Here is a 144,179-nt window from a genome sequence, read left to right as displayed (position 1 = left end):
ACAGATTGTATTTAGCTATTCCATGATTATATTGTCTCATGTTGAACAACCACTGTAGACTTAAGCTGTTCTGTAAGTAGCCAAAGCTAACATCAACCCATGTCTTTTTACCTTACCTGAGGGCTCTGGCTATGGAGCTGTATTTTAAAACCATGAAGGTTGTTTTAGTCCATTTGGGATGCTATAACAGGATACCTGAGAGTGGGTAGCTTGTAAACCACATAAATGTATTTTTTACTGTTCTGGAGACAGGAAGTCCAAGATCAGGGCTCTGGCAGATTCCGTGTTTGCTGAGAGCCCATTTTCTGGCTCATAGACTGCCATTTTCTGTGTCCTCACAGGGTAGAAGGGGAGAGAGAGCTCTGTGGGGTCTTTCTCATAATGATACGAATCCCATTCATCAGGGCCCCAACCTCATGACCCCAGCACTTCCCAAAGGCTCCATCTACAAATACCAACCCATCAGGGATTAGGTTTCATCATAAATTTTGTGGGGACACACCATTCAGTCTATAGAAAATGTATAGCAGCCTTGTCTGGCCTCCTCAGACATCTTTGTTCTCTCTTCTGTAAAAGGCCTTAACAGGAATTTGGGGTTTTAAAATTTTTACAAATTTTGATTAATGGCCATGTATCCAGAAACACTTCATTCTTAATTTAAAAATATTGTGTATATGCACACATGTGCATGCTCTCACACATTCACACACACCAGGATGAGGTTGCATTTTTCCTTAAAGACATTTGGCTAAAGTCCACGGGACCATCCTGGTATCTGAGGTAAAATCCAGTTTAGGTTTGCTTTCAATCAATCTACACATTTGTTTCAGTAATGCCACTCAGTTCTACTCACACACATCTTTGTCTTTTCACAGTAGATCTTTGGAGTGTTGCTACTTAGTTAAAAAGCAATGACTAATAAGCTTTACTGTTTTAATACAGTTACCAGACAGAAGCTCAGTATGTGTCTGTTGCTGAGAATTTATAGACCTGGTTTGACAACTCTGCCCCTCCACAATGTGTAGGTATTTTATAATGTGTTATTGGATTCTGGCTTCTTTTGCAGCATAAATGCATTGATTAGGTTACATTAAGGGTTCTGTTTACATGCAATCATAGTTTTATTTTCCTTTTAGTATAAACACCTCTGATGAACATAATGTATCATTCATTTAAGTGTGACATTTCCCTGCTTCCCTTCCACCTTGTCTGACCTTTTACATATCTGCTGAATACTGTTCCACTGCGGGATATGAACAGACTTTCCCATGGCATGATGAATCTAATCAAAGGTGTGTCTTCAGAGAACATGGAAATATTGATGCTGATGTTCAAGGAGAAACAGGGTGGTTCAGGAAGCTGGAGGGAAGAAGGAATTAGGGAGCATAGGCCATTATGAGGTGTGTGTGTTACTAGGAATATGACCTGAGTAACTTATCTTACAGTCCCAATCCAACAAACATAGCCTCCAGGGAACCATATTTTAAACCCTCTTTACCCTTCTGGGTGATGCTCAGAAGAGTCCAGAAACTGCCATATGAAGAACAACGAAACTGCTGAGGAGCTCCCTCTCTTCCCTCCCTCTAGCCACACAGACACACACACACACACACACACACACAAATGGCTAACAGAAAAGGAGGGAGAAAACTGGTCCTGGGTTGTTCCTGGGAACAAGTTAGTATCAAAGTGGGGAAGTGCAAAAGGACCACGTTTAGCATTATAATAATTGCATGTGATATGTACATGGACTTGCCCACTAATGGAATGAATGGGCTCGGGAACTCCAGGGCACCAATGCTTCCACAGGAACCACTAATGTGCTTCTCTATTGGAGGATAAAATCGGCCGAGATCAGTGGTTCTTGGAGCCGGCTTTACTTCAGAATCCTCTGGAGAATTTCTTTCAACTGAAGATTCCTGGGCCCTACTTCAGATTTACTAACCTGAATATCCAAGGGAAGGCCCTAAATATATGTCCTGTCATAAGCTCCACAGGTGGCTCGGATGTGCACCAGCAGTGGGTAGCACTTGGAACACAGAACTCTCAGATGCCATTTCACATTGAACTTCTACCCATGTATCCACAATAACTGCAACAGCAGTAACAGTCATAAAAATAATAACCTATGTGATCAGGTATCTGTTCCTCTTTCCACATCCAACCTTTGCTTTCCTCCGTCTTGGATTCACTTTCAGCCAGAATCTCTCCAAGGGATGATAAACTGGCAACTAACACATGGTTCCTCCAAGTAATACTCATTTGCCAAAATCTTATATTTCCCATAATATGAATAGACACATGAAACTAAGCAGGAAGGAATTATTAAAGAATTAGGTGTTAATAACCTGAGAACAGTACAAGACAAATTAAGTTTTGTTTAGACACAAAGACAAGCACCGTGTCACTAAAAGGCATCACACACCTGGAATATGCTACTGGGGGTACATGCAAACATTTCTTTCTAGGAATCTCTGGAAACCATGTGGGGTCCTACATACCCAAGAGGACTGAGTCTCATCTACAGGTCAGAGACTCCTACCACCCTAAATTTTGTATTAACTTTCTACCCCCAAATGCACCTGCAACTCCAACAGCTTTCTTAGGTCTAGCTTCAGTGTGTCTCTGGGATAGGGCACGTCTGTACCTGGTGGCAGGGGTTGTAATAGTGGTGTGGCCCAAGGCCTGGCTTCAATTTTCATGGTTTTCTTTGAAACCAGGGCACAGGAAGATGATTGGACTTTTGTAGTTGTTTTGTTCATTCTTTTATTACTCTTAACTGCCTTCTCTAGAATGAGAGAGTTAAATTTGTTTGATTGGTTCAAGGATGTATATCCAATACCTATAACTTTTGTTGAATGAATAAATCAGAAAAATAATTGGTTTGAAAACTGGAAATAGAAGGGAGATTTATGGCCAATTGTAGATGCTGCTTACTTTCTCTGCAGAGACTTTGCATGCACTTGGTCCACCTGACCAAACACAAGGTCTCTCTCTTCCCTTTTGGGGAGAGAGACTCTGGGAGGTGATTCCCAGAATGATGAATACCAAAGAGAGTTTGTGGTCTTCAAGCAGTGCTTGCCTTGGGAAGAGGTCATTTGGTTGAGGTCATTAACTTCAACAAACTAAGTCACAGACCACTGAATACCATCCTGCCAGGAAGCTGGGAAGGTGTGAGTGGCATGTAAAGTGTGAAGGGCTGTTCACTACACAGAATATCTAGATGTTCCTTGGGAGTGTCCAAGAAGCTCCATGTTGTGAAATCAGGAACTGAAGATAGATGTTTAGTGGTGTCAGTGGAACCAGGTCAACCAATCAGAAGCCTTTCAATCTCCTCCTCCTCCTCCTCCCCTCCTCCTCTTCCTCCTCCTCCTCCTTCTTCTTCAGAAAAAAAACAAAACAGGTTTATTTTTCTAGAAATATATATTTAAAAATTCCTCACAAAAGATGCTATTCTCTCATTTCCCCATCTTTTTCCTCTTCTTCAACATCTCTGATACAAAGGACATTATTATACCTTATTAAAACTTCACCCAAATGTCCAGACAATGCTTCATCTATGTATTCTTCTGTGTTTGCAAGCTGCATGTTCATATAGCCATCTATAGATACCAGGTAGGTAGCCTTTGTACTTCATTCCTCACTTGAGTTTCACCATACTGGCTTTCCTGTGAATCCCCTGAGGAAAGGTTTGGGATTGAGGAGCAAACTCATCTCAACTACAAGCAACTGTTGTGGGCCACTCACCACCAGCCCAGCTGTCATCTGTCCCTCGTGACTGGAGTAGCTACAGCTGGGCATAAATCCTCCTTTTACTTTCTCATTTATCTGTATTATTTTTATCTGTAAAATTTTCTTCTTTGGACATGTTAATGTTGCAAATGAAAAATATTTTACTGCTTTTTCCTATAAAAATTCCAATTTGTTGAACCTGCCTTGCCATTTCTAAGATTGTATTTGACAGAGAATGCCCTGTGTTCATGAGAATCAGTTGCAGGAGTGATCTAGGTGGTGGCCTGAGAGCCAGGAGGGGTAGTCTGGAGACACCATTCCACAGGTAACCTGTCCTCCCTGGGAGCTGCCAAGTGGTCTTCACTGCACCAGCACAAATTATTTTTGGATCCAACATTCTATAATTCTCACTTAAACAAGAGACAATGGAATGAACATCTTGAAAATTTTTAGAGAATTTCTTTTGCCATCTACCACCTAAACATGACAGACCAAATCTTCTGAAGAGTTTTCAACACCCACAGCCTGGCAACTAAGAGTAGGAAAAAAAAACTCATGCACAATATACACTTTCAAAAGTATTTTTAGTTTCTTCCATGAAGTGACATTTTATTTTACTCTTCTTAAAAACATTTAACTGTCAGCAATGGCTCATGTCTGCTAAGTTCTGTAATTCCTATGAATACCTTGACCATGGACAGCTTCATCCTAATTTGTTTGCCCAAGTTATAGCAGGCTCAGAGCAATTTGGTGTGGTTGTGAAACAATGGAAGTTTACCAACGGGAGTGGTGGAATCTGCTCTTCTAAAACAAACAGGGTCCAAGTCCTAATCTAGAATAGGATACACTTAGATCTATCCAAGTTCATATATATGAGATATATTAGTGTCCTTTGGGTGGGGGGATGGCAGATCCAAAGTGGGTAATTTGAGGGTAGTTTTAAAAGTGTATTACTTATAATGGTGTGGGTAGGGTTTGGGGAATTAGTAGGGAAATTCCCAGGGCTAGCAACAGCAGAGAGTCACTACTCCTAGGCCTTAGATAGATGGAACAGTTATAGAAACTCAGAAAGAGTAGTTATATAAAGAGAACTTCCTAGTCCAGACCTCACTTTCTTGCCCACCTTCCAGTCTCCTGCCACTGCCTCTCATTGGCCAAATCTTTCAGAAGTCAGATAACAAGAGGCATGTTGATATGGCCTCCTGGGGCAGGATGGAGAAGGGTGGACAATGGATTCCAGGGCGAATAGAAGATATGCAGTAGATGGAAATTGAAGAAGGCTAGGGTAATCAAATGAATGCTCTTATTCATCTCTTTGTTCATTCTTTCATTCATTAAACATACATTAGTTAAGCACCTTCTGTACTTTAAAGCACTTTGGAAAACACAGGTGAAGGATGATAAGTTGTCTCTTCTCTCAAGGAGCTTTTATTTTTTATTGAATGTGCAAACAAGGCATAGCCATGTGGAATGTCGTAAAACTAGAGTAAACTTGTTTTTAAACTCACTGAGAGTAATAGTATGGCAGAGAGTATCAGAGGTGGGGCAGGCAGTGTGGGTGCTAAGGGAAGGTGGGCTCAGGGGAAATATAAGAGGATTTTAACAGGGCTTTGTGGGACTCAAGGGAGAGTCTTGAAGCCTTTAGTCTCCACCTCAGTACCTCTATGGAGTAATGGACTGGCCTAGTGATATCTCAATGAATGCTAGGACTATATAAAAACTAAATATATGTACCATTTTTTTTAATTGAGTACTTATAATGCATCAGGTATTTCACATGTAATATCTCACGGAAGCCTTATAATGAGATTGCTGAAATGAGTGTTATTTTTCATATTTTACTTATGAGAATAAATGAAATTCCAAGAGGTGGAGTGACTTATCTAATGTCAGACACCTGGTGTTAGAGAGACTGGGATTCAAAGCCAGGCATTTCTGGCATAAAATTCTAAGCTACTAACCTCTTTAAATAATGACAATAAAGGACTCAGCAGTGGTGCCGGCCTTGGATATAAACATTGTCCTCGTAACACCCCCGTGTTTTCTCGGATAACTGGTAGTTAGAACTTTCTCCCTATTTTAAGAAGCTGCTTGACTTATAATAGGTTATGTTTTCACAAGTGCTACCTGCACTTAGGTATAGTATTGGCCTCTGAGGAAGTCTGAACAGAAGTGCTATTGTTGTATCTTTCCTATGGAAAACCGTCTAATGACTTCTCATTATGCTTGGAATTAATTCTTTGAACTATATGGGCAAATGATCTGGTTTCTCCTACCTCTGATTTGATCTCTTACTAACCACCACTTACTCTGCTCCAGCCACACTGGCTTTCTTTCTTATCTTTGGATAAGCTTTGCTCTTCTCACCATAAGTTATTTTCCCTAGGTGTTCTCTCTGTCTAGAATCCTCTCCCCACAAATCTTCACAAACTGGCTCCTTTAGTTATTCAGTCTCAACAGAAATGTCAGATTCCTTTTATGACCATTTCCCATAACGCCCTCCTACTCAATCTGTAGAACATCATCTTGTTTAATAATCACTGTAACACTCATCTTGTTGGTCTATTTATTCTCTGTCCACAGAAGGCTTGGAAACTTTCAGTGCCTTATGCAATGTTAGATAACCCCATGTCTTGGATAGTGTCTGGATCCTTAAGTCTTTGCAAATGAATGAATAAACTCATGGAGATGAACCCTCATTCAGAAAGAAAAGTAGTAACAGTATGGTATATTTATTCATTATTTAATATCACCTACCTCTCAGGTATTATTTCTACTTATATTTCAAGATGAGAAAAGTGACATTTAGAGATGCTCAAGGTCACGCAAGCAACGGAGCAGGACTACACACACCTTTTGACTCCAGCTCTACTGAGCTTTCAAAGCTACTACATATGAGTTATGCCCCCAAGTACAGTCTTAAGTGAGGTCAACACTGATTTTTCTCTCATATGTTAGTACTGAAGTGATTGTCTCCGCCAGACAGAAGGTGTCATCTCTGGGTCCAGGCTAGCAGTTCCGGTTATTGCCATTTCCTCACCAGAATAAAGGGGGAAAGAGGGACGGGAGGGCCATAGCTTCCTTGTGAAGATGTGATCAGAAGTTGTATGCATCCCCTTCACCAGAGCTACAAGAAAAGCTGGTAGATGTAACAGCTAGTTTGGAGATCATGTGCCCAATTAAAACCTGACAAATTCTATTACTAAAAGGAAGAAGGGGAGACTAGATGTGAAGGATAGTAGGCAAACTGTTAGATCTAATAACAACCACGTTAGGTAGAGATTACTATCATTTTCATTTTACATATGGAGAAATTGGGGCTCAAAGAGATTAAAGATCACACCATTAGTCAGGAAGAGGGCAGAACTCACGACAAGATTCCATTTTAGTCCCCCATTTCATCACTATCATCTCTCTTTCTCTCTCTGTCTCACACACACACAAACACACACACACACCACGGCTCAGTGTTCTGTGCTTTGATGGGATTTCCCCCATTTCCATCCTTGGAATGTCATTTCAGCCTTGATCTATTAAAGAGAATTCAACCAACAAGACAAGGAAGTAAGTAGAGGTGAGGGTTCCAAGGGCTAGACCCAGTCTGACCGTCTACTGCAGAGCTTGCCTTCTCCTGGGTACAGTGGGCGCCAGGGGAAGCTGCCTCCAGAGGCAGTGTGTTTTGATAAGTCACGACCTGGATCTTGGGTGGAGGGGCTTTGTAAATAATGAGCCAGGAGTCTCTGACACCTGAGCAACAAGATCAAACAGGCCATTAGTAGGTACTGTGGGCACGTGTCTCGTGTACTGGGATAATCCTTATTTACAGCTGTTGTCCCAGTACACTTATTAAAAGTGCCCCCCTCAAAATTGCCCTAGTTCAGATGATAAATTATATGGTCACCCTATCAATAGCCCTATGTTACATTGTTACTCAGCCTTAAAAATATTGGGGCAAAAACTTTTAAAGATGTTGGACAGCTAAATAAGCAGAAGAGATGCCTATATATGAGTCCCTGAATTTGACGGCCATGGTAAAGTCCTAGTAAGAAACTGATCAACTGTTTAAATTAACAGTAATTCCATTCTTCTGGATAAACCCAAATATAAAGATTAATTTCATAATTCATTCTTAGATTACCAAAGGGAGTAAAAATGTCTTGGAGGGTGTTTTATGCTGCAGCATCATTAATGATTAAAATGTCTGGGAACAGAAGCATGTATAGTTACAAATTATTCAAACTACATAAGACTTTATAAAATTCTATCTATGAGAGGCATTCAATAAATAACCCAGAATTCATCTATTTCATGTCTATGCCCTTTGGTTTCAATGACATTCTCATTTTTCAAAACAATATTGAGTTACACTGCACATGGAGTTTCAGAAAAGTTCTTCCCAGTTAATCAAAATTTACTCAATTTGTAGCACAACAATTTTATTGCCCAGAGGTCATTATTGACACTCTATATCTATGAACCTGGTTGAAAAAATCCAGAGGGAGACTTGCAAAATGACAGTCCTCAAGTAACTTTGTTTTTCGGGATCAGAAAAATGAAATTAAAGATCAACACATAAAAGAAGTTTCTGCTTCTTGAAGTTAGAATGAAGTAAAGGACACACTCATTATCTAAGAATAATGGGTAAAAAGAAAAAAAAACAGCAATCTAAAGTGAGCTCACTTAAAACAGGGAGCAAAATTGTACAGTAATTGAAAAGAAAGTTTCCATAGGATTTAAGAAATTAAAACCTGCAGATTTTGGTGTAACTTTCCATCAAAACTGTACTTCAGCATATACCATATTTCATTTGATGTTTAAATGACCATAAAGTGGATCACTTAATAAAAATGTGTGAGGGCTTCATTGGTTTCCCCAGGAGATTCTCTTAGACATGTTCATATCCAAATATTCTCTTCTGGAGTGCTTAGCTACACAGTCTCCATGTCCTTCTCTCCTCTCAGCCGTCAATAAGTGTAACTCCACCAGGGCCTCGTTTGTCAAAAGTCTTAGCTTGTGTGATTTTAAGCTTGTGTGATTCTAACATCACTTCCATCAACCTCATGAAATCCCACATCTTTGGTAAAATTTGCCTTTTCTCTTTGCAATCAATGTGCACTGTATTAACAATGAATTGTTGGATACTCTAAACAACAAATGATCCTGGAGTCCAGTCAACAAAGACATTGATATAATTGCTGGGAATCAACACTACATGGAGCAGAATATTTGAATAGGGAATAACCTCATGATTTTTTTGGTCCATAGACCATATCTTCCTTTTAAGGCCACCATGGCAACTGTACAGGAGCAGGGCCTTAGGTAATAATCTCAGGTAGCTAGGACTTCCCCTGACTTTAGGTTTGAGCCCCAACTCCATCAACTCGTTCTGTGGTCTTGAGCAGGTCCCTTCATCTCAATAATCTTACAAGCCCAAGACACCCAGATTCTTTTTCTGGGATCTAAGAAGTTCTGCATATATGTTTTAATGTGCATGCTCTCAGGGAGTGTGCTCATGTTTCTTTCAATTCTCATTAAGAATCTAAACCACTAATCATGAAGTATCTCACATGAGCCCTAAAGTTGCTTCCAGCTTTCACATTCTCTGATTTCTGATTTTCCCTGGGTAAAACTATCTATAGGGAATGAAAGTAGAAGTTTGGGTAAGGCCACAGGAAAAAAAATCTGTAAACTGTTACCAGTAATTAGTGCTGAAATGTAGGTAGGTAATCCATATTCTACCCAAATGATCCACCTCCCAGCAACCCCCGGAAGCTAGTTTTGAGAAACCAAATTAAAGATTTTCAAGTTTGTTGTTTCAGAGAAGACAGAATGCTATCTAGAAGATTTAATAATGTATGTGCAAATTGTTAAAGAAATATTGGGCACTCAGCTCAATCTAAGGATTTGAAACATCACTAAATAATTATCATCCTATATCAGTAATTAATTATGACTAAGATCATTGTAAATATCAGAACTGGAAAGACAGAAAATGACACATACTATCTGATGTGGGCAGAGCAAATAGGGTTTCTGAAAGCTGTAGTAACTGGGCCTTTAATACAGCTATTCTAAATCTTGACATCATCATAGCTATAACTTCATTAAATACTAAGTGCTAAATTTACCTTCTGAACTTTAAAGAGACCTCAATATGGCATTCTTGTAATAGCAAATAGAAAAGAAAAACAGGGAAATTGCTTTGACGACATCAGTTCCACTTTCAAGACTCTTTAGAATCTTCTTCATTGGATTAAAAAAATCTGAGTCTCATTTATTTATTCATCAGGAATTCAGGATGGGGAAATCTGGTATGACACTATTGCATTAGTGTGTAGGCCTACACTCGTAAAATCTTGAATGACAATATTTGATAGTGGAGAGGCTAAGGCCCAGGACTGCAGGAAAATAGTTTATATTTTTTATTTAGCATTCACAGGCAAATGAACCTACCCCTCTATCAATGTGAGTCTTAAGAAGTGTATGGAAAGACTTGAAGCAGTTATAGAGAGTAAATTAATTCAAATATAATCAGAAATTAGGACATGAAAACTGGTTAAAGTGATTAACTGATGTACTTTCTCAGCCAGAGAAATTTTTTGCTATTTAAAGGGCTTGGAGAGACCATTTGCTGGACTCCTGATCAGACCATGATTCCTTACAGGTATGAAAAAAAATGTATGAACAAAACAACTGAACCTGTCTGGAAAGATAAAGAGCATAGTTTACTAATTCTAGAATATGCAAGGATTTAGATTCAAATTGGACAGAAATAGTAAGTAACTGACAATAGGAAGAAATTATTTTCTTTTTGCCAAACTGCCACGAGCCTATGAAAATCACAGATTTTCCAAATGGCACAATGTGAAAGTAAATTAATAGTTTTGAAAGAGATTGATAGGTTTTTATGACCATGTAGTAGAACACATTTTGAACATTTGTGGACATTTGCTTTCCCAGCATTCATTTCCCCTTCTTTCTCCTACTTTCCCATTGGGATCCACCCTTCCCCACTGTTAGTCCATAGGTCTATGGAAGTCCATCCAAAGCTCCACAGGTGTCCTTGTGCTCAAATATGTGACTCGGGCCTGACAAATTACAGCAGTTCTTCCTTTTAGTCACAGTGATTGGAAGAGTAATGAGTATGACCAAAGTTATGACAATAATATTGAATGTCTGGGTTGCTGGGGATGCAACTGAAAACAGTCCTCTTTCTCTAGACTCAAACCTAGGAGGGTATGATAATGTAACTGCTGTAGCAACTTTGCCAGGCACCACCTTGAAAAGCCCAAGTATGATATATTGCCACCATCTAAGCCTCAGACCTCACTCCAGTTTAATTAAAAAGGTCCGTTCTGATTCATGCACTGCATTTGTCATGTCTGTGAAGTCCCCATTAGTGTAGAACAGTTCACAGTTTTTCTCTGACTTTTCTGACCTCAAATCTTTTGAAGATTATAGGCCAGTTACCTTTGGAATTTTCCTTGACTTGGGTTTTTCTGATATTTCCTCACAGTTGGATTTAGATTATGCATCTTTGCAGGAATATCACAGAAATTCTTCTAAAGGCCTTGTATCAGGTGGCACATTTCAATGTGTCTCATTGTTGATATTTGTTCTCTTTAACAACTTGAAAAGGTGATGTCTGCCAGATGTTTTCACTATAAAGTTACATTTTACCCCTTTGCAATTAATTAAGTGTTCTGTGGAGAAGGACTTTGAAATATTTTTTGTAAATCAAACTTCCATTTATTTATTTATATCTGAATGGATTCATAGCTTCCTATTTTGTTTCATGGGCTATAGTTTTTCATAATCATTATTTCTTCTATGCACAAATTGTCCCAATTTGGCCTGTCTCACTTGCTTCTGAGTCTTTGTGACCTATCTTCATCATTTGCTGATCACTTATTTTTCTGGCTCTGTTCAGTAGAAAGATCCCGAACTCAACCCCACTATGGACACACTGAATCTACAACTACATTTGGAACAATTTCCTCTGAAAAAGACCTGAAAACTAGCTGAACAGCTCCTATGCATGGGCAAACAAGAAGGCCGCATTAAAGTGGGCAGGAGAGGCTGAGACACAATCTCACCATAAGTCACACCCCCAGCACAGCGACCCACAATCAGGAGGGAACTTACAAACCCAGAGCTTCAACCTGAGGAGTGAACTGTTCACACCCCACATCAGACACTCCAGATTCTAAGAGCTGCACCTGACAGATAAGCCCCCAAAACATGAAAACCAATGGGGCTCACTTAACTGAGACCCAAGGGGCTGTGGTGAACTGAGTGATGCCTCTTGAAGGGCTCATGTGTGGACTCACTCACTCCAAGGCCCAGTGCAGAAGCAGCTATTTGAAAAGTGCCCAGACTTTATGCAAAAGGGATTTATTTGCTAATCTTAAAGCATCATCCAGAGAGGTAGGGTCTGTTGGGATACTCTCCAGGGAGGAAGGAGATGGCAGGCATCATTTTCAAGCTTCCGCTCCACCTTGCTAAAGCTGGCAGGATGCTTTTTTTTTTTTTTTTTAACACTTTAATTCCCTTTCCCCTCAGTGGGTGGCATCTTTACCCTCTAACCAGCAGGCTCCATCTTTGCACTCTCCCTCTGCATCTTCTGCAGGGGAGCTTTTATGGATGTCTGATGCCCTGGTTCTTATGTCTGGTGCCCTGGTTTTTGCAGCTGCAGCCCAGGGACACCCCTTGATTATACAGTTCTGGAGGTCAGGGGAGCTTGTATTCCTAGGTCCCCTGGGACTGTAACAATTGGAAAGATAGTTTTTGGCAGACTACCACCCCCAGGGCACTGCATAGATAGCAGACTGAAACACAACCCCAGGTGTTCAAAGAAAGAGGCCTATTTGCTTATTCTGGAGATGGGGGGACAGCCTTCAGGTTTGGAGCACATCTAGAGGCCTAAGGAGGGGTTCTCAGGGAACACAGGCCAGATGACACACCATCTCTGTGCTCTCCCTCTGCCACACTACACCTCGACAATGAATCTAAGAAAGGAGATAATATGCTTGTCTGGAGCTCTGATTTTTGTGACTGTTGCCCAGGGGATATCTCCAGATTACCTGGTCTGGTGGCCTCCAGGGCTTACACTTGCAGTCCCACAGGAATGTATATATTTGCGTACTCTAAAAGTACGCTGCTGCCTGAGGATCTGACTTCCAATCAGCCTGAATCTAGGTGCTCACTCAGATCTCCCTCTTTGGAACACTGACAGATCTTAGCATACCCTCAACTACTGGGTGCTACTGAAAACCAAATAGGCTGCTTGGACAATCACAAAAGCTTGAGAGACAACCAAGAGCTAGGAAAAGGTAGATAATAAGGTTTATCTCTTAAATGAAGCCACTCCTTGAAGACTAGGAGAGGTGGCTGTTCCATCTAATACATAAAAACAAACACAGAGAGTCAAGCAAAAAGAGGAAACAAAGAACAAGCTAAAACCTCAGGAAAAAATTTTTAATAAAATGGAGAGAATTATCTACCTGATAAAGAGTTTAAAGTAATGGTCTAAAGACACTGACTGAACCTGGGAGAAGCATGGATAAACACAGAATTTCTTTTTCTTTTTTAAGATTTTATTTAGTTATTTGAGAGAGAGAGAATGAGAGACAGAGAGCATGAGAGGGAGGAGGGTCAGAGGGAGAAGCAGGCTCCTTGCTGAGCAGGGAGCCCGATGCGGGACTCGATCCCGGGACTCCAGGATCATGACCTGAGCCGAAGGCAGTCGCTTAACCAACTGAGCCACCCAGGCGCCCCTTTCTTTTTCTTTCTTTCTCTCTTTCTTTCTTTCAAGACACTGAATACATTTTTATTGAGCCCTTTGGTTTACAACATGAGGTAAAAGGAAAGTCATTTCTCCTTAACCAATATTTTACCCAGCTGTAGTCAAATATTTCAAACTTTAGGGAATTATAATGGTTTACATATATTAAAAGTTGGGGATTGGGTAAACAATATCTGCATTCTTGAATTTTCCAGTTGACTCTTCCCTTACAATAGTAACCAGCTCTAATTAGTTACATAAGTTTCCTCAAGGCCATGTTTATTGTTGCTGATGTCTTTATTTGCTTTTTATTTATTTATCTGCTATTTCAGTCAGTATCTACTAATTCTACTTCAAAAATGAGTTTTGCATTTGCTGGAATTTTGGCATCAGGCTGTCCTTTCTTTCCATAAGCCCATTCTGGTTCAATTTCTAGTTAAGCCTTCTCTCCTTTATTCATAGTTAAGAGTGCTTCATCCCATCCTCTGATAACTTTGCCTATTCCAACCTTAAAACTTAAGGGCTTGGCATTTTCTTCTTCTTTGAACTTGTTTGAATATTAGTATCAAAAACAGTCCCATCCAACACAGTGAGAATTTCAGCAAAGAGACTGAAAATATATGAAAATAACAAATAGAAGTCATAAAGCTGAAGAAAAACTGAGCTGAAAATAGACTAAAAGTGTTCAATAAAAGACTAAATAAAGCAGAAGAAAGGATCACTCAATTCAAAGACAGGGAAATGGAATTCAGCCAATCAGAACAACAAGAAGAAAAAAGAATTTAAAAAAGTGAAGATGGCTCAAGGGACTTATGGGACAACATCACATTATAGGAGTCCCAAAAGGAAAAGAAAGACAGGAAGGGACAAAAAACTTATTTCAAGAAATAACGGCTGAAAACTTCCCTAACCTGGGGGGAGGAAACAGACATTCAGATCCATAAGGCCCACAGAGTTCCAAGTAAGATGAACCCAAAGAGACCCACACCAAGACACATTTAATTAAAATGTCAAGAGGTAAAGATGAGGGGCGCCTGGGTGGCTCAGTCGTTAAGCGTCTGCCTTTGGCTCAGGTCACGATCCGGGGGTCCTGGGATCGAGCCCCGCATCGGGCTCCCTGCTCAGCGGGAAGCCTGCTTCTCCCTCTCCCACTCCCCCTGCTTGTGTTCCTGCCGTCGCTATCTCTCTCTCTGTCAAATAAATAAATAAAATCTTAAAAAAAAAAAAAGAGTTAAAGATGAGAAGAGAATCTTAAAAGGAGCAAGAGAAAAGCAACTTATTACATACAAGGGAACCCCCCCATAAGACCATCAGCCAATTTTTTAGCAGAAACTTTACAGACAAGAAGAGAGTAGCACAATATACTCAGAGTGCTGAAAGTAAAACAACACTTGCAACCAAGAATACTCTACTTGGCAAGTTACCATTCAGAATTGAAGGAGAGATGGTTTTCCAGACAAACAAAAGCTTAAGTGTTCATCACTAAACTGGCCTTATAAGAAATATTAAAAGGACTTCTCTGAACTGAAAAAGAAAAGGTGCTTATTAGTAACAAGAAAACAATGAAAATATAAATCTCACTGATAAAGGTAAATATATAGTAAAGGTAGTGGATTAATAACTTATAAAGCTAGTATGAAGGTTTAAAAAGAAAAGTAGTAAAAACAATTATAACTATAATAATTAGCTAAGAGATACACAAGATAAAAATAAACTGTGACATCAAAAACATAAAATGTTGTGGGGAGAGTAAAAATGGAGAGCTTTAGAACACATTCAAACTTAAGATATTATCAACTGAAAATAGACTGTTATAAGTATAGGTTGTTATATGTAACCCTCATGGTAACCACAAAGCAAAAATCTATAGTAGATACACAAAAGATGAGAAAGAAATCTGAGCACACCACTAATGAAAGTCATCAAACCATAAAGGAAGAGAGCAAAAGAAGAAAGGAAAAAGTGGAACTACAAAAAGCCAGAGAGCAATTAATAAACTGGCAATAACTACGTACCTATCAATAATTACTTTAAATGTAAATGGATTAAATTCTTCAATCAAAAGTGGATAAAAACACAAGACCCACCTATGTGCTGCCTATTAGACACTCACTTCAGAAGCAAGGACACACACACAGACTAAAAGTGAAAGGACTGAGAAAGATATTCCATGCAAATGGAAAAGAAAAGAAAATTAGAGTGGCTATACTTACATCAGACAACACAGACTTTAAAATAAAGGCTGTAATCAGAGAAAAAGAAGGGCATTACATAATAATAAAGTAGTCAATAACAGAAGGATATAACATCTGTAACTACTTATACAGCCAACACAGGAGCACCTAAATACATAAAGTAAATGTTAACAGACCTAAAGGAAGAAATAGGCAGCAGTTCAATAAAAGTAGGAGACTTTAACACCCCATTTGTATCAATGGATAGATCATCCAGAAAAATAGTCAGTAAGGAAACATTGGCCTTAAACAACATATTATACTTAACAGATATATACAAAACATTCCATCCAAAAGAAGCAGAATATACATTCTTCTCAAATACACAAGGAACATTCTCCAGGATAAATTATATAGGGCATAAAATAAGTCCTGATAAATTTAAGAGGATTGAAATCATATCAAGCATCTTCTCCAACCCATAATGGTATGAAACTAGAAATCAATAACAAGAAGAAAACTGGAAATTTCACAAATATGTGGCAATTAAACAACATGCCACTGAACAACTAATGGGTCAATGAAGAAATCAAAATATACCTAAAGACAAATGAAAATGAAAATACAACATACCAAAATTTATGTGATGCAGCAAAAGCAGTACTAAGAGGGAAGTACATGGTGATAAATCCTACCTCAAGAAACAAGAAAAAGCTCAAACAATCTAAATTTACACATCAAGGAACTAGAAAAAGAACAAACAAAGTCCAATATAAGTAGAAAGAAAGAAAAGAACAGAGCAGAAATAATTGAAATGAAGACTAAAAAGACAATAGAAAAGATCAATGACACTAGGAGCTGGTTCTTTGAAAAGGTAAGTAAAACAACAAACCCTTTAGGTACACCCACCAAAAAAAAGAGAGAGGGCTCAAATAAATAAAATCAGATATGAAAGAGGAGCCGATACAACTGATACCACAGAAATCCACAGGACCGTAAGAGACGACTAGAACAATTATATACCAATAAATTCGACAGCCTAGAAGAAATGGATAAATTCTTAGAAACATACAACCTTCCAAGACTGAATCATAAAAAAAACCCAGAAAATTTGAATAAACTGATTACTAGTAAGGAGATTGAATCAGTGATCAAAAACCTCCCAAACAAATGAAAGCCCAGGACCCTATGTCTTCACTGGTGAATTTGATCAAAATTCTAATTGGAATTAAAACAAGTCTTTTTCAAACTCTTCCAAAAGTAGAAGAGGAGGGAACACTTCCAGACTCATGTTATGAGGCTAGCATTACCCTGATACCAAAACAAGAAAAAGACATCCCCCCAAAAAAAAGGGGGAGAGAGAAAGTTACAGGCCCATATCCCTGATGAAGACAGACACAAAAATCCTCAACAAAATATTAGGAAACCAAATTCAACAATACATTAAAAAGATCATACACCATGATCAGGTGGGATTTATTCCAGGGGTGTAAGAATGGTGCAACATCCCCAAATCAATCAATGTGATACGCCACATTAACAAAACAAAGAAGAATCATATGATCAACTCAACAGTTGCAGAAAAAGCATTTGACTAGATTCAGCATCCATTTATGATTGAAAGTCTCAACAGAGTAAATGCAGAGGGAATGTACCTCAGCATAATAAAGGACATATATGACAAGCCCATAGCTAACATCATATTCTTTCAGCTTTTCCTCTAAGATCAGAAATAAGACAGAAATAAGACAGTAAGACAGTTGCCACTTTTATTCAACATAATATTGAAAGTCCTAGCCAGGTAAATTAGTCAAGACAAAGAAATAAGCATCACAACTGGGAAGGAAGAAGTAAAACTAACTATTTGCAGATGACATAATATTATATATAGAAAAACCCTAAAGACCCCACCAAAAAACTGTTAGAGTTAATCAAAGGATTCAATAAAAGTTGTAGGATACAAAATCAATATACAAAAATCTGTTGCATTTTTAATAACAAACTATCAGAAAGAGAAATTTAAAAAACAATCTCATTTACAATTGCATCAAAAAGAATAAAATACCTAGGAATAAATTTAATCAAGAAGGTGAAAGACATGTGGGGAAGGTGAAAGACACGTATGCCAAAAACTATAAGACACTGATGAAAGTAATTGAAGAAGACACAAATAAATGGACAGATACTCTGTGTTCATGGATTGGAAGAATTAATATTGGTTAAAATACCCATATCACTGAAAGCAATCTATAGATTCAATGCAATCTCTATCAAAATTCCAATGGCATTTTTTGACAGAAATAGAACAAACAATTCTAAAATTTGTATAGAACCACAAAAGACCATGAATAGCCAAGGCAATCTTGAGAAAGAACAAAGTTGGAGTGGCTCAGTAGGTTAAGGGTCCAACTCGTGATTTTGGCTCAGGTCATGATCTAATGGTCATGGGATGGAGGCCCGCATAGGGCTCTGTGCTCAGCCGGAAGTCTGAGATTCTCTCTCTCCTTTCTCTCTCCCTATGTCCCTCCGCCTGCTCCCATTCTCTCTCTCTCTTTCTAAAATAAATAAATAAATCTTTAAAAAAAGAACAAAGTTGGAGGTATTGTGCTCCCTGATGTCAAATTGTACTAAAAATCTATAGTAATTGAAATGATATTTTATGTATTATCATAAAAATAGATACATAGATCAATGAAACAGGAGAGCCCAGAAATACTCATGCATATATGGTCAATCAATTTACAACAGAGGAGCCAACAATATACAATAGGGAAGGGACAGTCTCTTCAATAACTGGTGCTGGGAAAACTGCACAATCACATGCAAAAGAATAAAGGGGACCCCCATCTTATACCATACACAAAAATTAACTCAAAATGGATCAAAGACTTGAACATAAGACCTGAAACCACAAAACTCCTAGAAGAAAACATAGATGGTAAGCTCCTTGACTTGTCTTGGAGATGAATTTTTGGATCTGACTCTAAACACAAAGACAACAAAAGCAAAAATAAACAAATGGGATTGCATCAAATTAAAAATCTTCTACACAGCAAAGGAAACCATCAACAAACAGAAAAGGCAAACTATTGAAAGGGAGAAAAATTTTCAAATCATATTTCTGATAAGGAGTTAATATGCAAAGAATATAAAGAACTGATACAACTCAGAAAACAAACAAACAAATAATCTGGTTTTAAAAAGGGGAATGGACCTGAATAGACATTTTTCCTAAAAAGATATACAGGTGGCCAAAAAGTATATGAAAAGATGCTCAACATCACCAATCATCGGGGAATGCAAATCAAAATCATGAGATATCACCTCACGCCTCCTGTTAGAAATGCAGTAACACCAGCATTTTTCACAGAGCTGGAACAAACAATTCTGGAACTTGTATGGAACCAGAAAAGACCCCGAATAGCCACAGTAATGTTGAAAAAGAAAACCGAAGCTGGAGGCATCATAATTCTGGACTTCAAGCTGTATTACAAAGCTGTAATCAACAGACTATATGGTACTGGCACAAAAACAGACACATAGATCAATGGAATGGAATAGCAGGACCCTCAACACTATGGCCAACTAGTCTTCAACAAAGCAGGAAAGAATATCCCATGGAAAAAAGACAGTCTCTTCAACAAATGATATTGAGAACACTGGACGGTAACATGCAGAAGAATGAAACTGGGCCACTTTCTTACACCATACACAAAAACAAATTCAAAATGGATTTAAGACCTAGATGTAAGACAGGAATCCATCAAAATCCTAGGGGAATATAGGCAGCAACCTCTTTGACCTCAGCTGCAGCAACTTCTTGCTAGACACATCTCCAAAGGCAAGGGAAACAAAAGCAAAAATGAACTTTTGACCTCATCAACATAAAAAGTTTCTGCACAGTGAAGGAAACAATCAACAAAACTAACAGTCAACCTATGAAATGGGAGAAGATATTTGCAAATGATATTACAGATAAGGGGCTGGTATCCAAGATCTATAAAGAACTTCTCAAACTCAACACCCAAAAAACAAATAATCCAGTCAAGAAATGGGCAGAAGACATGAACAGCCATTTCTCCAAAGAAGACATACAAATGGCTAACAGACACATGAAAAAATGCTCAGCATCAGGGAAATACAAATCAAAACCGCAGTAAGATACCACCTCACACGGGTCAGAATGGCTAAAAAATTTTTTTAAAGATTTTATTTATTTATTTGACATGGAGAGAGAGAGAGAGCAAGCAAGCAAGCACAAGCAGGGGGAGCAGCAGAGGGAGAGGGACACGGGGCTCAATCCCAGGACCCCGGGATCATGACCTGAGCTAAGGCAGATGCTTAACCAACTGAGCCACCCAGGTGCCTCTAGAATGGCTAAAATTAACAACTCAGGAAACAACAGATGTTGGTGATGATGCAGAGAAAGGGGAACTCTCTTACACTGTTAGTGAGAATGCAAACTGGTGCAGCCAGTCTGGAAAACAGTATGGAGTTTCCTCAGAAAGTTAAAAATAGAACTACCCTACAACCCAGCAATTACACTACTAGGTATTTATCCAAAGGACACAAAAATAGTGATTCAAAGGGGCACGTGTGACCCCAATGTTTATAGAAGCAATGTCCACAATTGCCAAAATATAGAGAGAGCCCAGATGTCCATGGACAGATGAATGATTAAAGAAGATGTGATATATATATATATGGTATATTACTCAGCCATCAAAAAGAATGAAATCTTGCCATTAGCAATGACATGGATGGAACTAGAGTGTATTATGCTGCGTGAAATAAGTCAGTCAGAGAAATACCATGGGATTTCACTCATGGAATTTAAGGAACAAAACTGATTAACATAGGGCAAGGGAAGGAAAAATAAAATAAGATAAAAACAGAGAGAGAGGCAAACTGTAAGAGACTGTTGACTATAGGGAATAAACTGAGGGTTGCTGGAGGGGAGGTAATTGGGGGGATGCGGTAATAGGGTGATGGGCATTAAGGAGGGCACTTGATGTAATGAGCACTGGGTGTTATATGCAACTGATGAATCACTCAATTCTACCCCTGAAACTAATAATATACTATATGTTAACTAACTTGAATTTAAATTTAAAAAAAAAAAGAAAAAAACACATAAAAAAATCACACACACAAAAAAGAAATGCTATCATCGAAAAGGTAAGAAATAATAAGTGCTGGCAAGGATTCAGAGAAAAGGAAACCCTTACTGGTGGTGGAAATGTAAATTGGTGCAGCCACTATGGAAAACAGTATGGAGTTTTCTCAAAAGTTTAAAAACAGAACTATCATATGACCCAGCAATTCCACTTCTGGGTATTTATCTAGAGAATATGAAAAAACTAATTCTAAACGATATATGCACCCCCATGTTTACTGCAGCATTATTTATAATAGCCAAGATATGGAGGCAACCTAAGTGTCCATCGATGGATGAATGGATAAAGAAGATGTATAAAGACACACACACACACACACACACAAACTGGGATACTATTCAGCCATAAAGAAGAAGGAAATCTTGCTATTTGCAACAACATGGAGGGACCCTTGAGGGCATTATGTCAAGTGAAATTTGTCAGACAGAGAAGGACATAAACTGTATGATCTCACTTACATGTGAAATCTAAAACAGCTCAAATCAAAACCAAAACCCAAGAACCCCCAGCTCAGACATATAGAGAAATGATTGGTGGTTGGCAGGGGTGGGGGGACTTGGGAGGTATAGGTAAAATGGGTACATGAGGTTAAAAAGTACAAACTCACAATTAAAAAATAAATAAGTACTGGAGATATACCGTACAGCATGGTACCGATAGTGAATAATACTGTACTGCATATTTGAAAGTTCCTAATAGATCTTTAGAGGCTCATCCCAAGTAAAAATAAATTTGTAACTGTGTAGGACACAAACATTAATAACTAGGCTTACTGTGGTGATCATTTCATAATATATGCAAATATATGTTGTCTGAATCATGATGCCATACACCTGAAAGTAATGTTACATGTCAATTATACCTCAATTAAAAAAATGCAACCCAAATGCTTAAAAAAGGATAATAGGCAACTTTTATTGAGTGTTTACAATTGGGGACTTTGAGAGGATCTGAATAAATAGCACTCCTTTTCCCTGATCAAATTCTAAACAAACTGAGAAACAAGACAAAATAGTGGCTGATAGTGGCCAAAGTAGCACCTTGTTATAGATATAGGCTGGGTGCAGGAAATGGCTTGTTTCTATGGGCAAATACTTCTCTCCAGGGCCACCCCTAAGATGGGCAAGATCCTGGAAAATATTTTTGTTGGGCTTTTGTTTATATAAACAATTTGAATAAAAAATATTATAAAACTCATGGGTCCAAGTGAGGTATTGTGATTTAGCAATCAAGATTTAGAACAAATAATGAGTAGATAAGACATACATACTTGTTTGTGGTCTTGTCAGTGCACGTGAAGGTTTTTCATACTTTTCAGGTATCACTTCTTCCTGTCCAGGTCCAGGAGCCATTCGTTCATGTTCTTTATTGTCATATGCAATGTTCCTAGCTAATTTCATCTCTCCCACACTGAGGAAATGATAATAGCATTATTACTCATGATGTCATGGCCTTTCAGAATCTGTTTGTATTGAAACAATACAGGTCTTCTTGCCTCTGCAGCTCCCTAATTCCATTTACTTAATGCTGGTTACATCGTTACTTCGGACACTACATCACCCAAAGTGTCACCTGAGAATAGCAGCATCCAATGACTGACTATATCAAAGGTCATTACTGTGCTTCATTGATGATGACAAGTAAGTCTCATTGAGAATATGCAGGAAAATATGAATAACTGCATTTTCCAAATACACTAAATGTAGTGTTCTGACTCTTAACAGCATAAACAGAGCAGCATGTCTTCCAACTACATCCTCTCTTAAATTCCTTAGGCTATAGTCTCTGCATTTCTAGAATGTCATCTCTTTCCATGGGGATGGCACCTCTGCCTTCCACACACCATGAGCAGGGAGGAGGGGTGATGAGCAGTTCCCTTTGCACAAGAAATGCCAATCCCTCACCCAGCACGGTTTAAAACCAACTTGTGAGAAGGGGGATGGGAGGGATGGGGTGGCTGGGTGATGGACATTGGGGAGGGTATGTGCTATGGTGAACGCTGTGAATTGTGTACGACTGATGAGTCACAGACCTGTACCCCTGAAACAAATAATACATTATGTTAATAAAAAAAAAAAACCAACTTGTGAGAGCATGACATCGCCCCAGTTGGAGGCAGGAGAGGGCATGAATGGAAAGGGCCTGCTGGTGTTGTGGAGGAATGGTCTCAAGTGTCCTCGGAGGGAATGGGCATCGTCACCAGAGTCCACTTGATGGGGGTTGGCACACTGCTAGCAGTGGGGGGGGAACAGGGCAAAGGACACCTGCACCCCCCACCTTGAGTCATGTAGACCAGGTGGCACCTTGTTGACGTAGGCCCACACATGCAGCTCAAGCCAAGACCTGAACTTGCTTTGCTTCTGATGTGAGTGAGGGGTACTCCAAATCAGCTTGATTCTTGGGCCTAATCTTGCCCACTCTTGCAAAAAGAAACATCCTGCCAGTCAGCAGGGGTTTGCTGGTGAGGACGCCTTCCTGGAACCACAGCCTGGCTACGGGGCCCAGAATGACCCCATGCGTGTGAGTCCCGGCAGCCCTGGGAACATCTCTTTGAGCTCACGTGCAGGGGAGGGGAGGAAGGGGAGAGGGCACCCCGGAGACAGACACAGGGGTGGGACCCACACTCACCCCTCCCAGATGTCACTGCCTGTCAGGCCAGTTCCAGGCCCTGGATGGGGACCTGGAACGTTTCGAGAAAGGGACTCCGAAGCGGGGGCCCCTGCTCGTGGCGCGGGGCGGGAGGTGTGAGGGCAGTGCGGCTCTTCTCAGTGGTGAAGCCCGGAGTTAGCCTGACCGAGCGGTCCTTACAGCATTACCAGTCTCAAAGGAGGGAGCGCTACCCTTGGAAGAGCAGAGGCAAGCGCTCACTTCCAAAGGAGGAAAGGGCCTTTAGCTCCACTCACCCTAATCCTAACCAGATTAAGCAAGTGAGGGGTGGAGAGAGCCCAGGCGTGTCTCAGCAGTGCGGTTCCCTCCACATGGAAGGAAACATGGTGGGTGCAGACTAAGTGTTCCCACCTCACCCGTACTGCGTACCTACCGGGATTCTAAGTACTTGGCAGGTCTGAACTCACTCAGTCCTGCAAGAGAAATACCACCTGTCCCTGTTTTATAGATGCAGGCAACAGACACATGGAGGTCAAGGAAGCGGCCCACGAGCTCACAACTAGTACGTGGTCAGACTTGGGATTTAAATTCCGGCAACCTGGCTGAGGGAGGAAAGAAGGAGCAAAGGAAGAAGAGGAGGGAGGAAAGAAGGGACACAGGAGAGTAAGAAAGGACTAGTACCTGTCGCCTCTGGAGTAACAGGCAGGATTGAGGGTTTTCTTCTTCACTTATAACTTGGAGCAAGTCAATATTGCCTCAGCTTCCCTCTTTTCAAGAAAGTCCACCCAGAACAACCTTAAACGTGAAAAGAAAAAATATTTTCCCCAGGTGCAAAGAAGCTTATCCTCACTTTTGTAGACATTATCTCTGACATTAACAGCTCACTAGGGAATGCTGTTACTCAATTTACAAGATAAAATGTTCCCTTCATTGTGATTTTTTTTTTTCTCCCAGCAGGTTTCCTACTTCAGGACCATGAAGCAATCACCGGACTCCTAGGGATTATTAATCAGTATTGTCATACTTAAAAAGCCCCAAATTTCACCCTGTACTTTCATTTTTAATAGAGGGCTTGCTGCAGAGCAAGCTGTCAGGAGTGCCAAAGCAGGCTGGACTGCAGTCTAGAATAGATGGAATGCATTTAACCTTCAAGTCCAGAGCTGAAGAAATGCTGTTTCCAATGAGGCCTTGTGCTGACTTTGCAGTGGTGAACTGTGGCGGCCAGCAACCAAGGCCAGAGGTTAGATGGTAGAATTTTCTGCAGAGAGAGTCCAACCAGAGAAGGACAAGCTAATTTTTTTAAGACATGAATTATGGATGTCTTCCCGAATACAGTGCGACTCAACTTTCTTAGTGATTTGGGAGCAGAGCATTACAACAGTGCAGTCCCTTAAAGTATGCAGGTAAGGAAGCTTCTTTTGCTTCCAGGGTGAAGGACTGTGGCACATCCAAGTGTGAACAGAACAGTGGTGGGGAGAAGTGATGTAGAGCTGTGAGCAGGGACAGCTCTCAGGCCCCTACCCCGCACTTCCTGCAACTCAGGTGGATATACATTCCCAGTCCTGGCACTCTTTTTCTGAGCCATATTCAACAGTAGCCCCTGCAGCCAACTGATCAGAGGTGAGGAGCTAGACAAAGCCTACTTATCGCCTTTGACTGTGGGAGACCCATAGGGTTTTAGGAGGGCCTCTGAGAACGAGTCAGGGTGTGGAGGTTGAAATCAACTTTCCTAGAGGATGCTGCACTTTTTTGAGGAAAAGGAACAATTATATGTACATAAATATACATATGTGCATTTTTTGCCAATATGGTAAAATAGTAATAATTCTTAAATTTTTAAAGCCATAAAGATAGGTGATGGTTACATAGGGATTTGTTATGTATTCTAATTGCTCATTTTTTTTAAATATTAAAATTTTTTTAAAATATTGACATATCTTTTTAAAAATCCCTTAGAAGGTTGACATTTGCACCCTGAAAATGTGGCAAATACCTGTGGAGAAATTCTCAGTTGCTAGAAGCTGGAGAACCACTGACATTTGCGTTTATTTTCTGTCTCATTGTAGTTCTCCTGCTCTCCTGCCCTGCGCACACACTCTCCCTCCCCACGTCAAGACTTTCCTAACTTAAAATTGACCCAAAAATGGAAGCAGAAAGAAAGGAACTCACAAGTCAATGTCTTGATCTGCTTATTTATCACTATCTTCCCCCTTGGTCTGCTTGCAGCTGAGGACCTATGCACAAAGCAGGCAAATGCAACCTATTTCTGATCTAACCTTAGCAGCTGCTCTGACTTTCCAAAGGATTACACTGGGCAAGAAAGCAGGAGCATAGCTTTTGGCCAAGTAGGACAACTGTTAGTGGTCAGAAGACCTGAATTCAAGTCCTAGCTCTAACACTTTCTGGCTGTGTGATCATGGGCCAGCCACTGCCTCCTTCTTAAGGGAGGTCATGTATCAGTGATTTAATTGTTGACTGTTCATTGATCCTAAGTACAAAGCATTCTATAGACAAGCTCCTTCTGCCAAGTTGCTTTGGCAATGCTCTCCTGGCCTCCTGTGGTTATCTGTTACTAGAGATGATGAGGCCATGGGTTTTCATTAACCAAAAGGATTAGCTGTCAGGGACAGACTAGGGTAGAACAAGACCATGTAGAGTGGATTTAGCGTAAGGAACAGAAGGGACTTGATATTTACCCGGATTCAGTTACAACTTGCTTTCTACTTAGGCCTCACCAGTCTGTAGAAATACAACAGCCTTCCTTTGACCACATCATTGATCTTGCTTGGAGATGTGGATAGTGGTCACTGGCACTGTGGGGGCCACAGGGACTGACAAGAGAAAAATGGTGGAGGCGGAATCCTCTCCATAGTGGATTTGAGGGTAACATAAATGTCTGCATCTGCTGAGATCATGTTTTGCAGGTAGGAGAATAAATCGATTTAATATGTTTAGGCTCCTCTCCTTAGCCTCTCTGGGCTTATTCTCTGTGTAATACTGGTAATTCCCAACTTCCGAATCCTTTTTGGTCCAAATGTAGTGTTTTCATCTCCACTTAAACAATGTTATAAAAAAGGGCTACTGAACTTCCAGGTGAGTCTGCAAGAACTATCAGTACTGCAGCTGAAATTTACCTTTTTTATACTTACCTTGAGTGTTAACTCACTTACCTATGCAGGGGGCAATATAACAGAACACTGGAGTCAAATCCTGACTCCCTTCCTTCCTAGCTATGTATGTGGCCCTTGGCAGTTACTGAACCTTTTGAGTTTTGCCTTTTGGAGATTAGAATAGTCTACCTCTAAGAATTTTTGTTAGGATTAACTAAGATGATGCATATAAAACTACCTATGGAAGTTCCTGGCATATAGTATGCACTCAACAAATGTTAGATTTACTCACTATCCTCCATCTTTCTGTACCTCTTCTGTTCTTTAGAACCTAAACAGCATGCAGTTGTTGTGAGTTACAATGTAGCGAACTTGACAACTTGACAGTGGTGCTTACTCCTGGTCAAGCCCCGAGTAAGACAGTTTCCGGGTATGTTAGTTCTGGTCCACCAGCACAGTTACCACAACGTGTAAGATATCGTGCCCCAGGGGCAGCACAGCTAGCAGGAAAGCAAGGCTTCAGAACTGCCTGCTTTATGTTCCAATTTCAGGTAAAAACACACTGGATGCTTATGTGTATATGCCATAGAACACAAGGATTTGAAGGGAAAGGTAATAAAAATGTATCACGGGCGCCTGGGTGGCTCAGTTGGTTAAGCGACTGCCTTTGGCTCAGGTCATGATCCTGGAGTCCCGGGATCGAGTCCCGCATCGGGCTCCCTGCTCGGCGGGGAGTCTGCTTCTCCCTCTCCCACTCCCCGTTTGTGTTCCCTCTCTCGCTGTGTCTTTCTCTGTCAAATAAATAAATAAAATCTTTAAAAAAAAAAATGTATCACAGGAAAGAAGGTAAGATACTTTTAAGTGTTGCTTCTTCCCTCCATTCTGCTCAGCCCCATCTCTGGAAAATCAATTTTCTAACTTCTCTGGTTGTGAGATATCATGAATTTTAAAAATGAGGAAAAGAAACAGCCGGGGGGGAGTGTTGCTATTCAAAATTCTGAAAAAATATTTTGTTTTTCCTTGCCATATTATTTTGCTAAATTGTTAGAGACATTATTGCCTTAAGTTATGTACTGCTGATCAAAGTTCTAATGTCCTGGGAGCCACAAAGCCAATCCCTCTGAAGAGATCTTCAACCTACAAACATAGCAACATACTACAGAGTCTTTCGGGGACTTGGGCTAGCTAGCCACCTTGGGGAGCTCAGCATTTGTTATTCTTTCTCCGTTTGGGTTGCTTCTAGCTTTGATAACCATAGAAGAGCTCTTAAAGCTCTGTGAGCCAGGCATTTCCCCAGGCCAAGACGAAACCCTTTCCCTTTAGTGACTCCAGCTGCTTGGGAGAGGTGGGAAGGCATTAATAGAGTCTCCTCACTACAATGGAGACTTCAGGAGGTCAGAGAATTTGAGTATCTTGTTTATAGTTGTGCCAGAGCAGCACGCGATAAACGTTTGTTAAACAGCAGCTTGGGATATGCAAAGTTCATTTGTTGGGTTTGTGGAAGGCATTTTATCAGCGGATTCAGGGAGGATGCCAGGCTAATATGTCCTAATATACTATTTCCAAAAGCAGACTAATTTCTACTAAAAACAAACTTTAAACATCTTCAGGTGCTACTTACTTATTTGGATGTGGGCTGTAGCCAAGGGACTCACCTGTGATTCCCCATGATCTTAGACTAAAGCTTGCTATCCAGGCAAGGTTGATTATGTAAGCACCCCCCATCCCTATCCTCATCTGCCTTAAATGTGAATTTAAAGTAAAATAAAAACCGACATTCTGTAATGGCATCAAACCTAGGGTACTGCAATACCTCGGCTGAAGGATCCTTAGTCCAGGTCAAGAGGAAAAATTACTTGTTGAGGCCAAAGGTTGGTCAGTATGATGGTATGTAATGAAGCCCCTTAGTAAAGCTGTAGCACTTGGGTTCTTTTAACAACAACAAAACAAACAAACAAAACCCCAGGAAGACAAATGGAATGAGGGCATAGCTTAAAACCCTGGGAAGAATTTAAAATAGCATTTAAGGATTGAAATCAAAAGGAAACCCTCTGTCAAATGTCTATTCCTACTGATGAAAACAATTTGGGGGTAAGGTTCTCTACTCTTTGGTGTGATTACAATTGTTGAGGGCAAACGCCCACTACTTCTTAAGGAAGAAATCCAGAGACTTTTGGAAAAGGTGGGGCTGAGTCACTTACAGACAGGTGTCTACATTAGTGAGGACTTACTGGCTGAAGAGACAAGAGCATGACATACATCTTAGGCCACTCTCGGCAGAGTAATTTAAGGATCCCAAATTATCCCAAGGCAGTTAGAGGAGGTTCTCATCAGATCTTTTTTATTCTTTTTTTTTTTTAAAAAAGATTTTATTTATTTAAGAGAGAGAGAGAGGGCACAAGCAGCAAAGGGAGAGGGAGAAGCAGGCTCCCCACTGAGCAGGAAGCCTGATGCAGGGCTTGATCCCAGGACCCTGAGATCATGATCTGAGTTGAAGGCAATTAACAGACTGAGCCACCCAAGTGCCCTTCATCAGATTTTAACGGTGACTAAGAAACTTTACGAACCATTAGAACTTTGGTCAGCAGTACATAACTTAAGGCAATAATGTCTCTGTAACAATTTAGCAAAATAATATGGCAAGGAAAAACAAAATATTTTTTCAGAATTTTGAACAGCCCCCCACCCCCGGCCCCGTTTCTTTTCCTCATTTTTAAAATGCAGACTGCATCCCAAACAAGTTATTTAAATATTAACAATGATCAAATAGGCTGCTCCTATCCAGGAAGGTGGCATGAATAAGAACCCTTGGGCTCTTAAGAACCAGGACTCAATTTTTTAATTTGTAAGGTTGGAAAAAAACAACCTACCCTGCAAATTCATTAGGAAGATTAAAACAGAAAGCCTAACACAATGTCTAGCATTTCATAAACAAACTATTCTTATAATATAAAAATGCATTTTTTTTTCTGGAGCCTGGGTGGCTCAGTTGGTTAAGCGTCTGCCTTTGGCTCAGGTCATGATCCTGGGGTCCTGGGATAGAGCCCCCACCTGGGGCTCTCTACTCAGCTGGGAGTCTGCTTCTCCCTCTCCCCTGCACCTCGCTTGTGCTCTGTCAAATAAATAAAAATGCATTTTTTTCAATGAGAAAAGATGCTGTGTTATAATCAAAAGAAATCATAGTGGCTTGCAGAATTTCTCTTACTGCAGTAAATGGCTAAGAGGTGGTATCTTTCTAAAAAGATAAAGACCTCCTTCCAATTTTCCCTGTAAAAACTGTATATTGATTATAAACTAAAAATACAAAATGGACTAAATTGCTATATCCAGGCATGCAGCCTTTTAGTAAAATTATTATTGGTTAAATTTTATTTTAATAAAGTTCCCGTCAAAATCTTTCAACTTCTGAGAGGTGATTAAGATGCTTTTATGATTTTCATCTGAAATGTTCATCAATCCTCAAAGGTAGTGCCAAAATCCAAACAATGATGGAAAGCAACCATATTTCCCCATAACTTTGCATATCAACAAAGAACATTTTTTTCAAACCTTTTCCCATGCACAAACAGTAGTACTGAACCTGTAATTATGATTCATTACTTTATAGAGAAAACAAGCAGAACAATTAAGTGACTTGTCAAGGTCATGTTATATCAGATAACGCAATTTTTGAGAGGAAAAATAGTAGATTCTAAAAATTATAAAAATGAGCTTGACATTTATCACTTACCAAAATCTAGGGCCGATTAATAAGCAGATGGTATGCGAGCAGTTGGAAAAGGAGGTAAGTGTGGTTTCACTAAGAATAAGGCATTTCCAGCTAACTTCATTTCCTTTCTTGATTTAATATATTAGCAGATTAGGCTACTTCCATAGACAGTGCAATCTGCTTGTCTGTCAAACATGACAAAATTTCTTACAGTGTCCTTTTAGGAGAGATGAAAAACCATGAGCACATAAATGACTGGCAGTTGCTTCTACGGCTGTCCCTGAAGTACCGATTAATGGATCAAAGTCACTGGGAGCACAGCCTCCAGTGGCATTCCCACGAGGGTCTGCCTTTCATCTTGTTCTGTTCAGTATTTATCATAAACTTGAACAAAGCCACTAACTACTACAGGCATGCTTCATCAAAACTGAAATGGACACAAGGCCAAGAGAAAGAATCAGAACTCGTGAGGACCTTTAAAAGTAAAATCAAATAAGGATGAATGCAGTGCTTCAAAGAGGTTACGGAGAAATTGTCTAAGTAATTTTAGGAATGGATTTGGCTTGCCAGCAATGCCTGTAAAGTTCAGCAAGAGACAACAGTATGATATGCTTCCCTAATGGTGATGGTAACAGATAACATCAACATATTCCAATCGTAACAGTCATGAGAATCACTCTGAAGCTGGCAATAAAGCCTCTGGACCCTGCTCTTGTCAGACCACCGAAGAACTCTGTTTAGTGCTGAACAATGTATTTTAAGAGAGGGAATCAAAGGGCCAATGCCAGGTTGGTCTGGAATGGACATCATGTGAGAACTGAGAAAAATGTGAAGTCTGAGGGAAGGTATGAAGAGGTGACCACACAGAAGAGACAGGACCGGGCGCCTGGGTGGCTCAGTTGGTTAGGCGACCGCCTTCGGCTCAGGTCATGATCCTGGAGTCCCTGGATCGAGTCCCGCATCCGGCTCCCTGCTCAGCAGGGAGTCTGCTTCTCCCTCTCCCACTCCCCGTTTGTGTTCCCTCTCTCGCTGTGTCTTTCTCTGTCAAATAAATAAATAAAATCTTTAAAAAAAAAAAAAGCAGAGACAGGACCTTTCTGTCTAGTGTCACATGTGCTATTTATAAACACACGTGGGTGACACGCTTCTAACAATGAAATCCATCCCTTGTGGGAGTGCTGAGTGGCTCTAACTCTGGAAGCAGTGGCTGGATAAAAATCGTATGACAATTATACAAGGATTTGGCACTAGAGAAGAGGTGTGCCAACCCTGTCTCTAGCTCCAAGGCTATTTTCTAGCACGTATCTATTCTATTAAGGGGGAAATCACAATTCTAAACATTCTAAAGCTTCTAAACAAAATGATTCATTTTCTAATTTAATATGTGCATAATCTATCAGCACTCAATTTACCCTTCTGAAATGGGTGAGGTCTTGGAACCCTCTGGAAGTCATGAGGAATCTTCCTCAACAGGTAGATTTGGTAACAGTCCTATGCCTGATCTGGAGGAAGCCAGAGGCGAGGTGGGCCTCTGTCCCAGAACTTTGAGTCAGGACAGAACTATGCAGTCCTGAATCAGTGTGGAAATCAGGCTCTGCTGAACCCACAGGATTGCTGAGAACATTTAGGCAGGAGAGGGCAGGGACTACTCCTTCAGAGCCCTTCTAGAAGTCCATCAACAACTTCTGTATAGCTGGGCTGTTAGGGCCTTCCTGGGTCACAGTTCAAGGACTATGAAATCATGTGCCCAGGAGCCTATTCCAGGCTTTTTTAATAGCTGTGTTCTTTGCCATTAATGCTAAATCCTCTAGGGGTTTAAATTATCGAAGTGATGTGACTGCACAATTAAATATTAGAAATGACCACTGAGTACATCCTGTTTATTGTTTATGATTTACACGGAAAATGATGGACTGGGGTTGTTGAACAATAAACCAATCAATACATTTAGACCTGGGCTTTTGAAAACTTGCATTCCATTTTAACAGTTCATATATATTTAACAGCTTATATATAAATCCAAATCACAAATAATCTTAAGAGTTAGTTAGCTCAGAGATAAACAATTAAGAAACACAATAGAAAACCACATGGATCTACCTTTAAATATCAGCATTCATATTACAAGGAAAAGAAAATGTTTAAAAAAAATAAAATTAAGTCAAGTCACTTAACATAGAGAAATAAGAGAAACAATTATTTTTATCAATATTTATACTTATTCCTAATTTACCTTCATATATTCTTAACTTTTTCAAAAGGATCAAACAGTATTTCAGAGGATCAAACAATATTTTGGTATCTGAACTTTTCTACCTTTGCTTGTATCAACTTGTTACCATGAAAATCCTAAAATCTGAATTTTCTTAAAAAAAAATTTTTTTAAGCCAACTCTTACTCAGCTTTTCTCCTTCATAGCAGCTGTTTATAGATAGTAGGGAGCCAAGAATGAAGGATAGAAACAGATGGAAAGCAAAAAGTACAACCGCTATCTTAAGTTCAGCTCTCAACACTACTGGCTGAGTTTGGAACCAAAACCTCTTAACAACTGGCAGATAATAGCTAAATCTTAACAGGCAAAGAAGAAATATTTTCTTTGGGACAGCTGCTACTAGGAGAAGAAAACTGATGGCCCTTAATACTGCCTAAATATAATTTGTGGCTTACTACAGAGCAATCTGTAGCAATGTCAGTTTAACCAGTATGCATCACAACTGATCAGTATTACTTAAAGGAAACAAACAACAAAAAAGAAACAAGAAAAAGAAAAAAATAAAAAATCACACTAGTCACAAAGTTCCACAATATACACATGAGAATTAATTTTAATCTGATTTGACTCCTTGACACTAACTGATCATCAATGAAATATGGTATGGAAAGATCACAGAGTAGAAAACAAGCAAAGATTAGTTTATACAACAGTGACTATATACATCAGAAGGAAAACATGCTAGCTAATGCAACATTAAGGCCTGAATGTAAGCATTTCCAAAGTCACAGAAGCCCCAAAGAACCCCTAAATTACAAAGTCACCACATTACATGCATGCAATGTTCAGTTTTGTTTTACCCATAAAAGGATACACAGTATTTTGCTGTAAATACCAGACACACATTTACAATATATGCAAAAATTAGAATGCAAGTGTTATGTTCCTTATACTTAAGCCTCAAATGTGCCAACAGTGAAAATTCATTTAAGAATGGGGAAAAGAGATGGAATATAAATACTCAGAGAAATTACACAAATAAAATGTAATTTTGCATTTGGGAAGCCATATAAATTTTCCTTTTACGTGTCCAAACTAAATAATCAATGTACGACTCAGATGGATGTACACTCACTACGTGCTTTACAATTTTACTTGCTCAAATGTGGTATTCTAACAGCTATCATTCTCGGTACTGATAGCAAATCACATCTGGAAGTTAAATATTATGTCCATCTTTGTATATATTTGCCTACTGGGTGTAATCACCTAAATGGAAAGCTGTGCAATCTTATTTTGGGGTTATATAATTATGGATGACCCTAAAGGCCAAATTTCCCATAAAAACAACTAAGGAAAGCTCATTTCTTCACTTTTATAGGAGAGTCTGAACAGAACTGTTTTATTAGAGGGTAAATCTGGGGTCAGGGTCTTCTTTTCCCTTTTAGAGAAAGGAACCATGTTACATGTTCAGTCCTGCTCATAGTCACTAGGTGATCATATAATCTACTCCCTTTTCACCCAGGGTTTAGTTTAGTTTAATTCGAAACAACCCATTTTTATTATTTATTTCCAGGTGAATAATTTTATCAAAATAAATTAGTGTAAAGAAACAAATGCTGAAAATGTATTGTGAATAATCGTTGTTCAGGAATACTTTAAAGGAATAAATTACAACACAGTAAGGTTTAGATATGTTGTAAAAAGACATGGCCAAATCTGTCCTATACCCCATCAATTTTATGCTTTATACAGGTTGGTACAATTAACCCTCCAGTTTTTTAAGGATCAGATTTCCTCTTGGGATGCAACAGAATGAATGTTTAAACACTTTGATGCATGTTTTCAGACTTTCCAAAATATTTCGGAACCAAAATTACTTTAAACAAACTGTATCTAATATTTATAAATTTATAAACATACTTATTTATAAATTTATAAATTAAAAAACCAGTATTTATTTAACAAATGTGCCATGAATATTCTCAAGTATAACTGTAACCAGGCAGAAAGGGAGAAAGGATTTCATACGGCCATCTAATTCATCTCATCATATCAAACACTGAGCACACTAGATTGTTCATAAGCTTTACTAACCTTACCGGAAGGACCAACCATAGTAAAACACTCATGCTTTGCTAACCTTACTTTAAGCACATCCACCATTTAGAAAAAGGAAAAAAAAAATTTTACTGTCTAACCATTCCAAGGGGATTACGTTCAAGATTTTAAAATTTTGCGACGTTTAAGCCAAAATTTTGGCCTTGGTTTGGCATTCTAAAAAGTCCTAATTTTAAACAAAGATGGAAGAGTAGACACCTTCCTAAAGAAACCACTCAGTATTATGAACCAAGAGGTTCTGATGTAGCAAAAGCAAAGCAACCAATGAAAAAAGCATGTTTTAGAATTCTTTTTATTTCCAATGAAACCAAATTTTACTACTGTTGTGATCACAGTCTTCACATTTGATGCAAATAGGAGAGCTTAATTATAATCACTTAGTGGCAGTACTTCGGACAAAACCAATAATATGTGCCACATATATGATTATTTCTTCTGGAGAGAGTTAATTTGGTAAGCCTGACTTTACAATACCAACATATTCAACAAAAGAAAATGGATGCACTGCTTCAACATTCAGCTTGAAAATGTTTAGTACTTTTTGCGAACCTAAATTTAGTTTAGAAAGGTTAATATTCTTCTTTCTAAACTATGGCATAGACTATATATAGCATTTTAAATTTATTTATATATAATTATTTGCACATCAGATTGAGAAGGAATTTGCAGATTGACTTTGACAGAGTGATCTCATTCAAGGGTTAAGGTTTAGGGGGCTTCCGCAGAGCTGTCGCCAGAAGGGGGGGCCTCCTGGTCAGGCTCGGAGGACGCAGCTGCCGATGCCTCGATGACGGCAGGTGGGAAGTGGCGGCGGCACACGGGGCATGTTCCCGACTGGAGGGGGAGGAAAACAAGGTCAGAGCCAAAGGAAGGGTCCTAACTGCCACATAATATCTTAGCAAAGAAAAAAAACCAGTATCGGTATCCTAAAAACAAATCAAAAAACTTAAAAAAACAAAACAAATCAATCAACTTCAAACCCACCCAATCCAGAGAGACAAAATTGTGATGCTATTTCCAATCAGATTCTAACTTCTTTGAGGGTGAATAGCGTCTCCTAATCGTGTTTGTACCTTTCAGGTCAGTCATCTTTCATTCAGGATTAACAGAGAGTCTACTACACTCCTTGCTCAGCACCGGTGCTATGGTGGAATGTGAGCAAGGAGTCACAGTGCATGTCCTCACCTGAACTGAATTAGCTTTATTATTTACTCCATGATGCCTACATTAGAGAAACCACAGACCTGATTAATTCACATATTTGTAACACCAAATCATCCCCTAGGACGGACTTCCCTTACATATACCGAAGCCTCCAGTGTATGTCAAAACAGATGGGCCTCAGACCTTCTTTATTAGCCATCCTTTTCAAAAAGATATGGAGAGTTAAGTGCCTTCTAAATGATGAAAGAAATCAACTGTAGAGCTAGGAGGGAAGATGGGACAAGGAAAGCAGTCATACTGTGAGTATATCTTTGGACCAAAGATGATAGAGATGTGTCATCCGGTGATAGATTATCCCCTCGAGAATATGTTTTCTCCCCCAAAGAGACAGCCCTGATAGAAATCATGCTGTTAAACAAAGATTTGTATCTTGGGGATTTTTTCCCCAGAGGAAAGGCTTTTTCTTGACAGGAAAGAGACGAGGAGATTATTACTTGGGGTTATAGCCAAGTCAATGACAATTCAAAGCTGTACAACATATATAATGTTTACAATTCAAGAATTTAATTTAGCAAGCATTTATTGTGCACCTGTCATACGGACTGGGCCTGAACAACATTTTAGAGTCAGATGAGTGTGGTCTCCATCAACCCCATACCAGCTGTGTAGCCTTGGATGAGTAAAAGTCATTGGAAAATGGGAATAAGGATATGTCCCAGAGTTATTGTGAGAATTAAATGAGAAAATACACAGGTCATCTACCAGTGCCTGACACATAGCAGGAACATTTAGATCCTTCTTCAGGCTTAGATACTACCATGAGAATTTAAATAAAGGGGATATGAAGGACAAAAAAGGTGGAATTTAAGCTGGCCCTACCTAGATCATCTAATCTTACAGATGGTACAGGGGGAAAACTACACCAGCTAAGCAAACATAAACAAATGTACAGAGGAGTAAATGTAAACAGACAGGCTGGGGGCTAGATCGCAGAAGGCCTTGAAAGCCGAGAGAAACTTCAGATTTTATAATGGAATGGTGAACATTTCTGCATTGGATTTTACAAATCTTAAGTAGAACTTTGACAACCATGAAGTGGCAGTAGAAGGGTAGCAAACAGCAAAGAAAGAGAAAGGAAAGAAAGGAAAGGAGGAAGGAGGGGAGGGAGAAAGAAGGGAAAAAGGAAGAGAGTGGCTGTAGGGAAGAGAGGGCGTTATATCCCTAAGTAAATAAGCTGTGAAAGTGATTTGGGAATTTCTACCTTACTGCCTGTAAACATACTTTATGTAAAAATAGAGTTCACAGAGAGGATTTAAGTAAGACTCTTTTGTTCTCAAGTAATTCAAATGTAGTTAAAAATTACTGGGGAAATATTTAGGGAGAATATATACAGCTGAAATCTACCAGAGGTACCTGGTAGATTATTACATATTTCTCATATACATTTTCAAAGACAATGATTTGTATTAGCAGAATATCTGTATATTATTACAGTACTTTGAGTAGTGCCAAAGGCTTTTTTTTTTTGCTTATGATATTTTTGAAAACACATTTCAGGGATATGATTAAAGATCTAATTAGCTTTATCCTAAAATGATTTTTTGATATTGAATCATTTCCAAAACTGATTAAATATGTCAAGCAATTAGTGTTGTCTATCTTATTTTTTAGAAATGTTAGTAAAATAGTTTCATATTATCATTAATCTGTAATCACTAAGACGTAATCAATTTTTAACACTTAATTATAAAGTACTGCAAGTATGTAGCTGAATAAAATAGGCTTAAAAGATACTATCATCATTAACTTTCAGGAGAACTATTAAAATATTAACTTCAAAAAGTAAAAATAAAACTCACCTTCTGTAGCCAAATTGAGACACAAGGTTTGTGAAAGAAGTGGTGACAGGGAAGCTCTGTTGCTATATCATCCTTAATATACTCACTGCAACAGATTGGACAGCACTGCTCCTGACCAATTGCTGAAAAGAAAAAATAATCTGATCAATCCCACAGAGTTCAATTTTAATAAAACTGAAAATCAACATATTAACTCATAGATGATACTTATGATAGAAGAACTAATCTTTGAAAAAGTAATTGCCAAACATGTTTCTGTAATATATGACAGTTCAGAATTTAATAAATATTGCTTTTGTAGAAAAGTTGGCTGGGGCACATTTGTTCCAGCCCATGACTTAATAAGTTAAGAATATTCTTCTACTAGGTGAAAGTTTGTCAGAATTTGGTTTCATAGAAAAACTAATGAAAGTTTCTAACAGTCAGTATTTTATCTTTCAGGTGCACTGATAATATACTTACACATGCAATGCGTCATTTGACATTAGAGATCAACTTTGCCCTTACCAGTGTGGTCTTCAAGAACAAGGGTCTCTGGAAGACCATCAATGCTTTCCTTACTGGCTGGTGGATTGGCTACCTCAACATCCACTGCAAGAGACTCTAAATGTGCCAGTGCAGTCTGAAAAAGAAGTCACAGTTCCTTGTTAGAAAACACTTTAAAACTAAAAAAAACCTATTTTTTAAGGTATCTTTCAAAATTATATGCATCACTATTCTCTTCTGCTTCAGTCCCCTGTCCTTTTTGTCTCCTCCCAAAAGGAACCACCATCACACCAAAACGTCAAAAAACACACCAAAAAAACCACCAAACTTTTCACAAGAACAACAAAAATCTATCTTGTCTCAATAATCGTCTACTTGCCCACCATTTTTGTATCTTCAGAAGAGTGGTTACCTCTTCCAACTTAGGAGTTCCTGTGTGCAATCAATAACATGAAAGAAAGTAAATACTTTTGGACAGGCTCAACCTTTGAAAGATAAGGTTACCAGATGATGTTAAAGGCATAGAAACAAATAATGTATTCCTGAATGGCTATATCTATCACTGGCATAGAATCAGCAAACCCACATGTCTAGTTCACTAATATTACTAGGTTATCTGGGATGTGAACTTTATTAGGGGTTCAATGTCTATATAAAGCTACTATTCTAACAAGGATGAAAGGAACAACAGATCATATGACCGCCTAGTATAATCCTTTTGTGGCTTGATTAGCCCTTCTGGCTACAATTAAATTAGAACTATAGGTGGGACCTGTATTCTTGGGACCTGAAAGGGAGAAACCCAAATACCCATCAACAGATGAATGGATAAACAAAATGCGGTTGGTAAAGTATATAGTCAAATTCAGAGTATTATGACACTATAATGTGGTAATGTGTCAACTGCTTTATACTAGTATAAAGATTAAAGGACAAGAGTTATCACTATAGCTACAATAACTTGTTAATGATATACAATATAAAAAGAGGTAAACTGTAACAACAAAAATATAAAAGGGAGGAATAAGAACAGAGTTTTTGTATGTAATATTAGTTGTTATCAGTATAAAATACAGTGTTAAGATATTTTATGCAAGCCTCACTGTAACCACAAAGTACAAATCTATGTTAGATTCACAAACGATAAAGAGAAGGAAATCAAACAATACCACTATGGAAAATCGAGTCACAAAAGAAGGCAGCAAGAGAGGGAGAAAGGAAAAAGAGAACTACAAAACAGCTAGACAACAATTAATAAGATGGTATTAGTTAAGTCCTTACTTATCAATAATTATTGTAAATGTAAATGTACCAAATTCTCTAGGCAAAAGGCACAGAGTGGCTGGCTGGACTGAAAAAGCAAGACCCAACTATATGCTGCCTACAAGAGACCCACTTCAGCTTTAAGGACACACAGGCTCAAAGTAAAGGGATGGAAAAAGAAATTCCATGCAAATGGAAACCAAAGAGAGCAGGGGTAGCTACACTTGTATCAGAAAAAATAGACTTCAGGCCAAAAGTGGTAACAAGTGACAAAGAAGGTTATTTTTTAATGACAAAGGGTCAATTCATCAAGAGGATATAGTAATGACAAATAAACATGCACCCAACATTAGAGAACCTAAGTATATTAAGCAAATAAAAGCAGATCTGAAGTGAGATTATACAATAAATAATAGTAGGGGACTTTAATACCTCACTTTAAAGAATGGATCACCCAGACAGAAAATGAAAAAGAAAACATCAGACCTGAAGTATACTTTAGATAAAACAGATCTAAGAATATACAGAAAATTCCATATAATAGCAACAGACTACACATTCTACTCCAGTGCACACAAAATATTCTCTAGGATAGATCATATGACAGGTTACAAAACAAGTCTTAGCAAATTTAAGAAGACTGAAATCATACCAACTCTCTTTCTGACCAAAATGGCAAGAAACAAAAAAATCAACAATAGAAAGAAAATGGGAAAATTTATAAATATGTGAAAATTAAACAACACACTCCTGAACAACCAATGGGTAAAAGAAGAAATAAAAAAATATCTTGAAACAAAAGCAAATGGAAACATGTCAAAACGTACAGGATGAAGCAAAAGCAGTTCTGAGAGGGAAGTTTATAGTAATAAATGCCTACATTAAAAAAAAAAAAGATCTCAAATAAACAACCTAACTTTACACTTTAAGGAAATAGAAAAAGAAGAAAAACAAAGTCAAAAGTTGGCAGAAAGAAATAACAAATACTAGAGCAGAAATAAATGAAATAGACATCAGAAAAATAATATAAAATATCAAAACTAAGAGCTGGTTTTTTGGAAAAAAAAAAACCCACCAAAATGATAAATCTTTTAGTTAGACTAAAAAAGAAGAAAAGACTCAAATAAAATGAGAAATGAAAGAAGAGGGGTTACAACTGACACTACAAAAATAAAGGATCATAGGAGACTACCATGAATAATTATACACCAACAGATTGGATAACCCACAAGAAATGGATAGACTCCTAGAAACACACACAACATGCTGACATCAAGAAGAAATAGAAAATCTGAACAGATTAACATAAGTAAGACTATTCAATCAGTACTCAAAAATTTCCCAACAGGGGCGCCTGGGTGGCTCAGCCGTTAAGCGTCTGCCTTCGGCTCAGGTCATGATCCCAGGACCCTGGGATCGAGTCCCGCATCGGGCTCCCTGCTCCGCGGGAAGCCTGCTTCTCCCACTCCCCCTCCCCCTGCCTGTGTTCCCTCTCTCGCGCTGTCTCTCTGTCAAATAAATAAATAAAAAATCTTAAAAAAAAAAAAAAATTTTTCCCAACAGAGAAAAGCCCAGGATCAGATGGTTTCCCTGGAAAATCCTATCAAACATTTAAAGAATTAAAGCCAATCCTTTCCAAGGTCTCAAACTCATTTTTTGAAGCCAGCATTATCTTGATGCCAAAGTCAGATTAGGACATAAGAAAGAAAATTACAGCCCAATAACCCTGATGAACATAGATGTAAAAATCCTCAACTAAATACTAGCAAGCTGAACTCAACAGCACATGAAAAGGATCATACACCACAATTAAGTGGGATTTATCCCTGGATGCAAGAATGGCTGCAACATATGCAAATCAATAAATGTGATATAATATTTATAGAATAAGAGATAAAAATATGATCATCTTAATATTTACAGAAAAAAACATCTGACAAAACATCCTTCTTTCATGATAAAAGCTCTCAACAAATTAGGTATAGAAGAAATGTACCTCAACATAATTAAGTACCCATATATGACAAGACCAGAGCTAATATCATAAGCAACAGTGAGAGGCTGAAAGCTTTTAAGATCAAGAACGCCCACTCTCACCACTCCTATTCAACACAGTACTGAAAGTCCTAGCCAGAGCAATCAGGCAAGAAAAGGAATAAAAAGCATCCAAATTGGAAAGGTGTATTTGTCTGCAGATGTCATCTTTTATACAGAAAATCCTAAGGACTCCACCAAAAAGCTGTTAGGACTAATCAACAAATTCAGGGAAGCTGTATGGTACAAAATCAAGATATAGGAATCAGTTGTGTTTCTACACATTAACAATGAAGTATCCGAAAAAGAGATAAAGAAAACAATTCCAATCACAATGCATCAAAAGCAATAAAATACTTAGGTATAAACTTAACCAAGAAGGTGAAAGATTCTGTTTACTGAAAACTGAAAGATGTAGGAGACTGAAGATATAATGGAAAGATATTCCATATTAAGGAACTGGAAAAATTAAAATGTCCATACTACCCAAAGCAATCTACAGATTTAATGCAATTCCTATCAAAATTTCAATGGCATTTTTCACAGAAATAGAAAAAAATCCTAAAATCTGTATGGAACCACTAAAGACCCTGAATGGCCAAAGCAAAGAACAAAGCTGGAGGCATCACTTTCTGATTTCAAACTGTGCTACAAAACTGTAGTAAATCAAAAACAATATGGTACTGGCATAAAAACAGACACACAGACCAGTGGAACAGAATCAAGAACCCAGAAATAAATCCTGGCATATACGGACAATTAACATTTTTGACAAAGGAGCCAGGAATATTCACTGGGAAAGGATACTGTCTTCAATTAAATTATACTGGAAAAACCGGATAATCACATGCAGAAGGATAATTGCATGCATGAAACTGGACCTCTACCTTAACACCACTCACAAAAATTAACTCCAAATGGATTAAGGACTTAAACATAAGATCTGAAACCATAAAATTTCTAGAAGAAAACACTGGTGCTTGACACTGAGCTTGCCAATGATTTTTTGGGTATGACAACAAAAGCACAGCAACAATAACAAAAATAAGTGGACTACATTAAATTAAAAAGCTCTGCATGACAAAAGAAACCATTAACAAAATGAAAAGCTAAACTAGAGTGGAGGAAAATATTTGCAAATCATATATCTGATAAGGTGTTGATATCTGAAACATATAAGGAACTCATACAACTCAGTAAAAAAAAAAAAAAAAAAATTTAAAAATGGGTAGAGGAAATGAACATTTTCCCAAAGAAGACATACAAATGAATAAGTACATGAAAAGATGCTCAACATCACTAATCATCAAAGAAATGCAAATCAAAATCACAATGAGGTATCACTTCACAACTGTTACAATGGCTATCACCAAAAAGAGAAGAAATAGCCAAGTGTTGGCAAAGATGTGGAGATAAGGGAACCCCTTGGGGACTGTTGGTGGGAATGTAAACTGGTACAGACAACAGTATAAAAGTTCCTCCAAAAGATAATAGGACTACCATATGATCCAACAATTTCACTTCTGAGTATATACCTAAAGAAAATGAAATCAGGATCTTGAAGAGGTATCTGCACTCTTATGTTCACTGCAGTATTATTCACAATAGCCAAGATAAACAACCTAAGTGTCCATCAACGGATGAATGGATAAAGATGAGGTATCTATATATACACACTGGAATATTATTCAGCCATAAGAAAGGAAAAAAAAAATCCTAAGTGAAGTAAGTCAGAGAACGTAAGTACCGTATCACATAACTTACATGTGGAATCTGAAAAACCTGAACTCACAGAAACAGAGAGCAGAATGGTGAGGAATAGGGGAAGCGGGGAGATGGTGGCCAAAGGGTACACACTTCCAGTTATAAGATGAATAAATTCTGGGGATCTAATGTATAACATGATGATATAATTAACAATACTGTATTATATACCTGAAAGTTTCTGAGAGTAAAAGTCTTAAATGTTCTTACCACAAGAAATGGAAATTATGTGAGGTGATGGAGGTGTTAACTAACCCTAAAGTGATAATCATTTTGCTCTATGTAAGTGTATCAAACCAACACTCTGTATACCTTAAACTTACACAATGTTATATGTCACTTATACCTCAATAAAGCTGAGAAAAATGTGGTATATACATACAATGAAATATTATTCAGCTTTCAAAAGGAAATTCTGACACATGCCACAATACAGATGAACCTCTAAGGCATACGCTAAGTGAAATGAACTAGTCACAGAAGGATAAATACAGTATGATTCCACTTAAATGAGGTACCTAAAGTAGTAAAACTCACAGAGACGTTAAGTAGAATGGTGGTTGCCATGGGTTGGGGAGAGGAGGGAGTAGGGAGTTACTGTTTACTATGTACTTAACGCTACTTAACTGTACACTCAATAATGGTTAGAGGGATAAATTTTACATTATGTGTATGTTACCACAATAAAAAGCAAACTGGGCCTCCCATGTAGGAGGAGGATTCTGCCTGACGGTTAATATTGCCCTCTCTTGGATGGCAGACATAACCTCTGGTATACTCTTCAGGATTTAGCCCAGATAATCGCACAATGAATTCTGTCTTTCCAAAAAGGATTTGAGATGACTTACAATAGAGGCTAGGGCCAAGGCCTAAGCAAAGTCAGAACTAAAAAAGGAGAAAGCAAAAAAGGTTCATCATAAGAGTAAGTAAATATAGTTAGTAATACTGAACACCAATATGACTCTGAATTTGCAGAGACTGCAAAAAGAAAAACGGTGTGCCAGAAAAGGAATTACTGACTCATAGCTCCAAATTCACCTTTCATTTCTGTTCTGTTAAAACAGATCTGGGCCTTTTGAATATTTTTCTCTTGTTGGCCAGCATGACCTTAGGTTTTGTCAGTAGAGGGCTCTAGAGAGCTCTCACAGAAGGACTTTGCTTCTTGGTTCTAGTGGGCTTGCTGGCCAGGCCCTAGTAGCATTGTTAAGGATTCCCTATCGTGGGCTTCTGCATCACAGATGACTTCTCCAGCACGAGGCTCCTCTAGTGTGAGTGGCTTCTCCAGCGCCTGGCTCCAAAAGCACATGCCATTTCTCCAGAGCCTGACCAATGCAGTGTAAGGTAGCCAGCAGCTTCCCCTGGCACCTATCTTGGGTGGCTTTGCAGCGGTGTACTTCCAGTTAGTCACCTCCCTATAAAGTTTCTCTAGCACTCCAGAGGGCAGATTTCCAGCAAGTTCTGCCAGCAGAGTCGCACAAGCACTTCTCCAAGAGCCATGGCTGTGCCCTTCCCAACAGTCTGGATCTCAGCCCGGGGCGGAGGCTGGGGTGGGGTGTGTGTGCTCTACCTCAGTCCTAAGATTATTCCGTAAAGCTGCTATTCCTGCTCCTGGCCAACAGGAATGGAATGTTATCAATCCAAAGCCTGATTACAAATAATCACATTAATCACAATCAAACTACCACTGCGATCCATTGCAGTGAAGTGCAAACTAATACATGTGTCTTGGGAGCCCAGGTGCCTGCTGCACTTGACCTTATGGCAATAATGACGACTATAAAATCTAATGTGGGATGGGATCCTTTAGAGTGCCCAGGCTCACATCCGAAGGTAAAAAGACAAACCTGGGCCCATTAACTCTCAGAGCCAGGTACTGTGTAAGAACCACAGTTTCCATGATAGCCCTAGAACATCTTATCTCTGAAAATCAAACACAAAATATAATTGTGTGAACTGCTAAATGAAAAGGAGAGTTTAATTCTGTCTTGTCAAGTTTCTCAAAAGTTGTGTCACTGATTGGTTCAATCAGGATTCTGATACTTAAAATGGGAACATCTGGTTGGACTCAGAGGAAACAGACTATTTTGAATACCCAAGTCACTCAGAGCCTCCTTTTTTCAGTAGTGCTTCTATGTACCCTCCACAGACCAGCTTCCCTCAACTTGAGAATCCTGTGATAATCTCGCTTGGAGTGTACATCTCGTACTACATCTATGCCCAACAGTGAAGTTATCAGAAAATGACAACATCCAAAAAAAAGGGCAGGATGATTGAGAACACATACTCTTCAGGAATGTAGGTTCGGGTCACTCCACCAAGTAAAGAATCCTAACCAGCTGAGATTCTTGCCGAAGGCACAGAAAACATGGAATGGGTTCCCGAAGAAGGAAACCACAGCTATCAATTATAGCCTGTGACCAAATATAAAAACAAGGACTGGGAGGTTTTGCATATTTTCTATCTGCTTGTTATGTGTTTACTTGTATCTGCTAACCATTTTCTTTTTCTCTCTCCTTCCCATTTTTATTTCATATAGCAGTTAACTTTACAATTTAATCTTTATGTAAGAGAATATTCAGTGTGCCTGACTGAATTTGTAGAGTAATTAATATTTAGTGATGGATATAATGACCCTTGGGAGTCTGTTCATCTGCTCATTCTTGAGAAAGGGTGAAAACTTCATTTTAAGAATAGCTAGCTATATCTCATTAGGTGGAATAGTCGCATTGCTGTTGAAGGGAGTTCAAATGTGTGTAGAAAGGTGTATATGGGATCCAGTTCCCATAGACAGGTGTATATGGTTCTCCAGTTATCAATTACTGCTCCTCAAATCCAAATTCACTGTTTTTGCCAGCTCTGTGAAAATGGATTTGGGCTATTTAAGTATTTTCCTCTGATAGCTGTCACAGCATTAATTAAACTTTGTTCATCGAAGACGCTGCAGAGACACTGCAGAAGGAAAACGGCTTTGCTTCTCATCCCAGTGTGCCTGCTTGACATAGGCTTCCATGGCATGCGTGGTTTTCTCCAGCAGCAGATTTCTGCAATACCCACAGCTTCTCCAGCATCTAGCTCTTGTAATGCATGCTGCCAGCAGTGCTCAGTGGCCAGTAGCTTCCCCAGCATCCACCCTGGACAATTCTGCAGCACAGTGCTTCCAGTTAGACATCTCCCTATAAATAACTTTCCCCGGCAGCACCCCAGGGCTGATTTCCAGCAAGTTCTGCCAGTGCAGCACTACAGTGACTTCTCTGCCACTCAGCAAGCCACAGCTGTGCCATCTCCATCAAAGTGTGAATCCCAGCCCTGGAGTGGAGTGGGGATTCTTTCTTAGGCGATCTGAGCCTGACATGTGGTGGCCATTCCTTATATGTGGTTTTTCTATATTCTTTAGAAATATCTTTATTCCTAAGTAAATCCTTGTTACTCTAATCCCCCAATTATAGTTAACAATTCTTTAAACTTTCCCATCAGGAAACAGAAAATGTCCCTTCTTTCTCATATAACTATAATCACGAATCTCCTCCGATTCCCTGTGTACTTCTCAAGACAGACTGTAAGAGTTCATCTAATACCACACATTAAAAAAAGGGGGGGGATACTATTTATAGCAAGTTCCATTTTTGGTAGGATACTTACGCTTTGATACATGTTTGTCTCAATAGGTTCATTATTCCTTTCTGATGATTATCTGCACATTTGCAGTGCTAATACATACCTGGAATTTCACATATGTAAAAATAATTTATTGGCTTGGTACTGACAAATACTTAAGGTGATCTGGAGTCACTTATAAGCAACAAGAGTAAGAGAGACTGATTTAAAAACACTGCTATGAAAATCCATAAAAATACAAAAATCTATCTATACCTCAGGCAGTATAATATATTTTCGTAAGTTAGTCCAAGTGTTAGAAAGACAGCAAGATGGACTAAATAGCACAACTGGAATATACTTAGGTTTAAAGTAGCATAATCTTTTGTCAGTACAAAATTTAGTTTTTAAAGAATAAAACACAATTTAGTTTAAGAATGAAGATTTATAACAAGTGATTTCATACTGATTTTGAATATCACTGAACCAGATTTGCTAGATGATTACCACCTGTTTGACTGATCTGATCTTTCAATACAGCCATTTATTGAGAGCTTACACTGCACCAGCTATGTTACTAAGTGCTTTAACATAATGTCACAAAGATCCATAAGGTAAATTTTATTATTCCCAATTTGTAGATAAGGACCTGAAACTTAAGGAGGTTAAATGAACGGTGCAAGGTCACAGAGCCTAAATGAATCTATCTAACTCAAAAGCACATGCTCTTACCTCATGTACTACTTTCCTAAAGCCGATAACCCAGTGTATATGAGGTGCTCTGTAAGTGTGTAAAGACTTTCCAGAGGTCCATGGGCATGGAGAGTCTTAAGAGACTCAATTTCAATCCAGTTAACCTTCTTTTATAACCTTTCCTCAAACTGATCTGCCTAAGAATGTACCTGCATCAAAGTACCATGCTGGTTCTCAGTTACCATATTCCTTTTTATATTAACCTTTTCCTCACTTTATAAATAAAAGCATACTTCTTACCCAATCAAAGGGACAATCTGAAATACTGGGGTCAAACTGAAGTAATGACTGAATAACATTTTTGTAGGTAGGTTCCAGTCATCTGCTTTCAAAAAAAATTGGAGGATCTAGACAATCTGTCAAGTTGATGTGATTTTGGCAAATATCTCAGAAAAACTAAGTGACATTGCTATGATAAACTCCTTCCATCCCCATCAATTTATTATGTGAACAAGGTTTCTCAAGCTTACATTCATAAAGATGAAAAACAAAACTGATGTTGAGCTAGATCTCATTTTAGGAATAAATAGAATTCACTCATAACCATAATAAGGAAGGAAAAAAGTCTCCCTCTCTCTCATTAAGAAATACATTTCTGGTCAAATTTTACTTTATGTTTCAATATTTATCAACATTTATAAATTTGTTTTTATTAACTGGATGCTACAAACAATTTTAACTCTAAGTCAATTTTTTTATATTTAAATTTTTTTTTTTTAAGATTTTTATTTATTCATTTGAGACACAAAAATACAGAGAGAGAGAGAGCATGAGCAGGGAGAGAGGCAGAGGGAGAGGGAGAAGCAGGCTCCTTGCTGAGCCAGAAGCCCGATGTGGGGCTTGATCCCAGGACCCCAGGATCATGACCTGAGCTGAAGGCAGACGCTTAACCATCTGAGCCACCCAGGCGCCCCTATATTTAAATTCTTGAACATGTTTTTATTGCAAAGAGGTATGATAGGGTAAACAATATTGTTTAGGGTTTATGCTAAAAAATTTTAGATGTCAACATAAATGTGCAAAGGGAAGAATTTTTTTCAAAACTGGTTCGGAGTAAAAAGCTTTATTATCACTGTATCAAACAGTTAAAGATCTTAAATATTTTGTCCTGTTCGTATTCAAATTTGAAACAAGATATGAGGCAAATGTTTATTGTCAATATTTTCACCAAAAGCCTCTATCTGGAAAAACAGATCAGTCTGGTATTAGGAAAATAAAAGAAATGAAAACAACCAGTGCTGCAAAGAGATCAAGCTGCTTGAGAAAAAAACAAACAAAAGCACACAGTTTGTCTTATTAGTTTTTTGTTTCATTTCGAGAACGTTGTTAAATATTATAAATTATTTCAGCTTCATTTTTCAAAATGATTGAATAACTGAATACTAGACACAGAAAAGTAGATTTCTAGAGAGTGATAAGAAGATGGAACTGTACCGATTGTCAACTGAATTCAAATAAAATAAAGCAGAGCACTAAATCTGAGGAAGCTGCTAAGCTGTAGTGAAAGGAGACACTTAGCAGCCCATTAGTCAGATGGAGGAGGATAGATGGGTCAGAATGACCTGTCACTGGGTTCCCAAAGAGCAGCAGCCAACACTGGGGGGACTCTAAGTTTTGCCCGCTCTGCTAGTGCCTTTACACGGTATGACATTCCCCACCCACCCGACCAATCTTTCTGCTAGAAGCCAATCAAATGTCACATTTCCTACTGGTAACAAATAATGAAACTTCTATTTTAATTCTCAAAATTTCTTTTTAAAGATATCTCTATACTGTAGGAGATCATAAACCACTAGCATACTAATGGGAAAAACTGTGTAAGCACTGTGAAACCAGACTCTAGGATGTATATATTCCATTGTGGTCACTTAAAATTTAATTGAACTCAAGGAAGTTAGTGATCCTTCATCTTTATATATTATATGTCTGATACAAGCTATCACACTGTGCCACTATTTCATGTGTCAGAATTTAGTAAGGCAAGGAATAATCTGGGAAAAGTCCTAAGTGTATTGTCTTATGATGTTCTTTCTGACTTTTCTCCTAGTACACAGTATTCCTGCTATGGTTACTTTAAAAAAAAGATACACCAAACAAAGCATGTAACTGATCAATGTTCTCCATGGAAGATTACACACATGTAAAAAAAAGTGATGTCAAAGCAAAGCTACCTTAAGTGTGTGTATGTGTAGACAGATAGGTCGTTCTACCTACCTACCTACTGTCTAATTTATGAATCTAAATTGGACTTTCTAACCCAGAAAATTTCAAGATAAAATGCTGTTATGTCCCTGAAAGTTCTCTCATTCATTTTTGTTCTCTTACTTTTGACTCATTCAGTTATTTTTCTACTTTGGAAATCATTTCAGAAATATAACTTCAAGAGGGGCACCTGGGTGGCTCAGTCGTTAAGTGTCTGCCTTCGGCTCAGGTCATGATCCCAGGGTCCTGGGATCGAGTCCCACATCGGGGTCCCTGCTCTGCGGGGAGCCTGCTTCTCCCTCTCCCACTCCCCCTGCTTGTGTTCCCTCTCTCGCTGTGTCTCTCTCTGTCAAATAAATAAATAAAATCTTTAAAAAAAAAAAAAAAAAGAAATGTAACTTCAAGAAAAGACGTCTAATAATGAAGTCCACTAGTGCAGTGGAAGTTCCCAAACATGAAAAGTTTGGACTTCTGACCTTAGGCAAATACAAGTAAGCACTTGTGTTTTAGTCAAATAAGGAAAAGAAGGCAAGACAAAACTTCATGCCACACTTATTTAAGTATTATGTATATGGAGATAATGGGAGTAAAATGTCTAACTTCGTTAAGCAGCAAGGTAGTATTTAGAAGCCATGAGGACAAAAAAAAAAAGAAAAGTGATTTGTAATATATCCTTAGAGATCTTCAATTTCATTTCATAAATACACCTATGTGTGTATATAAAAAATACTCAGATTTACAGACCCAGATAATTCAATAAAGGAAAAGTGCATTTTCTAAATGTAAGCAAAACATTTTCTATTCCTCATTAACTAGGAAATACTGCAAATTCTAGGCAAATTGGCAGAACGTCTAGAATAATTTATATACATATACTAGTGGCAATCACTATTCAGTAAATGTTATTGATGAAAAATTATTCACTCTTCTTAAAAGCAGTTAAAAAAACCTTTAATTTTTATAATTTTGCATCCCACCAACTTATATATATGGGCATTAGAGAGAGTCACTAAAATACCTCCATAGCCTGGGCTAAGCGTTCTTCCAGTGCCATGTAGGTGAGGAACTGAGGATCCACATAAGAAATCGCTTCAGCAACTCCTAGTCCATCTGCAAAGCCGTCAAACAGGCTGAGGGAAAAAAAAAACCACAACAACCATGATTTGGGAAATCTTTATGAAGACATATTAGCAATTACCAATAAGCCAATAAATACAGTACAAGCAGAAAATGTTAAATATTTTAATGATAAAATATTTTAATATAAATCTTGTGTGGTGAGGGGCAGGAAGAACACAACAGAAAAGTGAAATACTAAGCATAAGGAGTTAGGATACCACTACCTCGCCCAGTAAGCTGCCATACTCACGACACATTTATAGGAAAATTCTTATGATTCTAGTTCTAACTCTGGGGATTACTTAGGGCTGGGATAAAGGTAGTACTTTTTCCCTCCTAATTCTTTTTTTTTTTTAAAGATTTTATTTATTTGACAGAGAGAGATACAGCGAGAGAGGGAACACAAGCAGGGGGAGTGGGAGAGGGAGAAGCAGGCTTCCCGCGGAGCAGGGAGCCCGATGCGGGGCTCGATCCCAGGACCCTGGGATCATGACCTGAGCCGAAGGCAGACGCTTAACGACTGAGCCACCCAGGCGCCCCCCTCCTAATTCTTTCCCATATATTTCCCCTTCTGTTCGTTTGAGTGCCAACCCAAATTTACATGAGAACATGGTAAAGACAATTACTGCATTTATTTCAATTCTACCATTAGTCAAAGCCTCTTTTTCTTCTCTCACCTTTTGTACTGCTTAATTACTTAGGCCCTAAAAATATTTTATTTTCTCAAGTCTTTCTATTCTCTTGAGAAGTAGGCCTCCTCCATCATTATTCAGATTGAAAAATATTTAGCTCTTAACTATTCATTTTTATTATTATTATTTTTTTTTTTACTAAAGGACTGTAATCCTCTTGAAGAAAATAAGTTTTAGTCTGGTCCTAATCTCCTTCCTCCACCCCTAGACAGCCATAGATTCCTCATTTTCCTCTAGTCTTGGAAATAACCACATACTTCAAAATTCGGAAACCATAGTATGTCCTCAGTCCTCTTCTTTCTAATCTTGCCTCCTTGGAAATTATATTCAAGTCCATTTCCTCAGTTATCCTCTCTGTAAGTTAATTCCTAAACCTCCACCTAATTCCAAACATTCTTCAGCTCTTGACCTACATTTTTAGTTTTCTGTGGGGCACTTTACCTCGATTAACTCTCACCACCTCAAAACCAGTATCTCCAAAACTGAGCTTATTTTGTCTAACTAAAGGCAAATTTCTGTTGACTTCTGTGTTCCTATGAGAAGTCGAGTACAGTCAGGAACATCCGGTTATACAAACTAGCTCAAAACAATTTTGATGTCAACTTTTGTGCCATCATTAAAATTACAAATCTACTGCCAAAATATACAAAAGTATTCTTAGGAAGATAAAGCTCAGTAGTATGTAACAATTAGCAGACACCACATAGTACAAAGGAACATTCTCATATAACCACAGATTTTAAAATTAAAATTTAAACTACAAATTAGTGAATCCAACCTCCCTTGCAACACTAGAACTCCTTCACCTAGCAGTGAGATACAGTGCAAAGAGGAAGAGCCCCAGAGTCATAAAACAGGGATTTAACTCCACATTTAACTGAGTCATAGTTAAACAATGTGAAAAATGTATTTAACCGTTACTCTGTTTCTTCATCTATAAAACAAATTAGGGGCGCCTAGGTGGCTCAGATGGTTAGGCGTCTGCCTTCGGCTCAGGTCATGATTCCAGGGTCCTGGGATCGAGCCCCGCATCGGGCTTTCTGCTCAGCAGGGAGCCTGCTTCTCCCTCTCCCTCTGTCTCCCCCCTGCTCATGCTCTCTCTCTCTCCGTATCTCTGTGTCTCATATGAATAAATAAAATCTTTAAAAAAAAAAAAAATTAAATGAGTCGATGCATGATGCCTACACATGCCTGGCACAGAGATGGCACCAGAGCAGGCATTCAAGAAACAGAACCAGTTCCTCCATGTGGAAGAGACACTGCTTTCTGGGATGGTACCTGCCAGTGTGGAAGAGCCCTGTCAGAAGTCTGACTTACGTGAAGTAAGTGCTCGAGTTCTGCCTGCTGAAGCAACACAAACTATGTCCACAAAACTTCAAATGGTTAGAGTCAACCATCTCCTAATTCTTTTCTTCTCTAGACTAAACTAAGCTAGACATTCAAAGCAGAGTATCTGCTTGTAAATTTGGTCACTGCAAAATAACCAGCTAATATTAAAAATTCTAGTATCATCCATCTGGCAATCACCATGGTAATGTGTTTCAGACAAAAAAATCACTAATGATACTAAAACTAGTAGATGGAAGTTTGATAGTTTGAGAAGAAACAGGTTATTTACATAGTCTCAAAGTATTTTCCCACTAGATGCTTATTATTTGTCTAAAAATATGGCAACTGTATAGTGAAGAAATCTGAAAGATAACACCTTAACCAATTGATCAGAATTAAAATCACCAGTAATGGGACAATTTGGCATTATGTGCCTTCTGATATGAACTAAGAAAAACAAAATATCATTTCTATATGTTCCTGCTGAAAATCTGTAACTCGAATCTAATCATAACATCAAATCTAAACTAAGAGACATTCTACAAAATAAATGGCCTATACTTTTCAAAAATGCCAAGGTTATGAAAGACAAAAACTGAGGAAATGTTCCAGATTAAAAGTGATTAAAGAAACATGTTAAGCAAGAACAATGAGTGGTCTCAGTTGGACTAGAAAAAAATTCTCTAATGGCATTCATTAGTAGGACAACTACAGACATTTGAATAATGTCTGTAGATTAGAGAATAGTATTGTTATCAGTGTTAACTTCCTGATTTTGAAGATTTTACTTTCTTATATAAGAAAATGTTCTTGTTCTTCAGGACTTCATTCTAGACTACGGGTAAAGAGGCACCTTGTTTGCAACTTACTCATAAATGGTGGGGAAAAAAAATACCATAAATATAGAAAAACAAAGGAAAGAGAGAATGATAATACAAATGTGGTAAATGTTAACATCTAGAAAATATTAGTGAAGAATATATGAAAATTCTTTGTATTATTTTTGCCACTTTTCTGTACGTTTGAAGTAATTTCAAACTTGTTTAAAAAATTCATGGTCATATCCACAGGGAATTAATTTCCCACAATCATATTAGGTTAATAATTATAACCCAGTTTCTTACAGGAAAATAGGTCAAGTACTTACCAAAAAATAAATAAATGGTACAGTTGGGATTTGTCTAAATCCAAAATCAACTCCCACGACACTAGTTTATAAAATACTCTCCAGGTATTCTACACTTCTGTGACATCATCAAAACAAATAAATAAACTTTGATAGAGAATTTTTTGTTTTCTTTTAAACTAAAATAAAGAATCAAAAAGCTTCAACTTTTTTTAAGTTGTGGTGAAACAACAAAAAAAATATGTTAAATTTTGGTTTTCGAGATAAGAATTGCTGCTGTTTGCCATGGCTTTTTAGCTGTCAAAATGACGTTATTTTAATCTGAAAATCAAATCATATTTTTACTTTATCAACCTGTAGCGACTGCCACATAAATTAATATAGTACCACATAAGCAAATAATGAGGTGATGCCATATCTACAGAAAATTCAAAATAGTAACCTTCAAAATTTTGTCTTAAAGATCAACGCTAAAATGCTTTCCGTATTAAAAAAAAAAACAACTACTTTGACGCTTCCCAAATTTGGGAACAATCAGCAACATCTCTCAAATCTTAACACAACAGCCATGTCCAGAGAGATCATCAGTGAATTAGAACCAAAAATAAAGTTTTCAAGTTTAAAAATTATATTCAAGAAAGACCACAATTATTTCAAATTTTTATGTGGTACAACCTTTTTTGAAAGTTATTTAGAAATATATATCAAGATCTTAATAAATACCACTTATCTCAGTAATGTCACCTCTATTAAACGCCCTAAGGACATAACCTGAAGTACAGAACAAGTTATATGAGCAGAAAGGTTCACTGCACTATTTCAATGGGGAAATGATCAATTAAATTTTAGTGCAACTATAGACTAGAGCATCTACATAATGGAGCTGTAAAAAATTATTTTCATAAAATTTTGAAAATGTGCAAAAGAAAATATTTCTTCATATTAAACTATAACTGCCTCCCAACATGCACAGATGATGCTAACTAAATTGACAATTCTGTCATCTGCTGAGCATTATGAGGAATGACTTTGCATAATGGAGACAGAAGACAGCAGCATAACAAGGAGTTCAGAAAGAGGGTAACAGGCAAGATCAGCAAGACCAGGACCAGGGGAGCCACTGCTTTTCCAAAAAGTTTGGGAAACCAGAACAAGGGTTTTGGAGCCAGCAATGTTTAAGATGGAATTACAGACTGTGTGGCTGTGATGAAACACCACTTCCTACTTCCACAAAATGGTCAATTTAAAGTCTGCTTTGCACATACAACTTTTTTCCTCTTGGGAAGTGAGAATAGGGAACGGTAAGGAGGATTTCAAGGAGATGCTGAGTTTCATATCTGGAACAATGTGGAGAAGCACAAAGAAGTAGCTACACACATAGAAAGAGACAGAAAAGATACAAAAGAGAACTCAAAAACGTAAGTTCCAGAAATCTGCAGTTATCAGGGGATATGAGTAAGTTTTTCTTATCTTTATTCTTCTAAATTTTCTGTAATGGAATTTTAACTAGAAAAACAAAACAAATTCTTAAAAATACATCTATGTAGATACAGAAACAAATAGTACCAAGCCATATTTTCTCCAGAAAAAGTAACAAGAAGAGATCAGTTGGACCATATATCCTCTCTACATCTCAGTTAACTAGCTGCTTCCAGAGGTCTGCTATACACTTGAAAGATAAATCTAACTATAAACCAAAACAATTAAATTCTGACCATTATATCATGAGACATAACAATTCTATAATCCACTTAATTTATAGGCTTCTTTTATTTGAAATTCATTATTCTTTGTCAGCATAAAGTAAACTGAATACTGTCAGCATTTCTGGGAAGGTACAATTATATTTTCCATATTTTGCATTCAGAGAAGGATAACTATATTCTTATGATTCTTCTGATTTAATCACAGGTTTTGAAATTCTTCAAGTAGATTTATTAAGGACTCTTTTTTTTTTTTGAAAGATTATATGAAGGGCTATATTTAGCATATATAGCTAAATTTAAAAGTTGGAAACCTCAAACCATGAGTTTATAAATAACTAGGATATAAGGTGGGCTTCAAGAGAGCCAAAGGTCAAAGAGGAAAAGAGGTCACTGCCTGGAGTAAGTAGGAGGGAATCTATGTAGGAAGTGGCATCCAGAATGAGCTCTGAAGAGGAAGACTGACAGATGGGCAAATGAGAACACTTCTGAGAGATCCGAGATACAGTTTTCAAAATTTAGAATCATGAACAAATTCTATTCAATGAACAATTAACCATGGTAATAACACTGTGTTACATACCTCCAGTCCACATCCAAGTCTTCACTCACACTGGAGTCATCCTCAAGGTTATTGTTACCATCCAGCATGAAAGCTTCTGGCTGTGCAAATTCATTGGCAGGCTCATTTCCCTCATCACTGCTGCTTTCATTGACTTCATTGTACTGTAACCAAGGAATTTCTCCCTCTTCCAAGGATGTCTGTTCCCTAATACAAACATTTTAAGGGAAGAAAAAAATATTATTTTAAAACACATCACAAAATTATTCTCTAAAAAGAGTTCTATTTAGTGCAAATAGATTATTGAGTTCTAAACTCTTGGTACTTATAGGATTCTAAAAGTCTGATCTCTTTAACTATAAAGTTATTTAAAAGGTAAGCAAATTTGCTATAGGGTCATATGTATGTAGAAATAGCTCCCAATTACATAAGGACCTATTTTTATTTTATTTTATTATGTTATGTTAGTCACCATACATCACATCATTAGTTTTTGATGTAGTGTTCCATGATTCATTTTGTGTAACACCCAGTGCCCTCCATAAGGACCTATTTATTTGACATACAAATTACCTATGTTCTACATTTCCTCTTCGTGCAGAAGAAAAATAAGAAAAATTCATTCCAGACAATTTTAATTTTTAAACACTGCTCTTGAGGGTGCCTGCACGGCTTAGTCAGTTAAGCGTCTGACTGTTGATTTCATCTCAGGTCAAGATTTCAGGATTGTGAGACTGAGCCCCACAATGGGCTCCTCGTGGAACCTGCTTAAGATTCTCTCTCTCTCCCCCTCCCCACACCCCCACATCCTCACTTCTGGTCATGTACGCTCTCAAATAAATAAATAAATAAAATAAAATAAAATAAAATAAAATAGTCACTGCTCTTGAGTAGTTTCCCTTCACAGTTAAAGTCCAAATTCTTCAGCCTGGCTGACAAATCCCTACACCATACATGCTTTCTCCTTGGCCGCCTTCTCCAACTGTTACCTCTCACCACTCTTCCCCTTATTCCTATTATTCCTTCTACCTTTGGAACACATGGAGAGCATTTCCACCTTGGGGCCATTTCCTCTACTTGAAATGTTTTTTCACCAGATTTTTGCACAGCTATTCCCTCTCCTTGATATTCAGGTCAAAGTCAGTGTCAGCTCCTCAGAAAGGCCTGTCTTAACCACTCATTTTAAGTAGTTGTCCAGTCACCACATAACTCTGCTTATTTTCATTATAGAACTTACTTCTACTTATTTCTACTTATCATTTTCTTGTTTAATGTTAGTCTTTCTCCTACTAAAAATAAGCTCACAGAAACAGGGACAGACAAACAAGGAAAAGAAAAAAGCAGCATTTCAAAACAACAGAAAAAAGAATTATTCAGTAAATGAAATTAGGACAACTGAGTATTCATCTAGAGGGAAGGAGGTTAAATTTCTATGTCATTATTTACCCGTTAACAAATTCCAAGTCTACATTTTAAAAATGCATGTGCACCCCACCACCACTTCTAAAACAATAAAAGTACTGGGAGAATCATGAGAGAAATTTTTACAAAAATCTCAGTGTCATTGTAAGTATGATGTAAAACCTAGAAGCCACAGACAAGACTGTTAAATTACACAATTTACACATTAAAGTCAAAACACCAGAAGTATGGACACAAAGATCAAACTAAGAAGAATTAATTATAATACATGAGCAACTAAATCAAGGCTGCAATGACTGAACCAAAGGTACTTTATGAATTTATAACTAAGAAAATTATACTGGTAGAATTTTCTTATTTATATTTATTTTATTTAACAGAAAATACTGTTTAGTATATCAAAAGGAGGTTAATTATTAGAGCATAGCTCTGACAAAGATGAATTTTAGTTTGGATTTTAAGAAGAAAAAATATTATGCAATAACATATTTCAAGAGCACTTCTAATCAGAATTCTGATTCTAATGTGCAAATTTAACCTTGGGGATAAAAACATTTATGAAAGAGATGTAGATGATGCCCACATATAAGAATCAACACATTTTAAAGACACAGAAATGGTATCTCTTTATACACCTAAACCCATAAATGTTTCTTTAATCTCAGATCCTAAGCAACACTTCAAAAATAACAGGTTTATAAGATTCAGTATCTAATATCGTCTAATAAAATCAGAGAAATTAGCATAACAAAACACGCTTAATTTGTTGAAGGTTTAATATCTAATATATAAAGATAGTGGATATTTTCTTTTCATGCATTATAATTAGGTCCAATGAAAAACAAAACCCAAAATGGATTTAAAATACAAGATCAAAAATTCCTAAGCAACAGTTCTTTGCTTATATCTTTATGAAAGCACTCACCATACTGTTTTATAACCTTTCTGGTGACTCACCTGTCTCCTCCCAGACTGGGAGCTTTCCAAAGGCATATAGTGCTGTCTCTCATCATTGTAGCTTCACCCCTTTGCAATAAGTGCTTAGCACTCAATAGGTACTCTTTCTATTTGTGTTGCAAATGTTAACAATAAATCCTTGAAAAACAATCTTAAAAAACAAATAATTTGGGGATTAAGCCTGGAATAGCCCTTGGAAATTTTTGTTATTTCTAATGTACTCCTATAAGAAATGCTTTTCTTTTTCCTATTATACACACATCAAAATGACTCAGTACTCTGTACTCAGATTTAGAACATAAAACTTAGATATACTGGTGAAAATGATTCAGTATAAAAAATAAATTTTTTTTTTTAATTCAAAGAATAAAACTAAAATAAATTATTCTGAATATAAATAATTTATAACACATCATTAATACTCTTTATATAAGGAATTCTTGGCTACATATTTTGCTTTAACATTTGATTCTGTCTTTAATTACTCATAATAATGTAGTCATAGAAATAGAAAATAAGTAGTATATGGTATACACTTTCAATTAATTACCTAAAGTTCACATCATTTCATACCATTTAACACATAATTTACCAGGCTAGAAGAGTGGCACTGTGCTGGGCCAAAGTTGGCTTGATATTGTAACAAAAGGAATTTTGCTCTTTACAAAAAAAAAGAAGAAAAAAAGATTCTGAACAATAGGGTCAAAAGTATCTTTCATATTGTGAGCTAACAAAACAAATATCCTCATGGGAATGTAAGCATATAAGGTAAGTTTAAATGCTTCAGAAACCCTGAAAATATTTAAAGCAGTATCTCCGTCTTCTCTCTCTTTATACATACACATTTACACACATGCCAGACATACCATATGTAACACATTCACAAAAATTTAGACCTTCAATGTCCTTTCTTCATTTTGGTAATTCAAAAATTAATAAAATGCCATTATCAGGTTACACAGTAATTTATGAGATTTAAAAAGACGTATTATCTAATCATGTCTCCAAATGGTCAATTCTAAAAAAGGATTCCAGTAGATGGAAGATGTGGAAGGCTGTGCCTACCACATCCACCACTGAAGTCCCAGGTATTTCAACTGGAAAGGACAATTGCCAAGTTGTCCTTTCCTTTTGAGCACTTCCAGCACAGCATGGAGGAAATGAATGCTGCTGCCACGAGAGGAAGCTGAAAATGCTTCAAAATGTATCCCCACAAGCTACTCCCAGTGAAAATCCTAGAAGACCATCAGCATCATCAAATCTCTTGACTACAGGCTATGCTTTAACTCAAATCTTCAGATAGACAGACTGATGTTCCCTTTATGATATATGATTAAAGATCCCCATTCTTCAATAAAAGAACCTAAATTTAATAACATGTGAATAGCAATATTAAAATTATCAAGATATATTAATAAGCCAATATGGAATATTTTAAAGAAATTTTCATTAAAAAGTTTTAGAATATGCTATTATATAACCATGCGTCATAGAATTTTCTGAGAAATGAAGAAAATGAAAGTCAGACAAGTCAAATAAAACCTCTAAAATACTAACTACTCTGATTTTATATTCTGAGTGGTTTCTTTTAGCTAACTGATCAGCAATTTGAGTATCCATTATTTGCAGCACAAAATTTCAACCTTTGGGTTAGTGCCAACATTTTAAAGGGCTGAGGCTTTCATGAAATAATCTATATTATAAGAAACTTCATAAAATCCTGGACAGCATAATAAGCATTCCTAATTAACTGGTATTTAATTAACTGGTTTTCATTTTATAAGTCAAGACACATGTTAAGTAGTTGCTAAGCTTGAGGGATAAGCTCATTTTTAATAATTCTAATTGTAGAGCAAATTTTTTAAGATTTCAAATCCCTATTTTGGAATTAAAGTACAAAGGAAAGTAAGTGAAATTTGAGATAAAAGTCAAAAAAACTTCAAAAGGAATTATAGCTTATAAAATCAATGGTACCCTGTTCCATGTCATCCAGTCACAAAAGATGGAACCCAGGACCTCATTTGAAGAACTGTTTATTCTAATAAATTCAGTGTTAACAGGAAAAGCAAAATATTAAATTTTTATTAAAACATTTTAAGAATATTTACGTAAAAAGTTTGTAAAGTCACCAAAACAGCAGGAAAAACTTAAAAGAAAAATACACAAGTGTGAGATACTAATTTAAATTCAAAAATACTACTTTAAAATACTAATTTCAATACTGTCCAGCAATTATTCAATGTTTACCTAGTAAGTTTGTTGTCTAGCTTTCTGAAAGCCTATTTCCCACCTTTTCTTCTTTCTTTCAATTTCACAATCGTCCTATCCTCCCCACTCAATATCTAGTAACAACAAGAATACTGAAGTCACCAACTCATCTTTTCTTCCCACTGGAGAACCTACGGACTTACCTACACTTGTACCTACCTACTACTACCTTCCCATTAGTTACAATGGAAGTCTCTGTTCCTAAAGGCCCTCTCCTTAGATGTGGATCCTAACCCTTCTCATCTTCTCAAGAACTTCACTTTATCTTTCCTCTAATTATTAGTCAGTTATTCTCCTCTGCAACATTCTATAAGCAAATAATCATGCTTCCAGTTTTGGGGGGTGAGGACATTTTCCTAGGCCCAACATCCACCTGTGGCTCCTTCCCTTTGTGAAGAATTAGGTATGGTGACTGTCTCTACTCTCTCACCTTCAATTCCCTTTATTTTTTAATTTCTTTTTCCCCCCAAATGTAAAATATATACCATCCTTTTAAGTTATAAAGCATATTCTATTTAACATTCATAAACCCACCACCCAAACCAGGAACTAGAATATTATCACTGACTAGCAAACACCTTATGCACCGCACCTATCTTATCCCCTTGGCCTTGCCCTCCAGGGAAAAGTACTCTCTGGATGCCACTGTCATTCCATTGTTTTTTGAAACAATTTTTACTAGTTTTGTATACTTAAATAAGATATTTAAGTTCTGCTTGCTTTTAAGCTTTGTGAAACAGATATCATACACATTATTTTTCCAGAAACAGCTGTTTTCATTCAGCAACATATCTCTAAGATTCATTCATGTTTTTGCATATAAGTGTGGCTGACGCATTCCCACTGCTATATATACTCCATGTATGAATATGCCACTAACTTTTCTCCTATGAATATTTGGGTAATATCCAGTTTTATAGCTTTCATGAAAAATACTGTGACGAACATTCTTGTACACAACTCCTGGGCCACATGGGGAAGTTTCTCCAGAGTATACACTTAAAAAGTGATACAGCTGCTAGTCTACCATGCAAATGTTAAAATTATTACAAATTTCAGTGCATGTGACTTACCTCACACCTCAACAAGCATTTATATCCTCCAAAACACCTGATATTACCAAATTTCCTAGTGTTTGCTAATCTAATGGGTAGGTAAAAAATGATACCTCCTTGTGATCTTAATGTATACTCCCTTGATTACTAATGATCTAAGTACCTTTTGATATTTTTACTCACCATTAATATTTCCTCTTCGGCGAATTATCTGCTCAATATTTTGAGTATTTTGCAATTAGACTGTCAGTTTTTCTTCCTGATTTCTAGGAGTTCTTTATATCCCGCACATTAACAATTTATATTCTATAAATATATTCTACTAGTTTTTCCTTTTCATTTTCAGTTCCTCTTCTTTTTATGTCTTTTGTCCTTTATTATTTTCATATCATATCATTCCCACCAAGACCTCTACTACGATGGCTGCTGAAATGGTGGTATGAGCACCCTTGTCTTGCTCTTGATTTTAAGGGGGGAGGGTTTAATTCTTCATTATTGAAAATGATTACTACTGATTTTTTTCTTTTGTAGATACCTTTTATCAGGTCAAAGAAATTCTGTTCTGATCCTAGTTTCTAAGTTTTTATCATGTTGAGGTATTGAACATTACTAAGTGATTTTTTTCCTATATCTATAGAATCTATCATATGAATTTTCTCCTGTATTCTGTTAATGTGGTGAATGACATTTACAGGTATTCTACATTAAAACACCTTTACATTTCTGGAATAACTCAGATTGGTAATTGAGTTTTACCTTCAAAAAATATATACTTAAAAATTCAGATTTCCAATTCTGTTTGGGATTCTGACATGCATTTAATGAAAGACATAGTTCTTTTTTTTTATTTGAAGATTTTATCTATTTGACAGAGAGACAGAGAGAGCATAAGCAGGGAGAGCGGGAGAGGAAGAAGCAGGCTCCCTGCTGAGCAAGAAGCCCAACCCAGGACCCTGGATCATGACCTGAGCTGAAGGCAGACGCTTAACCAACTGAGCCACCCACCTGCCCAATGAAAGACATAGGTTTATATTTTCCTTCACATACTCTTTTGGTATTAGGGTTACACTGGCCTTTTAGAATGATTTGGAGAAACAGCTCTTTTTCTTCTCTTGCAGAGTGGAGTGACATGATCCTTGAAAGTTTAGTTTAAGAGAATTTAGCTCTAAAACCATCTGGATTAGTTGTTTTCTCCACAGTAAGATTTTAAACTACTGATTACGTATCTGTAATATTTATAATATTATTCAGGCTTCCATAGTTTTGGTGAAATTTTTTTTCCTGGGAATTTGTCAATTTCTCCTAAGTTTTCAAATTTACTGGTACAAAGTTCACAGTACTCTTCTTACTCTATTCAATCTTTATTGTATTTGTGGCTGTCTACACTTTTTTATTTCAGTATTATTTACTTGTGCCTTGTCTTTATTTTCTTGTTCACTATCCAACTGGATTGTCTATTTTTCTTAATCTTTTCAAAGTATCACCTTCTGATTTCTTTGATCCTTTCTATCATAACTGTTTTCTAACTTACTGAGTTTTGCTCTTATCTTTCCTAATTCTAATTCTTATTTCCTTATTTTCTTTAAGATTCCTTTTCTATTTTAAGTTAAATGTGTAGACCCTCCATGTTCAGGTTTTCTTCTTTTCCAACTTCTTTTCTATCTTAGAAAGATAAATTTCCCTTTACCAATTTCACTGCATCCCTCAAATTTTAATTGTGGTGGTATTCTCATTATCGGTAAGTAGACAGCATTTTAGACTTCAATTATAATTTCTTTTTTGTCCTACTGGTGTTTTAAAAGGATGAACAATTTAAAATGTATGGATTTTTAAATTTTTCATATTTTTGTTATTTATTTCTAAGTTTACTGCATTGCGGTGAGAGAATATAGTCTTCAGGATACTGATTCTTTGAAATGTGTTAATCTGTGCTTTGTAGCCTATAATGCTCAGTTTTTTGTGTTTGTGTATTCCACAGGGTGGGATGTTTGTTAAACCATGCTTAAATGAGTTATTCAAATCTGTTAAAGATGATGAATTTCTTATATTCATGAATTATAGGTAATTGAGAAAGGTATTTAAAAATCTCCCAATATGACAGTTAATTTGTAAATATTCTCTAGTTTGGTTAAATTTTGATTTACATATTTTGAGTCTATTTTATTAGGTGCACTCAAGCTTAAAGCTGCTCCATTTTACTGGTAAACTGGACTTTACTACATACTGACCTTCTCATTCTCTCCAATAATGCTTTTTTGTCTTTAAGTCTACTTTGCTAATGTCAATTTAACTGTTCCATTTTTGTTTTATATTTGCCTGAAATATCATTGTCTATCCTTTTACTTTCAATCTGTCTGTACACCTAGGCTTTAAGTGTATCTTTTGTAAAAAGCATTCAACTTTAAAAAGATAAATCCAACTGATCTGAAGTTTTGACTTTTACAAGCAGATTAGGCAATTTATATTTGTTACAGGATTTGTTCCATCTTACTTTTACCCCTTTTTTCCCCCTTTTTAGATTTTTTCCTTTCTTTACTTTTATTTGGATTGACTTTTAATATTCTTTTTCCATATCTTAATTCCTTTTTTCCTCGTCTACAGGTTTCCAATACATATAGTCGATATTCTTTTTTTGCTGGTTATCCTTGAAATTTTACTATACAAATTTAACTTATGTCAAAAGTTAATTCGGAACCCTCTCCCAAACAATACACTTCAACTTCGATCTTCCCCTTTCAACTAAAATACTACTGGTGTCCTGTGTTTTAGTTCTGTCCCCATCACCCCTCACTTTTATTTTTTTTAAACGAATTACTGGGCTTTATTATTGTATGGTATCAATGCAACTAACTGATGATTTCCACAAATGTTCCTGTTTATACTCATATATTTCTATATCTAACTATAATCTGGGATATTTCCCTTAAACTTAAAAGTTAAATATTCAAGCGTCTACTTACCATCTACACTGCATGTCTAAATGGCACTTAAAACTTCCAAAAAAGTTCTTACTTCCCATTCCTCTCCCCAGACATTCCCATCTCAGTCAGTGACAGTAACTACCCACTGTTCAAACCAAAAAACCCAGCCATAACGGATTCCTCACTCTCCCTCATCTCACACTCAGTCCCTCCTATTATTTATAACTCAAAAATATTCTCAAACCTGTTTACGTTTTTTAATCCTCACTACCATCCCCTAGTCCAACCGCCTCGCCCAACTTTCTTCTCTTTTGTACTTCAATACCTTTCTAATTCAATCTCCAGAGACAAAGCAACTAGAGTGAATCTTTTAAAAATCTGTGTCAGATCAATTAAGCAATTAACTCTCCACTTAAAATCTCCCTGCTCTGTGAATAAATTCCAGATGCTATATATCCTGCATAGTTTGGTACCTGCCCACTTCATCTCCTACCACTCTTCTTTTCACTCATTCACTTCGGCCCCACTACCTCCATACATATCAAACCCTTTCCTTTTAAATACCTCTGCTCTTATCTTTCCTTTTGCCCAGAAAGCTCTTCCTCAACCAAGAATTCTTATCTTTTAGATCCCAGCTCAAAAGTCAGTTCCTGAGAGTACTCCCTGGCCACTCTAATTAATGTAGGTCCCTACCAGTTACTTTCTATCATATGAGTGTTTTCCTTCCTTCACAGTAATCATCACCGTTTATAATTCATCAAGTTTGTATTTTGCTTAATACCTGCCTCTCCCACCACAATGTAAGCTTCAAGCTGGAATCTTAGTTTGTCTTGCTCATTTAATTACAGGATCCAGCACAATGCTTGGTACTGATTAAATGCTCAATAAATATTTGTTGAATGAATAATTACTATCACAAATTACATATGAAAAATTTAATAATACTTAGTAAACTAAGTAACAGTGATTCAAGAAGCTCAAACATAAAATCAGAAGAGAAAAAGACCACCATTTTTAATCACTGTCAAAACAATTATGTTTGTAAATTTCTTTCTTTACAGATTTTCTAATATATTTTATTCCTTATGGAATTCATCTCAAGTTGGAAATTTATACCTTTTGAGAAGTACAAATGTTAATGTTAGTCCAAGCTGAAAGTTATGAAAATATATCTACCAAAATAGATTCCATGAAAGACTAAAAATTAGAACCAGTTATCAGAAAAAACATTTAAATTAACAGGTACTACCTCACAATAAAACACAAACCTAGGTTTCACAAGAAAATACTGACAACCTTTAAAAGAATAAGCTATTTAAGTAAAATATTTAAATAACCTTTAAAGGAATAAATAAGCTAAACATCAAAGGGCTAAAAAAAAGCACACACATGTTTTAGCAAAGCAAGTATCACACTTATCCAGACCAAAAAAAGAGACAATTGCACTTATGCCTCTCAACATAAAAATCCTATGTCAGTAAAAAAAAATAAAAAAAATAAAATCCTATGTCAAATATTAGCAAACAGAATCCAGCAGCTCACTGAAACAACAAACTATGACTATGTGATAATGTTTGTTTATTTCAAGAAGACAGGGTAACTATTAGGAAATCTAGCAACAAAATAATTCCTCATGATCATTAGGTCAAAGGTGAAAAATCACTACGATCATTTCCACTGATGCTAAAAACACTGTAATAAAATTTGACAAACATTTTTGCTAGAAACCCATAAAATAATAATGGGGATATTTCCTTAGTGTGATTTAGAAAAAAAAAAATGTGTGTGTGTATGTGTGTAAATCAAACTAAAAGCCAGAATCATTCTTACTTGGGAAATATTAGAACAAGGGTTATAAACCATGCCCATGGGTTATTTCCAGCCCGCCACCTGTTTTTATAAATAAAATTTTGCTGGAAGACAGCCACACCCATTCATTTACATATTGTCTATGGCTACTTTTACACCACAACACGGGAGTTGAGTAGCTGTAATAGAGACTGGCACACAAAGCTTAAAATATTTACTATCCAGCCCTTCACAGTGTTCAGTCTGACAACCCCTGGAACTAGAGCATTCCCAAGAAAGTTAGGAAAAGACAAAGGCATTTACCAGCAATCACTGATTTCAGAGGTCTCATTGGATGCAATTAGACAGAAATACTAAGACTTCAACTTCTGTAACTTTCTCCATTTCTGTGAATAAATCGCTGAGTTCCCTCTTGCGGCTGTCCTTCCCCTGCCATCGCCTCCAATGTAGAGCAAAAGCAGCTCTAATTCACTCACATCTAACTCAACCAAAACAATCTTTTAAATGCCCAAGTTTTCTTTAACACGAAGTGGAAATATAAACTATATCTCAAGAGAAGATAATGAAATTACCAGAATTTTCAATCTAATTGTTCTTTGCAAAATACCAAAAGCATAATGAAAAAAAAAATCAGTAGGATTAATGGTCCTACACAGGGCTTGTACATGTAGTTAACAGCATACCCAACATCTGAATGTGATGGATACCATTCTTGGACAATACACACAAAAATAATACATCTCACTGCTAAACATACCCTTCCTGTAGAGACAATTCTTGGTTTTCTTCTTCAGGACCACTGCTATCACTCTGTAGTTCAGGTTCATTCTCATCTTTTCCTGGCAAAGTTTCCCAGCTTTCATCACTTGACGACTGATCTTTTTCTGTACCAGAAAACCGATGAGGCAAAGAGGCAGACCATTCTCCATCACTGCATTCTGAACTGCAAATTTAGGACAGAAATACAATAACTGTCACTATTTGTGCATTTGTCATTTGGAGGCATCAGAGTATACAGTGGACGACTGATGCCACACATGCTTCATCAGGTGCCAAGTCAATTTAAAAAAATATTTTTAAAGTATATACATAAATAAATACATTCAGCAGAATGTAACTTTTTCAGATGAATAAAGCATATGGCAAGTTATAGAATATCAATTTATTATTTTCTTCACTAAAGTAAGTAATTCCATGGTGTTTAGATATAGGTTCTTTAGTTTTTAAGCCTATTTCTAAATAAAATTTTAATTATAATTTGGTAATCATAGATTAAATGCTTTCTGAAATAAATAATAATAGATTTATTACTCATCGGACCCAACTAAAACAATTTTTTTTTTTTTAAAGATTTTTATTTATTTATTTGACAGAGAGAGACACTGCAAGAAAGGGAACACAAGCAGGGGGAGTGGGGGAGGGAGAAGCAGGCTTCCCGCGGAGCAGGGAGCCCAATGCAGGACTCCATCCCAGGACCAGGATCATGACCTGAGCGGAAGGCAGATGCTTAACGGAAGGCAGATGCTTAACGACTGAGCCACCCCAAAACAACTTTCTAATTACATACTGACAACTGGGGACATATCCTCTATGAATAAATTTCCACTATTAACCATGTTTTAAAAGCTTAACCATTTTTTTCCTTCCTTTTCTTACAAAAGACTTTAAAATGAAAGGAGATTCAAATTCATAAAAAGCTGCACTGACTAATCTTTACTGAAGTCCTTTGGTAGGACTGTGAACACAAAATAAATTTCAATGCAAGAGAATATGTAGATAAGGAACCAAAGGTATGATAAAAGGGTTAACGAAGAACCTCAGAAAATGACTTTTGGTTATATTTAACTTTGGTTCATTTGGTTACATTTAACTACTCTTTAAATTTCAGTTATCTTGTACGTATTAATGGTGAAAATAAATCTTAAATGCCCCTTCCAATGATACCAACCATTCTGGTCAAGAATCCCCTTAAAGATTTCCCTTTGTGCCTTGATTTTTGAAAAACAAAAAAAAATATTAATAAATTTTAGTTTGATAATTAGTAAGAAATAACTTTTCTTTATGATGATATATTACTAATGGTTACATTATTAATGATATATTAACTAGACTAGTTAATGAGTTCCTCCTTCTATAGGCAGATGAACCCAAGAGATCAAGATGCTATTAAGAAAGAGGAGCGCTCATGTAAGCTCTGAGAAGTTAGAGGTAAAAAAATAAAATCAACTTCCAATCTTTAGTAAATGATGGGCAGCAGGGCACAAACATTCTAGAGAAGGAATGCTATATAGCTCTGGTATAGCAAGTAAAAGGTGTTCCTTCAGTTGGATAGACCCTGATTGCTTTTATTTTGTAAAATTTTCTATAACCCCCAAAATAATCTAAGATCAAGTAAATCACTTCTAGATTTGTGCCAGTGTAAAAATCTAACAGAAGATAGATTTAGAAGATTTTCTGAACTAAGTTTCCTTGACTAGGAAGCCTCTCAAATTTAAAGCTCTATTACCAGCTCCAATTTTTGTATGTCATTCACAATTAGGCTAAGCTTTCTTTATTAATTTGTGGCAACTTTACTTATTTAAAAGAAAACCTCATATTTTAAACATTTTATGATCCTGTCCAGAAAAACAATACCTAAAAACCTCTGAATTTTTTTTAACTTAATGAAATAACTGATGGACTATTTCCAAATTTTAATATAAAAAGAATGCCTATGATCAATAGCCAATATAAAACCTATGTCACAGATTGGTAAATTCAGCCTTTTGGCCAAATTTGGCCCCTCTACCTGTTTTTCTTATGGTCTCTGGATTAAAAATGTGTTTTTTCTTTTCTTTACAAGTTTATTTTTAATTCTGCCTCTTAGTCAGCAAAATCTAAAATATATACTATCTGGCCCTTTAGGAAAAAAATCTGCAGATCCCCCCCCTGTATCATTATTACTCATTATATATAATCCTCACCCCTAAGTAGGTAACTTTTAAATATATATCCCTAGCCCTGACCATCTGCCCTCCAGACAGTTTTAGATTTTCACCCTCCTTTTTATAAAACAAAACTTATCTGACAGATAAGTCTCTTCTTGATTTTCTATCTGCTAACAGTATTTCCCTGCTCGCAAGCTGAAAATCACATATATTTGACCCCTCACAAACTCCTATGTTTAAGTCCTTTTTACTTTCCATTCTTTCTGTAAAATGTCTTTTTTTCCATTTCTCCTAAAAACCCTGCCTCCAGTATTTTTCTCCAAACCTAGACCTAGACAGTCAATTATTAGTTGGTGTCCCTAAATTTAACTTCATTCCATCCCCTCACTTAAAAGATGCATTTTAAATATCACTATTGCTTCAATTTATATCAAATAGTCCATACATAATATTACTCCAAATCCTTCACTTTTTTACTAAAGCAGTATTTCACAAAATTAAGCCATTTGCCTACTGCCCTCACAATTTTTGCTGCAGTCATACATTAATGCTGTGTCTTAAGGTACAGTAGTTGAGAACACAGGTTCTGGAGTCCGTCTGCTTGGATTTGAACCCACCACTTATTAGTTGTGAAAAAGTTAGTTAACCTTTCTGTGCCTTTATCACCTCACACATCAGGTGAATTTAGTAACAGTACCTAATAACTCACTGAGTTCATATAAGTAAATGAATTAATACCTACAAAACATTGTAACAGTGCCTGGTAAATAATAAGGCATCAGTAACTGTTAGCAAATCTTTTTTTTTAAACAACTTTCTTTCTTTTTTTTTTTTTTTACTCAAATACTGTATTTCCTTTTCAGGTTTATGGAGATGTTTAAGTGAATACTGTAGATAAAATGTTTAGAACAATTTTTGGAAGATGCTAAACATTTAGTAAAGGGGGATAGTTACTTTATTATATAAGCTGTCTGCTTAGATATTTCAACTGGATTTCCAACCAGCACACCACCATTTTCCTCTTTTCTCTACTGAAGAAAATCTACTCTGAACTCTTGGTTTGTCTTACTGAATGTCAAGATCAGCCTCCTGGTCACCCAATCTGCTTTAGTCTTAGTCTCTCTTTATACCAGGGGTCAGCAAACTATGCCCTGACCCATTAGCCAAATCTGGCCACCTGTCTGTTTTTTAATGGCCTGGAAGCTAAGAATGTCTTTTGCTTTTTGTTTGTTTGTTTTGGGTTTTTTTTGCATTTTTAAATGGTTATATAAGTACCTATATAATATCCTTGATTTTGCCTTTTGGTCCACAAAGCCTAAAATATTTACTATCTGGTCACCCTTTGAAAAAAGTTTGCAGACCCCTGAGGTTCAGAGAAGACATAGCAAAGAAAAACCAAACATAGGTCAATGGAAGAGAAATCACAGAACAGGAAAGGGTGAACAAACTGCTCAACAGAAGCACTAAAGTAAAAAAAAAAAAAAAAAAAAAAAAGGTACCAAGAAAAGTCAACTGGATGTGAGAAAGAAGAGGTCACTGTTCACATCAGAGAATATAGAAATTATACTGGGAGTTAGATTTCAAGGCATTTAAAAGTGCAGAGTGGCGGTATAGAAACAGTGGGTATGGAATATTTATTCTGAAAATTCAGGTGGAAGAGAAAACAAACAGGCAAGTGGTTAAAGGAAAAGCAAGATCAAAAGAAGGTTTCCCCTCAGGATTTAGAAAAATTACAGAATGAGGTGGAGGGAAGCAACTTTGGTCTAAGAATAATAAAGTCAGGTGTCAGATATGACTATAGACACAGAATGAGACTACTCACCTCTCTTTATTGAAGAAAAAATTCAAAATAGGAAAGGATACTAACATGTTGCAATATGGAGAAAGGAAAACAAGAAAGTTCAGATTTAATTATTTTACTATCTCCAGGAAAGCAAGAAACAAAGTTATTTACTAAGAGTGACAGGAGTGTATGGAACTAAAAGCAGAGAGAGAAAAGATTTAAAAATAACTTTTCAAGTAGAATAAGCAACAGAACAAAGAGGACACAAAACAATTGTGGAATAGTGAGGACCCATGTGTACTTGAATATAAAAGCAAATATTTGAGTTAAACATTTTAAATTCTCAAAATGAAACCTAAGTACCACTTTGATTTTCATATGGTCTTTCATTAGTATTGTCTCCCGTTAGCATTTACAGCTATATTCAAAAGCAGACAACTGTTAACTTGAATGTTACATTCTACACATTCAATTGTGAACCAAAAACACTTTTTTCACATATAGAATTAAATTAATGTGATTTCTAGACAAATAAGATAATTTGTGTAGTACGAATCTTAGATAGAAATAAGATACAGAAGTATAAGCATCCATAAGCAATCTTACTCCTTAAATATCCCAAAGAACTGGTTTGTTAGTCTTCCCTGGCATTTATCACATCCATAAAAACTGAACTATAGAGGAGCCTCAAGAAAAGTGAAATTTTGGATAATTTTGTCATCTGACTAGCTGAGGATCAAAAACACTTTCTGATTTTTATTGAAAATACTCTGGATGGAAACTATGTTAAGACGTATCATCTTCAGACAGTACACTGAACATAATCTAAGCAGTCTGGGGCATTTTACCGGTAACAATGAACTATGTTGTAATACACTGATACAAATGGTAGTTGTCCAAATCTATAAGGCTGCTTAATTTAGTAAATAAGGCCCAGATGGTTCTGAATTGTGCCTGCCTTTTACAACTTTCCAGTCTTTTCCCTAAATATCAGAATATTGTCATCTGTAACTCCCTAATGTGCCTGAGGAACAAAGCTCTTTATCCCTAATTTACTCCTTCTAAACTTTTACGAACTTGGAAATAAGATTAAAAGGTTTGCTAAAATGTTACAGCATATGCTTTAGGATCTTTGCTGGCTGCTCATTTGCTTTATTTGTTGGGACACAGGGATATCAGAGGAGGTCCTTCTGCAAGGAGCTTAATTTAGTCTCATGATAATTACCTTTGTTTTATCTTCCTCATAAGGCTGCCGAACACCAAGGGAACAGGGATCATTATTCGCATTTACAGTGTACCTGGCATAAAATCTGACACTTAAGAAGAAGATTTCAATAAATCCTTTTTGAATATAACAAACTGAAATCAACTAAATAGCTGATATTCCTTTTATTTTCCCAACATGATCATCAACAAAAACGCTGTCCCAACATTTTTATCTTAGGTAAGGTGTTTTTGTTTTTGTTTTAACTTTTTAAGCAATGTCAAGGCTCAGGGACAGAAAAACTCTGAAACCTCAAGTGCTCTAAGAAATGGTCAGTGGGTGGCATGCCTCTTCCTTCACTTAGACCCAAGGTTAAAATGTGCTGGCATGGTTAAAAGGTTCTTTTAAACTCAAGATCTTGTCATGAAACAGTTATTAAAATTCTCAGGGTATATTTCAAAAGAGCAGGATGTTAACCTTAGCTCTTTGGTCTAATTCCAAGTCTGGTAATTACATACTGCCTATTAAAATTCCCCTCGCAACTCTAATTTAGGTGGTGTTCGGTTCCTGTCAAACAGCTCAGAGCAATTCTACCAGCTGTGATGCTTATTCCATAGAGTGTAATGTTTCAGATATGATTAAGTGATCACTTAAAAGTTTTCAGGGAGGAAATAGATCATGCATTCATTCAAATACTTTTCACTTTTAAAGAATATATGAACTATGTATTTTTTTTGAACTATGTTTTTAAAAAGTGGCCAAAATTCCTATAACTAAAAATGATTTTAGTTAAGTTCTGGATAAGAGGGTTCTATTTGTAGCTATTATAATATAAACATGACAAGAAAAATTTTCAAGTACAGCATCTTTAGGTTTTATAAAGCAAACTCAAAAAGAATCTCAAAGATTCAAAGCAAAGGGTATTTATACTTTCTTTATCAAGATACTTACTGTACAGTCACTGTGTTTCCCCATTTCTCCAGTCTGCTATTATCAGAACTCAACAGGACTATAGCAAAACATCAAGTAGATGAACAAGTGGCAAAATGAAACTAAGCAGGAATGTATGGTTATTAAATTTCAACCTTTATCTGACAGCATATTAAAAGACATTCTGGCAACTGTGATCCTTTGCAGGGATTTGAGGGCAGAGGAACTGGAAACAGCATAGAAATAGAAATACTCCGCAATCTGTCCAGACTACTGCAATCTGGTCCTAAACCTATCTCAAGGCTTACAGATGGCAAAAGTGAGTGGAATCCTAGGTAAAACCATTATACTTGAGAACTTATTCTGTGATGGTAGTCTTAAACAAACAAATAAAAAACAACCCCAAGTGTTTCTGGCATTTCAATGTGTCTTAAAGACTGCTCCAAAATTAGTTCCATCTTTTAAGCACAACCCAACTTCAGGTTCTATAAATCAATATATTATTAAAAAGTGAAAGAAAAAGAAGTTTCTATTAACTGTGTTTTCTTTCTCTGTATATTCTATTTGTAAAAAATCTATCATTATTTAGAATACTGACATATCACTTAAGGAAACAAATTATAATTAAACATACTAAGACAACACCCTATAACCATTCAAAGTCCATAGTCACTCTAGGCAAATAAAACACTAATACTAATGACACACACACAAAAATCAATTTAAACCAAGAAAACTACTTTTGAGGTTGATAAACAATGCAAAAGTTTCATCAATTTTATTAGATGACATTAGGCCTGACTATAAAAAGCAGGGAGACTAAAAAAAAAAAGAGGTTTTTATTTTTGATTAGTGTGTCTCCAAAGATGAAGGCATGGCCAACTTAAATTATTTTCTTCAAGAAAGCAAAAATGTAACTGGGGTAAAAATGCAACCCTCATACTTTCAAAAAGACAAGTTATCTAAGAAAGTAAGTTGATGTTATTATTATTATTTTTTAATAGTAACCTAGAGGTATAGTAAAGTTTCACAATCCAGTCCAAAAATCTTAGGGCTGAGTATGTTTTGAAATTCAGATTTTTTCCCCTGAGATTTAGAAATACTACTTAACAATTCCCAGTGGGGTCCAACCCAACCCAAAAACTCAGTAATCAAACACTTTCATATTTCTACAGCAAAATGTTAGGAATGCTTCAGAAAAAGGCCTCATGTTAGTTCAGATCCAGATCTGCATCAAGTAAGTTAACACCAATTCAGGTTTTGCTGTCAATTTCCATTTTAAGAATTCTGTGGATTTTGCATAAAAGATTGTGAAACTAAACTGAAAAAACAAATAAGTTAGGCAAAGGTTAACTAATTTTACCCTTAAGCTTAAAAAACAGGTCATATAAATATTGTCTGCTAACCCTTGAAGTTTACAAACTTCAAGATAGTAGTAGAAATTATATTTCAACTGTTTCTACAAATCACTTACATTGTATTATAGAAGCTTTATCCGTATGTCCTAAAAAAACCCAATATATTTTATTAATTTTATGACAAGAAATAAAATATATAAAATGTATTCATATTTAAAAGGAAAAATTTCTTCCTTTGTAGTACTTTCTAGTTAAAAAAAAAGTAACCGTTATTTCTACAAGTTAATAAGATCTTGAAACTGTACTGTAACTGAGCAAGGTTGGCTTCAACTAGCTCAAAAGGATATGTGAAAGCCTGGGCTCTGGGGTAATGAAAAGTCAGAAGCTGGACAAAAGAAATTTTCCATTTCTCTCTTCTCTCTATGGTCTTACAGTTTGGGGGTGGGGGGGAATTCTATATAAAGGAACCAGAACCAGAATGCCTATTCTAAGAAAAGCTGTGAGGCACCTGGGTGGCTCAGTCGGTTGAACGTCTGACTCTTGAATTTGGTTCAGGTCATGATCTCAGGATTGTAAGTTTAAGCCCCAAGTCTGGCTCTGCGCTGGGCATGAAGCCTGCTTAAGATTCTTTCCTCCTGTCCTTCTGCCCTTCCCCACCCCCACCCCCCTCACCCCACTCATGCTCTGTGTCTCTCTCTCTCCCTCTTTAAAAAAAGAAAGAAAGAAAGAAAAAGAAAGAAAGAAAGAAAGAAAGAAAGAAAGAAAGAAAGAAAGAAAGAAAGAAAGAAAAGTTGTATGTTTTTTTGAGAATATCCATTTGGATTGGGCAATAAGTAGAAATGCATATTCCAGCTCCAAAATTTACTAGCTTTGTTACTCTGGGAAGTTAACTTGCCTGTACTTCAGTTTCTAGGTCTATAAGTGGGGGAAATAATAATATATACCACATTGAGCTGTGACCAAAAATCAAATGCTACATAAAAATAGGTAAAAATAAACCTAAGGATAAAAAGAGCAAAAAGAAGAACAGAGAAACAGGTGACATTAATAAATATTGGCAAAGTTAATAAAACATTATCAAAATTTTCTGTAATCTGAGTCACTTTTTAAGCCCCAGATGGATTAACATAGAATTTTTAAAAAAATATGATAAATGCTTACCTTGCATTTTGTTAAATGAAATACTATGAACTGAAATAATTAGTATCTTTATCCTTCTGTAATAACTAATAACCATTATCTGAACTTACAATTTCTATAAACTCCTGAAATGCCCCAAAGAAAGTTTCTGTAAATAACTAAGCAGTAGTTTGCAAGTGTGGTTAGCACTCAGAAAATAAGAGTATTTGGCCAGTCAAAATACCTAATTCCCTGACCACGTCATGGAGCCCATCCATCAAACATCATGGTTACTCGAAATAAACCACTTTGCTTGTTACACAATCTGACAAAGCACGAAATCTTACCTATCTTCATCCTTGTCATACAGTTGGTAATAATCTCCACAGCCATTCCAAAAGGTGTTATCCACCACTTCTTGCCTTCCTGCTGTGGCTCCACTTTCCGCTGTTATTTGGTTATGTTCTGTTTCCCTGTGCGTAACTCTTGAGTAAGGTGGATCCAAGAACATGCAATCATGTTCTCCATCGTAGTCATCACATTTTATTAAGAGGTCATCTGAGCCATTTTCCTCAACTTCCAAAGCCTCCCTCCATCTCTGAACACTTCTTTGTTTAGCCTCATGCCTATTAAAACCTGTTTCTTGGTCCACCTGGCTTGAACTTATCAGTTTTCTAACTTTGGGCCTCACTACCTGTTCAGGAAAATTTCCCTGGTTCTTGGCCTTATCACTAGTATTTTGTTCACTGCAGATATGCCCGGGAGCACACACTGCATCTTCAGCTGCATTTTCTCCCTGACTCTCCTGGCTAGTATCATTTTGTTGTTCCTTTCTAACAACTTCATCTTCAGAAGAGGACCTCTGAAATTCCTGATTGTTCTGACTCACAAACTCAGTATCACCAGTAGAACTTTTGACTAAAGGTGCTGAATCTAACTCTTCAAATTCATCCCTTATTTCACAGTTGAAAGAGGGAACTGGTGGTGAAAGACCAGTGTATGCCTCTACCTCTCCATTTGCCAATTCAAATATTGTATTGCCCAATGCTTCCTGATATCCACCACCTTCCACAACTTCTGCAGAAAGCTGAAGACGGTCATTGGCCTCTCCATGTGTGCCATCTGGATCGTAAGAGTCAGTCTGAACCAATGAAATTCCATTTTGTACACTTGAAGCATTGCAAGCTTCTGTAGTATATTCTCCCTCAGAGTGATTATGAAGATCTGTACTGCTTCCTAAAGTCTCCCTGCCCTCCTCACTATGATGTACTGCAGCAAAGGATGGACTGCTCTCAATGGTTTGATTCAATGTTGTATCACAAATGCGAATTTCTGTTTCACTTTTTTCAAATAAAGTGTCGTTGGGTAAAGAAGAATGAATTTGATCCGATGGACTGGAACCTTCATAGAGAACAAAGAAAACACATTTGGAGACATTAGATATAATTTTATTTAATAATGACTACTTAAGTAGAAATTATGCCAATTATTATGCACTTGAATACGAGTGAATTCCTCTGGCAGGTACCTCTATGCTCCCTCCCTTAACCGAGAGGGCACACTGGTAACCCTATGAGTTCATTTAAGCCATTGTACAGCCCTCAATATCCTCTCCCTCAGATGTCTCTTGGAGGTTTTTCACCTAAATCCTGATACCTAAAACATTCCGTAAAAAACATTTAACAGGAGAGGCATAAGTCAAGTCATAGGGTAACCAATCTGCCCTCCCAGTTGTTAGGGTGCACAATTCAAACTTAACTTCTTTTATTATGGGCAGGTAAAAAAACTTTAATAGTACTTTTGATAGATAAAAGAACAGGTTACAGATCTAACAGAAATGAAACTTTACTGTGTTTGATGTCAATTCAGAAGATTATATCTCAGTCTCCAGATATAAAATATTAGATTTCTATCCCCAAAATAGATTTTTTATAATACATCTGTAATAATAAGTTAACTTTAGATATGCTACAGCTATGACTACAAAACAACAAAAAAAGTCAACAAGTTTAATCTCTTTGCCATAGTTTGTCATAATCGTGAGACAAGAATAAAATCATATCTATTCTATAAATCACTTTAAGCTTGACTACCTTTTATTACCACTAATGTAATAATAAAAAAATGAAGATATTTGAGTTCTGTTTGAAAATATCTTGTTTAGTTGGGACAAAAATTTATAAATTATAAATAACTAAAGAGCAGTCTCGTCATATCACAGAAAAGCTTCTTTAACAGAATGAACTTATTAGCTAATAATTTAGACTCTTGTTTATAAATGACAGTAAAAATAATCTAGAATTATCAAATTTGCTCAGGATAAGAAGATGACCACACTCTAGTCCAAAGATGTGTAATTATAGTACAGGGATATCTGCAAAATACTTTCCCAAACCACTTAATAATTAAGAAATTTTACTTAAATAACTATTATTTGACGTATGTATTTCATAAAATCATTTTAAAAAACAAATTAGCCAAACTAAATTATTTGGAGATACAATTAAAACAAAAAAGCTATTAAACATAATATGCAAGAAAAATATATTCAGTTCACATTAAAAAGTTTTTGACTGAAAGATGAAGATCTCCACTGGCTGAAGGATGTGATAAGGTAATCACTGCCATGGCAATGTAGTTATATTTTAACAATTGGCCGTATTCTATTTTCTTCTATGTTTAAAGGTATATAGTATGCATATTAAATTCAATTAGAATATCAAAATAGAATTTCTTGATAGGAAATGTACATTTGTATTCATAGATACATAAAACCCACACATAATTTCAAATATTACAAGATCAATTCCTACATGCTTATTAATAGCTCTTATATAATCCCATGTTGCACACCTGAGGAATTTTCCTTTGGAACATCATCTAGTTCCAACACTTCATAGTCATCACCAGCCCGACCTAAACTTCTTTCATGCCTGGTCATACATGGTTTAAAACTGACATATGCATGTCTTCTTCCGTATCTCCTGCCTGTGATTGTCTGATATCCTCCTGCTGGTTTGGGCCAGGCAGCCTTGCTGGATTCTTGATCCATTGCTGAAGAACACAGTTAAAAATAAGAGAGGCATACAATGACTTTTATTCTGGTGACTAGTAGGGTAATATTTCAACAGATATGCTATTACTTGCCAGATCATATGCTACTGAATATCCAGTACACCTTACTAATACTGTAAAACATACTTGAAAAGTAAACATGAAATACTATGAGAGTTATGTGCCTCTTTACCCCAAAAAATAGCTTTTAAAGTTTGATACCTTTAAGGTATTTTAGATTTTTATGATGTAACCTACTAAAAACAATTTTTCATATGCCAAATTCATATGCCATATTGCAAAAGCTCATTAAGGACTGGACAATGATCCTCCAAATTATCTAAGTAAAGTACCTTATGTATAACTGCTAATACTTATTTGTTGAATTACTAGCACATGAAATGATGGTTTCAATTACATTAAAAGTGAATGCATTCCTATCCAAAGTAATAGCTAACTTCTTTAACTGGCATCTGTACTATCATAAAGAACCAACTGAACCATAATAAAACATATCCCAAATATTAGGGTCAGATAAAATTCTCCAAAAGAAAATAGCAATGAGCCAAGTCAAAGACATGCTACCTCATCTTCGAAAACTACCAATGGTATACACTATGGTAGCAAAAGCCATCAACATTTGAACAACTTTAATACTAAGTTCTGATGGCTAAAGGATATATAGTAGTAAACAGTAGCACCTTTAACTAAGAACATTACCATGCCATATATAAAGAGTTTAAATTTCTTTAGTCAATTAGATTTTACATATATTATACAAGAACTAAATAAAATATTTTCTCACAGTATATGAAACAATCAATGGAACAATTACATATTTTTGTTTTATTGCATTAAAATAAGAAATAAAATTGTCTCCAAGCACAAATGAAAAACATATATGTATTTCTAACATGCAGTTATCAAGTTTTACATTATGTTTTTTAATCCCCTCAACAAACTTATGTGGTAGATACTGTACTTCATTTTAAAGATCAAAAAAATTAAAGTTAAAATTCAGTATTTAGTAACTGTCCAGTAACTGAATAGTATGACTCCAGAACCAGTACCCTTAACAACTCCTCCAAAGGAAAAGTCTCCAAAATGGAAAGCACAATAGCAGCCAAGGGGGTACGGAAGGAAAATAAGAATTTTTATTTATACTTATTTTCATATCAAAAATTAGAAATTAAGCTTTACAAATATTCAGTATATTGATCAAAAATGGCCTTAAATAAGACCATGATCCCAAGTCATGTACAGTATTCAAGGTATCTAGAGAGAAAAATACAAAGTCCTCAATGTAGAGGAACTGACAAAGACACTTTGCTTACCTGCTGGCTCTTTTTCAGTATACTGTGACATATATGGCAGTTTTCGTGTGCCCAGTTCAGTGCAATTATGGATGTGATTTAGTTTTTACTCACACAGTGAATAAGCTGCAGAAGATTCCTACAAAGAAACCATGGATTAAACAAAATAATAATGCAAAACACAAAACAAAAATGGCAAAACTAATACTCCTCCTACTGAAGCTCTTCATTAGCCCCGTAATATCAGAAAAATACAATCTGATCTGACAAGTCCATCAAAAAACCTTACAACTATCAAGATGGCTATTTGAAAATTTACATCTCCTCTTGAAAAACCTTGTTGTAAGTATTTATCATCCTTAAGACTGACAATGATAACAACACACATATAATTTAAAAGTAAATAAGCAAGTATATTGGAAGAAGTGTTTACTGAGGTATGTAACCAAAATATCTGGGAGTCTACTACACTATGCTCTCTTTGCTTCTCCACAAAGCAGTAGAGTTCCTTTAGCCCTGGCACTGTTAAAAGAAATTAACCCTAAGAGTACAGATTTTATTTTTAAAATGTATAATGGTTTATAACAATTAAAAATTAATGTGTATAAATAATGATATTTTTTAGTCAATTTATCATTCAGATATTTTAATCCCAAATAAGAACCTATTGTAAATTAGAAAAACTAAATATTTTATTATCATGTAACAAATATAAGAAGACCTTCTTTTGTTTTGAAATTAAGACATTTACTATTTCAAAAGTTGCAACCTGTGCTTTTTTTAAGTGTGGTAAGGGCTTACATTTCTATTTAAACATCTTATTTACTTAAACAATGGAGCTACTGCTAATTGCCTAACGCTTATTAGAAGATGATACTTCTGCAAATGAGCTTAACCGTGTATGTTATCTCTCTAGCCATAGATAACTATATATTAACATACATAAGAGTACACACAAACATTCTCCAACATAAATTATAAACTCAGCAACAGATTGTGATCCTCTAATATATCTGAACCAAGTCAGACTGTTAGCAACAACTAAAGGGTAAATAATAGCAAAAAAAAAAAAAAATCTTCCCACACTGGCAAAAATATAAGCTCTAATTAATACTGTTTTAATACTAAGAAAAATGATCTGAAATAACTTGAATCTTCACATATTCACAGTACAGTACACGGCAACTGTAAAGCATGACCACGGATTTAAGTTCACGAGTATTTTACCCCAAGTCTTTTCTTTAGACTAAAGCTTTTTTCACTATGTTCCAGGCATTATTTCCAGGGCTGAGGATATGATAACGAACAAAGTGGACAAATATTCCTGCCCTCCTAAAACTACAGTATGTGGTACAGACACTAAACAAAACAAGAAGTAAATAAATGTATGTTAGACAAAACATACTGTGGAGCAAAATAAAACAGAGACTGAAGAGTTGCTGAGGGTGTACAATGAGAAACAGGGTGGTTAGGGGAAACCTCACTGAGAAGGGATCATCTGAGCAAACACCTTGTGAGGGAGAGAGCCATGTGTAAATCTATGGAAAGAACATCTCAGGCAGAAGAAACTGAAGTTCCTGAGGTGAGAACTTCCAGAAGCGATCACAGCACGAAGTCTGGGATGGAATGAACAAGAGAGGAAAAAAACAGATGAGGTGAGAAAATTAATTAGGGTGGGTGGGTGGAGGGTGAGGTGGAAGAGATCACATAGGCCCTTATAGGATAATGCAAGAAATGTAGGTTTTATTCTGAGTGAGCTGGAAAACCACTGAAGAGTTCTGAACGCAAAATAGATACTACCTAACTTCTGTTTTAAGAGGAAGGAACACTCTGGCTACTGTTTTCAATAGACTGAAGGGGAACAAGGCCAAAGGCAAGGAGCCTGGTTGTAGAGCTATCGAAATCATACTGCCAAGAGATGACAGTAGTTTAAACCAGGGTAAAAATAGAGGTGGTGAGAAATGGCCAGATTCTGAATAAATTGTGAAAGTAGTGTCAACAAAATTTTCTGATACGGGTTATAAAATAAGGATTCAAGGTTGATTCTAAGTTTTATAGCCTGAGCAACTAGAAACGTAAGAGTTACCATTAACTGAAGTAGGAAAATTTGTGGAAGAAGCGAGTTTGGAGAAAATATCTTCAGTTTAGTTTTAGATGTGTTAAATTTGAGGCATCTATCAGACATTCAAGTAGAAATGTTAAATAGGAGCCTGGAGTTGACTAAAGAATGTTGAGCTGCCAGTATAATTTGGGAGTTACCAGTATATAAATAATATTCAAAAAGGCGTGAACTTGGACAGGACATCTAAGTGTACTTGGAGAAGGAAAAAAAGAGTCCTGAGATGATTCAACATGAAGAGGCCTTTAGGAAAAAAGAAATAACAGAAAAATTGACAGAGGCCAATGAGAGAAAAGGAAAATCCAGGGGTGTGGATGCCAAATGAAGAAAGTACCTCAGACAGAAGAACTGATCCACTGTGCCAAATGCTGCTAAGAGATAAAGTATGAGGAGGATCTATAACTGGCCGCTGAACTTAGTAACATGGAGGATACTGAAGATCCTGACAAGGGCACCGCTGGTAGAATGGTGGATGTAAAGCCTGATCAGAATGTTGTAAAGAGATAGTGAGAGAAAAGGAACTGGAACTGGAAAGCGTACAAAACACTGAAAATCACTGTTTCTGAATAATAGGCTGGTTTTGTTTTGTTTTTTGTTTTTTAAGATTTTTTTTTTTAAGATTTTATTTATTTGACAGAGACAGACACAGGGAGAGAGGGAACACAAGCAGGGGGAGTGGGAGAGGGAGAAGCAGGCTTTCCGTGGAGCAGAGAGCCTGATGTGGGCTCGATCCAAGGACCCTGAGATCATGACCTGAGCCGAAGGCAGATGCTTAACGACTGAGCCACCCAGGCGCCCCTGTTTTTGTTTTTGTTTTTTTTTTTTAAGTAAGCTCCACACCCAGCATGGAGCCCAACTCAGGGCTTTAACTCACGACCCTGAGATCAAGACCTGAGCTGAGATCACAGACACTTAACCGTGCTGGAAACTTAACCCACTAAGCCACCCAAGCACCCCTTAAAAATCTGTCTTTAATCTGATTCCAATTGCTTCCTAAAGATATTCTCTTCTGAACCCTCCAACATCCTCATCTAAACTTAAGTCTACTTGTTTTCAAGGCCTATGACCCTGGCTCTGATATCTTTTGATTGTACTTCTGAGTTAAGTCCACTGATTTGAATCCCATATTCTCGTGTGCGTGCGTGTCTGTCTTTACTAGATCAAACAATTGTTTTCAGAAATTTTACGTAAGGAGGTAAAATTCAGGTCCTTGCATGCCTGAATTTTCATCTCTCCCTCACGCTTTAGGTATAGCACAAGACAAAACCATTTTTTCCAAACTCTGAGAGACACTGTTTTCCAACATCCCATGTTGCATATGGCATCCTATTCTGCCCATTTATTTCTCATTTTTTTGGTAAGTAAACCAATTTTTCTCCTTGGACTATTTAGGATATCCTCTTAATAAATGATATTCTATAATGCCACAAGGACTTTTTAAGGGGCAGGCCATTTTAAAATTTCTCCTACACAGCCCTGATTGGGCTGTTTTAAAGACTTGTGTCAGTTTGTCTCAAAGATTCCTTTTTCAAAATTCCTATTTTCTCTGTATTTGGCCTACCTAGATTAATCCTTTGTCTGCAAACTTTTCTTTCTTATTTTCACTCTATGAAATGGCAAACTTCATCCACTTTTACTTCCAGCCTTTCAGTATTCTCTGTTATAATCTTTTAAATTTCTTGTACTTTCTTGTCCTCTGCTTTATTATTTTCAAAAGTGCTTCATGCCCTATGAATAAAATGTAGAATAGAATCTCTCTGTAGATACTAATTATTTTTATTTCACCTAAGGCCAGCTCTAGTCAAGTATCTACAACAGTGTTATCTCATTTCCAAGTAAAAAAGTATAAAGAAGAAAAAAAAAGGCAGAACAGGGAGGAGAGAGGATGAATAACAAGAAATGAATTTGTATCTCAAGTGAATGAGAAACCTTCAGTCTGAGTTCTTTCTGAAGAGATGTTTGCTTTGCTGAATTAGTCTCTTGCTCCTTGTACTAATCACGTAATAAGTAACATATGATTCCTCTCTACTTGTGACAATTATTCAATTCAAATGCTTTGGGACTTTTACATATTTCTTACTAAGGTAAGAAATAAAGCAAACTATATATATATGTTGCTGTCTAAGAATTAAAGGAGAGAATCGGCAAAGTATTAATTCTAGATCCTATCAACCTAGCAGTCATCACTTTATCATTTTAACTAGGATAGATATGCCAGCAGCTACAGCGAGACAATAAAAACAACCTTCAAAAGAATACAACGGAAAGCATGGGTATGGAATACACACCTCCCACAGCAGAATTTAAAGAGTGGTGATTTTAAAGACAAAGGCCTTGTTTTATTTTTACTTGAATGCACTATTAATGAACTGCTTCTAATACACTGTCTAACATAGTATGTATTTAAATGGCTGCTGAACAAATAGATGAAAGAACAAACAATTCTGTTCTACAAATTCTTTGATACTTCTTCAAAAAGCAGAGACGAATCTGCACCACTTCAGTGTGGGTTGTACTTAGTGACTTGTCTCTACTGAAGACAATGTGATAGTAGTGACAACGTATAAGGTACAAGATTAGGGCATAAAAGGCATTGTGGCTTCCTCCTTGCTCTCTCTCAGCTCATTCTCTCTGGGAGAAGCAAGCTGCCATATCAGGAGATCATTCAAGTAATCCTAAGGTCCACATGTTGAGGAACTGGCAGTTCCTGCCAACAGCCAGAAGGAACTGAGGTCTTCTGGTAACAGCCATGTGAATGAACCACCTAGGAGGCAGCGCCTTAAGCCCCAATCAAGTCTTCAGATGACTGCGGTCCCAACCTATATCTTGACTGCAACCTCATGAGAGACCTTGAGACAAACCACCCAGGCAGAGTGCTCCTGAATATCTGACTCAGAAACTATGAGATATAAATGATCAGAGCTAGTACGTCTATTAAAGCATAACTAATTATCCTGCAATAAATAGCAAACACAAATAATTTAAATTATGTGCACTTAGATACTGGATTTTCTTATACTTCTACCTATTACTAGAACAAAGATTTTCCAATGCCAACTCATGAAAGTATATTTTCTCCCTTTTAAAAGATCTGCTTATTCTCAGCATAGGAAGTGCCATGCTAGGGCTGACAGTATCAAAATGAATTACAGTGGTGTTTTGTTTGCGGGCAATGTCAGACCTGCTGCTTAGCTCCTTTATTCTACCTATCCTCTAACAAATATTCACTACATAGCTACTGCCATCAGGAACACTTACTTTTAGAATTTAAATCTAGCTGACTTAAGTGAAGTTTTAGGCAAAGGGAAGGAGAAATTAGCTGAACTTCCAGAAGAGTTTCAACTAAAAGCTTGGATCTATACCCCTGTGACCTATTTGCTGGGAGCCAAAAATGACTCACTTAAAAACAAACAAACAAACAAAACAGAGGTATAAGTGACATATTAGTATGGGGTATACAACATAATGATTCGATATTTGTACATAGTGCTAAATGATCATAAAAGTAAATCTAGTTAACATCTATCACCATAAATAGTAACAGAATTCTTTTTCTTATGATGAGAACTTTTAAGATGTACTGTAGCAACCTTCAAATATACAATATGGTATTATTAACTACAGACACTATGCTGTACATTACATTTCCCATGACTTATTTTGTAACTGAAAAGTTTGTACCTTTTGCCCCTCTTCACCCATTTTGCCTGCCTCCCACTACCACCTCTGGCAACCACCAATCTTTTCTCTGTATCTATGAGCTTTTTTACTGATTCTACATATGAGATCGTACAGTATTTGTCTTTCTCTATCTGGCTTATTTCAGTTAAGTATAATGCCCTCAAGGTCTATCCATATTGTTGCAAATGGCAGGATTTCATTTTTTTTTTTTTTATGGCTTAATACTCCATTGTACACACACACACTGCATCTTTTTTCTTCCCCAGGAAAATCCCTTCCTCTTTTCTTCTTTTCTTTCTTTGCCTAAAACATTCTCTCACAGTTCTGGAAATTAAAGGTCCAGAATCAAGGTGTCAATAGGGCCATATCTCCTCCCAAAGGCTCTAGAGGAGAAACCTTTCGCACTTCTAGCTTCTGGTGAATGCCAGCAAACCTCTGCATTCCCTGGCTTTATACCACATCTTCCTTATCCATTCATCAATCAATAGACACTTAGGTTGTTTCCATATCTTGGCCATTGGAAATAATGCTGCCAATAATATGGGGGTGTATATATCTTTTCAAGTTAGTATCTTTGTTTTCTTCAGATAAACACCCAGAAGTAGAATACCTGAATCATATGGTAATTTCTATTTTTAATTTTTTGAAAAACCTCCATTCTGTCTTCCATAGTGGCTGCACCAGTTTACATTCTCCCCAAGAGTGGAAAAGGGTTTTTTTCTTTTCATATCCCCCCCAACACTTGCTAGGTCTTGTCTTTTTGATAAAAGCCATTCTAACAGATGTGAGTTGATATCTCATTGTGGTTTTGATTTGCATTTCTCTGATTAATGATGTGGAGCATCTTTTCATGTACCTGTTGCCCATCTGAATGCTGTCTTTAGAAAAATGTCTGCTCATATCCTCTGCCCATTCCCTAATTGGATTGGTTTTTTGCTGTTGAGTTGTATGAATTCCTAATATATTTTGGATACCAAGCCTTTATCAGATATATAATTTGCAACTATTTTTTCCCATTTAGTAGGCTGCCTATAAATAACCATTGTTAAACTATCTTTCCTAGAAATAGAAAAGTAAGTTGAGAAACAAACACAACTTAATCCAACTATTTGAAGGGCAAAGTCTTGATTACTCTTTCAAGCCCACTGGAAAATTTGTTTTATATTCTCTCATATTTGCCTTTATAAAAATGCCTATAAAATGCCCTAAAAATGTTTCTTAAAATTCCTCATAAAACAAACTTCTAAAATTATATAGCCTGCATTTCCTTTCAGTAAAATAATTATTTAACAAAATTTTGGTAATTATTATCAAACTTGAGTTATAAATTCAATAATACAAACTTTATGACAAAATGAATTTATGACAGACTATGACAAATACTGCTAGAAAGCTATTTTGTATATGTTGGAACCAATTACATTTTAACTTAAAGATTTTATTTATTTGAGAGAGAGCAAGAGCGAGAGAGATCACAGAGGGAGAAGCAGATTCCCCGCTAAGTGGAGAACCCGACACAGGGCTCAATCCCAGGACCCCAGGATCACGACCCAAGCTGAAGGCAGATGCCTAACCGACTGAGCCACTCAGGCGCCCCTTAACTTAATTTACTAACATTATCTCATCTTTCTATTTTTAGCTAAGACAAAGTAAATATTCCAAGAGATTAATAAAGTATCTACTTTGAATAACAATCTAAGCTTGGTCTTAAATTATTTCTTATACTTACAGGTTCTTTTCAATCTATCTCTAGATTTTTCATATCTCCTAGGCACAAGCACAAAAGGCTGCTTTTACATATAGACAACTGCAAAATATTCCACTAAACATAACTACTAGATACACAGTAAATAAGAACTAAGGTGGTATTATTCCTATATACTACTATAAATAAGTAGACACATTAATAAAATCAATTGCAGCAAATCAAATAATGTACTATCAGCCACTGGACTTCGAAGTTACAGGCTGCTACACAAGAAAACTTCCAGGGTATGACTACTAAATTCTGTAAATGAACAATTGTAGAAATGACAATAATAAATAAATCAGAGAGAAATTTTAAAAGTATAACTGTTAAACTTCTGAGATCAAATGGGTTTACTATCCCTAGTAACACAAAGAGATAATCTGATAAAAGGCCAAACTTACTTAAATACTATCTTTCGGGACAACTTTTCCGTAAATTATTTTAAGAGCCTTAACAAACTCAGCACTGATATAGTGAAAATTTCACTAAAAATATAAAATATATGTAATCAGAAACAGACCTTTAAGATAATCCAAAATTTTTGTATTTAAGTAGATAAAATACTGTATTTCCAACTTACGGCAAAGCCTCTATCTCACCAAAAATGGTTTAAAAAATTGTTTAAAAATTTGTTACAAAATGGAGCTCCATGTCAGGCTCCCGGCTATGCAGGGAGTCTGCTTCTCCCTCTCCGTCTGCCCCTCCCCCCATCCTCTCAGCCCCCTACTTGTGTGCGCTCTCTCTCATTCTCTTGCGTGAGCACTCTCTCGCTCTCAAATAAATCTTTAAAATAAGTAACTGCTACAAAATGCTTTTTAAAAGACTACCCAAAGAAAGAAATCTGTGAAGAAAGAATTAAATGAGCATACAGCCAACACCCTAGAACAATACTTTCTATGGTTTACTGGAAATATAACTGGCGAAGGGGGAATTAAAAGATTAAAGTCAAAGACAAATTGAGATGGAAGAATAAAATACCAATCCATTAAAAAATAGAAGAATATTCCTCAAATTTACCTCTCATTTAGATAGGAAGATCTGATTCAGATGTGGAACAACTAAGAAGGGCCCTGCTCAACCCAGCCTCCTCTGGCATGCCAAGTCAAATCAGTTACAAATAAAGAAATAATATAGGTTTATTTCCATGTCAATGAGCGAAGAAAAGTACAGGAAAAAAGGAAAATAGAAAATTCAATGTTATGCATACCAAATGTAGCAAATTTCGTTTGATGATAAAAATTCACAAAATGTGTTCAGAACAAATTAATATACCTGTGATATTTAGACACTTGTATATGTGTTAACTACAAAAAAAAGAGCTTATATGAGTGGGTTTGGAGAAACAAAGAAACAAGCATGGCAAAATGTTGATGCAAGTATAAATGTGGTTTCCTTGTACTCCATAGAAACTCAGAAATTTTCATGATAAAAACTTTGCAAGTATTTTCCTTTTCTCTGCAATCATTTGTTGAAGAACTATTTAAAGAAAGTACAAAACTCTTGAGCATACATTACAGTTCAATGAATGTTTTCTTATGTTATCCATCTGCATAACTACTACCTAGATCAAGATATAAAACATTACCATCATTTCAGAAGGTTCTCTCTTACCCCTTCCAACTCATTAAACTTCTCTCAATCCATAGGCAACCACTTTCTGGACTTCTACCCCATATTAGTTTTTCCTGTTTTAAACTACACAAGTGGAATCATACATACGAACTTTTTGTGTCTGTCTACTTTCGCTGAACACAATGTTTCTGGGATTCATTCATGTTGTTATAAATATTCTTATACATATTTTTTACCTTTCTTGGGTAGTATGACCTGGAATTACTGGGTCACAGTACAGGGCTATGTTTACCTCTAACAGTTGCTACCAGTTTTCCAAAGTGGCTGAAACAATTTTCATTCTCATTAGCAATATGTAATAGTTATCAGTTGTTTCGTATCTTCAGCAACAAGTCTGGCCATTCTGGTAGGAGTATGATGGTGACATTTCCTTGATGAATAGTAATGTGGAGCAACTTTACCTGTGCACACCGGCCTTTCGTATATCTTTTATAAAGAATATGATCACTTTTTTGCATGTTTTTAAAAACTGAGTTTTTTGCCTTTTTCTTTTTGATTTGTAATTTACGTATATTTTCTGGATTTACTTATTGCAAATATTCTTACAGTCTGTGGCTTACCTTTTCCTTTCTTAATGATATATTGAAAAACAGAAATTCTTAATTTTATGCAGTCTAATTTACCGATTTTATGTTCTATTTAAGAAATTTTTGCAAAGGTGATAAGGATATTCATCTAGGTTTTCCCTCTACACGCTTCATAATTTTAGCTTTTACATTTAGATCTATGATCAAACTCAAACTTTTGAAGACAGCACCAGGTATAAATCAAGCTTTATTTTATTACCATGTGGATATCCAGTTTATCTAACACACTTTATTAAAAGTAAACGCATTCTCTTCTTTAATTTCAGTGGAGGTTTTGTCATAAACCAAGAATGGTTTATATGAAGGGCTATTTCTAGACACTCATATTCTTACATTGATCTTTCTATCTACCTTGTTCTAATACACACTGTTTTAATGACTGTAAATTCATAGTAAGTCTTGACTTCTGAGACATTTACATTTTGATATAAATCCTGGAATCCATTTGACCAAAGGAAAAAAAAATTCTGGGATTTTCAGACTGCTTTGAACCCATAGCTCAACTTGAGGGAAACTGACATGGTAACAATATTGAGTTTCCTACTACATAAAGATGGAATATTTCTCTATTTAAGTATTTTAAAATGTCTCTGGGAGCACCTGGGTGGCTCAGTCAGTTAAGCATCTGACCCTTGACTACGGCTCAAGTCAAGACCTAAGGGTTGAGAGCAATCGAGCCGAGTCAGGCTCTGTGCTCAGCATAGGGAGACTGCTTCAGATTCTTTCTCCCTCTACCTCTGCCCCTCCACCCCCACACTCTACCTTTCTCTCTCTAAAATAAATAAATCTTTAAAAATAAAATGTTTGAACACTGTTTTATCATTTTTAGTATAGAAGTTTTCCCTAATTTTTATTATATTTATTCTTAGATAGATTATATTTTGATGTTATTCTTTTTTTTTTTTTAATATCTATTTACGTGGGGCGCCTGGGTGGCTCAGTCATTGAGCATCTGCCTTCTGCTCAGGTCATGATCCCAGGATCCTGGGATTGAGCCCCGCATCGGGCTCCCTGCTCGGCAGGAAACCTGCTTCTCCCCCTCCTACTCCCCCTGCTTGTGTTCCCTCTCTCGCTGTCTCTCTGTCAAATAAATAAATAAAATCTTTAAAAAAAATTAAAATAAAAAATAAAATAAATAAATATGTATTTACTTGAGAGAGAACGAGCACAGAGGAAGAGGGAGAAGCAGACTCCTGCTGAGCAAGGAGCCCGATGTCCTGGGATCATGACCTGAGCCAAAGGCAGATGCTTAACCAACTGAGCCACCCAGGCGCTCCTTGATGCTATTCTAAAGATACTTTTCTAATTTTAATCTACACATTTTTGGCTGCTAGTATACAACTTACAATTTTTGTATACTGGCCTGTATAACGTGTATACTGACCTTGTATAACATGTATAATGATATAACTAAATAGAAGGAAAGATACTAGAGATGAAACAAGGCTTTTCATTGAGTATGATGTTAACTGTACATTTTCTGATACTTTTTCTTACAGATTTTATTTATTTGAGAGAGAGAGAGAGAGAACACGCACAAACAGGGAGAGGAGGGGCAGAGGGAGAAGCCAACTCCCTGCTGAGCAAGGAGCCTGACACAGAGCTCCATCTCAGGCCCCTGAGATCATGACTTGAGCCAAAGGCAGATGTTTAACTGAGCCACCCAGGCACCCCCATTTTCTGATATTCTTTAGGAAGTTAAGGACATACCCTTCTACTGCTAGGTTGATAAGGATTTTTACCATGAATGGATGTTGAACTTTGTCAAATGATTTCTCCATATCTACAGAAATGATCCTATTGTTTCTCTATATTGTTCTACTAAAGAGATGAACTACACTGATTAATTTTAAAAACATTAAACCAACCTTTCATTCCTGGAACAAATTTGTGATCTATATTATCCTTTCTATGTATCACTGGATTCTTTCAGTATCTACGTTCATGATAAATACTGGCCTATAATTTCCCCCTTTTTGTCATGCTCTTGTCAGTTTTTCCTATCAAGATTATGCTAAAATCATAAAATGTTGGGAGTGATGCTTATTTTTTTCTTCAGAAGAATTTGTGTAAAAGTGGCGGTTTATCTTACCTAATTGTTTAGAATTTACCAGTGAAGCCATCTGGACCTGGGGTTTTGTAGAAAAGTTTTTATAAAGTCAACTTGTTTAATAGACATTAGGCAATTCATTTTCCATTTCCCATGTCAGTTTTGGTAAGTTGTGTTTTTCAAGGCTTATGATCTTTCATTCACTTATCAAACATTAATATAAAGTTCATAATTTCCCCTTATTAACAATTTAATATCCATAAGATCTGTATTAATGCCTCCTTTTACATTCCTGGTATTGGTAACTTGTGTCTTTTCCCATTTTTTCTTCATCAGTTCATTACAGATTTATTATTTTTAAAAAGTCTTCTCAACAAACTGTAAAACATTTGTAGTTCCTTAATTTCTACTTTTATATATACTAATTCCTTCTTTCTAGTTTCTTTGGGTTTGATTTGTTGTTCCCTTCAGTTACAAGCTTAGACTAATAATTTTTCATCTTTTTTCTTTACCAATATATGCATAAAAAACTACAAAGTTCTCTCAAAGTACTGCATCAGTTCCATTCTGTAAGTTCTGGTGCAACATTTTTGTTGTTTTTCAGATTGAAATGTTTTCTAATTTCTATTGTGACTTCGTTTTGATTAATGCAGTATTTAGAAATGTCTTGCTTAACTTCCAAACATATGGGGCCCTTCTAGTTATTTTTCTGTTACTGAACTGTAATTAATTCCATAATGATCAGAAAACATGCACTACATAATGTCCATCTCAAATGTGATACTTCTTTAAGAATTATTTTGTCAACTGTCCCAAGTGCACTCAAAGGTGTAGTCTTCAATTGTTAGATATGATGTTGTATAAATGTCAATTATGTCAAGTTGATTAATCATGTCATTCAATTACATTCCTTTACTGATTTTTTTATATAACTGTTCTATCAGTTACTTTAAATGTATATTTAAAATCTCAGCTATGAATACATATACATCTTTCCTGTTAGTTATGTTAACTTCCACATTCAAAAGCTGTATTATTAGGTGCACACATTTAAAACTATTATGTCTTCTTGATGAATTGACCCACTTATTATAACATATTCCTCTTTACTTCTTATATATATATCTTATAATATATTAATATAGCCACATCAGCTTTCCTTTGGTGTTTGCAGACAATACTCAATTCTTTTTACTTTCATCTTATTTGTATTTTTGCATTTAAAGTGTTTTTTATAAGCAGAATATAGATGGGTCTTACTTATAAGGCCTAACAATATTTGTACTTCCACTGAAGTGCTTAATCCATTTACATTTAACATAATTACTAATATAGATGAGTTTAAGTATCATCTTTCTCATTTGTTCTTTGTTCCTTTATCCTTCCTTTCTTGACTTTAGTACTGGTCAAAAAAAAATTTTTTTTTTTTTTTTTTACTATTCCATTTTATTTCACCTACTAGTTTGTTTGATACAACTTTTAGTACCAATCTTTCAGTGGTTCCCCTTGAAATTACAAAATGCACCCTTCCTATATTCTGAATGTTATTTCCTAGAAGCTCATGATACTTTATCTTTCCTAAAGAGTGTTTTAAGTTTTCTCATCTCAGGTAATTATATTACAGGTAAAGACAAAGTGTGGGTTGGATTAGAATACAAAATCTCTGAGAATTGCAGAAACACAGAAAGTTGGCATCCACTCACAGGCTCTTATCCATGCGTGCTGAAAAAATTGGGAACCAGGCTGAAGACTAAAGAGGCATCTTCCAGAGTGGAAGGAAGGTACTGTCTGCCAACAAAGGAAAAGAGTAAAATCCTACCTGGGCTCTTCACCCATAGGGGGGGAAAAAAACCCTTACACTACTGACAGAAGGACACCAATCACTGTCCTCCACTGTGGCTAGGGGAGGAGTAAAGAAGAAAGAATTTACTTCTGGAATAGAATTAGAAAATAGATCAAGGATTTCAAGAGCTGGAAATGCAAATGCAAGAAATAAAAGACACATCAACAGCGACCAAAAAAAAAAAAAAAAAAGCATTTTATGGGCTCATCAAAGGACAAGGGAGGGAAAGTACAAATGAACTTCAAGACAGGTCATGAAAAATTACCCAAACTGAAATACAATTAAAAAAAAAAAAAAAGTGTGTGGAGGACACAAAAAAGAGCCTCCAAGAATTGTAGGACTATATCAAATGAACTACCATCTATGTAATGGGATTCTCACAAGAGAAAGTGGTGCAGAAGAACTATTAGAAGAGAAATTTCCAAATATGATTTAAGAGATCAAACCTTAAATCTAAGAAAAGCTCAACAACCACTCACAAAAAGCCCTATACATGCACACCACGAGACAAATCCTTTTCAACCTGCTATGAAAACTGAACATTAAGGAAACATTTTTAATGCAGACAGAGGAATGAATTACAACTGACTTCTCATCAGAAACCATGCAAGAAAACAATATATATGGCATCTTTAATGTAAGAAAAACACCGTGAACAAAGAATTCTGTACCTGCAAAGTACTTTGCAAATAAAAAACAAAAAAACAAGAGTACATTATAGCCAACCCAAGAGATGTTACCAGTAGACCTGAACTACAGAAAGAGTACAAAACAGACATTTGATTCTACAAAGAAATGTGGAACTTTAAATTATCTTCACTTTAAGTGAATGTAGAATATATAGAAAATGTAAAATATAGTTTTCTTTATTTTTAATTACTTCAAAACAGATGTGTGTGAAGTAGCATTCACTGTCCAAACTTTCTGAGATGATGGAAACGTTCTATCTCACACAGTTCTATCTGAAAGCTAAAAGCTACACGTGGCTACTAGGCGCTTTAAAAATGGCTAGTACAGAGGAAATTAATTTAAACTTAATACTAACTACTCTAAATTCAAATTAAATAGTCACACTGGCTAGTGACATGATGGACAATGCAGGTCTAAAGCAAACATAGTAGCAATGTATTACGAGCTTATGGCATATGTAAAAATAATACATGTGACACAAATAGTGCAAAAAATAGTTAAGAAGAAATTGGTAATATACTGTTGAGGAGCTCTGACACTATATAAAAAGTTGTATAACACTGCCTGAATATAGACTGGAATTAAAGATGTGTAATACAAATCACAGAGGAACCAGTATTAAGAGTTTTAAAGAGGCGGGGTGCCTGGGTGGCTCAGTTGGTTAAGCGACTGCCTTCGGCTCAGGTCATGATCCCGGAGTCCCGGGATCGAGTCCCGCGATCGAGTCCCGCATCAGGCTCCCTGCTCGGCAGGGAGTCTGCTTCTCCCTCTGACCCTCCCCCCTCTCATGTGCTTGCTCTCTCTCATTCTCTCTGTCTCAAATAAATAAATAAAATCTTTAAAAAAAAAAAAAAAGAGTTTTAAAGAGGCAAAATAAGTATAAGTAGTGAGCTAATAATGAAGATAAAAATATAGAACATTCAGTAGATAGGTTAAATAAAAAACAACTACTAAGATGGTAAATTTAAATCCAATCACATTAATAATTACATTAAACATAAACAATCTAAACAACCTAATTAAAAAGCCAGGCTGTCAGGATGGATTAAAAAAAACAAAAGTGGGTTGTCTATACCAAAACTACTTCAAATATAAAGGCATAGATGTAAAGTAAAAGGATTTATCATGCAAACATAACCAAAAAGAAAGAGAGAGTGGAGATACGAACATCAGATAAAGCAGACTGCAGAAGAAGGAATACTGTCAGAAATAAGGAGGCATATTATATAATGATAAAGGAGTCAATTTACTAAGAAGACCAAACAGTCCTAAATATATATGCACCTAACAACAGAGGTTCAAAATTCATGAAGCAAAAATTGTTAGGAAAGAAAAAATAGACAAATCCACAATTATACTTGGAGAGTTCAACTCTTCTTGCAATGATCAACAAAACAAGTAGAGAAACCCTTAGTAAGGAAACAGACAACCTAATAAGCTCCATCAGGCAACTTGACCTGACAACTACAGAATACTTAATGTAAAATATAAAATTTACTATGAAATACACATCAGAATGCTCCACCCAAAAGCAGCAAAATACACATTATTTTGAAGTACATATGGAACATTTACCAAGAATGACCATATTCTGGGCCATAAAACAAACTTCAAAGAACTTAAAGAAAATTATACAAAGTATGTTATCTGCCTACAAAAAAAATTAAACAGAGAAATCAATTACAAAAAGACATAGGCAAAATCACCAAATATTTGGAAATTAAACAATATACTTCCAATCATGGGTCAAAGTGAAAGTCACATAAGAATTTAGAAAATATCGGGGCATCTGGATGACTCGGCTAGTTGTTAAGCATCTGCCTTCAGCTCAGGTCATGATCCCAGGGTCCTGGGATTGAGTCACACATTGGGCTCTCTGCTCAGCAGGAAGCCTGCTTCTCCCTCTCCCACTCCCCCTGCTTGTGTTTCCTCTCACTGTCTCTCTGTCAAATAAATAAAATCTTAAAAAAAAAAAAAAGAATTTAGAAAATATCAACATAACAAAATTTGGGGAGACATCTAAAGTAGTGGTTAGAAGGAAAAGATGGGTCTCAAAGCAATGGCCCAAGCTCATACCTTAAGAATTCCTAACAGAATGGATTTAAACCCAAAGCATACAAAAAGAAATAGTAAAGACCAAAAATCAATGAAACTGAAAAGGCGTTTTTTTTTATGCAATAAAACAAAAAAACTGGATCTTTGGAAAAATTAATAAAATTGATAAACCTGGACACAAACTAATAAAGACAAGAGAGGACACATTGCCAACATGCGGAATAAATGAAAAGACATCACTACAGTAGCTACAGACACTAAAAGGATAATAAACAACTCTATGATGATGAATAGATGAAACAAACTCCTTCAAAAACACAAACCACTAACACTCACATATTAAGTGATTCATGCAGTCAAAAAACCAAAAGCTTTCAAGAAGTAGATAACCCTGATCATCTTATACCTAAAAGTAACTGAATTTATCCTTTAAAACCCTTCAAAAAGAAAACTCTGGGCCAAGATGTGTTAGCTTGCAAACTCTAACAAAAATTTATGAAACAAATACCACTCATCTGAAATTTTTCAGAAAATATAAGAGGAAGAAACACTTTCAAACTCTATGAGACCAGCATGATCCTAATACAAAAAATTACATGAAAAAGCATCCTTCGTGAACATAAATAAAAAAAAGTACTCAACAAACTATGAGTTAAATCCAATCTACAAATTTATAAAAATGATAATACATCGTGACCAAATGAGGTTTATCTAGAGAATGCAAAATTGCTGCAACATCTGAAAATAAAGCAATGTAATTTATCTTATTAACAGACCAAAGAAGATAAACCATACGATCATCTCAATAAATACAGTAAAACTTAATGTCCATTTGATAAAAATTCCCATCAAGGAACAGAATGGGAACATCTTTAACTTGATAAAAGACCTCGTATACTTAATATGGTAATATATAATATATACAAAATGATACTTAATATATAATAATAACTTGATAAAAGGCCCTATTATACAATAATGAAAGACTGAAACCAATAAGTCACTTCTAAAAAATCTTATATAAAGCAAAGAAACTAGAATAGCCAGAGTGATTTTGAAAAATAGTCAGAGAAAGACAAATACCACATGATTTCACTCATATGTAGAATTTAAGAAACAAAACAAACAAGTAAAGGGACCAAAAAAAAGAGAGAGAAGCAAGCCAAGAAACAGACCATTAAATATAGACAACAAACTGATGGTTATCAGAAAAGAGGGGGGGAGGGGATGGGTTAAACAGGTGATGGGGATTAAGGAGTGCACTTGTGATGAGCACCAGGTGATGTATGTAACTGTTGAATCACTACATTGTATACCTGGAACTAATTATTACACTGTATGTTAACTAACTGGAATTCAAATAAAAACTTCAGAACAACAACAAAAAAGTAAATACTCCAAAAAAAAAAAAAAGAGTAAAGCTGGAGTACCTGCACTACCTGATTTCAAGACTTACTATAAAGCAACAAACTAATCATGACAATGTGGTATTGGCAAAATGATATGTACAAAGATCAAGGGGTTAGTCCAGAAATAGACTCAGATGTATATGGTCAACTGATTTTTTAATAAGTTAATTCAATAAGGAAAGGAAAATGTTCCTAACAAATGGTGCTAGAATTGAGAAAATGAGCCTTAGTTCTTCTCACACCACATACAAAAATTAACTCAAAATGCATGATACACCTTGTCATAAAAGCCAAAACTATAAAACCTGTGAAAGAATAGATAAGAGAGGATCTCCACAACTTTGCATTGAGCAAACTCAGAACACAAACACAAATCATAAAAGGAAAACTGATGAACTGAATTTATTTAATTTTTTATATTATTTTATTTTTTAAAATTTATTTGTTTGACAGAGAGACAGCGAGAGAGGGAACACAAGCAGGGGGAGTGGGTGAGAAAGAAGCAGGCTCCCCGCTGGGAAGGGAGCCTGATGTGGGACTTGATCCCAGGACCCTGACATCATGACCTGGGCCAAAGGCAGACACCCAGCGACTGAGCCACCCAGGCGCCCTGGATTTATTTTTTTTAAAGATTTATTTATTTATTTGAGAGAGAGAAAGAAAGAGGAGTACAAATTGGAGCGGAAGAGGAATAGGGAGAGAGAGAATCTCCAGCAAGACTCCTGGCTGAGCGCAGAGCCCAATGAGGGGCTGGATCACCTGACCATGAGATCTCAACCTGAGCTGAAACCAAGAGCTAGACGCTTAAGGGACTGTGCCACCCAGGTGCCCCTGAATTTAATCAAAATGAAAAGCTCCTCTATTTTGAAAAGTTTGGAAAAATAAAAAGGTAAGCCTCAGACTGCACTGTGTACGTATGTGTCTGTGTGGGTCAAAGGACTTACACAAAAATAAAGTATTCTTGCAGCTCAATGAGACAAACAACCTAATGTTTAAAAGTGAGCAAAAGATTTGAACAGATACGGGGCGCCTGGGTGGCTCAGTTGGTTAAGCAACTGCCTTCGGTTCAGGTCATGATTCTGGAGTCCCAGGATCGAGTCCCACATCGGGCTCCCTGCTCGGCGGGGGGTCTGCTTCTCCCTCTGACCCTTCCCCTCTCATGCTCTGTCTCCCATTCTCTCTCTCAGATAAATAAATAAAATCTTTAAAAAAAAAAAAAAAGATTTGAACAGATACTTCACAAAGGAATACGCACAAATGACCAACAGAAAATTTTCAGTGTCCTTAATCATCAGATAAATGCAAATTAAAATTAAAGTATGATAATACTACATACTCACTAGAAAGGCTAAAATTAAAAAGACTGAAATAACGAAGTGTTGATGAGGGTATAGAGCAACTGGAACTGTAAAACAGGAAACAGTGTGGCAGGTTTTTATATTTAAACATTCATTTACCGGGCGCCTGGGTGGCTCAGTTGGTTAAGCGACTGCCTTCGGCTCAGGTCATGATCCTGGAGTCCCGGGATCGAGTCCCGCATCGGGCTCCCTGCTCGGCAGGGAGTCTGCTTCTCCCTCTGACCCTCCCCCCTCTCATGTGCTCTCTCTCTCCTCTCATCCTCTCTCTCAAATAAATAAATAAAAAATCTTTAAAAAAAAAACCAAAAAACCATTCATTTACCATACAATGCAACAAATCCATTTCTAGGTATTTACAAAACATCATGAATGAATGTTCATAGCAGCTTTATCAATAACAGCCCCAAACTGGAAACAATCCATATATCTATAAATAGGTGAAATGGTCAGCAAATAGTGGTAAATCAATACCATGGACTACTACTCAACAACAAAAAGTTACGATCAGTTAAACACACAAAAGCATGTACGACTGTCAGAGACATCATGCTGAGAGAAAAAAGCTAAGTGTAAAAGAGTACTTATTATGTAATCACATTTATATCTAGAACAAATGAAACCAATTTATAGTGAGAAGGAGAGGACAATGGTTTCATGGGGCTGAAGGGTATAAATGTCACTGTATAGGGCAAAAGGGAACTTTTGGGAATGACAGATATATTCTATATCTTGACTGTAATAATGAAAACATTCTACTCTTGAATGTGGTGGTGGTGACAGGGATGTACATATTTGTCAAAACATACTTGTGTATTTTAAATACACACATTTTATTGTATGTAAATTATCCTCAATAAAGTTGATTCTTTAAAATGGAACTCTCGGGAAAATTTTAACCAGGGAATATTGGTGATGCCCTTATAACCACTAAAAAGTCAAAAACATCAATAAAATTCAATACCCACTTATGGTTTTTAAAAGTGTCATCAGAAATAAAAGAGAAAACTCATCTTAGAAAGCCAAGAACAGAAAATATTTTAACTTAATATTCTCCATTTATCAGAAAGTTTCAGCGAACATCGTAACTGATGCTAAAACATCAGAAGCATTCTTCAAAGTCAGAAACAACACATTTTTAGCTATCACTGCTATTATTCCAAATTATATAGTTAGTATACTAGCCAAAGCAATGAGAAAAACACATAAGTTATAAAAAATGAAAAGAAGGCCAGAAAGCTTGAATACTTTCAGATAATCACCAGCTCAAGTGATTAGATACATGATAAACAGAAAAAACACAAAAGTTTTCCTATAACCAGAAAGAGAGAGAGAGAAAATGTTACTGAAAGTTTCCATCCACCAGAGCAAATCCAATCACAAGATAGCTAGAAATACTAGGAAGGAATGCCATACATATGGGGGAGGAAAAAAAAACAACTATAAAACTTTGCCTAAGAATATAAAGCAAGACGTGAATAAAAGGGAAAGACATACCATATATGCATACAGAAATGAGGGGAAAGACTCAGCATCATAAAGGTCAGTTTGCCCCAATTAATCTAAAATTTCAATATAACATCATTCAAAAAAACCTAAGGATTTTTTTTTTTAAGATTCTATTTATTTATTTAACTGACAGAGAGAGAGAGAGAGGGAACACAAGCAGGGGGAGAGAGAGAGGGAGAAGCAGGCTTCCCACCAAGTGGGGAGCTCAATGAGGGGCTGGATCCCAGGACCCTGGAACCATGACCTGAGCTGAAGGAAGCCCCTTAACCAACTGAGCCACCCAGGTGCCCCAAAACCTAAGGATTTTTTATTTAACTTTTAAGCTGAGTCTAAAGTTTATCTGGAGACGAAATGCATAAGAAACAGTCAAGAATAATTCTGAAGAGAGGAAGAAATGGTTATCAAAATTTAAAATATGCATACCATTTAACCCAGCAATTCCATTTGTAGGAATCCATGTGCCAAAAATAATCAAAAGAGGAAGTTTCCCTAACAATTCACTTTAAAAATAAAGGTAGAATTAGAAGGGGAAGTGGGAGCTTCACTTTTTACCTTAACATTCCTCCAAAATGTTTAATTTTTAAAAAATTTTTTAAGATTTAAGGTTTGTAATTAAAAACTAATCAAATTAAAAAGTTGGCTTCAAATAAAGCATTATCTGTGATAGCAAAAAAAACCTAAATGTCTTTCATTAGAAGGTTAAATAATTATAGCTCATTCAAACTCATGAAATCCTACTTAACCTTTATAAAGTATCAGAGAGATCTATATATAACAAAGATGTGCAAGACATACAAACAAGAGAAAAAAACAAGTGATATACCAATGTGTTTGGTATTCCTCTCCGCCCCCCCGAAACCCAACTTCGCATGTATGTATGTGTGTTTAAAAACACATTTATAAAGATGCACAGTAAATGGTTAACTTTAGACACTGGAGTAGGACTGGAGGATGAGAAATGTTCACATTTTACCTAATAGTCCTTTTTCTATATTGTTAAGTTTTACATCAAGCTTGCATGTCTGTGGTTAATTTTCAAAACTTAAACTTATTTCATATAAAAATGACATGAATTCTAGGAGACAAAAAACTAAAAAAATAGTTAAAACGTTTATTATCTTCATATTTATTTACATACTCTTCAAATGATGTGTAGTCTTCAGCAGAGGTGGCTGCCATTTTAAGGAAATTTAACTGACCAAATAGGTCATGATAAAAATAACAATACAGTAAGCCTTTTTTTTTAAAAAACGTGAACTTCACAGAACCAGCAGACTCAAAGCAGCGTCCATGCATACGCAAAAAATTTTTACGCCTGGAGAGAGGAGTCTCCTAAACAGATTCTTCCTCCTTGCAAAAAGAGTATTTTACCTCCTCCGTTTTTCAACTTGGTCTGGGCGACTTTAAAACTCACCATTTTGAATGTGCGCAAAATGATTAACAAGCAGTAATCTCAGGGAGGCCCAAACTGAAGGTGGCTCTACCAGAGGAGTGCTCTGACCTGACATCGCTAACCGGCAGAAGCATTGATGGAATGGTGCTAATATCGGGAGAAGAGCGATTGCTATGTTTTGTACAGGGTGTCTGCGTGCCCAAGGCTCGGTGACAATCGGGAAAAATGCAAATACAGCCGGGAGAGCGACCGCAACGGAAGGTTTCGAGAGGGAGGGGGGCTGCAGGCCTGTGGCGTAAGATGGATCAGCTCTATGCGGGATGACTGGAAATGGGCAGAGAAGGCGGCTGTGAGGTTTTGGTGGGGTCACACTCATACAGCCGCCAGTGTCGGGAGAAAGATAGCGGGGTCCTTGGCCAAGGCACCAAGGACAGCAGAAGAGGCAGCAGGGAAGAGCGGCCGGTGGAGACCCCCAGATCTAACGATGCCATTCGCTGGGGGGAGCGGGCGCGGCGGCCACGGACTCGAGCGCGGCCTCAGGTCCGGGTTGGACCGGGCCCAAGAGGCGAAGAAGGCCTCTCACAGCCATCAACCCCACCCACCATGGCCGGCGCAGTGGGCAGGGACAGGCCCTGCTCCTTCTCGAGGACAGAAATTAAGAAATGGAGGGGGTGAAGGCAGCAATCTCCTCGCCCCGACCCTCACATTCCTGACATCAGAACAAGCTAGATTAAAAAAAAAAAAAAAAAAAAATCCCCTCACCGAACTGTGCAGCGGCTCCGGAGCGAGAACAGCGCTCGATCCTCCACCCGCCACCACCGCCTTCTTCTCCGCCTCCGACTCCTCCCCCGCGGAACTCGCAGCGGCAGGCGGCGGCGGCGGCGGCGGCGGAAGCAGAGGCGGCGGCGGCGGTGCGTCCCGCCCCTAGCGCCGCGGTAGAGGCGAAGGAGGAGGACACGCAAGCCCCGCCCCCGAGCAACACCGACCAATAGACTCAAAGGGCCTCTGCGGGAAAAATCCACCTATCCAATCGGAACCCGAGGAGTGGGCTCACGTCAATGGTTGGGACGTGGCAGAAAAAGGGAAATATACTCGGACTGTGTCTACTCCCCGGACCCCCTTCTGGCTCAGAAGGACTTCACCCATTGGCCGGAGAGCGGAAGGATGAAGCTACACTCCCCCCAACCCCGGCCCGTCTGGGCCCACCTCCTTTCCCTGCAGCACTGCGACGTTCGGGCAGGGGGCGGGGCACCGCGCTGGGGCTGGAACAGCACGGCCTTTTGTGGTTTGGGCTGGGAGAAAAGGCGGGGTCTCAGGGAAAGGGAAGGGGGTGTGGAGAACTAAGAGAAGGGCTGGCGCAGCTAGACTTTTTCAGAAATCCCAAAGCAACAACCAAAATGGAGGCATTAAAATCAATCCTAACTCGACTGGAAACCTGACTAAGGTTAAGGTCTCCTGTCATAAAGCTCAATCCGTTGCAGTTCAGATATGGGTGGGACAAGAAAAAAATAGAAGGGCACGTTTGCCCACCCTGACTCTATGCACTATCTAGTGCCTTTTCCCCTCCCTCCCTGCAGTGAGACTCTTGCATCCTCATTTCATATTCTCTTGGGGCGGGGGATAGGGGATGCCTGCGTCTCCTCTCTATAGCCCTGGGCTGACCAGAACCTTCCAGTTTGCATCTAGAGGCTAATCGGCTGTCAAGCCAAGAAGTAACAGCTCCCATCACATGCAACCAAAATAAATACAACAGCTGTAGTCCCTGGACATCTTGCTTAATTTAAACACGGGTAACAGTTTACTAATCATGTCAGTGATGCTAAATTGTTTCTTCGTCCCCCACATGTCCTTTTTCCCCCCCATCCTGAACATGTCTGCTTCTCTGATTACAGTCCTGCTCTCCTCCCACCTTATTCCCCAACCCCCTCAACTCCTTCCACGTACACGCCCAGTGCCCAGGATATATTTATCGCGTCCCACCCCCAAGAATTAAGCGCCCCACTTCTTGTGCTGTCCCTGGCAACTGCAAAATCTGCTTGTGAACCGAGACCTTTTTTTTCCTTTTGATTAAAGCAAATTATCCAAAATTTACTATGGGAACTTCAGTTACGAGCATTTGCTATAGACATTTTGTGAAATCAAATCTAAGTTTCAGCCCACCCTTGTAGTACATTTCTTACCAAGAAACCGTTTCTCACTTGATGTTTCTCTACTTTACACATGTTGCTCTAGAAGCTGTGGCTCTTTTCCATCCAAGTCTCTCCCTCTTTAAAAGATAATTCGTACTTTAATCAGACTTCCCTAATCTCCCTTTGGGATGTTGCGTATAGATCCAATTGGATATACTAACATGTTTGTTAGGGCAGGGTTTCTCAAATTTCAATCTTTTCATACCATACCTGTGTGTGTATAATACTGACAGTATTATTTATTATTTTCTTTAAATAAATGTATTTTTTCTTCAATTTCTTTAAGACGGAAACTTTATAAAAAGACTATGATGGAAAATCTCCATCATCTATCCTAGGTTGAAAGTAACGGTAAGAAAAGTAGACAATACAATTTTTAAAATAATAGCTACAAACTATTGCCTACTAACGTCTTTGAGCCTAAACTCTGAGCCTGTTAAAAGGGGAGGTTACCAAGCATCAAACACATTAAAGATCAAGCATGCAAATGGCATTTTTATCATGATGTAATCAAAGGATAGAAAAATAGAGCTCAAATAGGAATCACTTTCTCACTATGTGAGTCACTGTTTTTAATCATGCATGCATGCCCCAACTGAAGTCATCCAAAGCATCAGAAGTGACCGTGTTACTCTTTGGGAAACACTGTGGAGGCCTAAAGCCTGTATTCTAGAATCAAACAGACCATATTCTTATAATAATTCCTTCATTTATAGCTGTATGCCTCTGGGCAATCTATTTACCTCTCTGGCCTCGATTTCCAATTTAAATATGGGAAAAGTAATAATGTCTACTCATGAGTCATTGAGTAGATTAAAAAACCTAATAAAGCTAAAGCATATCATACCTACCATGTTGTAAGTACTAAATACATATTAACTTATGTATTATTTTGTTATGTGTATATAGAGATGATAATATGTATTATTGGCTTATACATATAATTACTATTGATTCCAGAGTTAAGAAGCACTCCCTAAGGCAATGGGTTGAAGGTATGGTGTAAAAGAGTGGTTCTTAAAGAGTGATCCCCAGACCAACAGCATCAGTATTACCCGGGAACTTTTTAAAAATGCGTATTCTCAGTTAGGTCCTGAATTGGAAACTGTAAGTGTGGAGCCCAGCAATCTGTAGCTTAGTGAGCCTTCCAGATGATTTTGATGCATGTAAAGTTTGATGACCACAGATATCATAGAAAGAGGATTGACTGATCAAGGAGTGAGAGGACCTGAGTTTTAATTATATAGTCTTAAAGTGACATCAGCAGAATGGAGGCATAAGGACCTCTGAAAATTCTTTTCTCCACTAAAGCAGTGAGAAAACTGGCAAATTGTCAGAATAAACTTGTTCTGAATTCTGGATATTAACCAAAGGCTTGCAGCAATCCAGAAAGCATTTATTCAAGAAAACAGCTGAATCTCTCAGAAAGAACAGCAAGCTTTTGTGATGTTTTGACTTGTTTTAACCCAATCCCTTCAGCTCCAGCTTGGCTGTTGCTTTGAAAAACAGTAGCCCACAATCATGGTGAAAACCAGCAGCCTGGCAGCCATCTAATGAGGCCGAATGAGATTGGAGTGCCTTCAAAACCTAACTCTAAGAGAATAATTTCACCTAACTGGTGGTTCCCTAGAAGATCTCACTTGCAAGGCTGTCTTTACTTGATTTGATTCAGCGCCAAACCAGTGCAAAAAGCCTTTACCCCAGAAGCATTTGTCAAAAACAATGAATGAGAGGGAATCGATTAACTTTCCAGTCACTTTAGGCAGTGGGAACAGTGGGGACAAACAATAGATTAACCAAAAAGCTTGAAAAGTTGGAGAATGTCTGTAGGAGCTTTGAAAAACAACATATTCACAGGAATCTAGAAACCCACACATATTAGAAACCCCCCCACATACCCAGGGGTGTGTTAAACTGTACATAAGTTCAGGAAAAACCCAAGGAGGCCAGAAGCATTCACCATAGGCTGACCTTGAGGCTCTGTAAAAGCCAGAAATGAAGGCTAAGAGAGAGTCGGCAATGCCTGGCTTAGTGTTGATGCCATGGCCCAACACACAGACCCTCAATAAACACTGGAAGACATAATGGTTCCAGACATTTAAGGAAATCTGTCTAATCATAAGCTGAGCACTAAGCTAACCAAGCAGAATCTTTCATGGCCACACACAACAAAGAATACAGACTTCATGCAGGTAGTTCAGTCACTGAACAAATAAAAAGTAACTATAACAAACAGCAAGAACAAAAACCACAGGGAGGAAGAAGAATCTGATTTCCAGAGTTTCTACATTATGTTTTTTTAAATGTCTGGTTTTCAACAAAATCAAAATCAATCAAAAGTTGTTTCTTCAAAAAGATCAACAAAATTGACAAACCGTTAGCTAGATTGAACAAGAAAAAAAGAGAGAATACTCAAATTACTAAAACCAGGAATGAAAGGGGACATTACTACTAGCCTAACAGAAATTAAAAAAAAAAAAATTATAAGGGAAAACTAAGAACATTTGTATGCTAACAAGTTAGAAAACCTTGACAAAAATGGACAAATGTCTAGAAAGACACAAACCACAAAAACTGACTCAAGAAGAAATAGAAAATCTAATCTTAGCTTTGTCATTTATGAACTGAATGACCTTTATTTAGGTTGGTCATTTAATTGTCTTGAGCCTTATTTTCTTCAACTAAAAAACAGATATAATAAAAACTATGTCATACATTTAAATGAGGGGATAGAGAGGTTATATTAGATATATATTAGGTATATTAAGATACTCTAGCCACTGAAACAACTAAAATCCTTAAGACTCCATAGCAACTACACAAGATTACTTATTATTAAACGCCCATTCAGTAGGATGGGTGGGAAGCTCTGCTTTACATTTAGGGACCTGAGCTCTATCATCTTCAATACACAGCTTTCATTCAAAGTTTGAGTAGCAACATCTAGCCAATAGAATAAAGGAAGCATGGAGGAAAAGAATGTGAATGATTTCTGAGGTTTTTTATTAGCCTAGCATGGACATAGTTTAGTTATTAGTGATCATGGTCTACCAGCAGGTCACCTTGAACCTATGGAGGCTTGGTTTTAGGCTCTGTTAGACTACTCTGGTTTTGTCCTTACTATTAGGATGTAGACCTTATGCCTAGGATGTGGTTCTGACTCTTAGGCTGTGGCCTTTGTTGGGGTCTCAAGTGGAAACCTGGGATATTTATTAAGATCCCTATCTCTTGGCAGGACTTAAATTCTTATTTTTGACTCCCAAACTGTATGGCTACTGAAACCTCTGCTTCATTCTTTATAATCTCAGTCACTGTTTTCTGCTGGGTTTCTTGGATTCTTGCTCTTTGGATTCTTGCTCTTTGCCTGCATCATTTAAGAATCAGCCAACAACTTAAAGGGAATTTATATGAGGGTTTTGAGGTTCCTTATTTGCAGTTCCTTCCTCTTAGGGATTTTCCACTATAGTTCAGCCATTTTGGCAACTTTGTACTCTGACCTCTTGTCTTCTCCGTGTACTAAGAATACCACATTCTGCTTGAACTCTAGTCCTTGGTACCACAATTTGGTGTATACTCTCAGGGAAAAAGCCAGAATAATGTGAAGCTCACCTTGTGTTTAACTTCTCTCAAGAATCATAGGCTATCAAGTCCTACCTGCTTTGTAACTCTTCAATGTCTTCAAACAATTGTTTTACATGTTTCCCCAGTTTTTACAATTGCTTTCAGTGGGAAGGTTAGTCGGATGGAAGTTAATTCATTGCAGTTGCAACCAGAAGTCCACCAAATGGTTGTTTTAAAGTTTGAATAGGGAAATGCTTTTCTAGTCTAGACTTACAGTTTTTTATCAGTAGAATTCCTTCCAAATCTTAATAAAAGTTCTGATATTTTTCTTCCACGCAATTTTATGATTTATTATCCATATCCAAAGTTCTGTGCCAGATTTAATTCTCAAGTCTGGGTTAATTCTTTGCATCTTAACCTCCATGCCTCTCTTTTAATTTAATGGTGACTACTGTCAGGTTTGGGTGAGAAAGCCATACTCTTAAACTGGATTTTTTCCCCTAAAGATTAGTCTTTATTGTTCTGTGTTGATCAAAACTTTTTTTAGTCTTTTATCTACAGGTTAGGGTCTGGTGGAAGTCCACTTTTCCAGTCATTTGCAGCCCCAAAGTTTCTGGAATTTCTCTATTTTATTTCTATTTGCATACACCCATTTCTTGTCTGAGCTCATCTCTTTGATCTCATACTTTGCTAAACAGTCACTAGCAACAATATACACCTGTAACATTCTGTTTTCAAAACTTTTCCCCTGGAGTTACAGACTGAAGACACTTTATCTGCCTCCCAAATTACCACAGGAATAGCTGTTTTTTAACTAAATGCTTCGACATTGAGTAGCATGGATCTCCATCTTTCAAGCATCTGAAATCAGTTGCTTCACCACTCACCAACCAGCTGCTAAGTCAGTGCCATATATTTACAATATTTTGTTACAAAAAATCATGTATTAATTAAGCAACCCTAGATAATGTAACAGATAAAGTCTAAACTGTTTTGAAACACTCACTGGAAGTATATTTCCTGAAGACATAAGGTCCACCTAGTGGTGAGATAGAGAGAGGTGATGGGGGAGGGGTCCTTCTTTACAGTGGGATTCAATGACCCGTGCTGGCAGAGGAGGAGCCATCTTCAATCATGTGTTCCAAGTTTATGCTGAGAAACCCCACCAAATAAAGAACTTTGACCAGCTGCATCCTGGTTGAAGGCAAGAGAACAAAAGACGAAGAAAATGAAACAAGACAAAACCAGAGAGGGAGACAAACCATAAGAGACCCTCAATCATAGGAAACAAACTGAAGGTTGCTGGAGGGGAAGGGGGTGGAGGGACCGGGGTAACTGGGTGTTGGACACTGGGGAGGGTATATGTTGTAATGAGCGCTGGGTATTATATAAGACTGATGACTCACAGACCTGTACCCCTGAAACAAATAATACATTATATTATGAATTTATTTATTTATTTATTTATTTTAAAGATTTTATTTATTTATTTGACATAGAGAGAGAGAGAGCATAGGCAGAGGGAGTGGCAGGCAGAGGGGGAAGCAGGGAGCCCAATGTGGGGTTCCATTCCAGGACCTTAGGATCATGACCTGAGCCAAAGGCAGTCACTTAATGACTGAGCCATCCAGGTGCCCCAATTAATTGAATTTAAATTTAAAAAAAAAAGAGAGGGAAAAAAAGAACATGAAATAGATAGTTGAAAAAAGAAATTATACTCAACCAATTACAGCCTGTGACATAATTTATTCTATGGGTTACACTTGTGGTTCTCATACTATTGAACCCTCACAAGCAGCATCAGTCAGCATTCCCTGGGAACTAAATGCAAATTTTCATGCTATATCCTAATCTTACCGAGTCAGAAATATTGGGAGTGGGGCTCAGCACTGTACTTAGTGAACCCTCTGGGTGATTCTCACGTGGGCTAGGATTTAAGAACCACTGGGTTTCAGGGCATCAACATAGGACTGAGAAGTGGGTGTGGTGATTGATACAGATTTTGGTTCTCTCCTTCCCCAGAGAGACTAAATACAGTTATACAGTAACTGTTTTTGTGTGAAAGTTTAATCGTGAAAAGAGTGTGGGGCTGTACTATGATGGACAATAAAGACTGGCTTCTTCAGCCTTCATTCCAACCTTCCAACATAGCTTTGCACGTTGGAGAAACAGGAAAGTTAAGAACTTCACTTCTTAGATCCTGTTGCTGCTGGGCTTACAGATGTGGGAACTACAGTGATGGTTTCCCTGAATCACGGAACAGCTCTTGATGCTCTGTTTTTCGGCTGATGGCAAGAGCAGAAGTTCTCTTGGTGGGGTCCAGTTTTTCAGCGTGATTTGGGGGATCGTTCTTGGATGCTCAAATTAGAGCCTATTTCAGCAGCTCTACCAGCCATTTTGTAGAATATAATAAATCTTTTTTGCTGCTTAAACTTGCAAGAGTGTGTTAAGTTTTCTGAAACTGATTTTGAATGCTATGACCCCCTGAGCACTGGATGGTACAGCCTACAGCAGCACAGAATGGAGCCTGTGGCACTTCTGCCACTCAGAATTGGCTGTTGTTGCCAGACTAATTCTTCCCTGACTGCTTCTTTACAACCACTAGCCTCTCAGGCAAAGTCGCCAGAGAGGGCACCTGACTACAGAGCCCAAGTCATGTGTGTCAGTAGAGAGTAGGAAAGCAAGTATCTGGCATTTTCTGTGACTATAATGGGAAGCTCTGCCTCCCCTTAAGATTTTTATAGTAGGGGGGCGCCTGGGTGGCTCAGTCATTAAGCGTCTGCCTCCCGCTCAGGTCATGATCCCAGGTCCCTGCTCCTCGGGAAGCCTGCTTCTCCCTCTCCCATTCCCCCTGCTTGTGTTCCCTCTTTCACTGTCTCTCTGTCAAATAAATAAAATTAAAAAAAAAAAAAGATTTGTATAGTAGGGAATTCCTCAAATAGGAAAGAGGTTGAGATTGGAGTCAGCCAAGGGAACTGACACAGATACTTCAGAAGAAATGATATTTCAGAGTACAGAACCAACATTCAGTATAACTTTTAGAAATGTGAATGTTTAGATACCTTTAGAAAATATATTCTAAGTTTAATTGTTGCAAAATGAACAAATAGGTTTTGAGATCTACAACACTATCACACAACTAGTGAAAAGATAAAAAATCTGAAGCTTTAGAAGGAAGAGTTGACACCAATTGGTTCAGCTTCTTACCTGACGTGGAAGTCCTTCCCTAAGATCCATTTCAACATTTATAGTATTGGGGGGACCTCATTGAAATAGGATTTCATTTCAATTATAAATTTTTAGAGGTGGAATATTAGAAATTTCCTCCTTATATAAGATGAAAATTTCCTTCTTGTAGCATCCACCCATGAGACCTAGATCTGATGACTCTAGTTACTCAGAACAGAGCAGAGTAGTTAGAAGTTTTATTTTTACTCCTGGGGTCAGACCAATATTTGATTCTGGCCTTGCTTCCTAGTAGCTGAGTGACCTCTTTAATTCTTGTTTTCTACATCTGAAAAATGAGGATTATAACAGCATCTACCTTAAAGAGTTATTGTAAAGTGTAAGAAGATAATTTAGTGCTTAAATCAGTAACCAGCTGATTTCAAACCAAAATTGAAAATCAGCTGCCAAGGAAATTTGGAATGATATTGGAGGAAAAACAGTTGTAATTCTGATTCCACCACTGACTAATTCCTTAACCTAAAAGAGGTTAACATATCATTCTTTTTACAAAATGAAATATTTGGATTAAGTTATCTTAATTAGATCCCTTTCAGCTCTAAATTTCTGAAACTCTATATGCACTTATATCATCTGTTTTTATTACTGAACATTACCAGTTTCATCAACTGTACCTCATATATCTTGATCAACAGATTTACCATAACCTCTATCACATTTCCTCAGCAATGCTTGTCAGTGTTCAGGCTATTATTTTATTAGGTTTGTTTCTTCTACAAAATTCTTATCCATATTTTAAAAAATTGAAAACAGAGCATAAGGCTATACATACAAAATACAACAGTATAAAGCTATGAACCATATGGCCTGCATTAACTCTTTATGGAAAGAAAGTAATCTTACAGAAACTAAATTTGATAATTGACATGTAATGTTTTAATTTTTAGAAAGATTTTGTGTATTCATTTCAGAGGGGGAGAGAGTGCAAGGGGGTAGGAGCAGAGGGGGAGGGAGAGAGAGTGGGGGAGAAAAAATCTGCACACACTGAGCGCAGACCCTGACTTGGGACTCCATCTCACAACTGTGAGATCATGACCCAAGCCAAAACCGAGAGTGGGAGGCTTAACCAACTGAGCCACCCAGGTGCCCCCATTATGTTTTAAATAGAAGTCTTGGATTCCTTGATATATATACATATATATTTTATATAGTCTATATGTTTGATCCCACTCATCTATAAACTCCATGAAGACAAGATAAATGTCTACTTTGTTCACCACTATACCCTGCTATTTAGCAGAGTATACACACACACACACATACACACACACACACAGGATGAATTGAAAACATGCAGCATTTGAGCAACCCTCTACGTCTAAGCAAAGACTGACATTTTCCTCTTCAAGTGCTGACCTTGCTTTGGGGGAGTGGTGTTATTTAGAATTTTGAATGGCAGTTCAAAAAAATATGGTGCTATATATTTTGCTAAATTAATTTAATCCAACCTTTTCAGCCATTACCAAACCTTTGAAAAGTCAATGTTGCATAGACTTTCTATTACCAAGAGTTTGGAAATGTTGACTTAGGGCTGGGAGTAAGTATCCAGAAATTGCTCTTGTAGAATACCCCCTAATTTTGTTTTGGAGAGAGACTAAGTGTGGATGAGGACACTGAGAAAGAGAGATATTTTGGACTGCAGGGCCTTCATTACGCAGATAATATTCAGCTTTATTCAGCCATACATCTCCCTTTCCTCTAGCCCAGATGGTGAAATGACTCATTGATTCCACTGGCTAGAAAAACAAGGGAGATAGAAGAGGAGCTGTTATAATCCAGATAAAAATGGATGATGTTTCAGAAGCAAGAGGAAAATATTTCTAGGCAATGATGATGGTACATTGATAGTACTTGTTAATACTTTACATATCTTTTTAAATTCACAGCATGAGTTTCACATTGCTTCTAGGACTCCTGAGTAGTTCTGACCAGGAATTCTTTTTCTCTTCATCATGTATGTAAGTTGCAAACATTTTTGACCTTCAAACAACTTACTTTACTAATTTCTCTTTTTAATAGTTTTTTTAAAGATTTTATTTATTTATTTGACAGAGCGCGAGAGCACAAGTAGGGGGAACAGTAGAGGGAGAGGGAGAAGCAGGCCCCCCGCCAAGCAGGGAGCCTGATGCAGGGCTCGATCCCAGGACTCTGGGATCATGACCTGAGCCGAAGGCAGACGCTTAACAATCTGAGCCACCCAGGCGCCCCTAATTTCTCTTTTTAAAGCCTAACTGTCAACCTTCAAATGTGTGACTTCATTACTTTCCTTGAAAATAATTTTTAATTTTATGTGGAACATATTCTAGTTAAAGATGTGGTTAGGATGAATGTGTAATTCTTTTACGAAATAACTGGGGAAAATGGTTACTGGATAGGTAGAATAATGAGCTAAATAATTATGGGATCTGATAGACAAAAATGAGGAGAGAACGATAAAGAAGGTGTTGTGTATGCTTGCTTTTTTGGTTGCTATTATAGGAGACTATGCTGAATCTGTGTGTAGGGGTTTTTAGATGTATCATCACAGAAAATCTTGAATCTTGCATCCTTCTCCAAAGATCTGAAAAAAAAAATTGATTTCTAGGAAATCAGAGTGGTCTTTCACTAGAAATTCAGCCTCTAATGCAAGAGAGAGTAAAAATAACTAGGTAGGATTTGTTCTTTAGTGTTAATGGCGTAACTGTATCTCTGAATCTGACTCCCTATTCCATTTGCTCCCAAAGCCATTAACCTGAGCCTCCTTAACTAGTTTCAATCATATTATTCCTCAATCCTAAAACATTCCATAGCTATATATTCCCTGTGACACCAGGTAAAATCTTTCACTTGTGCACTCAGGGGCAGTGCTACACAGCTGAGCCTACTTTCCTGTTGTTATTTTGTGAGTGCAATTTCATGTTCTATGCTAGATAAACTAAACTTTTTCTATTTATTTATTTGATGGGGGAGAGAATCTCAAGCAGACTCCCTGATGAGTGTGGAGCCCGACTCAGGGCTCAATCCCTGAGATCATCACCTGAGCCAAAATCAAGAGTGGGACGCCCAACTGACCGAACGTGACCCAGGAGCTTCCAAACTAAATTTTTTCATAAAACATACAATTTTTCATGATTTTATAATAACATAGCTGACACTGCAATTATTACCTTTCCCTGCTACAGTGGGCATCTCCTGTTTTGTCTGCCTAATATTTATTTCTCCTTCTTCTGATAATAATATCTAGATTTTTTTATTGGGGAAGAACCTCCTCTCACTGTATACAATCTTGGTGGGTTCCTCGATCAAGATGTTCATCCCAACCCTGGCTAAGGAATGGACACACTACTCAAGGTAAACCAGTCAGATTCTATCTTTCCTTGGAATTTGAATCTCGAGCAGCATAAGAATAAGACATAGTTGGAGCTGATTCATTAAGATAATAGTGTCTATTAAAGATTATTATCTCCTACTTTCTAGATATCTAAAGCTGCTATTTCACATCTTTTCCAACACAAACTTATTCAGCTTCTCTGTAATTCTATTAGCTAAACATTTATCCACCTAATAAATTCCCTACCTGCTTAAGTTAGAGATAATTTCTATTGCTTGTAAACAAAGAATACATGATGGACCCTGTGGTAGGCAGAATAATGGCTCCTCAAAGGTGTCCATGTCCTAGTCTCCAGAACCTGTGAATATGTTATTCTACATGGCAAGGGAGAATTAAGGTTGCAGACGAAATTAAGATTCAGCTGACTTTAAGATGAAGAGATTATCCCAGGTGAGACTAATGTAATAACACAGTACTTAATCGGGGACGAAGGAAGCCGAAGAGTCCCAAAGAGAGAGAACACATCTTGAGAAAAACATGACCCACTATTGCTGGCTTTAATGATGGAAGGGGACTATGAGCCAATGAATGCAGGCAGCCTCTAAAAAAGTTGGAAAAGGTAATAAAATGGATTTTCCCCTAGAGCCTTCAGAAAAACACAGCCCTGCTGACATCTCCACTTTAGTCCAGACCTATATTGGGCTTCTGACCTTCAAAATTGTAAGATAATAAATTTGCGTGGTTTTAAGGCACTAATTTTGTGTTAATTTATTACAGTAACAGTAGGAAACTAATACAGACTGATAAAATATGACTGTAAATAAATTCTATATATCTTTCAAAGCAAATAATACTTTCTCCATGAAGTCTTTTATTTTAAATTATTTTTTAGTTGTGAAATGTCTCAAACATTTGTATGAATTGAGAGAAATTTATCATGAATATACATGTTTACCACTCAGTTTTGCCAAATTATAAAATTTGTAATATTTGCTTGGTATTTTTGGAAACAAATAAAATATAAGAAAGTCCCTTGAGTGCCCTCTTCCCTAAATATATCTCTTAAATTGAATGTAACATTCCTGTGTATACTTTTCTTAATTTTACTTATATATAAACAATGCAACTTTCTCTTTCACATTTTCACGTCTATAAACCTGTTAATCAACCATTCAGCAACTTATTTCTTTTCACTGGAAATTGTATTTTTGACTTTTATTCATGATGAAATATATAAATCCAATTTATTTGTTAAAATTTTGGTATCTGGGGGTGCCTGGGTGGCTCAGTCAGTTAAGCGTCTGCCTTCAGCTCAGGTCATGATCCCAGGTCTGGTGTTGAGCCCCACATTGGGCTCCCTGCTTGGCGGGGCATCTGCTTCTCCCTCTCGCTGTCTCTCAAGTAAAATAAATAAATACATCTTTAAAAAATTTTTTTTAGTATCTGATAGTTCATAAGCAGTAACAAACCCCCTCAAAATAAAGTGGTTTCGGCACCTGGGTGGCTCAGTTGGTTAAGCATCTGCCTTTGCCTCAGGTCATGATCTCAGGGTCCTGGGAATTAGCCCTGCATCGGGGCTCCCTGCTCAGCAGGGAGTCTGCTTCTCCCTCTGCCACTCCCCCCTGCTCATGCTCTCACGATCTCTCTCTCAAATAAACAAAATCTTAAAAAATAAAGAAAGAAAGAAAGACAATGAATCATGGAACACTACATCAAAAACTAATGATGTACTGTATGGGGACTAACATAAGATAATAAAATTAAATTAAATTAAAAAAATAAAGTGGCTTAAAGCTAAATAAAAGTATAATTCTTTCTCACATAATAATCCAGAGGTGGGTAGTACAAGGCTATTCTTCCCTCTTCAACATGTGGTTTCCCTCTATGGGATGAAGATAGCTCTATTCTAGCTCTTCCCCTCTTTCCAGACAACTAAGAGCGTAAGGATAAGAGTAAGGTAGTTCCATCATTTTGACATACATTTGACATACATTACTTCAGCTCATATCCCATTGCCAGAACTTAATCACGAGTTCACACTCAACTGCAAAGAAGCTAGATAATGTGACCTCAAGCTTGGTGGAAAAATGCCCAACTATAATTTGGAAGTTTTGTTTCTAAAAAAGGAGAAATTTCTACATTCTCTTATCATTAAAATATACCTAGTAGAAAGGAAATCATCAAGGAGAGAGGGAACCTGAATCCTATCAACTGACAGAATCCAGTTGCCATTGATAAAGCACTCTACCCGACAACGGCAGATTACACATTGTTTTGAAGTGCACAAACATTTGCCAAGAAAATCATATCCTGGCTCATAAAACAATATGAACAACTGTAAAAGAGTGGAAGTCATGCAAAATACATCCTCTAGCCGTAATGGAATTAAGCTAGAAATCTGTAAAAGAAAAAATGACAGGAAGATCTTTAAACATTTGGAATTTAAAATACACTTCTAAATTCATCAAAGAATAATTCTCAAGGGGAATAAAAATGTTGAACTGAATGAAAATACAATGTAGCAAAATCTGTGGGATACCACTAAAGCAGTACTTAGAGGGAAATTTATAGTATTAAATATTTATATAGGAAAAAGCTTCAAATAAATAAAGTCTCCTTCTCAAGAAACTAGAAAAAGAACAAAATAACTCAAAGCAAGTATGAGGAAATAAATAATAACATAAGACAATAACATTAAGACAAGAAATGAGTGAGATTGAAAACACAAGACAATAGAGAAAAATCAATGAAAATAAAAGCTATTTCTTTAAAAAGATTAGTAAAATTAATAAATCTGTACTAAGACTGACAAAGAAAAATAGAAGACACCAATAACCAATATCAGGAATTCAAGAGAAGAGATACTTACAGACCTTGCTGAAATGAAAAGATAATAGAGGATCACTACAAAAAACCTCTACACACATATATTCAATAACTTGATAAAATGGACAAGTTCCTTAAACTAAAAGATGAAATATATAATGAACAGTCCTATAACTACTAAAAATATTGAATTAGTAGTTTAAATAATCTTCCAAAAAAACCCCAAAACACACTCCATGCCCAGATGGTTTTAATGGCCAAAGCTGGAATAATTTAAACAACAAAATAAAGTAGTATTGTTTATAGTTCAGAATATAAAATAAATATCTGAGTCCATACTGAAATAAGCGAATGATTAAATAAAGTAATAAATGGGAGAGAATAGACAAATCTGTGCAGAAGAATTCCAAATAATTTATGATGAAATTTGGAAGTTTTGGGTTTGTGAATGGAATGGCTATGAAAGAATTCTTGAGACGTTTTTGGTGCAAAAAAGGTGTTTTTATTATATTACGGGGATAGTACCCGTGGGCAGAAAGAGCTGCCCCTGCAGGCTGAAGGGAGGCTCATTATATATTTTCAGTTTGGTGAGGAGTGGTAGAGATAGTGTAACTTTCTAAGGAATTTTTGTATGCTGAAAGCAGGGTCTTACAGGACCTTGAAGATTTAGCTATTGTCAGGATAAAGTTGCTTTTAGTCTTTAATGAAATAGAAATATTAAGGTATTAAGGCAGCCATGAACTCCTTGAGGAATGTCATGTTCTGCATGTCTCAGGTATCTATCAGTGGGCTGTAAGTCATAAGGAGATTTAATTTAAACTACTTTTTTTTTTTTTACCTTTGTTCTCCTCATCAATTTATGTAGATACTCCACCCTCAAGGATGGGTAGCATAACTCCCCACTCTTTAGGTGTAGGCTATGAACAGTGACTTCCTCTTAAAGAGTACTCCACAGAAAGTGCGCAATAAAGTGTAACTTTACAATGGAGAAACCTGACAAAGGCTAACTCAGCCAGATAATCAAGGTCAATATTCATAGATCATTTGCTGATAATATGCACTCTTGATACAATGTTATGAGAATGACACTTTATCTGTGTGGTCTTCCTCCAGAAAGGCTGTAACCCTAGTCCTATGAGTAAAATAGAAGACACACACACACACAAAAAAACAAAGAAAAACAAACAAACAAGTAGAAGACAAATTATAATAGTGGGGCAACCTATAAAATATCTGACCAGTACTCTTCAAAATTGCCAAGGTCGTCCAAAACAAGTAAAATCTGACAAACTGCACAGCTCAGAGGAGCCTAAGAAAATATACAACTAAATGTTATGTTGTACCCTGGATGTGATCCTAGAACAGAAAAAGGACATTAGGTAAAAACTAAAACCATCTGAATAAACAATGGGCTTCAGTTATTAATAATGTATCAATATTGGCTCACTGTCAGAAATGTACCATACTAATATAAGATGTTAATAATAGGGAAAACTTGTTATGGGGTGTATGGAACACTCTGTGCTATCTTCTCAAGTTTTCTGTAAATCTAAAATTGTTCTAAAACATGAAGCCTATTTAAAGAGAAAGATAAAAAATAGAGGGGAAGAAGATCAAAATCACTAGAAAATGTGGGAAAGATAGAAACAGACAACTCACAAAGAGGATATAAAAATTTCCTTTAATTACACAAAAAGCTGTTCAATTCCATTCACATTTAGAGAAATGCAAATTAAAACATTTCTTATTTTATCTTTCCAGAACATTTTTTCTCTTCTGGAGACTATGTTCCCTCTTGTTAAAAAAAGTGCTCTTCTACCCAGCTGCATCCCTGTGGTTCTAGTTAAAACTATCATAACCACTGAAACATACTAAGCACTCAGTCATTGTTAGCTAAAAATTGTTATCTGACTTGTAGCAGAATCCACACTTGAGAGCATTTCTTTTTCTTTTTTTTATATTTTAAAGATTTTTATTTATTCATTTGAGACACAGAGATAGAGAGAGAGAGAGCATGAGCAGGGAGAGAGGCAGAGGGAGAAGCAGGCTCCCCGCTGAGCCAGGAGCCCGATGTGGGGCTCGATCCCAGGACCCTGGGATCATGACCCAAGCCGAAGGCAGATGCTTAACCATCTGAGCCACCCTGGCGCCCTTGAGAGCATTTCTATTCATGGATGGCTTGAAATTGAAACACGGTCCTCCTCCTAGGTCTGGGAGATTGGAAAGAGGTTAATAGTCACTATAGCGGTCATAATGGAGGCAACAATGCTGGCAGAGGAGTAAGACAAATCTCAGGACATACTCTATTATACATATGTCGGGATGCTATTGGGTCAAGCTCAGGATATATGATATGTAGCTGTATGGGGAGGCACCATGACTCTGCTCTCCTTTTCCTACTCGCGTGATTGATATCTATCACATTGACCACCACAGTGAAAAGTTCAGACTGGTATTAGTTTGATTTATAGGCCAGCCATCTGGAAAATCTACTGAGGGACTTCCTCCCACCCCCCTTCCTCTCTACCTCTGTCTCTGTCTCTCTGTCTCTCTCACACACACAGTTTGTTCACCATAAACTTAAGAGACATGTGGGGAAGAATATTTCACCTCAAAGGCTGCTTGGGCCACATTCATCTCTGTTCTAGGCTCTGAGAAGATGCTCATTCGTAGGTTTCACATAATTGGGCCGTCTACCCGGTGGTGGATGCTGAAGTCCAGCTCGCAATATCAGCCATCCCTGGTTCTTTTCTTCTTAGTAAATTACGGTTTCTCACTTTGCTTATAGACCTTTTTTTGATTTCTAATACTGTAGCTATGGTGGCTTAGTTTTAGATTCCAGCATAGAAATCTCTGGCTAGATCAGCATTTGCAAGTGGGCTCAAGGAAAGGCCACTAATAACAGTCAATTTCTAGAAGTCCTATGACACTGATTAAACCTAAGCCGCCCAGGAGACTGAAGGAGATATCAGAATGTGAATTTATTAACTTCAAATGAGAGTCATTGTCATAGGAAATAGAAGACCCACAGTCAGAATGAAGAGCTTATTCTCCCTCTGTAATCAAGCTACATGTGATTAAAAGGTTGCCAGGTGAACACAGAAATTTAAACAAGAGTCATTAGATCAGTCAAATGTTTGTTACTATCAGGGCTGATGTGTCCATGTCTCCATGGACATAGTTTTGCCATAGGGACCAAGGTACTCAAAATATGATGCCTAAAATTCCCTCTCATCAAGAACCTGTTGGGATGGATACCGCCAATATTATTCCCTATAACTCTCCTTTGTGTGTGCTGTGAGGGACCCCAAACTACCCTCTCAGATTCTCTTTGTCTAGGTTTCCTTGGCTGATCTGACAAGTATATATGTAAATATCACCTTTACATTATAGCTCTGAAGGCTCAGAAAATTGTCTCTTTTGCAGGAGGATCTGCCCATCAGAGATAGGGTAATTATGCTCATTTTACAGTTTTCTTCATGAAGCAATCTATTTCCTTCATTTCTAAGTTCTTGAGGGCCACTTCTATATATAGCTCTCAATACATGCCACATACAGCTTCTGACAAGCACAGCACTTTCAATTTGTTGCCATATGGAGAAAAACTTGTAAGAAACTGATGGATAATAGCCTTAAAATTTTATCTTTATATCAAGAAATGCATTAGACAGGTGCAAAAATGTTGAGTTGCCAAGTTAAATTAATTACAAAAGATAAGTGTGTTAAGTAACCAAAGCAGACATTTATTCTTAGCCTAGATGGCATGCAATCCCTTTGGATCATTCCTAATGTTTTCTGTGGCTTAACTGATTTTTAATATTAGAAGCATTTTTATCTTAATAAGTGTATTAGATAAAGTTAAATTTGTTTCTAGAATGAGTGAACAATGTCTTAAAATCCTTTTGTGAAGACCATAGCCTGTATTTGAGTGAAAGACCCAAACACATTAAAAATATCAAAGAAACTTTATCAACTAAAAAATTTTGGACATTGTTGTCTGCATGTTATTTTTCTTAAAGTCTCATGTAAGAGATAGTGATAAATCTCAATTACTTTTCAGTTAGGAAAAGCGTAAAATTATGAAATGTCATAAACTCATTTGCAATTTATATTTTGACTATTAGCTACTTAACTTCATTTTCACATGGCTTTTATTTTAGAACATGTCTCTAGAAACTTACAATATGTTAGTTGTACAAAATAGGTTGTCTGCTGGAAGGGTTCTGGAAAGGAAGACATCCTTCTATCTTGCTTCTTGGTTCATACAGACCAAAATTCTGACTCTGCAGGCTGGCCAAAACTATGCTCTGGGTCCACACAGGATAATTGGCTCTGTATTTAAGCCAATAACTCCTGGACAGTCCCTCTGGGGAGTCCTGGGTAGGGAAGATGGAGTGATTTAATTGATACAACAAAATATCTAAAACTTTTACATGGAAATTCAGTCCAGGGAGGAAACAGGCATGTGACCTAGATGTGTTCACCAATCACTGGGTCATGTGAAACTTGGGGAAGTCAATGGCTCAAGGAAGGAAGGTCTGGGACCCGATTCAGCTGGTGAGGATAGTGACTAGGATGTATGGCTTTTGGGGTGGCAGTAGTTGCATAGTTGAGTTTCTGGACCTGGAGTGGCCTTGGTACCAGCAGCATGTGAACTTTTGACACCAGTGAAAACAAAGCCCACCAGTGTTGGCGGTGGTGGTGGGAGAACTGGTGTTAGTTTCTTTATACCATTCTTCTTGCAAGTTTGGCAGCGGGTCTAGTTCTCCAGCCTTTACAACAATTCTGCAGCCCACAAAGCAGTCTTTTAATAAACTTCCTTTCTGTTTAATCCTCAGAGTCAGAGTCTGTAGTTACAAGTAAGAACTCTGACTATAATGTACAACTGGTAGATATAGACCTGGAATTTCAGGAGTTCTGACATGAAGATAGGTTTTTTGAAAATGAAGTTAGCATAGAAGAAAGAATGGCTAAGAGATCAAGAGTTAGAGACAGGCTGAGGCTTGATGAGTGCCTGGATCCAGACTTTTTCTGAAGCTACTATGAATAGATATGTAAGCCAATAAATACAATCTTTTTTTCTTTTTTTTACACACATCATTTTGGGTTGGATTATCTGTCATTGCAATTGAAGGCATTCTGATTAATGTAGGTTCTTGGTTAATACCTATGCCTGTATATTTATGGAGTGTCAAAGCATTTGTGGGTGTTTTAAAACCACGACAGTGACATGGCTGGTGGGTGACAGAGTTGGGATTCAAACTCGGGGAGTCTGAATCTTACCTACTATGCCAAAAGGGAACTGTGAATCAGACTATAATATGTGTATGTGTGCCAAAAATTACAGACATTAAACATCATATAGCACAGTACTTTTCAAGTTTTCTCTTTAGCATCAGAAACCTTTAAACAAATGAATTAAAAAAAAACAAATGTGCTTTACTATATAAGTAAAGCACATTTTTCAAAAAAACTCCCATTGATGAAGGTGGGATCTGGATTGGAGAGGTAGGGATGGAACCCGGCCCACTCACCCACACTCCTAACCCTAAAAACCCCTCCTGCATCTCACAGGAAGCTCTAGGTCTCCTTAGTGTGCTCATCTGAAACTGTCTCTTTATACATGAAAATCCAGAGATAGGTAAAAATGTTCAATATATAGTGTTGGTAAGAAAAGCAAGTTAAAAAGCAGTAGATGCACTGTGGTCCCATCTTTGTTAAAAAACAAGCATCCCCGTTTATATATGAAAAAAGAATTTAAGAAGACTCATAAAAATATTAATGGACTAGTGGGCTTGCAGGTGGTATTAATTTTTTTAAATTCTTATTTCTTATTTATCTGAATTTACCAAGATTACCTTTGTGTAGAGAAAATCAAGGTTTTTTTGTTGTTGTTGTGAAATGTAACCTTTCTGTGAGATGACTTTCCCTATACTTCAACCCCGATCTCATTACCTTAAAGTAAATCTTTGATGCTAAAGCAAATTAATTTTTCAAAGTTATAAGCAAACTGAGAGACATAGTGATGCCTGGGAAGTCATGCATTTAGCAATATTAGCAGCATGCTGACACTCAAGGGTATTCCAATTCTGATCCAAACTTAGAATTCTTGGTTCTTGCCTTTTTTTCTCTTGAATAGAAACCCCAAATTTGCTTCATAGTTCTTGAACTAGCCAAGGAATAGTTGCCCCTTTCAGAAACATGGCTTTTGAATGGATGCCATGGCTTTTAATTTATTCAATACAGAGGCCTCATCTCCCCTCATCTCTCTCATCAGTGCTCTTCGCAGTCTCACTGAGATAGACGTTCAGATAGTCATTGGATCTGTTCTGGTTCAGTGGTGGACAAAATTAGCCTATATGCAGATAGCATCCTTCCACATTTGCATGAAGAAGCGAAAATCGTTATCAGGCCTTTATTAGCACCACTAAAGATTTTGCCTCTCTGATTAAAAACTGTAGTTTTTAAAACTCATCGACATGGAAGGAGAGGCTCAAACTCCATTCCGTTTTCCCCTTCAACACGTTACATCAGGATGTGTATATTTAAAGAAAGCTGTAATGAGAAAACTCCTGGCACGTTGGAGTTGGGAATCATATAGACTTGCTTTGCTGGTAAAGAAACAGGTGCTACAAAGACTGTGCTTGTCAGGGTTATACAGTGCAAAAATGGGATTCCCAGCCTCCAGCTCTTCTCACTTTGGGGCTCTTTTGTTCAATCATGCCACACTACTTGTTATGAGAGAGCTTCCTGAAAACTTCCAAATGGGCTCGAGACCTCTGGCATTTCCATGTAATGATATTTTTTTCTTATAGGAACATAGAATTATTAGCTCATGACCATTGTTCTTTGGCAAAGTATGCCAGGGTCACTGGGCCCTTGTCTGAAAGGAAGGCTGTATGTCCGCAGTGAGGGTACATGAATAATATCTGTGCATCTCCGGCAATGAAGCTGTAATTGAATATCTCATTGAGGTCACAGTTTTGCCTAGTGGAAAATAATACAAAGGGTCAGGATACACCCTTCTTTATGCGGAGGTCCCACAGAGACTTGGTTTTAGAAACCAAGGAGAAAATTGTCTGTCATATACTCCCCGATTACCAGCTAAGAGACTTCAATCCTGGGCTCAGGACAGCCAGAAGATGAAGATTCTCACCTTCAGGCAGAGGAATGGAGGCGATATGGCTATTGACTGGGAATTCATAAGGTTTGAAGGCAGTATGAAATGGTCTACAGTATCATGCTGATTCCTTCTCAATGCAATAAAAAGATATTTAACTCAAATGGGAGGTAACTCCAAGTTTAGGAGATCCTCACAACAACTGTATGATAAAATTATATGACTTAAAAAGCAATTTTAGGGGCACCTGGGCGGCCCAGTCGATTGAGTGGCCGACTCTTGATTTCGGCTCAGGTCATGATCTCAGGGTACTGGGATCGAGCCCCATGTCGGGCTCTGCGCTCAGTGGGGAGTCTGCTTGAGATTCTCTCTCTCTTAAATAAATAACTACATCTTTAAAAAAAATTAAAAAGTAAAAAGCAATTTTATTTCATATGATTCTCATACTGGTTCTGTGATGTTAACAAGATGAGGACAATGAGGTCCAAGAAATGAAGTGACAGGGCTTGATCACAGTTCTGGCTCTGCATGAGGAACAACTCCTCAGGCCCTTAGTCCATTGTTGATGCAGCTGTAGGGATCTTACAGACATAAAAACGATCAGTTCAGAAGAACATGAAGATTAAGCCACAGAAAGTGTTCAGTTAAGGGCAAAAATCCCATCACCTAGACAGTCAAAACGCTGTCCTCACAGGGGCAGAGATATTCTTCAGCTAAATTTACTGAGTGGCTTCTTTTCATTCTGGCTTTTGGACACAACTTTGTAACTTTGGGAGACTAGTCTATTCTCTCAGCTGGTGTAAGAAAATGAAAATGTGTATTTTTTAAAACTGTTTCCAAAAAGGGAACAAATGCTTTTCATACTGTTTAACGTGTTGTTGGGGTGTTAGATTAGAAGGCAACTGGGTTTTGACATGCCCTCATTATGGCTGATAGACGTAAAAAGCAGTACAACTGGAAATGAAGGTCTTCTGCCCCGCGGGGAAGTGTACTTTCAAGTTCTGCTGCAAAATCTTTTAAAGCATCTGGAGACCGGTTCACAGATTGTCAACCTGCAAAGCTGTCTGGATGACCTTGCCACATCGAAGCGATGAAAAGCAGAGTGCTATGTTGGTAATAACCAGCAGACTTAGATGCAAGTGTACTGGTTAGAACATGTGATAGGTTTCACTTCTATTTACACTTCAAATTACTCATAGACCCAGTTCTTTTAGGTTTAGTTCAATCTCATTCATTTTCTATAATTTCCATGGCTGATTTAGCAAAATAATTACTTTTATTCTGATAAAAAAATTCCTTGGATATCATTCATTCTTTCATTCAGTATTCACAACAAATACTTATTAAGTTACACTTTGAGCTGATCACTGTTTGCAAATCGTGGTCCTCTTTTATCTATTTGTGTCTTTCTATGTACACTTCCCTCCATCTAGATGTCTCCCCACCCTCCTTCGTTCCCACCTAACTCCTCCTTATCCTGCATACTCTTCTCTTCTGAAAAGATATTTTTAGCACACAAAAGTACTTTGATGCAAATACTTTTATTTACTCTCCAATGGCAATAGATGAGATCATTTGGGAAGAACATGTCATGTGAAAACAGAAGAACTGGTTTGTAAGGGATACATGGAAGAAGCAATGCTTGCAGAAGAGATGGAGCAGGGGTGGCTAGTGATGTAGGAAAGAAAGCAGGAGAAAAGCCAAGGAAGGACTGTTTCCAGGTGCAGAGCATAGTAAGCCCTGTTCACTGCTGCAGAGAAGACCAGTAAGATAAGAAGTGAAAAACGTCATTGGTTTGTATGTGTATCTGCTTGTATGCATGTAGAGTAACATTGGAATGATTTATAAAAATCTAAGAACAGTAGTTATCTGCAGAGGAGAGTAGGCCCTGGGCAGATGAGGGATGTGGGTGGAAGACTGGCCTTTTTTTTTTTTTTTTAAGACTTATCTACTTATTTTTGAGAGAGAGACAGCACAGGCAGGAGGAGAGGCAGAGTGAGAGGGAAAGAGAGAATCACAAGCAGACTCCCTGCTGAGCATGGAGCCCAACACAGGGGTTTGATCTCATGACCCTGAGACCACCACCTGAACTGAAACCAAGAGTCAGACACTTAACCTACTGAGCTACCCAGGTGCCCTAGAAGATTGACTTTGATATTTTGCATACCTTCTAAGGTTTTTGAGTTTTGAATTATCTGAATGTATTACATATTCAATAAATTAAATTAACATTAATCAATGTTAACATTGATTAACATTAATCAATTAACACTGATTAACATTAATCAATGACTAACTGTAACTCTCTTATTAATGTTCATAGCAAATAGCAGAATATACAAACTTCCAAAATTTCCATATGAAATTAAAATTGAGTTTAATGGGTCAAATGATCTAATCAACACTTATATGAAATTTGTGCAATGAAACCTTTGTAAAAATTGTTTAAGTGTATCAGAAATACCAGATTTACCTACATCTAGTGAGGGATCAAGGTTTTATGTTCTTCATGGAGTTTGTCTAAGAATTAAGAATGTTTTAAAAAGACAACTTTCTGTTTGGGGACATGAAGTAATGAAAATACAGAATTTTTTGCTTTCCAAGGAATATTTGTCAAAGTGTTCGTATTCAAAAGATCCCATCAGATAGGCTAAGGATTTTTTCTTGTTTATATGTGCTGTATTCTATCATTATGGATTCTTAGTACGGCCTATTGAAAAACTTCTTTCAATGTACTGGTTACATGTGGTAATTTCTGTATTAAAGCTTTTACCATGTTTCTCTTCAATTTGTTGTAGTTGATATTGTTTTCTGTATCAAAACCCCCTTGTGGGGTCTTGGGATGACACCCAACCCGTCAGATCCTCCTTTCTGGGCTTATTTGTACCAAAATAGAAGATTGTTTTTCACTGATCTTAGTTGAGCAGCCTGAAATAAATTCTAATTAAAAAAAAATTTTTTTTTAAAGATTTTATTTATTTATTTGAGAGAGAGAAAGAGCATATGAGAGGGGGGAGGGTCAGAGGGAGAAGCAGACTCCCTGCTCAGCAGGGAGCCTGATGCGGGACTCGATCCCGGGACACCAGGATCATGACCTGAGCCGAAGGCAGTCGCTTAACCAACTGAGCCACCCAGGCGCCCTAAAAAAATTTTTTTTTGATAAAAATCCAAAATTAGGAAATTCCCTAAAGTTCAGTAAAAATCATAGTACCTCTTCTTTTTAAGAAGTATATAAAATATTTTTTTTATACTAACTTTTCTAAGGCTTCCAAAAGGATTTTCTAAGAACCTAACAGTTAGTTAACTTTTTAAAAGTAAGATTTTCTTCGGATGGTTAAATTTCATATTTTTACTTAAGAGAAATCCTTTGGGTGTATAAATGGATGTGTATTAGATTTCAATTTAGTAATTCCAAATGGTGATAATCCATCTTCAAATAGTTTTGTGAAGCCTAGTGGGCATATATGAGCCCTTAAGAAAAAAATATGTCAAAAACCCAACATTTGATTCATTCCCTATTTCAAACAAAATTATAATAACAGCATAATCTACATTTTATTAACTATAAGAGAAAATAAACTGATTTTCAAATTTTGTTTTTCTCTTTAAGATGAAGTCCCAGTCAAATCATTTTTTATACAATTTATATTGAAGATTTGTTTCTCCAATTGAGTTAGGACAGGCTATGCTATCCTGCAGTAATGAACTAATCCTGGAATCGCTGTAACTTAACACAACAAAGGTTTATTTCCTGTTTATAAAAATTCTAATGTCGGAGCAATACTGTCAGCTATGTAGTGACTCGGGGACTCAGGCAGCTTCCATCCTGTGGTTTTGCCATCTCAACATGTGGCCTTGATTGCTGTGACAGAGGCACCTTCAACTCCACTTACAGATCATTGGCCGGAATCAGTCGCGTGGCCACAATCTAACTATCAGGAAAGTTGTAAAATGCTATTTTTCTGGTGCTCAGGAAGAGAAAATGAACACACAGCATCGCCTTTGCTGAGGTTTTAAGTGTAAGTCCTTTGAGAGTACTTTTTCTAGTACCAAATATCCTTGAAAAGCAGAACAACCTCCATGACTGAAACCAAATTAGAGCTGTTACTCATCTCTGATTCCTTCTCTTCATGATGGAAAAAAAAAAGGTTACAATAACCATGTACTTACATATAGTTGACCATCCAGTCATGGGATTTGTGAACATCCCTGGCTTATTATTGCCTTCAAGATTTAATGTCACCTTTTGTTTTATTTTGATTGGCTATTGCAAATAAGGAGGGACAAGAGATATAAGAATGTAGCAGTTTATAGTATTGCCAAGCAGAGAGAGTCTCTCATCATGACTTTAGCTTCCCTTTTGAGAATATTACCATCAAAACTGGTGCATGCCTCTGATAATAAATATGGTCTTAAAACTTTTACTGCATTAAGCATTTGATGGAGTTGAGAGCCTACATTAACAAAATGAAATTATATCTAATAAAAGTACTCTATAAATGTCACAGAGATAAATGAGGTATTTTCATAACTTAAAATTCTCTCTCTTCCAGGAGCATTTTAAATGTAAAATAAGAATCAAAATTGTCCCCAAATTTTACAGTTTCCGGCCACTTTGAACTCTACCAGAATGAATTTTTTTTTAAACAAAAGTTTCCTTTACAAACTTTAAAGTGTAGTCTGAGAAGGTTGAAAATTTACTGTTGGTTTGCTTTATTAATGCAAAGACATCCTGGGCACAAAAGAGAATCAAATGCTATATATCTAACATACCTAGACTTTTCCTTGGCACACAGGGCACTTGGAACAGACCATATAGCTGTCATTTGAGGTCTGTGGGTTGACCTACTGGGTACAACATAAGGGTTATATATGGTAGCTGGCCTGGCAGGTCTGAGCATTGGTACAATATTTATGAGTTCCAGCTTTGCTCCTAGACTCTTTATAGTCTCAAATAAGTAACAGGTGAAATCCCAAAAAGTAACTTTATTGTTGGAAGTAATGCAATGTTTTACTTTAGCCAAAATAACAAATAAATACACAGAGAAAGAAGCAAGAAAATAAAGCTTTTTGAAAATTCCACAAAAGAGATTTCTTATCTCACATTGCTATTAACAACATCGATAACAAAAGTTAACTAAGAAAGGAGAAATATGGGAAAAAGCACATTTTGAACTCTTACCTCCTATTGACTGAGAAACAGGGAGACAAAAAGATAAAGATTGTTGTTTAATTCCTGCAGCCTTTAGTTGCAAAGTCATAACTGTGGACCAGGATGCTAGGGAAATTGTTGCATGAAAGAGGAAAAGAACTCAGAAAAAGTAGCTCTCTTCTGTAAGCTATTCTTCCTAGCCTCAGAACAAGGAACAGAAAACACCTATCTTTGCAATGTTCTAAAAAATGAACCACAGGAATCATTAAGCCCAATGATCAGAGGAGCCAAGAGAGAGCCAGCCATGTGACCAAATTGGATGAAGTCTTCCAGTGGTCAACATAGTCACTGGAGTCAAGATGGGATAAGAGAAGATGATAAGAGATATGAGAGTGATAAGAGAGATTGGGAAAAGTCTGGAAGTGTCCTTAAACTTAAGGCTTGAAGAATTAAGTCATGGATCTTCTAGGTGGTGGTTCAAGGTTGTAACCCTTTTGAAGATCAGTAGAAGACACACCAGTCATTTATTGTTAAAAAAAAAATGTATGTATGTGCATGTATATTATAGTCACATAACTTCCAGGTAAAGTGAAGTTAATAGTTAATAAGACTGTATCTACAGTAGACATATTTGTTATTTTCATAAACCATTAAACCATCCTATATAGTTTATATACATAGAGAGAGAGAACCTCTACCTAAATTGGCAGTTCAGTATACATTTTACTGTTTGCCTGTCTGTTTTCCAAAATTATGAATTAAAAAACCCTTGAGGTATTATAAAAACCTTAATACCTTCCTGACACAGATGTAGCCATTTGATAATCTAGTGTCCTCATAATTTTCCATAGTCAGCGATCGTTCCATAATTGACACGCTCAGAGAGAGAGGTTCCTCAGTGTCTTCTGAGTAGAGGTCAGGCCTGGCTTTGACATCTGCAGGGTGTTGCACCTGCAAAAAATGGTTTTGACTGACCAGTAATGTGATAAGTGGGTAACCATCACTAGAGAAGGCCTTTTGGAAGGAATGTATTCACCCATCTACCCATCCTATTACCCATTCAAGAATATCTACTGACTGCCTACATTGTGCAGTCATTTGCATGAGTAAGATTTACTCCTTGCCTCTCAGACGGTGACAACTTAGAAGGAAGATAAATGATCAATGTGAGGCAAATGTGCAATTAATTTGAAGGAATGAGCAAAGTTAAGATTCAATTTTGGAGAAAATCACCTATGTTTTGAGAATTCAAGCAAGGATGGAGAGGTGGGAAGGGCTGTGAAATCAAAGAGCCCTCTCAAGAAAGAGCTTTGCTTATCTACCACGATTACTGAACTTTCCCACCCCAGCAAAACTGACCACTCCGGACTTTTTCCCCTGTTGTCCCACCAACAGCTTTCAGTACAATTACCTTTAATTTTGTTGCTTAATTTTGTTTATGTTTTCCCTCAAAATTCTGTCTTGTTCATCTCTGTATTACCATCCCCTAGTGTAGTATCTGTTCCTAATAGGGATTTAGATGATGGATAGCTTTATCGGTCACAGTGGTTGATATTGGACTAGTGGTTATCTGCACTTTGAGAGTGTGTTGGCTATGAAAGCAGCTGGAATAATTACGTTGGCTCCACACACATTAATGATTACTAGGGTACATTTTTCATCTACTTCATAGTACTTTCCTCAGTTTTCTGCAAGGATATAGTTTTTGCTCAATAAATACACAATTACTTGCTATTTAGACAAGCTCAGCCAAGTGCTAGTGCTTGCTTTACTTGACAGCTCATGGTTGTTCTTTAAAGCAGATATAAAGAATGTGAGGGGCGCCTGGGTGACTCAGTCGGTTACAAGTCTGCCTTTGGCTCAGGTCGTGATCCCAGGGTTCTGGGATCAAGCCCCACATTGGGCTCCCTGCTCAGCGGGGAGTCTACTCTCTCTCTCCATCTGCCTCTCCCCCTACTCATGCTCTCTCTCACTCTCTCAAATAAATAAATAAAATCTTTAAAAAAAAGCAGATGTAAAGAATGTGAAAAAAAAGAGTAACAGGAAATACAACGTTGGCTCTTAGAAAAATGCTCAACTTATTTCACCATCAAAGAAATGTAAATTAAAACCACATCGAGATATCATTCACCTATCCATTGACAAAGATCAGGAAACTTAATAGTATTTTTAAAGAACATTCAAGTGAAAAACTTGCGCAAACTAGAATAGTAGTTTCTGGAAAGCAATCTGACAATGTGTATCAGAGTTACAAATGTATCTACTCTTTGACTCAGGAATTCCACTTCCAAGGATGTTAAGATCAGTATTCTCATATGTGGGAAATGATGAGTTGGGGACGTTATTCAGTGCAGCATTGTTTGTGAGAGAAACATATCAAACGTGTCTGGTTCAATAATGGTACTTGGTACAGTGGAATACTGTGCAGTTGTAAACAGGATGGAGTTTTCTTTTTTGTATTAGTGGAGGAAGAATCACTATGATATGCTAAGGAAAGACAGGAAAGGTACAGAATAGTTTGTTATAATTATGCTATTCTTTGTGTAAAAGAAGGGAAGAAAGAAAGCGTGTGTGTGTTTACTAGACATGCAGGAGGTACCTCTGGAAGACAACAGAAGAAAACTAGTAACATTGATTTGCCCTTGAGGAGGGGAACTGGGTAGCTGAGAGGCAGGAATGGGAAGCAGAGTTTTCACTGTGCGCCCTTTCTATTTTTGAAATGTAAAACCTTATGACTATATGGCCTATACAAAAATTAAATAAAAATAAACAGAGGACAGCAGATGCGGTGGTTCCCGGCAGGGAGCAGCTGTTGCCATGGTCACCTGCCGCAGCTGTCACACTGGTGTGGTCACCTACAGTGACATCTGCTGGTGCTTCCCGACAGCTATTTTAGGTCCGTGATTTTCAAACTGCTATTTTGAAAGTGGGCCGTGCAGTCAAGTTAGTGAGTCCAACTAGCATTTGAGAGAAAGAGAGAAAATCACATAGAACCGAAAATTTCAGAGTACATAACCAGTAGTAAAGGTAAGTCCTGCTGTGTGAACTTTTGTTTGATCTTTTTATATGCATATGTGTCCCGATATAACCTATCTCTCTTACTGTGCTCAAAAATGTTAGAAAGCCACCATCCACAGTGGTGACCTTTCTCAGCCTATCTAGACTTCCACAGTTCCTCTTGAGCAACCAATATATAATAGGGAAGTTCCCATCATGGTGGGGCCAGGATTTCCAGACCGTGAATGTGGGGTTCCCACCTTTGCAGGCTCGTCCCTCTGCTTATGTTTCTGTTACTACTGTACAGAGTCTCTAGCCCGTGTGTCTCCTCACATGACAGCACATCCATTTTTTAAGAGAGTGCATTCCACCCCAATAGTCAACAGGGCTGTTTGGAGTCTAGTTGGGGTGATGGGGACCAAGACCCAACTTGCAGTCCTTTGTGGATCCTGAGCTTCAGTGACCCTGTAGCACCTTCCCTTCTCAGATTGACCCCGATGCCTTGGACCATGCAGCTGCACCATCTGCAATGCCCTTCTCTCCATCTCTGCTTACTTCCTTCTAGTTTCCTTCAAGATCCTGTCCAGTGCTATTTCCTCCATGGAACCTTCCCTCATTTCCTCAGCCTAAAGTGATTTCTCATGTAGTTGCCATGCTCTCTTGATGGCAACTGAATGAAACTTGGTTCAAACTGGGCTCAAGCAGCTCAAATAATTAAAAGTTCAAACATGGTTTGGATCCACAAGCTAAAGCCACCATCAGTTTCAGTCTCTCTCTTTCTTTCTCCTCACCCCCCATTCCCTTGCTTTCCTCTATGTTGGCTTAATTTTTAAAAAGACACTTCTTTCACAGAGGCAAAATGTCTTCTGGAAGCTCAATGATTATGTCAAACAAGCTGAATTCCAACAGGAATAAAAGCCTTGTTTTTCTCAGGACCCTACCAAAAGTTCCAAGAATGGGTCCCACTGCCTAACTTGGCTTATGTGTTCAGCACTGAATCAATCATTGTGGTCGTGAGGTTAGAATTCACTCATTGGTCAATCTCAGATCACATATTCACCCCTGGAGACTGGCCAGCCCACTTGTGGAGAATAGCTACATGGAGTATAGAAAAGGACGGTTCCTCAAATGTATATTAAAAGTGCTGTCACCTGAAAGAGGGGAATGACAAAATAGACAAAAACAGCAAATGTCCTTGTCAAATTGCAATCTGTACAGTGAAAATGCCAATGACCTAGTATGTTTTCTTGTGGGACTACCTCACCAATGTGACAATGAATCACTTGTGATAAAAATGTAAAGCAAGTCAGATTAACTTGTCAATTCTTATTGAGTAAGCTATCTTATTCAATTGTTTCACATATTTCGGGCCTCTCCATGATGTGTTTTCCCTCAGGATTCTATTTCGATTTCCCATGAACCAATTCTTACAGGAAACGGAGTAATTCGTCAATTTCTAAAATCTATACCAATGATAGAAATATTGAACTCATTGTTTCTTTGCCCCATCGATTTTGGCCAAATATTTTAATCACAATAGAAACTCAAAATCTATGAAAGAAGACTAATGTATACTCTGAGGAGCATGTCTCCCACTTCTGCTTTAGCTCATTCTCAGGAAACAAAATGTTTTTAAAGAGAAACATCTTCACACATCTGGTGTGATTTTCTAGTTATCCAGTTTAAGCCACACACACACAAAAAAGTGGTATCATCTGTTTTTCTTTTATACGTTTTAAAACATGAGCCTCCGAAAGCTATTTCCTAACATATGTCAATTTAACATCTGCCAGCTCCTAACTGATAGCCAGAAACAGCCGTGTCTGCAACAGTGCCAAGGTATTTCCCATTAGAACTGTCTTCACTTTGGGGTTGTCAGTAATATTTTTACTCTAGGGGTAGCCGATTTCCCTAACTTGAAGGAGACACGTAAATTAGAGGCACAGAGCAGGAGGAATAAATAGGATGATGTCTTTACAGTTATGTGGAAGTATAGCAGAGGAAAGTCCCCCCAAAAAGTATTAGATAAGAAATCCTATGTCCTAGATCACAGACTCAACTGCTTCTTCTGGGGGAAAGCATGCTTCACGATACCACATGCTAATTTCTCCTTGTTCTTCAATATTAAGAGTGTTTGCAAACAGAAATAAGATGCATTAGCCATATCTAAGAGTACCCAACTACGTCTAAAGCTTCTTTTACATCTCTTCTCTTTTTTAATCCTTTGATGGAGTTTAAAGTGCTTCAGTGAGCTTCAGTTTCTGTCTAGAAATTCATAACAGAATGATATTTTGACATTTATTTTGAAAGAGGTGGCCGAAATGTTGGTCCTAGGAGAGATCAATATTTTTACCTGTCCTAAGAGAATCTGGTGCTGAATTTAGTAGTTCAACAATTTTAAGACCTAGCAATTCAGGGCCTCCCAATGATTAGTGTCATTTGTTCCCTTCATTCTCCCCAGCCCAGTAACATCATTGCATCTTCTTTCATTGGATTTTAAAGGAGAGACATCACTATGGGTTCATTAAGGTCAAGGCTATCTGTATGTTATTGTTGCTGTATCCTCTATGTCGAAGCCTGTGCTTGACACATACTAAGTGTGGAATAAATGAACCAATCCTGTCCTGAAATTCTGAGATCCGACATTTGCTCTTGGAGTCCTCAAATTTGGGTATCTTAGATAGTCTTACATAAATTATAAAAACATCAAATTGACTTTGATAAAGAAAGAAGAAATGAGTTCTCAGGATTGGACTTTCGTAGGAGAACTTTAATGGTAGTTCTCTCTAAATAAATGTGGGAACTCACATGATACCAGATACTATTTATGGTAATGGCCACTTAATAACTTTTCAGTGAATATAGTGGTTTTGAATATAAATGTAGGGGTAGTGGAAAGAGAAGGAACTTTGGAAGCTAATGATCTAGAGTTGAAATCTTGGATCCACTCCTTGCAAAGTTATTTAACCTTTACTTCCTTGTCTTCCAAATAGGCATAACAATACTAGCATGTAGGCCTGTTGTAACAAATTGAGTACAATGATTAAATAAATAAATAAATAAATAAATAAATAAAAGCTTAGCAAAGTGCCTGTTCCTTGCGGTCCTTCACTAAGTGATAGTTGCTATGATCCTTGTTATAACTGTTCTGATATTATATAATACAGAGAACAGACTCAGTTACATATAACCCAAACACTTTCAAGCTTTATAAGCTAAAGCCAAACTCTACCCAATGCTATGTTAGTCATCTAGCAGAATGGTAAATGGTGCTCCTTTTTCTGTCATATCTTCAGCATCTCAATTTTTGCCATGGCTATGAGGAGACAGCTCTAATAAAAGTCACGCCATGAGGCCTATAAGACAGACCCACATAGTATTAATGGTAATGAGGTAAGAGACACGTTTAGTATTTCAAACCAGGTTTCCCCTGTTGAAATTATACCTTCCCAATCTATGACATATTATTCTACAGACTCAAGTGTATATTTGCATTTTGTAAATCGCAGAGACTTAGCACAAATGTCGCAGGTTAATTCTTAATGTGATGCCAAAGCAGGTTTCTAAGGGAACCCTCTCAGCCTCCCTCCCTTTATTTCTCCTTCCTTTCTGAAGGTGTGCCAGGCACTGTGCATATAAAAAATATTTACAGTGGATGAGATAGGAGATGAAAGGGATTCCAATATGTTTTTTATTTTGACCTGTTCTGGAAAAGGTGAAAGCCATTCCACGTAAAGTTAAGTGCTGTAAAAATACATTGACTCTTAGTTCACTAGAGTCATGGTGTGAGTTATATCCTTAAAATTTTCTGACACATGAAAAGATTAAATAGAAATAATTCCAGTTTCAACCTTACAGTCAATTTGCTGAAGTCTTTTAAAAAAAATAGTTGCCATAATCTTCCTTAACAAAATAGATGGAGTACAGAATGCAAGTCTTCCATACTGTATGGGTTGATGAAAGGTATTTCTTGGAAATTATTTGATAATATGAGCTATAAGCAAGGGTGAAAGTTGTAGTTCTACCCAACTATTTAGTTTCGTGTTATTCTAGCAATAGTTTATCTCTAAAGTTACTGATTATGGTGATAAATTACTTAGAAGTTTACCTACTTTTAGAGAAAAAAGAGGCCTATAATTTTATTTTATTTTATTTTTAGAGAGGGAGAGCATATGCACGTGTGAGCAGGGCAGGGGGAGGGGCAATGGGAAAGGGAGAGAGAATCTTAAGCAGGCTCCTCACCAAGCATGGAGCCCAATATGGGGCTCGATCTCATGACCCTGAGATCATGACTTGAGCTGAAATCAAGAGTCAGATGCTTAACTGATTGAACCACCCAGGAGCCTCAGAGGCTTACAATTTTCATATGGCTATAGTGTATGAACAAGAGAGCATTTAAATGCAACCCACCTATAGACATAATTCCAGCCAAAACTTTTTGGATACATTACTTATTTACAGACAATATATCAATATATAATCATCAGGACATTAATTAGGTATACAAAATCTGAAAGCCTCCTCAAACCTGTCAGAGACAAAGAGAAAGTTAAAAAATTTTGCACGTTGCTATTTCATGAATTTTAAGATAATTTGCTTCCTCAGAAGCATTCAAGACCAGTATCGATCTGATTCATTATTTGTACAATTCATAGGTTATAAAAGGTAATTATAATACACTATCCAGTCAAATTAGTTAATGATATATTACTATTTCTGATCCTGTCAGAAAATAGGAATATACCTTTTCCTCTTCCTGTCATGCATACTTCTAAATAAACTTACAGTTCACTCTAGATTTAACTGGACTTTATAGAGGTAGTTATGATACATGTATAATAAAATAAACAATACTAAGTCCTAACTATAATTCTCGCTGATCCCCAGAAATACCCTTCATATACCCAAGTCTCCCACGCTATTCTAATCATATGTTCTACCTTCACTGCTTTCCATTGCTTTCTTTCCTGGAAAAAGTATTAACCCCTTGTTTATCCAGGCTTAAAACACTAAATTTTTCTTCTCTGCCTTTCTTCCCTTTCCAGGTACCAATTGCTGCATAACAAACCACCCTAAAATTTGTTCGCTTAAGCCCACAACAATCATTTACTAATATTCTGTTAATTGCTCAAAATGTGCAATTTGGGTACAACCCAGCAGGGACTGCTTTTCTCTGCTCCACCTGGTGTCAGCGGGCATTTCCGAAGATAGCTCATTCTTGCAAGACAGCACTGGCTGCAGACTCGGAGCTTACCGGTCAGTTGGGGGCCTTTGTTCCTCTCCATGTCAACCTCTTCACAGCGTTTCTTGGGACCTCTTCACAGCACAGAAGCTGACTAACAAAAAGGAGTGGTCCAAGAGGCCTAGGAGGAAGCCGGAAGACTTCTTATGACCTATAGCCCCACCAGTATCAGAATGCTACTACCTTTGCCACATTAGTCAGGTAAGTCACTAAGACCACTGGGAGTCACGGCAAGCAGAAAGAGTCTATGGGAAGAGTGGCAAAGAATTTGAAGACATTTCTAATCTACCACGTCCTATATGTTGATCCAAGTTCCGCTGAAAGCGACCATCATGGCATCTCTCACATCCATTTCTCATGCTTTCAGCCACCCAAATCCTCTTGTGCAGAGCAGGCAAAAACATCTGCATCGGCAGTGCCAATGGATCAGGAAGGAGATGATGTGGGACCCTTGCAGCAATGTGGTGGCCTCCGAACAGCCGCGGAGGCAGCTTTGATCGTGTTGAGGCATGGGAGACATTACAGGGAAAAGACATTTTCAACAGAGGTCTCTACCATTGTCATTTTCATCTGTGTTCTTATAATCCTCTTTAAAATCACTTGCTAAATTCTCCCTTCTACTCTGTGGAGTGATTTTCAAAAACTGTATGTGGGTATTTATAAAGAAAAAAAAGTGGAGACACATTTGTAGATTCTTTGTTTTTTGGGGTTTTTTTTGTTTTTTGTTTTTTTTAAGTGTCTGGGCTACTGAAAACAAGTTTTCCTCCTCTTGGAGTTCTAGAAAGGAAGGGAAGATTAATGCTGATTGAATTTATTAAATTCATTTGTGGTCAATGTATGATAGTTGAATTTCATTTTTTAATGTGCTATAGATATGTTACTCGCTGCATAATCAAAGTAGATGGAAGCCTCATGCTCATTTTATAAGATGTGAAGTGTGATTTTTACTCTAAATTATTATGGACGTATCTCATTGTTAACCTTTGTTTTTATGGTAAGGTAGCAGGCAATAGCTACAGTTTATTTGTTTTTGTGTCCCCTTATTTAGGACTATGACCCTCTGTTACGACACTAGTCTTAAGAGGGAAATGATCTGTGTTACCATAGATCCCTATATGGTGTGGTTTCCAGGAATGCATTGTGGACATAAACAAGGACTGCCTGTACTGTTCCAGGAAACGGAAACGAAACAAACCAGCACTTGAGTGAACACTGAAATGTACCCCACAAACAAACACTGGATCAGAGTGCAAGACAAATAATGATTCTAACGGAACTTGGGAAAGAGCACTAAATGGGATTTAATATATTGCTCCCTAACTGATCTCTGTTTATGACTCTATAGGGGGCTAATTATTTTCCTTAATACTGTGGCAAAAAGAACCGGAGGGGACAGGAAGAGCAAGAGCAATTTGGCTCTCAGTGAATTCTCAATAAATGTTGAACTTCACTGAGACCAATTTAATACTTTTAAATGTAATAGAATGTTATTTATACAAATGACTTTTGAGCAGTATTTTCAAGTTTGAATTGGGTAGATAACTTCCTAAATTGATCAACTTATATCCAATTATTTTAGGAAAACATGACTGGAGCACACGTGTTCATTTTATTTAAATTTTACTTCCATTTGGGTCCATTTTAAAATCTGAAAACCTTAAAACTTTTAAACACTTATTTTTATTTATTTACTTATTTTTTAAGATTTATTTATTTATTTGAGAGAGAGTACACAAATGGGGGGGCAGGCAGAGGGAAAGGGAGAAGCAGTCTCCCCACCAAGTAGGGAGCCCGACAATGTGGGGCTCGATCCCAGGACCCCAGGATCATGACCTGAGCTGAAGGCAGATGCTTAACTGACTGAGCCACCCAGGCGTCCCTAAACACTTATTTTTATTTAACATGCTGTGTTTACAATGCAATGCTAAGTGAAAACATTATAACTAAACTATATTTTCCAAATTTTCTACAATAATCTGAAAAATATTGTAAATAATTAATTCCATGGGCAACTCTTAGAATATATCTAACTGGCAAATTTGATCCAGAGTTGATCCTTACTTAGCATACCATATAAACCAGGAGCTGCGACATCTGTCTCCTCTTCTTCTAAACCTCAGCCACAGTTAAAGATCCATGTATTTTTCTAGCAGGTGGATATTTCCTAAAAGCAATTTTTTTCAAAGAAAGGAAAATGTTATCTCTTTCACACGAGCACTTTCTCCTTTACTGATTTTCATATTTCCTCCTTTTCTTACAAACTTCCAAGGTGGGGAACAAAGTTGACATTTATATTTTGAAATTTTCTCTGGATCAGGTAAAAAAGCATGTGAATTGCATGATTTTGAAGAACAATGAGACAGTGGATAGATGCTTTAGGGTGTAGATATGTAGGGAGGGATAAAAATGTCTGTCTTGCTTCTCATAAAATATAAATGAATCACTAAATTTTCCTCACATTACTTCACAGTAACTGGGGTATAATTTATGGGATGCTGAAAGTAGAAAATTTCTTGCAAATTAATTTTGTTTGGTGGAGACTGATAACAGCATGGGAGAAGTGGCTCTTGCCATTTGATCCAGGATCCTGGAGAGCTATGGCTAAGATTTTTTTTTCCTGTTTACTCAGTGTATAATTTAGTATGATTATTTGTAAATCAAAGCCCGAAATTTATTACCTAAAAATGGTGTGTAGTGAAGGGAGCTTGGGTGGCTCAGTCGGTTAAGCGTCTGTGTTTGGCTCAGGTCATGATCCCAGAGTCTTGCTTGGGATCAAGCCCCACATCGGGCTCCCTGCTCAGTGGGGTGTCTGCTTCTCCCTCTCTCTCTCTACCACTCTCTCTCAGTTTCAAATAAATAAATAAAATCTTTAAAAAAAATGACGTGTAGTGGATATGAAGGAGAAAGAAGTGTGAAATAGAAGAATCTGGTCAGCAGATATGTATCTTTGTTGAACAAAGGGTATGAATATAATTTCTTTTTCTTGGCTGGCCTAGGGTAGCTGCAAGATGAATGGCTCTGATAGCCAAACAGATGACAGAAAATACACTTAAAAAAAAATCTTCCAATGATATTATAGGGCTCAGGTAACATAATTTTAATAGTCCACATGACTCTAGATATAGAAATACCACTGGTTCTCAAAAGGAAAAACTAAAATGAAAATTCTATTTCCTGCGAGAAAGTGCTAGAAGAAATCATTAAAAAAAACAAAACAAAACAAAAAAGGGGTTCCTGGCTGGCTCAGGCAGTAGAGCATGCAACTCTCAATCTTCGGTCATGAGTCTGAGTCCCACATTGGGCATATAGATTACTATAAAAAATTTTAAAAACAATTAAAATATAGAACCCACTTCGCTATTTTTTATTAATATTGCTCCCTGAAAACAAAAATAAGATCGTATTGCACAAATGACTATAAAACTGTGAGGCCATTAGAGGTAGCTGAACTGACATGTTAGAATGTTTTTATTTCCTTAAAAACAAAACTTGAAAAAAAAAAACAAAAATAAAACTAAGCTAGAATGTTGGAGCAAAAAGTTTTTTTCAAGTTATGACACATTTTAAGTATATAATGAATACCCATATACTTGCTACTTAACTTTATCAAATCTCAACATTTTCCCTATTTGTTTTGTAAGAGAAATGATACAGTTGAGGTTTCCTGTGTCTTTCCTTCGACCCTCTCCAGAAATAACATGATAGTGAACTTGATGCTTATTTCCAAGAATTTCTTTATTATTTGATAAATAAATAAATATCCATATACAACTTGTCATGTTTTTAAACTTTATATAAATTGTAAAATAATGTAACTCTATAAAAACCATACTTACTTATCCATTCAACTATTTCAGAACATTTAGTTGTTTCCAAATCTTTGCTGTTACAAAAGATGTTGCCCCTGTTATATATCTAGAAGTGGAATTGCTGGGTTGTAGAATATGAACATTTTGAATCTTCCTTAATATTGACAAATTGCCTTTGAGAATGATGACAAGTTCCATTCTGCCAGTAGTGTACAGGAGTTCCAGTTTCTACCCATTATCAGAAAGCTTAGAGTTAACAGATATTTAAATTTTCATCAGCGTGACAGGTGACTTTGTACTTTTAAGTTGTACTCTTTTAATAATAGTGAACTTAAACACCTTTTCCTATGTTTATTGGCCATGTAGCTTTCTTGCACTGTGAATGGATTGTTCATTTTTCTATTAGATTATTCATTTAAAAAATTTACCTGTAGGAAGTACATATGTATTTATTTCTGTATTGCATGTATCTGGGTCCAGGGCTTGTCTTTTCTCCTTGTGATATTTTGAAACACAAATGTCAATTTTTGTTTTGTGCTTTGGTATCTTATATGAGAAATTCTTATCCTGAGATAAAAAACAAACAAACCCACAAACACTTTATTTTCTTCTTACAGTTTTAAAGCTATGGTTGAAAATACCTAGGTCCTTAGTTGTCCTGAAATTTGTTTTGGCTCATGTGAGATTAAGATTTAATTTTGTTTAAATTTAGTGTTTTCCCACATGAATAACCAACTCTGTCTTTGATTTTTGGGATGCCACCATGGATTTTTTTTTCTTGGATTTCTAATTCATTTCATTAGTCAAATAAGGCAAGTTATTCCCCACCTCCATATTGTTCTTCTTAAAACTCTATTTTAAATCATGTGTTATTATATATGAATTACATGGATTATTATTTTTGGGTTTAATATTCACTCGTTAATTTATACAAGCAACTGTATTGGTATTTTGACTGGAATTGTATGTTTTTTGGAATTGTATTTAATACATAGATTAATCTGGAGAAACCAACATTTGTATATTATTTAGTCTTTCCATCCATGAACATTGTATATCTCTTCATTTATTTCAGGACTTTTTAATGCTGTTTAATAATGTTTGACAGTTTTCTATATAAAGGCCTTGCACATCTTTTGTTAGAGTTATTCCTGAGTACTTTATACCTTTTGTACTTATAGTATAATCTCATATATTATGTTTTCCAAGTGGTTATTGTGAGTCTACATATAGTAATGCACTTGATTTTTGTATGCTCATCTTGAGAAGAAAGTTTTAAGGCCAAGTTGCAATATTTACTAGCATAAATTTTTATTAAATAAATTTGACATTCATTCCAATTCAGCTAAAGTCATGGTTGTCTAAAGATGAGTTAGTAATTACCTGCATAGGGGAAAAAAAAAAAAAAACCTGTCTAGGAGTGCTGACTAAAACATTGTGGATTTATTGCTTTAAGACTATTAAATTTTAACGGATCCAGTTTGGTAATGACTTAATGACTCCATCTAGTGGTAGCTTGAAGTTCTAAGTGTATTGGCAAATGCACTTCCAGGTTTTACTGGATAGCTACTTGTGTTTAAAATATGATAATAATCAATATCCTTGTTGGAAATGTCAAGAAACAGCAAGGATTAATTTGACAAATCAAAATTAATTATGCATGTTGTCTTAAGTGCTGTTGACTTCTAGATTAGAATGAGGTATGTTATGGAGAATATTATGTACAACCTCCCATGCTGGAGCCAAATTGTATATATATAGATTTAATTTTATCATAGGTCATGTTCGAATAACGTTTTTTTTTTTTTTAAAGATTTATTTATTTATTTGAGAGAGCGAGAATGAGAGAGAGTGCATGACAGGGGGTAGGGTCAGAGGGAGAAGCAGGCTCCTCGCTGAGCGGGGAGCCCGATGCGGGACTCGATCCCGGGACTCCAAGATCATGACCTGAGCCGAAGGCAGTTGCTTAACCAACTGAGCCACCCAGGCGCCCTCGAATCACGTTTTAAAAATAACACCAACAGCTGGCCAAAGTCAATCCATATGACCCAATGAGGACTAATTTATAAAGTTAAGGGCCCTTTAAAATTAGAATTAGTTTTATATTTTACTAGTTCGAACTTTTTCTTTATGTAAGAAATAACAAAAATTTATGCACTGGGACAACTTGGTAATCATTTGAAGAAAGTATATTTAATTCTAAAATAAACTCAAGATGTATTTAAAATTTATATGCACACAAAAAGTTTTTTTTTAAT

The 144,179-nt window shown here is 36.9% G+C and overlaps 1 protein-coding gene, 1 long non-coding RNA gene and 1 pseudogene across 2 annotated transcripts; all 3 read right to left on the bottom strand.

Moving 5' to 3' along the window:
* Positions 1-3,416: 3,416 nt before the first annotated feature.
* On the bottom strand, positions 3,417-4,416 carry LOC145722474 (small nuclear ribonucleoprotein F pseudogene; annotated as a pseudogene).
* Positions 4,417-32,156: 27,740 nt separating this feature from the next.
* PJA2 (praja ring finger ubiquitin ligase 2) lies at positions 32,157-103,371 on the bottom strand. Its single transcript, XM_031020767.2, has 10 exons — positions 103,232-103,371; positions 80,418-80,535; positions 78,883-79,083; positions 76,377-77,430; positions 67,466-67,651; positions 56,298-56,483; positions 50,764-50,875; positions 38,157-38,271; positions 37,650-37,771; positions 32,157-35,460 (listed from the first exon to the last, which is right to left on the bottom strand). The coding sequence occupies exons 2-10, from the start codon at positions 80,446-80,448 to the stop codon at positions 35,335-35,337; spliced, it is 2,133 nt and encodes a 710-aa protein (XP_030876627.1). The 5' UTR covers positions 80,449-80,535; positions 103,232-103,371; the 3' UTR covers positions 32,157-35,334.
* LOC145722629 (uncharacterized) lies at positions 62,164-67,458 on the bottom strand. Its single transcript, XR_014147024.1, has 2 exons — positions 66,237-67,458; positions 62,164-66,195 (listed from the first exon to the last, which is right to left on the bottom strand). It is a non-coding gene; the product is annotated as an uncharacterized LOC145722629 (long non-coding RNA).
* Positions 103,372-144,179: the final 40,808 nt, after the last annotated feature.

The sequence above is a fragment of the Leptonychotes weddellii genome, chromosome 7 (assembly GCF_054177405.1).
Source record: "Leptonychotes weddellii isolate Sample4059 chromosome 7, ASM5417740v2, whole genome shotgun sequence".
In the NCBI taxonomy this organism is placed as follows: Eukaryota; Metazoa; Chordata; class Mammalia; order Carnivora; family Phocidae; genus Leptonychotes; species Leptonychotes weddellii.
The sequence above is the reverse complement of the archived record's forward strand: the minus strand, read 5'-3'. Positions and strand labels throughout refer to the sequence as shown.

Excerpts from the sequence above, each read along its gene's own strand:
- PJA2 (XM_031020767.2), bottom strand. The coding sequence starts at position 80,448 with ATGTCACAGTATACTGAAAAAGAGCCAGCAG. Across the intron at positions 67,652-76,376 it reads TATGACAAGGATGAAGATAG|TTCAGAATGCAGTGATGGAG; the intron begins GTAAGATTTCGT and ends CTAAATTTGCAG. Across the intron at positions 37,772-38,156 it reads TGTTCTTGAAGACCACACTG|CAATTGGTCAGGAGCAGTGC; the intron begins GTAAGGGCAAAG and ends TTTTCTTTTCAG.